The sequence below is a fragment of the Salmo salar genome, chromosome 02 (genome assembly GCF_965601325.2).
Source record: "Salmo salar chromosome 02, fSalSal1, whole genome shotgun sequence".
NCBI classification, from domain to species: Eukaryota; Metazoa; Chordata; class Actinopteri; order Salmoniformes; family Salmonidae; genus Salmo; species Salmo salar.
The window spans coordinates 5,016,212-5,160,390 of NC_138292.1; the positions used below are offsets into that span (position 1 = coordinate 5,016,212).

The following is a 144,179-nucleotide window of genomic DNA, read 5'->3' on the forward strand; positions in this document are numbered from 1 at the left end:
TCTGACTCTACTACTATAACCTAGTGTTACCTCTCTAACCGACTCTACTACTATAACCTAGTGTTACCTCTCTGACTCTACTACAATAACCTAGTGTTACCTCTCTAACTGACTCTACTTCTATACCTAGTGTTACCTCTCTAACTCTACTACTATAACCTAGTGTTACCTCTCTGACTCTACTACTATAACCTAGTGTTACCTCTCTAACTGACTCTACTACTATAACCTAGTGTTATCTCTCTAACTGACTCTACTACTATAACCTAGTGTTACCTCTCTAACTGACTCTACTACTATAACCTAGTGTTACCTCTCTAACTGACTCTACTACTATAACCTAGTGTTACCTCTCTGACTCTACTACTATAACCTAGTGTTACCTCTCTGACTCTACTACTATAACCTAGTGTTACCTCTCTGACTGACTCTACTACTATAACCTAGTGTTACCTCTCTAACTGGGGCTACTCTGCTCTGATACTCCTGCATCATCAGTCATCATAAAACTCTAGTACTGCTTCTGTCCTTAAACCAGCCGGGGCTACAGGAAAAGACTTGTGTTCCTGCAGTGCCTGACGAATGTGTGTGTCCCTGAGCTCCTATTAATAGCCCTGTGTACAGCTGGAAGTGTCAGCCTGCCGGGATGAGAATGGCTTTTCTACAGCAGCTCTTTCTACAGCCAGCAGCTCTTTATACAGCCAGCAACTCTTTCTACAGCCAGCAACTCTTTATACAGCCAGCAGCTCTTTATACAGCCAGCAGCTCTTTCTACAGCCATCAACTCTTTCTACAGCCAGCAGCTCTTTATACAGCCAGCAGCTCTTTATACAGCCAGCAGCTCTTTATACAGCCAGCAGCTCTTTCTACAGCCAGCAGCTCTTTATACAGCCAGCAACTCTTTATACAGCCAGCAGCTCTTTATACAGCCAGCAGCTCTTTATACAGCCAGCAGCTCTTTATACAGCCAGCAGCTCTTTATACAGCCAGCAGCTCTTTATACAGCCAGCAACTCTTTATACAGCCAGCAACTCTTTATACAGCCAGCAGCTCTTTATACAGCCAGCAGCTCTTTATACAGCCAGCAGCTCTTTATACAGCCAGCAGCTCTTTATACAGCCAGCAGCTCTTTCTACAGCCAGCAGCTCTTTCTACAGCCAGCAACTCTTTATACAGCCAGCAGCTCTTTCTACAGCCAGCAGCTCTTTATACAGCCAGCAACTCTTTCTACAGCCAGCAGCTCTTTCTACAGCCAGCAACTCTTTCTACAGCCAGCAGCTCTTTATACAGCCAGCAGCTCTTTATACAGCCAGCAGCTCTTTATACAGCCAGCAGCTCTTTATACAGCCAGCAGCTCTTTCTACTTTCTACATCCAGCAACTCTTTCTACTTTATACAGCCAGCAGCTCTTTCTACAGCCAGCAACTCTTTCTACTTTTTACAGCCAGCAGCTCTTTCTACAGCCAGCAACTCTTTCTACTTTCTACATCCAGCAGCTCTTTATACAGCCAGCAGCTCTTTATACAGCCAGCAGCTCTTTCTACTTTCTACATCCAGCAACTCTTTCTAGTTTTTACAGCCAGCAGCTCTTTCTACAGCCAGCAACTATTTCTACTTTTTACAGCCAGCAGCTCTTTCTACAGCCAGCAACTCTTTCTACTTTCTACATCCAGCAGCTCTTTATACATCCAGCAGCTCTTTATACACACTTACACATACTTATACACACGCACAAGCACACACAAACACACACACACACAAGCACACACACACACACACACACACACACACACACACACACACACACACACACACACACACACACACACACACACACACACACACACACACACACACACACACACACACACACACACACACACACACACACACCCTGAAGCTGGTAGGGTGGGTTTGATACGATATTATCATGATACTTAGTTGCAAATACAATATGTATTGCGATTCAATACTGTGATTTTATTGCGATTAGATTTTATTCCAAACATATTGCTCAACATCCGTCTGCTGCAGAGGGACAAGAGAGAGCAATGAGAAAACCAGTTTTGATCAGTCATAGAAATAAAAGTGCTGAAAACAAATAGTCTCCCTGTTTAAAAAGAAGACAGAGTTTAGGTGCAGGTATCAAAACGATACAATACGATGTATCCTAAAAATGTATATCCCGATAAGTAGCTGTATCGATTTTTCCCCCATCACTAGTTCCCTGTATGAGGAAGTGTAGCCTACTGATGCCAGATGTGGTGTGTGTGTGTGTGTGTGTGTGTGTGTGTGTGTGTGTGTGTGTGTGTGTGTGTGTGTGTGTGTGTGTGTGTGTGTGTGTGTGTGTGTGATTGAGATCAGTGGTAGGCAGGGTGGAGAGGGCCGTGTGGGCAGAGAGAGGGCGGTGTCACGGCTTCAAACAGCAGCCTGAGGGATTTACTACCCACAGGATCAACCACCTGATCCCTTCATATTCCCCACCCCTGCTCAACCCCTTAAACCAACATGGCCGCCACTGCACCAGCAGACAGACCTGGGTCCAAATAATTCAAGCAGGCTGCTCAAGAAAACATTAGCCATAGTACTGCAAGGAGTCAAGAATCACTGTGTGGTAGGCTGCTGATAGGTTAACACTAGTCTTTCTAGAATCTCTACTCTGTGGACCTGAAACATTCCACAGCCAACTACCCCCCCATTCAACACAAAGGCAAAAGCCCTCTGAAGACCAGGGGTTATGGGGTTATGCCCCTTCCCCTGTCAGCCAGTGAGCTCAGGTGCTTGGCTAAAGTGGTGGAACTCCCAGGGTTTTAAAACAGAATGACCCCTGAACCAATAGGGAATGGGAACAAGACGAAAATTACCACATGTTGTGGTGGGCTAACTATAGTCTAATAATTACCACATGTTGTAGTGGGCTAACTATAGTCTAATAATTACCACATGTTGTAGTGGGCTAACTATAGTCTAATAATTACCACATGTTGTAGTGGGCTAACTATAGTCTAATAATTACCACATGTTGTAGTGGGCTAACTATAGTCTAATAATTACCACATGTTGTAGTGGGCTAACTATAGTCTAATAATTACCACATGTTGTAGTGGGCTAACTATAGTCTAATAATTACCACATGTTGTAGTGGGCTAACTATAGTCTAATAATTACCACATGTTGTAGTGTAGTGGGCTAACTATAGTCTAATAATTACCACATGTTGTAGTGTAGTGGGCTAACTATAGTCTAATAATTACCACATGTTGTAGTGGGCTAACTATAGTCTAATAATTACCACATGTTGTAGTGGGCTAACTATAGTCTAATAATTACCACATGTTGTAGTGTAGTGGGCTAACTATAGTCTAATAATTACCACATGTTGTAGTGTAGTGGGCTAACTATAGTCTAATAATTACCACATGTTGTAGTGTAGTGGGCTAACTATAGCCTAATAATTACCACATGTTGTAGTGGGCTAACTATAGTCTAATAATTACCACATGTTGTAGTGGGCTAACTATAGTCTAATAATTACCACATGTTGTAGTGGGCTAACTATAGTCTAATAATTACCACATGTTGTAGTGGGCTAACTATAGTCTAATAATTACCACATGTTGTAGTGGGCTAACTATAGTCTAATAATTACCACATGTTGTAGTGGGCTAACTATAGTCTAATAATTACCACATGTTGTAGTGGGCTAACTATAGCCTAATAATTACCACATGTTGTAGTGGGCTAACTATAGTCTAATAATTACCACATGTTGTAGTGGGCTAACTATAGTCTAATAATTACCACAAGTTGTAGTGGGCTAACTATAGTCTAATAATTACCACATGTTGTAGTGTAGTGGGCTAACTATAGCCTAATAATTACCACATGTTGTAGTGTAGTGGGCTAACTATAGTCTAATAATTACCACATGTTGTAGTGGGCTAACTATAGCCTAATAATTACCACATGTTGTAGTGGGCTAACTATAGTCTAATAATTACCACATGTTGTAGTGGGCTAACTATAGTCTAATAATTACCACAAGTTGTAGTGGGCTAACTATAGTCTAATAATTACCACATGTTGTAGTGGGCTAACTATAGTCTAATAATTACCACATGTTGTAGTGGGCTAACTATAGTCTAATAATTACCACATGTTGTAGTGTAGTGGGCTAACTATAGTCTAATAATTACCACATGTGGTAGTGGGCTAACTATAGCCTAATAATTACCACATGTTGTAGTGTAGTGGGCTAACTATAGTCTAATAATTACCACATGTTGTAGTGTAGTGGGCTAACTATAGTCTAATAATTACCACATGTGGTAGTGGGCTAACTATAGCCTAATAATTACCACATGTTGTAGTGGGCTAACTATAGTCTAATAATTACCACATGTTGTAGTGGGCTAACTATAGTCTAATAATTACCACATGTTGTAGTGTAGTGGGCTAACTATAGTCTAATAATTACCACATGTTGTAGTGTAGTGGGCTAACTATAGCCTAATAATTACCACATGTTGTAGTGGGCTAACTATAGTCTAATAATTACCACATGTTGTAGTGTAGTGGGCTAACTATAGTCTAATAATTACCACATGTTGTAGTGTAGTGGGCTAACTATAGTCTAATAATTACCACATGTTGTAGTGGGCTAACTATAGTCTAATAATTACCACATGTTGTAGTGTAGTGGGCTAACTATAGTCTAATAATTACCACATGTTGTAGTGTAGTGGGCTAACTATAGCCTAATAATTACCACATGTTGTAGTGGGCTAACTATAGTCTAATAATTACCACATGTTGTAGTGTAGTGGGCTAACTATAGTCTAATAATTACCACATGTTGTAGTGTAGTGGGCTAACTATAGTCTAATAATTACCACATGTTGTAGTGGGCTAACTATAGTCTAATAATTACCACATGTTGTAGTGTAGTGGGCTAACTATAGTCTAATAATTACCACATGTTGTAGTGTAGTGGGCTAACTATAGCCTAATAATTACCACATGTTGTAGTGTAGTGGGCTAACTATAGTCTAATAATTACCACATGTTGTAGTGGGCTAACTATAGTCTAATAATTACCACATGTTGTAGTGTAGTGGGCTAACTATAGTCTAATAATTACCACATGTTGTAGTGTAGTGGGCTAACTATAGCCTAATAATTACCACATGTTGTAGTGTAGTGGGCTAACTATAGTCTAATAATTACCACATGTTGTAGTGGGCTAACTATAGTCTAATAATTACCACATGTTGTAGTGGGCTAACTATAGTCTAATAATTACCACATGTTGTAGTGGGCTAACTATAGTCTAATAATTACCACATGTTGTAGTGGGCTAACTATAGTCTAATAATTACCACATGTTGTAGTGTAGTGGGCTAACTATAGTCTAATAATTACCACATGTTGTAGTGGGCTAACTATAGCCTAACAATTACCACATGTTGTAGTGTAGTGGGCTAACTATAGCCTAATAATTACCACATGTTGTAGTGTAGTGGGCTAACTATAGTCTAATAATTATCACATGTTGTAGTGGGCTAACTATAGTCTAATAATTACCACATGTTGTAGTGTAGTGGGCTAACTATAGTCTAATAATTACCACATGTTGTAGTGGGCTAACTATAGTCTAATAATTACCACATGTTGTGGTGGGCTAACTATAGTCTAATAATTACCACATGTTGTAGTGGGCTAACTATAGTCTAATAATTACCACATGTTGTAGTGGGCTAACTATAGTCTAATAATTACCACATGTTGTAGTGGGCTAACTATAGCCTAATAATTACCACATGTTGTAGTGGGCTAACTATAGTCTAATAATTACCACATGTTGTAGTGGGCTAACTATAGTCTAATAATTACCACATGTTGTAGTGGGCTAACTATAGTCTAATAATTACCACATGTTGTAGTGGGCTAACTATAGTCTAATAATTACCACATGTTGTAGTGGGCTAACTATAGTCTAATAATTACCACATGTTGTAGTGTAGTGGGCTAACTATAGCCTAATAATTACCACATGTTGTAGTGGGCTAACTATAGTCTAATAATTACCACATGTTGTAGTGTAGTGGGCTAACTATAGTCTAATAATTACCACATGTTGTAGTGGGCTAACTATAGTCTAATAATTACCACATGTTGTAGTGGGCTAACTATAGTCTAATAATTACCACATGTTGTAGTGGGCTAACTATAGTCTAATAATTACCACATGTTGTAGTGGGCTAACTATAGTCTAATAATTACCACATGTTGTAGTGTAGTGGGATAACTATAGTCTAATAAATCTACCTCAGCCAGGATGTTCAACTTCACACAGGATTCCATCACAGGACGTTCAGCATGAACAACAGAACAGTAGAACAGACTTCCTAATTCCGCTGATTCTGCTTCCATTGTCTATGGGGCTGTATGAGTGCTTATGTTCAAGACCTCTTGCACCTCATACAGGTTCCCCTCTCCCCTCACCCCCCCCCCCCCATCCCCTCACCCCTGGACGGGTACAAGGTCTTACCTCGTGTGTTGGTGGCCAGGTCAGCCACTTTCTGAAAGGCATCCAGGAACGCTGCAGCTGCAACCACGGTCGCTCTGAAAACAGAAACAGAAGCAGAACCCAGCTGGTCACGCTTTGGTCCTCATTTAAACTACCCTTAACTGAAGTGAACACACATGTACCGACCAACCCACCGGGCACATGATTAGCCATGGGCACCGTCCCAAACAACACCCTTATTCCCTATGGTGCAGTACGATACAAAAGTAGTGCACTTTAGGGAATAGGGTGCCATTTGGGACGTAAATACGGTTGGACCTGGTTGAAGCCGTTAGCTATCTCTATCTGAGATCTGTTGTTTCAAGGGAAATGGTCAGGGGTTGCTAGTTATTAAAGCGTTATTAGGCTTATACCGTTAGCTGATGTTCATTCACAACAAGACAATAAGAATGTGGTTCCTTTCTGTCTGTCTGGCCACGGGCCTCACTTTAACATCTCTGTTAATGGCCCTTATTAATGGCCGTGATAACAGGCAGCGATGGGGCCTACAGACTTCAGCTTTTCATCATAGTGGAACTAGAGGTCTGAATGGCTCGGCTGTTGAAATGTTTGGAATGTCTTGTCTGGCTGCAGTGTGTGGAAAGGAGCCGTCTGAAATCTAGGTAGCTCATCAGAGTCACTGTGCTTTGACTGCTGAGGTACGTCACGTGATTAAGATCTCAGGGTTAGGGCTAGTAAGACGTAGGCAGGGCTGTTAACTAGTCGTCTTGGATATCAGCAGTAGTTTCTCTGTGACACACACACACACACACACACACACACACACACACACACACACACACACACACACACACACACACACACACACACACACACACACACACACACAGACACACAGACACAGACACACAGACACAAACGATTGTTGACTGGTCTTGGATTACATCTACATGAGATAGAAGTACTATCAGTCTCCAGGCTATGTGACGCAAACAAAAGCAGAAACCGTGTACTATCCAAACACACTAGACACGAACACACCTCTGGAGCTCTGAGAACAATGCCAGTAGTCAGAGTGACTGGAGGTGACGTAGATACGGAAACACATGTGTCTGTCAGACCAGTAAGGCATGTCCAGAGCTTAGCTGATGATAACAGTGACAGTAGGTGACGTTGATCTGTAAACATTGTTTCAGCGTGTCATCTTAGCGTGCCAAGGACTTATGCAGCTCTGCTTGCTCATAAAACATACATTCAAGTACAACTATGTCCCAAATGACAACTGATCCCCTACATTAGTCCACTTCTTTTGACCAGGGCCCCACACTAGAACAGTGTGGTTGGACAACATAGTCTACACTACAGACCACACAGAGGCCATGGAGTAGTCTACACTACAGACCAACCCAGGCAACTCCCTAGTCAAGCTTAATTAATGGGGCATCATCAATATGTACATGTCATCCACCTACAATGCACTGCAGCAACCCATCACAACCCTCATTCCTCTCAGTCCCCATCATTACCCTCATTCTTCTCAGTCCCCATCATTACCCTCATTCCTCTCAGTCCTCATCATTACCCTCATTCCTCTCAGTCCTCATCATTATCCTCATTCCTCTCAGTCCCCATCATTACCCTCATTCCTCTCAGTCCTCATCATTACCCTCATTCCTCTCAGTCCCCATCATTACCCTCATTCCTCTCAGTCCCCATCATTACCCTCATTCCTCTCAGTCCTCATCATTACCCTCATTCCTCTCAGTCCTCATCATTACCCTCATTCCTCTCAGTCCTCATCATTACCCTCATTCCTCTCAGTCCCCATCATTACCCTCATTCCTCTCAGTCCCCATCATTACCCTCATTCCTCTCAGTCCTCATCATTACCCTCATTCCTCTCAGTCCCCATCATTACCCTCATTCCTCTCAGTCCTCATCATTACCCTCATTACTCTCAGTCCCCATCATTACCCTCATTCCTCTCAGTCCTCATCATTCCTCTCAGTCCCCATCCTTAACCTCATTCCTCTCAGTCCTCATCATTACCCTCATTCCTCTCAGTCCTCATCATTACCCTCATTCCTCTCAGTCCTCATCATTACCCTCAGTCCATGGCCATATTGACTGTTTCTGTTACAGAATGTACGGCCCAAATGTCACCCTCTTTCGGAAGTTTATATACACTTTAGCCAAATACATTTAAACTCAGTTTTTTCACAATTCCAGACATTTAATCCGAGTAAAAATTCCCTGTCTCTTAGGATCCCCACTTTATTTTAAGAATGTGAAATGTCAGAATAATAGTAGAGAGAAATATGTATTTCAGCTTTTATTTCTTTCATCACATTCCCAGTGGGTCAGAAGTTTACATTCAATTAGTATTTGGTAGCATTGCCTTTAAATTGTTTAACTTGGGTCAAATGTTTCGGGTAGCCTTCCACACGCTTCCCACAATAAGTTGGGTGAATTTTGGCCCATTCCTCCTGACAGAGCTGGTGTAACTGAGTCAGGTTTGTAGGCCTCCTTGCTCGCCCTCAGCGCCCACACTTGGGTTGGGTCGGGCTGTGATGGCCACTCCAATACCTTGACTTTGTTGTCCTTAATCCATTTTGCCACAACTTTGTAAGTATGCTTTGAGTCATTGTCCATTTGGAAGACCCATTTGCGACCAAGCTTTCACTTCCTGACTGATGTCTTAAGATGTTGCTTCAATATATCCACATCATTTTCCTCCCTCATGATGCCATCTAATTTGTGAAGTGCACCAGTCCCTCCTGGAGCAAAGCACTCCCACAACATGATACTGCCACCCCCGTGCTTCATGGTTGGGATGGTGTTCTTTGGCTTGCAAGCCTCCCCCTTTTTCCTCCAAACATAACAATGGTCATTATGGCCAAACAGCTCTATTTTTGTTTCATCAGACCAGAGGACATTTCTCCAAAAAGTATGATCTTTGTCCCCATGTGCACAGTAAACTTCTGACCCACTGGAATTGTGATACAGTGAATTATAAGTGAAATAATCTGTCTGTAAACAATTGTTGGAAACATTACTTGTGTCATGCACAAAGTAGATTTCCTAACCGACTTGCTAAAACTGTCGTTTGTTAACAAGAAATTTGTGGAGTGGTTGAAAAACGAGTTTTAATGACTCCAAGCTAAGTTTATGTAAACTTCCGACTTCAACTGTATATAGGGCACTACTTTTATGGGCCCTGGTAAAAAGTACTGCCCTACATAGGGAATATGGTGCCATTTGGAACGTAGAGTCTGTCCCAGAACAACAGAATTCTTTATCAACTCAAAAGTTATACGTCTGATATGAAATGACGAACATCCGTTCGACCAGGAAGGAACAACACTGTCCTTATCAACCTGTAATGGTATTACCACAGACTGTGTTGTAGCGGGTTGGCGCTAACCACTACACACAAGGGTGTGTTGCTAGTCTCTGGCGGGAAAATATACACACACATTCACACACACATGCACTCGCCCACACACACACAAAGACATACAGACGCACACACTCCACAAGCACATTCCATTTTATTTAAAGGGAGAGGAGAGCCACTACAGGGGAAAACTCTGGTTGTGTTAGTCTCTGTTGGATACTACTGTGCACTATATAGGGAATAGGATGCAATTTGGGACGTACACATATTGTGATTACACAGTAATACACACCAACCAAATATTTTCTGAAACATTATGTTGGGTGAAGTTGTAAAAAAAAGCAACGGATGGATTTAAAAACTATAATTAGATAACTTCCTAGAAGGCAGTGTGGAAGAGGACAGCTAAATGACAGAGCACTTAACCCTACCCTAACATTATTACAGCACTTAACCCTACCCTAACATTATTACAGCACAGAACCCTACCCTAACATTATTACAGCACTTAACCCTACCCTAACATTATTACAGCACAGAACCCTACCCTAACATTATTACAGCACTTAACCCTACCCTAACATTATTACAGCACAGAACCCTACCCTAACATTATTACAGCACAGAACCCTACCCTAACATTATTACAGCACTTAACCCTACCCTAACATTATTACAGCACTTAACCCTACCCTAACATTATTACAGCACTTAACCGTACCCTAACATTATTACAGCACTTAACCCTACCCTAACATTATTACAGCACTTAACCCTACCCTAACATTATTACAGCACTTAACCCTACCCTAACATTATTACAGCACAGAACCCTACCCTAACATTATTACAGCACAGAACCCTACCCTAACATTATTACAGCACTTAACCCTACCCTAACATTATTACAGCACAGAACCCTACCCTAACATTATTACAGCACTTAACCCTACCCTAACATTATTACAGCACTTAACCCTACCCTAACATTATTACAGCACTTAACCCTACCCTAACATTATTACAGCACTTAACCCTACCCTAACATTATTACAGCACAGAACCCTACCCTAACATTATTACAGCACAGAACCCTACCCTAACATTATTACAGCACTTAACCCTACCCTAACATTATTACAGCACTTAACCCTACCCTAACATTATTACAGCACTTAACCCTACCCTAACATTATTACAGCACAGAACCCTACCCTAACATTATTACAGCACTTAACCCTACCCTAACATTATTACAGCACTTAACCCTACCCTAACATTATTACAGCACTTAACCCTACCCTAACATTATTACAGCACTTAACCCTACCCTAACATTATTACAGCACTTAACCCTACCCTAACATTATTACAGCACTTAACCCTACCCTAACATTATTACAGCACTTAACCCTACCCTAACATTATTACAGAGTAAGACACGCTGCCATTCAGCCTGTCCTCCCATTCTACCAGCGGAGATCACCAGAGAGGTGGGTAGAGGTAGTAGACTGGGTGATTCTACCCAGCAGAGATCACCAGAGAGGTGGGTAGAGGTAGTAGACTGGGTGATTCTACCCAGCAGAGATCACCAGAGAGGTGGGTAGAGGTAGTAGACTGGGTGATTCTACCCAGCAGAGATCACCAGAGAGGTGGGTAGAGGTAGTAGACTGGGTGATTCTACCCAGCAGAGATCACCAGAGAGGTGGGTAGAGGTAGTAGACTGGGTGATTCTACCCAGCAGAGATCACCAGAGAGGTGGGTAGAGGTAGTAGCTAGACCAGTGTTTAGTGGGACATCTCAGCCCTCAAACCAACAGACAGAGAAGACAATGGAGCAGAAGTACATCCGACAGTTTCTTATTTTCCATCTAGAGACATCCATCATCCTGTTTATTTATTTATGCATTTGTTTTTTTGTGTGTACTTTTTACCCCTTTTTCCTGGTACAAATTGGTAGTTATTCTTGTCCCATCGCTGCAACTCCCCTACGGACTCGGGAGAGGCGAAGGTCGAGAGCCGTGCGTCCTCCGAAACACGACCCTGCCAAGCCGCACTGCTTCTTGACACACTGCTCGCCTAAACCCGAAAACCAGCCGCACCAATGTGTCGGAGGAAACACCATCCAGCTGGCGACTGAAATCAGCTTGCAGGCGCCCGGCCCGCCACAAGGAGTTGCTAGAGCGCAATGGGACAAGGAAATCCCGGCCGGCCAAACCCTCCCCTAACCCGGACGACGCTGAGACAATTGTGCGCCGACTCATGGGTCTCCCGGTCACAACACAGCCTGGGATCGAACCCCGGTCTGTAGTGACGCCTCAAGCGAAGCAGTGCCTAACAGGCTGACTACACCGCCGCGCGCGTGCGCTGCAAAATAAATGTAGAAATCTATATTATTCAATTATTGCACCCACACTGCTTGCGCGAGCCAACGAGCGTCTGCGTTGCCAAGGGCTAAAATAGAAGTCAGTTCTATTTCTGACGCAGATCGCGCTGCAAGTCCTGCCTCTCCTATCTCCTCATTGGTTTATAGAAGCAGGTACCCACGTGCCATCTCTTCATTGGTTATACCCACTTGGGTGACTGAAAGACAAACGAGGTCAGTGGCAGTAATGCACCTAATTTATGAAAGTTGCCAATCGCAATATAAAGTCAAGAGAAGAAAAAGCCTGGAAGGAGGAGAGATGACTAGAAACGATTCGGTTGACCGTTTTATGTGTTGATTAATTGGTGGAGTAGAGGACCTTGTGCATTTCAGGTAAAATAACAACTCAATGTTTATATCCCAGGACAAATTAGCTAGCAACAGCAAGCTAGTTAAATAGGACAAATTAGCTAGCAACAGCAAGCTAGTTAAATAGGACAAATTAGCTAGCAAGTGCAAGCTAGCTAGCTAAATTGCCATAAATGTTTATTGACTTTCGACATGTCTCCAAATTAATATAATTGGTTCACAGTTTGTTTTGATATTTTAACCTGCGTGTCGTGATCGCGTTTGGTGTGGTGGGACAAAATACATTTATGCACGATGGCGCATGCGCACAGCCGGTTTTGGTTCCGTGTCAGACCGCTGCGCCACTCGGGAGGACATCCATCCTGTTACAGCCACAGCTGCTCTACAATTCCACCCAGACACAGCAAAGATCACAGAGACCTGCACTTCAGTGTCTGGTATGGGGGTCAGGGGGTTTAGGCCTAGGTGACGCAATCCATCACAGCTGCCCTACACTATTAGCAACTACACCGTAGTTCAACCACAGCTGCACTACACTATTAGCAACTACACCGTAGTTCAACCACAGCTGCACTACACTATTAGCAACTACACCGTAGTTCAACCACAGCTGCACTACACTATTAGCAACTACACCGTAGTTCAACCACAGCTGCACTACACTATTAGCAACTACACCCGTAGTTCAACCACAGCTGCACTACACTATTAGCAACTACACCGTAGTTCAACCACAGCTGCACTACACTATTAGCAACTACACCATTGTTCAACCACAGCTGCACTACACTATTAGCAACTACACCGTAGTTCAACCACAGCTGCACTACACTATTAGCAACTACACCGTAGTTCAACCACATCTGCACTACACTATTAGCAACTACACCGTAGTTCAACCACAGCTGCACTACACTATTAGCAACTACACCGTAGTTCAACCACATCTGCACTACACTATTAGCAACTACACCGTAGTTCAACCACATCTGCCCTACAATTCCACCCATTACAGATCTCAGACAGGTGGGTAGAGGTTGGAGGTTGGGGCAGAACCAATAATGATGGACAGTTGGAGACAGCTCTTTTCTAGGACTTATCCTGCAGCATGACAGTTATTGGACAGCTCTTTTCTAGGACTTATCCTACAACATGACAGTTATTGGACAGCTCTTTTCTAGGACTTATCCTACAACATGACAGTTATTGGACAGCTCTTTTCTAGGACTTATCCTACAACATGACAGTTATTGGACAGCTCTTTTCTAGGACTTATCCTACAACATGACAGTTATTGGACAGCTCTTTTCTAGGACTTATCCTACAACATGACAGTTATTGGACAGCTCTTTTCTAGGACTTATCCTGCAGCATGACAGTTATTGGACAGCTCTTTTCTAGGACTTATCCGACAACATGACAGTTATTGGACAGCTCTTTTCTAGGACTTATCCGACAGCATGACAGTTATTAAGGATCTACCTGTGGTAATAATGAGATGGTCCTGACTGTGGTCTTGCTGAGAGTCTACCTGTGGTCTTGCTGAGGGTCTACCTGTGGTCTTGCTGAGAGGTCTACCTGTGGTCTTGCTGAGAGTCTACCTGTGGTCTTGCTGAGGGTCTACCTGTGGTCTTGCTGAGAGTCTACCTGTGGTCTTGCTGAGAGTCTACCTGTGGTCTTGCTGAGAGTCTACCTGTGGTCTTGCTGAGAGTCTACCTGTGGTCTTGCTGAGAGTCTACCTGTGGTCTTGCTGAGAGTCTACCTGTGGTAATAATGATGACTCACCTGAGTTGAGATTGTAGTTTCCCAGCCTTGCTGATAAAGTCTTCCCAGATGGGGTAGCTGTTCTGTGGAAACAAACACAAAGTACAGGAATATCAGAACATCTTGTTTTCCCTGAGCACAACATCTGTCAGAAACACAAAACAACATGATAACAAAACACACACACCAAAACACTTTTTTAAACCTTTATTTTACCAGGTAGTCCCATTGAGGTAAAAATAGCTATTTTCCAAGCCAGACCTGCTTATCAAAGTGATGATGGACTAACCGATTAGACTTTATATTGACTATATTTAATAAACACACGGTAATGAACACACGGTAATGAACACACGGTAATAAACACACGGTAATGAACACACGGTAATGAACACACGGTAATGAAACACACGGTAATGAACACACGGTAATGAACACACGGTAATGAAACACACGGTAATGAACACACGGTAATGAACACACGGTAATGGACACACGGTAATGGACACACGGTAATGAACACACGGTAATGAACACACGGTAATGGAACACACGGTAATGAACACACGGTAATGAAACACACGGTAATGAACACACGGTAATGAAACACACGGTAATGAACACAGCGGTAATAAACACACGGTAATGGACACACGGTAATGGACACACGGTAATGGACACACGGTAATGAACACACGGTAATAAACACACGGTAATGAACACACGGTAATGGACACACGGTAATGGACACACGGTAATGGACACACGGTAATGGACACACGGTAATGGACGGCCCTCTATTCGGCAAATCTGACCACGATTGCATCTTGCTCTTCCCCTCCTATAGGCAGAAACTCAAACAGGAAGCACCTGGAAGCACCTGAGGACCATTCACCGCTGGACTGACCAATCGGAATCTACGTTTCAAGATTGTTTTGGTCACGTGGACTGGGATATGTTCAGAGTAGCTTCAGAAAATAATATCGACACATATACCGATACGGTGAATGAGTTAATCAGGAAGTGTATAGGAGATGTTGTACCCACTGTGACTATTAAAACCTAACCCAACCAGAAACTGTGGATATATGGGAGCATTCGCGCAAAACTGAAAGCCCAAACCACCGCATTTAACCAGGACAAGAGGACTGGGAATATGGAAGAATACAAACAGTGTAGTTATTCCCTCCGCAAAGCAATCAAGCAGGCTAAACGTCAGTATAGGGACAAAGTTGATTCCCAGTTCAACGGTTCAGACACGAGATGTATGTGGCAGGGTCTACAGACAATCACGGATTATAAAAGGAAGACCAGCCACGTCGCGGACACCGACGTCTTGCTTCCAGACAGGCTGAACATCTTCTTCGCCCGCTTTGAGGATAATAAAGTGCCACCGACGCGGCCCGCTACGAAGGACTGTGGGCTCTCCTTCTCCGTGGCCGACGTGAGTAAGACATTTAAGCGTGTTAACCCTCGCAAGGCTGCCGGCCCAGATGGTATCCCTAGCCGCGTCCTCAGAGCATGCGCAGACCAGCTAGCTGCTAACAGATATAGTCAATCTCTCCCTATCCCAGTCTGTTGTCCCCACATGTTTCAAGATGGCCACCATTGGCCCTGTACCTAAGAAAGCAAAGGTCATTTAACTAAATGGCTATCGCCCCGTAGCATTCACCTCATCATGAAGTGCTTTGAGAGAATAGTCAAGGATCATATCACCACCACCTTACCGGCCACCCTAGACACACTTCAATTTGCTTACTGCCCTAATAGATCCACAGACGATGCCACCACACTGCACACTGCCCTGTCCCATCTGGACAAGAGGAATACCTATGTAAGAATGCTGTTCATTGACTATAGCTTAGGATTCGACACCATATTACCCTCCAAGCTCATCATCAACCTCGAGGCCTTGGGTCTGAACCTCACCCTGTGCACCTGGGTCCTGGACTTCCTGATGGGCCGCCCCCAGGTGGTGAAGGTAGGAAACAACACTTCCTCTTTGCTGATCCTCAACACTGGGGCCCCACAAGGGTGCATGCTCAGCCCCCTCCCGTACTCCCTGTTCACCCATAACTGCGTGGCCAAGCACGCCTCCAACTCAATCATCAAGTTTGCAGACGACACAACAGTATTAGGCTTGATTACCAATGAGACAGCCTACAGGGAGGAGGTGAGGGCTCTGGGAGTGTGGTGCCAGGAAAATATCCTCTCACTCAACGTCAACAAAACTAAGGAGATGATCGTGGACTTCAGGAAACAGCAGAGGGAGCACCCCCCTATCCACATTGATGGGACCGCAGTGGAGAAGGTGGAAAACTTCATGTTCCTTGGCGTACACATCACTGACAAACTGAAATGGTCCACCCACACGGACAGTGTGGTGAAGAAGGTGCAACAGCACAACAGCTCCTCTTCAACCTCAGGAGGCTGAAGATATTTGGCTTAACACCTAAAACCCTCACAAACTTTTACAGATGCACAATTGAGAGCATCCTGTTGGGCTGTATCACCGCCTGGTACAGCAACTGCACCGCCCACAAGCGCAAAGCTCTCCAGAGGGTGGTGGGGTCTGCCCAACGCATTACTGGGGGAAAACTTTCCTCCCTCCAGGACACCTACACCACCCGATGCCATAGGAAGTCCAAAAAGATCATCAAGGACATCAACCACCTGAACCACTGCCTGTTCACCCCGCTATCATCCAGAAGGCGAGGTCAGTACAGGTGCATCATAGCTGGGACCGAGTGACTGAAAAACAGCTTCTATCTCAAGGCCATCAGACTGCTAAACAGCCTTCACCAGCACATCAGAGGCTGCTGCCTATAGACATAGATTAGGGATCACTGGCCACTTCTAGAAATGGATCACAAGCCACTTTAATAATGTTTCTGTATCTAGCATTACCCATCTCATATGTATAAACTGTACTCCACACTATTCTACGGTATCTTAGTCACTTTTAAATGTTGTTTACATATTGCATCACCCATTTCATATGTATATACTGTATTGTATTCTGTACTATACCACTGCCTGTTAAACAGCCATCTCCAGCACATCAGAGGCTGCTGCCTACAGACATAGATTAGGAATCACTCGCCACTTTAAGGAAATGAAACACAAGCCACTTTAATAATGTCTCCGTATCTTGCATTACTCATCTCATATGTATAAACTGTACTCTATACTATGCAACGGTATCTTAGTCACTTTAATTGTTTGTAAATATTGCATCCCCCATCTCATATGTATATACTGTACTCTATACTATGCCATTGTATCTTAGTCCAATGCAGCTCTGACATATATGTATATATATTCCTAATCCATTCCTTACTTAGATTTACATGTATTTTGGGTATATGTTGTGGAACTGTTAGATATTACTGCACTGTCGGAGATAGAAGCACAAGCATTTCACTACACCCGCAGTAACATCTGCTAAACACGTGTATGTGACCAATAAAATGTGATTTGATTTGAGTAGTGTAATACTCAGACTATGCTGTCATCCGGGAGGCTGAGGAGAAGGTAAGTAAGGATGCTGTGTCTGATAATGATTTGTAGCATTAGTGACCTTAGGAATGTCACCCTGTGTAACACTATACCGCCATAACACAGGAGACAGAGACGGAGAGAGAGAGGGAGAGAGAGAGAGAGAGAGAGAGAGAGAGAGAGAGAGGAGAGAAAGAGAGCGAGAGAGAGAGAAAGAGAGCGAGAGAAGAGAAAGAGAGCGAGAGAGAGAGAAAGAGAGCGAGAGAGAGAGAAAGAGAGCGAGAGAAGAGAAAGAGAGCGAGAGAGAGGAGAGAAAGAGAGAGGAGAGAAAGAGAGGAGAGAGAGAAAGAGAGCGAGAGAGAGAAAGAGAGCGAGAGAAGAGAAAGAGAGCGAGAGAGAGAGAAAGAGAGGGAGAGAAGAGAAAGAGAGCGAGAGAGAGGAGAGAAAGAGAGGAGAGAGGAGAGAAAGAGAGGAGAGAGAGAGGAGAGAAAGAGAGAGAGGAGAGAAAGAGAGGAGAGAGAGAAAGAGAGCGAGAGAGAGAAAGAGAGCGAGAGAGAGTGAGAGGAGAGAAAGAGAGAGAGGAGAGAAAGAGAGAGAGAGAGAGAAAGAGCGAAACACACACCCATACAAACACACACAGCTCCTTAGCATCAGTAGTTGATGAATATTTCAAGAGCCTTGAAGGCAGAGACCCCCTGCTGAACAATAACCTAGATACCCACAGCAACAATAGATTCAGAGGTGAAAAATATACATTTCATAGCATAACACTGCATTTGACATTGGAAGAAAACACCCAAGCCTCATCCATGTATAACCCCATTCTAGTATTTTTGTTTGACTCAATAAACTTCAGTCAATAGGCTTCATAGCTCGCCGTTTGGCCTGAAGCGCAAGCAGCTAGCCATGACATGACATGACATGATGATGCCTTGTCATTATCTGAAGCAACTGTCAAAAACACTGACAGCCAGCTAACGTTATGTACTTAGCTAGCTAGCTAACCTTAGTGGCCATTCCTACAGAACAGGTTACTGAATTAGTTCATATGGAGTTAGAGAAGTAGCTATTAGCTATCTATCTAGGTTATGTACACTGTTATAAACCAAATGATTCAGAACGGATAGGTTTGACTTACTTTCATGTCGCCTATCACACTTTGGAAAAGTCCCCCCAGTGCACTGCATTCTTTCTCAATAACAGCCTCCATTTTTCTGGACAACTGAGTACTGGTCAGTCTGACCGTCAAGCTGGACAGCTCCTGGACGTAAGAGTTGAAAGAAACCTCGGCTGTTTGAATACAAATCCTCGGTTATTTAATACAAATAATTTCGCTTTAGTTAACTATTCACCGAACGAGTGAAAAGACCTTGACTTGATGCAGAAACGAATAAAGCCGCTCCAGCCTATATCTTGATCGGCTCAGTCAAACGCTCTCGGACAAGAGGTGAGACTGAGAGAAGAATAGTCGCTGACGAGATTTAAAACCCAATCGCTTCTCCACTCACGGTCCATGATTCTCCAAATGACACAATTCTCGAAACGTATTTAATACAACATGTATAGATATAGATCCGATAGTCTCTGGAGATTCAACGTAAACAACAAAATGATCTACACAGCTCCGTCTCAGAAGCTCAGTGTATTACAATGCAATTTCAGCTGGTCGAGTCCGGAGACTATGAGAAGATCTCAATACCAAAACATACTCCTGGCGTCCTCTCTGCTCTCCTCGTCTCCTTCTCAAAACCCATTGGAGGAGAAGGTACGAGGGGCGGGACCTCTGGCTTTCTCATCCAATGGGTTTTGAGAAGGAGACGATGAGCGCGTAGAGAGGACGCCAGGAGTATACTTTCTTTCCTAAAGGTACAGAGCGCATACCCGAACAGCGAAATGCACCCCCCTCCTGGCTTTGACGCGTACTCGTATTGGCTTCTCGCCTTTTGCTCGAGATAGTTTATAAAAGGAACTATTTCTAACTTTCTCAACTCATCATAACGGCTATTTAAAACGGGAGAGAATATTGGATCCGATTTAGCAACAAAATTGTTCATGGAAATCTACAAAAACACTATACACACAAACACTCACTCACACTCACACACACTAACTACAATGACTCTCACACAAAGCCTACACACATTCACATACTGTACACTACTGCCGCGTTCAAAACAACTGTGAACTCGGAAAAATACGAGGTCAAATCATTGAGCTTCAGGTCGGAAATTCGGAGCTCTAGAAAGAGCCCCGAGTTCCCGAGATGGAATTCCTAGTTGGATGACCGTTCAAATCGATTTTTCCCAGTCGGAGCTCGTTTTGTTTCCGAGTTCACAGCAGTGGCGATTTTAGCATGTCAATATTGGTGGGGCAAACAATTTTTACTTGTATTTATCAAAGCCACTACACAACACTACACAATACATTAATTGCACTATAATGGTGAATTCCAGTGGTGTAAAGTACTGAAGTAAAAAATACTTTCAAGTACTACTTAAGTAGTTTTTTTTTAGTATCTGTACTTCACTTTACTACTTATATTTTTTATGATTTTTACTTTTACTTCACTACATTCCTGAAGAAAATAATAGCATAGCTGATATGACTGACTTGCTTAAACAAATGTGTTTTTTACTGACAATTGACATGTACAAACTATGGCATAAGGGGACAAAGAGCAGATAAGAGGCAATCTGTCATTTCGATTAAGACTTTAATGAGCGAGCTAGGACGAACGTAGTCAATATCACTATTTGTTCAGCACTTTTGAAATGTACAGCGACAGAATTCAGAACATGGGCCATTCTTACAGTATTCTCCCTGTACACCAAGTCAGAGCCATAGGATAAATAAAGGCATATTATTTTTAATTTTACCTTTATTTAACTAGGCAAGTCAGTTAAGAACAAATTAGCTTCACTTGTGTATTTTATTTCTCTTTATCTTGTGTTAATATTATTTTGTTTAACTCTGCATCATTGGGTTGTATTCGGGGCCATGTGACAAATACTGTTTTATTTTGTAGAGAGGAGGGCAACAACATAAACAAACGTGTGGTCCTGAGCAAGCGCTCATTGTTCAGATTTGAAGGGGTCTAGTGACATCTAGTGACCAACACATGCATAGCCTGTGAGGTGGTTTATGGAAACATCAATTCAACTGTATTTGGAAAACAATATATAAGTGGGAAAAAGTAAAAATGTGTAGGCATTGGGGGAAAAAATCAGGTCAAACGTTTTGCAAGGCATGAGGTTTCCCCCAAGACTAATGGTTTGTCTGGACTGGCTAATTTCAGACAAATACAACTGGTGCTTGTCTCCCTTCACCAGCAGATGTCTCCCTAGCCCTTGAAAATGGGCTAGTCACAACAGCAAGTTGGGATCCTTGGGACATACATACCATAAACCCTAACCCTAACCTTAACCCCTATCCTACCCTTACCTAACCTTAACCATAACCTTTGGTATTTTGTATGTTATTTGGATCCCCATTAGCTGTTGAGAAAGCAGCATCTACTCTTCCTGGGGTCCACACAGAACATGAAACATGACATAACATTATTAGACAACAGCTCAAGGACAGAACTACGTCAACACCTTAACCCTTGCCTTAAACATTTTAAATATCAACTTCAACGGGGTGACGTCAGAGTTGGGACCTCCCAAGGATCCCATTTAGAAAATGTCTCATATTACACTAAAGGTTTAGACTACATAATGTGACTTTTCTATGTATACAACATGGATTACACAGGTCAAACTAAACAAGTGGTCTATTAGACTGTCCACTCCAAAGAGCAGGCGGTGTAGACCTATTCATGGAAAACAGAAGCAGTTAGCTTGTCTGTCTAGACTGAGACAGAGAGCAGGCGGTGTAGACCTATTCATGGAAACCAGAAGCAGTTAGCTTGTCTGTCTAGACTGAGACAGATAGCAGGCGGTGTAGACCTATTCATGGAAACCAGAAGCAGTTAGCTTGTCTGTCTAGACTGAGATAGAGAGTAGGCCTGTCCGTCTAGACTGAGACAGATAGCAGGCGGTGTAGACATATTCATGGAAACCAGAAGCAGTTAGCTTGTCTGTCTAGACTGAGACAGATAGCAGGCGGTGTAGACCTATTCATGGAAACCAGAAGCAGTTAGCTTGTCTGTCTAGACTGAGACAGAGAGCAGGCGGTTAGGGGAGTTGTTCTCATTATCACGTTAATACTCTGTTGTCAACCATAGCATGAGGTAGGTAGCTGGTTGTCCTCTAGGGATGTAGCTGGTCCTCCTCTAGGGGGGTAGCTGGTCGTCCTCTAGGGAGAAGCTGGACCTACTCTAGGGAGGTAGCTGGTCCTCCTCTAGGGGGGTAGCTGGTCCTCCTCTAGGGGTAGCTGGTCTTCCTCTAGGGGGGTAGCTGGTCCTCCTCTAGGGGGTAGCTGGTCCTCCTCTAGGTAGGTAGCTGGTCCTCCTCTAGGGGGGTAGCTGGTCCTCCTCTAGGGGGGTAGCTGGTCCTCCTCTAGGGGGTAGCTGGTCCTCCTCTAGGGGGTAGCTGGTCCTCCTCTAGGGGGGTAGCTGGTACTCCTCTAGGGGGTAACTGGTCCTCCTCTAGGTAGGTAGCTGGTCCTCCTCTAGGTGGGTAGCTGGTCCTCCTCTAGGTGGGTAGCTTGTCCTCCTCTAGGGGGGTAGCTTGTCCTCCTCTAGGGGGGTAGCTGGTCCTCCTCTAGGGGGGTAGCTGGTCCTCCTCTAGGGGGGTAGCTGGTCCTCCTCAAGGGGGGTAGCTGGTCCTCCTTTAGGGGGGTAGCTGGTCCTCCTTTAGGGGGTCGCTGGTCCTCCTCTAGGGGGGTAGCTGGTCCTCCTCTAGGGGGTAGCTGGTCCTCCTTTAGGGGGGTAGCTGGTCCTCCTTTAGGGGGGTAGCTGGTCCTCCCCTAGGGGGGTAGCTGGTCCTCCCCTAGGGGGGTAGCTGGTCCTCCTCTAGGGGGTCGCTGGTCCTCCTCTAGGGGGGTAGCTGGTCCTCCTCTAGGGGGTAGCTGGTCCTCCTTTAGGGGGGTAGCTGGTCCTCCTCTAGGGGGGTAGCTGGTCCTCCTTTAGGGGGGTAGCTGGTCCTCCCCTAGGGGGGTAGCTGGTCCTCCTCTAGGGGGGTAGCTGGTCCTCCTCTAGGGGGGAGCTGGTCCTCCTTTAGGGGGGTAGCTGGTCCTCCTCTAGGGGGGTAGCTGGTCCTCCTTTAGGGGGGTAGCTGGTCCTCCCCTAGGGGGGTAGCTGGTCTTCCTCTAGGGGGGTAGCTGGTCCTCCTCTAGGGGGGTAGCTGGTCCTCCTTTAGGGGGGTAGCTGGTCCTCCCCTAGGGGGGTAGCTGGTCCTCCTTTAGGGGGGTAGCTGGTCCTCCCCTAGGGGGGTAGCTGGTCCTCCTTTAGGGGGGTAGCTGGTCTTCCTCTAAGGGGGTAGCTGGTCCTCCTCTAGGGGGGTAGCTGGTCCTCCCCTAGGGGGGTAGCTGGTCCTCCTTTAGGGGGGTAGCTGGTCCTCCTCTAGGGGGGTAGCTGGTCCTTCTCTAGGGGGGTAGCTGGTCCTCCTTTAGGGGGTAGCTGGTCCTTCTCTAGGGGGGTAGCTGGTCCTCCTTTAGGGGGTAGCTGGTCCTCCTCTAGGGGGGTAGCTGGTCCTTCTCTAGGGGGGTAGCTGGTCCTCCTTTAGGGGGTAGCTGGTCCTCCTCTAGGGGGTAGCTGGTCCTCTTCTAGCTATGTTGATAATTATCACACATTTTAGTTTCAGAGCTCAGCTAGAAAAGTGTGAACTCTATTTCTGTTCCGCCTTATTTGTGGACCACAGGAAGGGTAGCTCCTGCATGTACAACTGCTAATGTTGATCCTAATCAATTAAACTAAACCATTCAAATCAAATCGTATTGGTCACATACACATGGTTAGCAGATGTTAATGTGAGTGTAGCGAAGTGCTTGTGCTGCTAGTTCCAACAGTGCAGTAATATCTAACAAGTAATCTAACAATTCCACAACAACTACCTAATACACACTAATCTAAGTAAAGGAATGGAATAAGAATATATACATATAAATATATGGATGAGCAATGACCGAGCGGCATAGGCAAGATACAATAGATGATATAAAATACAATATATACATGTGAAATGAGTAGTGCAAGATATGTAAACATTATTAAAGTGACTAGTGATCCATTTATTGAAGTGTCCAATGATTTCAAGTCTGTATGTAGGCAGCAGCCTCTCTGTGTTAGTGATGGCTGTTTAACATTCTGATGGCCTTGAGGTTCTATATGCATTCTGAGAGTTTTGTCAGTCACATAAAGACAGCATCTGACACAGTAATGAGTTTTTCTCCAACATGCAACGAACATCCTGTCGTGTTTTTTTTTATCCAATTAGATCAGCGCATGGTTTTATCAGCTGCTTACAGGAAATCTGCTGCAGCCCCCAAAATGTATTGAGGTCATATCAGACTCAGAGATCCTGTCACGACAGAAAAAAAAGTGAATGTATCTGTTTTGTACCGTAGCAGTTTGTCGTTTCCTTTCTGTATACAGGCGCTGTAGGGAAACACACCAGATGTTGATGACTCAACCATGTTTGTTCTGTCAGGTGCTTGCTGATTGAGATATCCCACCCACCCAACCACTCCTGAATGAATGAATGGGTTTCTATGGTGACCTAACCTCTCAACTGGAGCACAAGCTGCGTTCACTTCATTACACCTGCATCCCAAATGGAACCCTATTCCATATATAGTGCACTACTTTTGACCAAAGCCCTACGAGCCCTCCCCTCCACAACATTTACACAAGGATTCTTATCTATCCGTTTATGGATCTGAATGCAGCTGGAATATTTTCAAGGAGTTCCTTTTTTAGATAACCAGTTTATTTACCACAATCAAATGAGTAGTGTAATATACTTCCCTCTCTCTCCCAGCAAACAGCATAGACCATACAAACCATTACTGTAGCATGTAGGGAACCTGTCAGCACTCCTGCAGCTGTTACACCTACAGAATGTGTTCCAAATTACACCCTATTCCTTAAATAGTGCCCTACTTTTGACCAAAGCGCAGTGGCTCTGAGGACAACTCTGGATTCCGTTCTAAGGTCATGAATGACTGTTAGTTCTATATCTCCAGCCTGTGTAGATGGGTTGAGTCAGGGTTTGCCAACTGGTGGACCGCGGGCCGAATTTAACCCGCAGGTGGTTTTATTTGGCCTCCAAAGTTTTCTGAGCCCCAAAAAAATCAGCTCCTAGTGAATTTAATTTAAGAAAATCTGTTCCCAAGTATAATAGAGAGAAACATGTGATCGTATACAAATATAAGCAAGGTTTGAAATTATTATGTTTTAATCTCATATTTTATCTGTTTGGGCTTCTTGCGGTCAATTTGCAGTCTACAAATGATCTGTAATTATGTTCTGGCCCCCAGACCATCCAAAAAAACCCGTGGCTGAATCTAGTTGATGATCCCTGGGTTAAGTAAATATAATGTGCATATTTAGTGGCACTATATAATTAACAGAAGTGTAAAATGTTGGCTATTGGCCCAATGCTCTTAATCACTGCCCAGTGGTACTGTATACACAGGCAGTATTGTACGCACTAATGTTAAATGTATCTGTAACAAAGTACACAACACCAAGTCCCACTACTCTTGATTTAATTATCATTGTTAAACATCATCATATAATATTAAAAACAGCAACTCACCTAATGTACAATACAGAACTACACTTACATGCAAATTGCCCAATAGCTAGCTATGGCCAGGCCAACAAAACACAACAGGAAAAATATAAGCATCATTCACAACACAGTCTTGAACATTGAGCATTCTCCTGCTTTTTCAAATAGATACACTTTCATTTACCAGTAGACTACCTGTATTATTCTGTATTCATTTACCAGTAGGCTACCTGTATTAGTCTGTATTCATTTACCAGTAGACTACCTGTATTATTCTGTATTCATTTACCAGTAGACTACCTGTATTATTCTGTATTCATTTACCAGTAGGCTACCTGTATTATTCTGCATTCATTTAGCAGTAGACTACCTGTATTATTCTGTATTCATTTACCAGTAGGCTACCTGTATTATTCTGTATTCATTTACCAGTAGGCTACCTGTATTATTCTGTATTCATTTACCAGTAGGCTACCTGTATTATTCTGTATTAATTTACCAGTAGGCTACCTGTATTATTCTGTATTCATTTACCAGTAGGCTACCTGTATTATTCTGTATTAATTTACCAGTAGGCTACCTGTATAATTCTGTATTCATTTACCAGTAGACTACCTGTATTATTCTGTATTCATTTACCAGTAGGCTACCTGTATTATTCTGTATTAATTTACCAGTAGACTACCTGTATTATTCTGTATTCATTTACCAGTAGGCTACCTGTATTATTCTGTATTCATTTACCAGTAGGCTACCTGTATTATTCTGTATTAATTTACCAGTAGGCTACCTGTATTATTCTGTATTCATTTACCAGTAGGCTACCTGTATTATTCTGTATTAATTTACCAGTAGGCTACCTGTATAATTCTGTATTCATTTACCAGTAGACTACCTGTATTATTCTGTATTCATTTACCAGTAGGCTACCTGTATTATTCTGTATTCATTTACCAGTAGACTACCTGTATTAATCTGTATTCATTTACCAGTAGGCTACCTGTATTATTCTGTATTCATTTACCAGTAGGCTACCTGTATTATTCTGTATTCATTTACCAGTAGGCTACCTGTATTATTCACCAGTATTATTTTGAATCTATCACAAGAAAATACAATTGATATCATTCAGAACAGTGCTTGTTCCACAACATGCTAAAACACTAGCAGCTGTTGTCTTTGAAGATTGGACATAAAGTTCTGGGTGTTCTGGATGCATCACAGTGAGGGGAAGGATCAGTAGTAGAGCTCTTCTCTGTTTGGGGAAACCTAGGCCTTATTGGGCTTCATTCCCAGGCACAGCGCTAGCTCATTCCTCTGGATCTTTCCATCTTTGTTGACGTCACAGTGTCCCAGCAGCACAGCCCTCAGTTTGTCCAGCTCTGGACCAGTGATGCTGGGCTGGATGGAAGATCAACAGGTAAAACACATTAGTAGTCAAACTATGTTTGTATAGATGTATTTTATATTGCACAAAAACTGCTCTTCCGGGACAATTAAGATCTATTGAATGTGTGGGCTAAAGTTAATGTATTCTGTAAGTTCCTTGAGGTCAAGAGGTGAAGGATTTCATCTGTTTTTGATGGATACAGAGAACACTGGACACAATAGATGTCCTTTGGGCCAGCCAGGACAGAGATGTATCAGATAGAAGCATGTTCATAACAAGGACATACACAATAGGTATCATATAGGAACATGTTAAGACTGACTCATAAAGATATACAACACAACAGGATAAAACAATAGACACCAATTCTACCTTTCCCAACACAATATTGTCCCACATGACCTTTACATAAACATGACCTTTACAAGACATATAGTAGATTATTATAGGAACATGCATAGTCCCATGTTATGACAAACACATGACCTTTACAAATACAATAGTCAATTATAATAGGAACATGTTTGTGGCACATTCATAAAGATATTGTCTGATATTCTTACCCTGACCAGTTCCATCATGTCTTTTACAAAGCCATCCACCTCTGGTCCTTCCAAAGCTCCAGTGTGACTCTGACCAATGGAGAAGAGAGAACATAGAACTCATTAAAAGCTCCGGTGTTACTCTGACCAATGGAGAAGAGAGAACATAGAACTCATTAAAAGCTCCGGTGTGACTCTGACCAATGGAGAAGAGAGAACATAGAACTCATTAAAAGCTCCGGTGTTACTCTGACCAATGGAGAAGAGAGAACATAGAACTCATTAAAAGCTCCGGTGTTACTCTGACCAATGGAGAAGAGAGAACATAGAACTCATTAAAAGCTCCGGTGTTACTCTGACCAATGGAGAAGAGAGAACATAGAACTCATTAAAAGCTCCGGTGTTACTCTGACCAATGGAGAAGAGAGAACATAGAACTCATTAAAAGCTCCGGTGTTACTCTGACCAATGGAGAAGAGAGAACATAGAACTCATTAAAAGCTCCGGTGTTACTCTGACCAATGGAGAAGAGAGAACATAGAACTCATTAAAAGCTCCGGTGTTACTCTGACCAATGGAGAAGAGAGAACATAGAACTCATTAAAAGCTCCGGTGTTACTCTGACCAATGGAGAAGAGAGAACATAGAACTCATTAAAAGGTCATCATGCCAAAATTGTAATCTCATTTCTCTGAATGCAGACCAAACATCCTTGTTTTGCAACTCATATTTCATTTACAGACCATATAGAGGAAGCAGTTGCGCTGCAAATCAAATCCAACATCCCAGCCCCAAGGGATTTAGTAAACACATGTAGTTTTTCAGGATCTATGTCAAGTAATGCAAGTGGAAGAAATGGCACAGCAGCCATTTTGGGAGGGGGTGTGGATGACCACACACCATAGCAGTCATCTTTTTGATGAAAGAAGTGACGAAAGAAGTGATGGATAAGAGATTAAGTGTTGTAACTACAAAGATCAACAAAGCATTTTAGAGTTGGGCACTTTAAACAACAAAACATTATTTATCATTCTGTCTGTACTCACAACATCATAGTGGTTGAATATTTTGTCAAAGTCTCTCTTTCTGTCTTCTTGACTGGAGGCCTGTAAACAGAGTCGATTACGGTTAGTTTCATCTTCCATTTCCTAAGAAGATTTAGCAGAGTAATGTAAGGAGCATTCGGAGAAACACATCAACTGAACTCACATCCATTTTGAACTGTAGCATGAAATTCTCTTCTAGAGCCAGGATCCTAAAGGAAAACGTGAAATAAACAACAATTTGATCAGCAAAACAGCATAGTTAGAAAAGGTATTGGTACTACAGTATACAGTCAATTAGAAGTACCTGGCCAAACGGTTCAGTATTCAGAATTGTAATAGAGTCAATTAGAAGTACCTGGCCAAACGGTTCAGTATTCAGAATTGTAATAGAGTCAATCAGAAGTACCTGACCAAATGGTTCAGTATTCAGAATTGTAATAGAGTCAATTAGAAGTACCTGGCCAAACGGTTCAGTATTCAGAATTGTAATAGAGTCAATTAGAAGTACCTGACCAAATGGTTCAGTATTCAGAATTGTAATAGAGTCAATTAGAAGTACCTGGCCAAATGGTTCAGTATTCAGAATTGTAATAGAGTCAATCAGAAGTACCTGACCAAATGGTTCAGTATTCAGAATTGTAATAGAGTCAATTAGAAGTACCTGGCCAAACGGTTCAGTATTCAGAATTGTAATAGAGTCAATTAGAAGTACCTGACCAAATGGTTCAGTATTCAGAATTGTAATAGAGTCAATTAGAAGTACCTGACCAAATGGTTCAGTATTCAGAATTGTAATAGAGTCAATTAGAAGTACCTGGCCAAATGGTTCAGTATTCAGAATTGTAATAGAGTCAATTAGAAGTACCTGACCAAACGGTTCAGTATTCAGAATTGTAATAGAGTCAATGAGAAGTACCTGGCCAAATGGTTCAGTATTCAGAATTGTAATAGAGTCAATCAGAAGTACCTGGCCAAATGGTTCAGTATTCAGAATTGTAATAGAGTCAATCAGAAGTACCTGGCCAAATGGTTCAGTATTCAGAATTGTAATAGAGTCAATTAGAAGTACCTGGCCAAATGGTTCAGTATTCAGAATTGTAATAGAGTCAATTAGAAGTACCTGACCAAACGGTTCAGTATTCAGAATTGTAATAGAGTCAATTAGAAGTACCTGACCAAACGGTTCAGTATTCAGAATTGTAATAGAGTCAATTAGAAGTACCTGGCCAAACGGTTCAGTATTCAGAATTGTAATAGAGTCAATTAGAAGTACCTGGCCAAATGGTTCAGTATTCAGAATTGTAATAGAGTCAATTAGAAGTACCTGGCCAAACGGTTCAGTATTCAGAATTGTAATAGAGTCAATTAGAAGTACCTGGCCAAATCGTTCAGATCCAAGCGACCATCCTTATTTTTGTCAAAAATCTTCATCTGTTAGAAAAAAGGAATTGATGCATAATAAAACATGTGTAATTTTGGTTCAAGACCGACCAATGGAGATATTACATATATTTGGCGATTACAGGTTTTCCTGCTTAAAAAAGCCAACTAAACATGTTTGTCAATGGTTTAGATCTGAGCACAAATAAACACACTGACGCAGGTTAGCGTTTTCATTATGAATCTTGTTCTGGAGGCAGCTCTGCAGAGTGGAAATGCCACAACGTGATTAAACCCAACCCTAACCTTAACCACACTGCTAAGCCTAATGCCTAACCCTAACCTTAACCACACTGCTAAGCCTAATGCCTAACCCTAACCTTAACCACACTGCTAAGCCTAATGCCTAACCCTAACCTTAACCACACTGCTAAGCCTAATGCCTAACCCTAACCTTAACCACACTGCTAAGCCTAATGCCTAACCCTAACCTTAACCACACTGCTAAGCCTAATGCCTAACCCTAACCTTAACCACACTGCTAAGCCTAATGCCTAACCCTAACCTTAACCACACTGCTAAGCCTAATGCCTAACCCTAACCTTAACCATACTGCTAACCCAAATGCCTAACCCTAACCTTAACCACACTGCTAAGCCTAATGCCTAACCCTAACCTTAACCATAGTGCTAACCCAAATGCCTAACCCTAACCTTAACCACACTGCTAAGCCTAATGCCTAACCCTAACCTTAACCATACTGCTAACCCAAATGCCTAACCCTAACCTTAACCACACTGCTAAGCCTAATGCCTAACCCTAACCTTAACCACACTGCTAAGCCTAATGCCTAACCCTAACCTTAACCACACTGCTAAGACTAATGCCTAACCCTAACCTTAACCACACTGCTAAGCCTAATGCCTAACCCTAACCTTAACCACACTGCTAAGCCTAATGCCTAACCCTAACCTTAACCACACTGCTAAGCCTAATGCCTAACCCTAACCTTAACCACACTGCTAAGCCTAATGCCTAACCCTAACCTTAACCACACTGCTAAGCCTAATGCCTAACCCTAACCTTAAAGGCACATTTTTGTTTTCGTACATTTTTACAATATAGGCAATTTCGACTTTGCAGCTGGCCTATCTAAGGGGAAATCTCTCAGCTCTGCCTCCAAGACAAGACTCTTGACAATAAAGGTCAACCTGCCATTTTGACAGTCACTCTCTTTGAAAATAAATATGATAGACAGGTTAGAAGTACTCTAACGAGAACGGGGTGATGCCAGACCAGGCCAGGGTAAGAGACAGACAGGGTGATGTCAGATCAGGCCAGGGTAAGAGACAGACAGGCCAGGGTAAGAGACAGACAGGCCAGGGTGAGAGACAGACAGAGTGATGTCAGACCAGGCCAGGGTGAGAGACAGACAGGCCAGGGTGAGAGACAGAAAGGCCAGGGTGAGAGACAGACAGGGTGATGTCAGACCAGGCCAGGGTGAGAGACAGACAGGGTGATGTCAGATCAGGCCAGGGTAAGAGACAGACAGGCCAGGGTAAGAGACAGACAGGCCAGGGTGAGAGACAGACAGAGTGATGTCAGACCAGGCCAGGGTGAGAGACAGACAGGCCAGGGTGAGAGACAGACAGGCCAGGGTGAGAGACAGACAGGCCAGGGTGAGAGACAGACAGGGTGATGCCAGACCAGGGCAGGGTAAGAGACAGACAGGCCAGGGTGAGAGACAGACAGGCCAGGGTGAGAGACAGACAGGGTGAATCGGTATGAGAGGTGTGACAGTCTCCCGCCAGACACTGGTAATCTAATATCAGTCTGTTAGATGAGATGATTAATACAGCTGGACAGAGTGATCTGCTGCTGGCTGCCACAACATAGCCCTGTCACGGTCCCAAATGACTCCCTATTCCCTATATAGTGTACTACTTTTGACCAGGGCCCATAAGGAATAGGATGCCATTTGGGAACACACTACCCTGTCTGATGAACTGGAGAGAGAGAGACCACACCTGGCTGCAGGATGAAGCCATTTTCTCCTCACTGGGAATCTGAGTCAGGGAAGTCCATTTAACGTTAGAGCAGAAGTTAGAACGTTTTCAGAGAAGGGAACAAGCCTCAGGGTATAGATAAGATTGGAAAAACAAGTCGGTGACAGGTGCCAGTATAATGCGATGACCCTTTCACAGGAGTCTGGGAACAAGCCACATCGGAGCGGCAGGTAGCCTAGTGGTTAGAGTGTAGGGGACGGCAGGTAGACTAGTGGTTAGAGTGTAGGGGCGGCAGGCGCCGGGGAGGTGGGGCGGCAGGAGCCTAGTGGTTAGAGTGTAGGGACGGCAGGTAGACTAGTGGTTAGAGTGTAGGGGCACGGCAGGTAGACTAGGGTTGGTGTAGGGGGCGGCAGGAGCCTGTGGGGGACGGCAGGTAGCCTAGTGGTTAGAGTGTAGGGGCAGGCAGGTAGACTAGTGGTTAGAGTGTAGGGGCGGCAGGTAGCCTAGTGGTTAGAGTGTAGGGACAGGTAGCCTAGTGGTTAGAGTGTAGGGGCAGGCAGGTAGACTAGTGGTTAGAGTGTAGGGGCGGCAGGTAGCCTAGTGGTTAGAGTGTAGGGACAGGTAGTCTAGTGGTTAGAGTGTAGGGGCAGGCAGGTAGACTAGTGGTTAGAGTGTAGGGACGGTAGGTAGCCTAGTGGTTAGAGTGTAGGGACGGCAGGTAGACTAGTGGTTAGAGTGTAGGGACGGCAGGTAGACTAGTGGTTAGAGTGTAGGGGCAGGCAGGTAGCCTAGTGGTTAGAGTGTAGGGGCAGGCAGGTAGACTAGTGGTTAGAGTGTAGGGGCAGGCAGGTAGACTAGTGGTTAGAGTGTAGGGACGGCAGGTAGACTAGTGGTTAGAGTGTAGGGACGGCAGGTAGACTAGTGGTTAGAGTGTAGGGACGGCAGGTAGACTAGTGGTTAGAGTGTAGGGGCAGGCAGGTAGCCTAGTGGTTAGAGTGTAGGCGGTAGGCCAGGTACGCACCTAGTGGTTAGAGTGTAGGGACGGCAGGTAGACTAGTGGTTAGAGTGTAGGGACGGCAGGTAGCCTAGTGGTTAGAGTGTAGGGACGGCAGGTAGACTAGTGGTTAGAGTGTAGGGGCAGGCAGGTAGACTAGTGGTTAGAGTGTAGGGACGGCAGGTAGCCTAGTGGTTAGAGTGTAGGGGCAGGCAGGTAGCCTAGTGGTTAGAGTGTAGGGACGGCAGGTAGACTAGTGGTTAGAGTGTAGGGGCAGGCAGGTAGCTTAGTGGTTAGAGTGTAGGGGCGGCAGGTAGCCTAGTGGTTAGAGTGTAGGGGCAGGCAGGTAGACTAGTGGTTAGAGTGTAGGGACGGCAGGTAGACTAGTGGTTAGAGTGTAGGGACGGCAGGTAGACTAGTGGTTAGAGTGTAGGGACGGCAGGTAGACTAGTGGTTAGAGTGTAGGGACGGCAGGTAGACTAGTGGTTAGAGTGTAGGGGCAGGCAGGTAGACTAGTGGTTAGAGTGTAGGGGCAGGCAGGTAGACTAGGGTGGGTGGGCGGCAGGAGCGGGGGTGTAGGGACGGCAGGTAGCCTAGTGGTTAGAGTGTAGGGACGGCAGGGCGGGAGAGGTGGGACGGCGGTGCCTAGTGGTTAGAGTGTAGGGACGGCAGGTAGACTAGAGGTTAGAGTGTAGGGACGGCAGGTAGCCTAGTGGTTAGAGTGTAGGGACGGCAGGTAGACTAGTGGTTAGAGTGTAGGGGCAGGCAGGTAGCCTAGTGGTTAGAGTGTAGGGACGGCAGGTAGCCTAGTGGTTAGAGTGTAGGGGCAGGCAGGTAGACTAGTGGTTAGAGTGTAGGGACGGCAGGTAGACTAGTGGTTAGAGTGTAGGGGCAGGCAGGTAGCCTAGTGGTTAGAGTGTAGGGACGGCAGGTAGCCTAGTGGTTAGAGTGTAGGGGCAGGCAGGTAGACTAGTGGTTAGAGTGTAGGGACGGCAGGTAGACTAGTGGTTAGAGTGTAGGGACAGGCAGGTAGACTAGTGGTCAGAGTGTAGGGACGGCTGGTAGACTAGTGGTTAGAGTGTAGGGACAGGCAGGTAGACTAGTGGTCAGAGCGTAGGGACGGCAGGTAGCCTAGTGGTTAGAGTGTAGGGGCGGAAGGTAGTCTAGTGGTTAGAGTGTAGGGACGGCAGGTAGACTAGTGGTTAGAGTGTAGGGACGGCAGGTAGCCTAGTGGTTAGAGCGTAGGGACGGCAGGTAGACTAGTGGTTAGAGTGTAGGGGCGGCAGGTAGCCTAGTGGTTAGAGTGTAGGGACGGCAGGTAGACTAGTGGTTAGAGTGTAGGGGCGGCAGGTAGCTTAGTGGTTAGAGTGTAGGGGCAGGCAGGTAGCCTAGTGGTTAGAGTGTAGAGGCAGGCAGGTAGACTAGTGGTTAGAGTGTAGGGACGGCAGGTAGCTAAGTGGTTAGAGTGTAGGGGCAGGCAGGTAGCATAGTGGTTAGAGTGTAGGGACGGCAGGTAGCCTAGTGGTTAGAGTGTAGGGACGGCAGGTAGCCGAGTGGTTAGAGTGTAGGGGCAGGCAGGTAGACTAGTGGTTAGAGTGTAGGGGTGGCAGGTAGCTTAGTGGTTAGAGTGTAGGGGCAGGCAGGTAGGCTCGTGGTTAGAGTGTAGGGGCAGCAGGTAGACTAGTGGTTAGAGTGTAGGGGCGGCAGGTAGCCTAGTGGTTAGAGTGTTGGGACAGGCAGGTAGCCTAGTGGTTAGAATGTAGGGGCAGGCAGGTAGCCTAGTGGTTAGAGTGTAGGGGCGGCAGGTAGCCTAGTGGTTAGAGTGTAAGGACGGCAGGTAGCCTAGTGGTTAGAGTGTAGGGGCAGGCAGGTAGACTAGTGGTTAGAGTGTAGGGACAGGCAGGTAGCCTAGTGGTTAGAGTGTAGGGACGGCAGGTAGCCTAGTGGTTAGAGTGTAGGGGCAGGCAGGTAGACTAGTGGTTAGAGTGTAGGGATGGCAGGTAGCCTAGTGGTTAGAGTGTAGGGGCAGGCAGGTAGACTAGTGGTTAGAGTGTAGGGACGGCAGGTAGACTAGTGGTTAGAGTGTAGGGGCGGCAGGTAGCATAGTGGTTAGAGTGTAGGGGCGGCAGGTAGCCTAGTGGTTAGAGTGTAGGGGCGGCAGGTAGCCTAGTGGTTAGAGTGTAGGGACGGCAGGAAGACTAGTGGTTAGAGTGTAGGGACGGCAAGTAGACTAGTGGTTAGAGTGTAGGGACGGCAGGTAGACTAGTGGTTAGAGTGTAGGGACGGCAGGTAGACTAGTGGTTAGAGTGTAGGGACGGCAGGTAGTCTAGCGGTTAGAGTGTAGGGGCAGGCAGGTAGACTAGTCGTTAGAGTGTAGGGACGGCAGGTAGACTAGTGGTTAGAGTGTAGGGGCAGGCAGGTAGACTAGTGGTTAGAGTGTAGGGGCGGCAGGTAGACTAGTGGTTAGAGTGTAGGGGCGGCAGGTAGACTAGTGGTTAGAGTGTAGGGACGGCAGGTAGCCTAGTGGTTAGAGTTTAGGGACGGCAGGTAGCCCAGTGGTTAGAGTGTAGGGGCGGTAGGTAGCCTAGTGGGTAGCTTAGTGGTTAGAGTGTAGGGGCGGTAGGTAGACTAGCGGTTAGAGCGTTGGGCCTGTAACCGAAAGGTTGGTGGATCGAATCCCTGAGCTGACAAGGTAAAAATCTGTCGTTCTGCCCCTGAACAAGGCAGTTAACCCACAGTTCCTAGGCCGTCATTGTAAATAAGAATTTGTTCTTAACTGACTTGCCTAGTTAAATAAAGGTTAAATAAAACTACATATTAAACATCCTGAAGACCCTGTACAGTTTATACACAGCGGGGGGTTGTAATGAACGTCACGGCAACCAGATTTACCTGCTGAATCTATACCACCTTCAGTGACATGAAAGGCACTCTGAAAGAGCCACCAATGAGGTTCATTTACCCCGCAGTAATGGTTCTAGAGACTGATGACTGCATTAATGGTTCTAGAGACTGATGACTGCATTAGGTTGATTAGAGACTGATGACTGCATTAATGGTTCTAGAGACTGATGACTGCATTAATGGTTCTAGAGACTGATGACTGCATTAGGTTGATTAGAGACTGATGACTGCATTAGGTTGATTAGAGACTGATGACTGCATTAATGGTTCTAGAGACTGATGACTGCATTAATGGTTCTAGAGACTGATGACTGCATTAATGGTTCTAGAGACTGATGACTGCATTAATGGTTCTAGAGACTGATGACTGCATTAGGTTGATTAGAGACTGATGACTGCATTAATGGTTCTAGAGACTGATGACTGCATTAATGGTTCTAGAGACTGATGACTGCATTAGGTTGATTAGAGACTGATGACTGCATTAGGTTGATTAGAGACTGATGACTGCATTAATGGTTCTAGAGACTGATGACTGCATTAATGGTTCTAGAGACTGATGACTGCATTAGATTGATTAGAGACTGATGACTGCATTAATGGTTCTAGAGACTGATGACTGCATTAATGGTTCTAGAGACTGATGACTGCATTAATGGTTCTAGAGACTGATGACTGCATTAGATTGATTAGAGACTGATAACTGCATTAATGGTTCTAGAGACTGATGACTGCATCAATGGTTCTAGAGACTGATGACTGCATTAGATTGATTAGAGACTGATGACTGCATTAGATTGATTAGAGACTGATGACTGCATTAATGGTTCTAGAGACTGATGACTGCATTAGGTTGATTAGAGACTGATGACTGCATTAGATTGATTAGAGACTGATGACTGCATTAATGGTTCTAGAGACTGATGACTGCATTAGGTTGATTAGAGACTGATGACTGCATTAATGGTTCTAGAGACTGATGACTGCATTAATGGTTCTAGAGACTGATGACTGCATTAGGTTGATTAGAGACTGATGACTGCATTAGATTGATTAGAGACTGATGACTGCATTAATGGTTCTAGAGACTGATGACTGCATTAGGTTGATTAGAGACTGATGACTGCATTAGATTGATTAGAGACTGATGACTGCATTAATGGTTCTAGAGACTGATGACTGCATTAGGTTGATTAGAGACTGATGACTGCATTAATGGTTCTAGAGACTGATGATTGCATTAGGTTGATTAGAGACTGATGACTGCATTAGGTTGATTAGAGACTGATGACTGCATTAGGTTGATTAGAGACTGATGATTGCATTAGGTTGATTAGAGACTGATGACTGCCCCTGAACAAGGCAGTTAACCCACAGTTCCTAGGCCGTCATTGTAAATAAGAATTTGTTCTTAACTGACTTGCCTAGTTAAATAAAGGTTAAATAAAACTACATATTAAACATCCTGAAGACCCTGTACAGTTTATACACAGCGGGGGGTTGTAATGAACGTCACGGCAACCAGATTTACCTGCTGAATCTATACCACCTTCAGTGACATGAAAGGCACTCTGAAAGAGCCACCAATGAGGTTCATTTACCCCGCAGTAATGGTTCTAGAGACTGATGACTGCATTAATGGTTCTAGAGACTGATGACTGCATTAGGTTGATTAGAGACTGATGACTGCATTAATGGTTCTAGAGACTGATGACTGCATTAATGGTTCTAGAGACTGATGACTGCATTAGGTTGATTAGAGACTGATGACTGCATTAGGTTGATTAGAGACTGATGACTGCATTAATGGTTCTAGAGACTGATGACTGCATTAATGGTTCTAGAGACTGATGACTGCATTAATGGTTCTAGAGACTGATGACTGCATTAATGGTTCTAGAGACTGATGACTGCATTAGGTTGATTAGAGACTGATGACTGCATTAATGGTTCTAGAGACTGATGACTGCATTAATGGTTCTAGAGACTGATGACTGCATTAGGTTGATTAGAGACTGATGACTGCATTAATGGTTCTAGAGACTGATGACTGCATTAATGGTTCTAGAGACTGATGACTGCATTAGGTTGATTAGAGACTGATGACTGCATTAGATTGATTAGAGACTGATGACTGCATTAATGGTTCTAGAGACTGATGACTGCATTAGGTTGATTAGAGACTGATGACTGCATTAGATTGATTAGAGACTGATGACTGCATTAATGGTTCTAGAGACTGATGACTGCATTAGGTTGATTAGAGACTGATGACTGCATTAATGGTTCTAGAGACTGATGATTGCATTAGGTTGATAGAGACTGATGACTGCATTAGGTTGATTAGAGACTGATGACTGCATTAGGTTGATTAGAGACTGATGACTGCATTAGGTTGATTAGAGACTGATGACTGCATTAGGTTGATTAGAGACTGATGACTGCATTAGGTTGATTAGAGACTGATGACTGCATTAGGTTGATTAGAGACTGATGACTGCATTAATGGTTGCTAGAGACTGATGACTGCATTAATGGTTCTAGAGACTGATGACTGCATTAATGGTTCTAGAGACTGATGACTGCATTAATGGTTCTAGAGACTGATGACTGCATTAGGTTGATTAGAGACTGATGACTGCATTAGATTGATTAGAGACTGATGACTGCATTAGGTTGATTAGAGACTGATGACTGCATTAGATTGATTAGAGACTGATGACTGCATTAGATTGATTAGAGACTGATGACTGCATTAATGGTTCTAGAGACTGATGACTGCATAAATGGTTCTAGAGACTGATGACAACATTAATGGTTCTAGAGACTGATGACTGCAGTAATGGTTCTAGAGACTGATGACTGCATTAATGGTTCTAGAGACTGATGACTGCATTAGGTTGATTAGAGACTGATGACTGCATTAATGGTTCTAGAGACTGATGACTGCATTAGATTGATTAGAGACTGATGACTGCATTAGGTTGATTAGAGACTGATGACTGCATTAATGGTTCTAGAGACTGATGACTGCATTAGGTTGATTAGAGACTGATGACTGCATTAATGGTTCTAGAGACTGATGACTGCATTAATGGTTCTAGAGACTGATGACTGCATTAATGGTTCTAGAGACTGATGACTGCATTAATGGTTCTAGAGACTGATGACTGCATTAGGTTGATTAGAGACTGATGACTGCATTAGATTGATTAGAGACCGATGACTGCATTAATGGTTCTAGAGACTGATGACTGCATTAGGTTGATTAGAGACTGATGACTGCACTAGATTGATTAGAGACTGATGACTGCATTAGATTGATTAGAGACTGATGACTGCATTAACGGTTCTAGAGACTGATGACTGCATTAATGGTTCTAGAGACTGATGACTGCATTAATGGTTCTAGAGACTGATGACTGCATTAATGGTTCTAGAGACTGATGACTGCATTAGATTGATTAGAGACTGATGACTGCATTAGGTTGATTAGAGACTGATGACTGCATTAATGGTTCTAGAGACTGATGACTGCATTAATGGTTCTAGAGACTGATGACTGCATTAATGGTTCTAGAGACTGATGACTGCATTAGGTTGATTAGAGACTGATGACTGCATTAGATTGATTAGAGACTGATGACTGCATTATGTTGATTAGAGACTGATGACTGCATTAGATTGATTAGAGACTGATGACTGCATTAATGGTTCTAGAGACTGATGACTGCATTAGGTTGATTAGAGACTGATGACTGCATTAATGGTTCTAGAGACTGATGACTGCATTAATGGTTCTAGAGACTGATGACTGCATTAATGGTTCTAGAGACTGATGACTGCATTAGGTTGATTAGAGACTGATGACTGCATTAATGGTTCTAGAGACTCATGACTGCATTAATGGTTCTAGAGACTGATGACTGCATTATGTTGATTAGAGACTGATGACTGCATTAATGGTTCTAGAGACTGATGACTGCATTAGATTGATTAGAGACTGATGACTGCATTAGATTGATTAGAGACTGATGACTGCATTAATGGTTCTAGAGACTGATGACTGCATTAGATTGATTAGAGACTGATGACTGCATTAGATTGATTAGAGACTGATGACTGCATTAGGTTGATTAGAGACTGATGACTGCATTAGGTTGATTAGAGACTGATGACTGCATTAGATTGATTAGAGACTGATGACTGCATTAATGGTTCTAGAGACTGATGACTGCAGTAATGGTTCTAGAGACTGATGACTGCATTAATGGTTCTAGAGACTGATGACTGCATTAATGGTTCTAGAGACTGATGACTGCATTAATGGTTCTAGAGACTGATGACTGCATTAATGGTTCTAGAGACTGATGACTGCATTAGATTGATTAGAGACTGATGACTGCATTAATGGTTCTAGAGACTGATGACTGCATTAATGGTTCTAGAGACTGATGACTGCATTAATGGTTCTAGAGACTGATGACTGCATTAATGGTTCTAGAGACTGATGACTGCATTAATGGTTCTAGAGACTGATGACTGCATTAGGTTGATTAGAGACTGATGACTGCATTAGATTGATTAGAGACCGATGACTGCATTAATGGTTCTAGAGACTGATGACTGCATTAGGTTGATTAGAGACTGATGACTGCACTAGATTGATTAGAGACTGATGACTGCATTAGATTGATTAGAGACTGATGACTGCATTAACGGTTCTAGAGACTGATGACTGCATTAATGGTTCTAGAGACTGATGACTGCATTAATGGTTCTAGAGACTGATGACTGCATTAATGGTTCTAGAGACTGATGACTGCATTAGATTGATTAGAGACTGATGACTGCATTAGGTTGATTAGAGACTGATGACTGCATTAATGGTTCTAGAGACTGATGACTGCATTAATGGTTCTAGAGACTGATGACTGCATTAATGGTTCTAGAGACTGATGACTGCATTAATGGTTCTAGAGACTGATGACTGCATTAGGTTGATTAGAGACTGATGACTGCATTAATGGTTCTAGAGACTCATGACTGCATTAATGGTTCTAGAGACTGATGACTGCATTATGTTGATTAGAGACTGATGACTGCATTAATGGTTCTAGAGACTGATGACTGCATTAGATTGATTAGAGACTGATGACTGCATTAGATTGATTAGAGACTGATGGCTGCATTAATGGATCTAGAGACTGATGACTGCATTAGATTGATTAGAGACTGATGACTGCATTAGATTGATTAGAGACTGATGACTGCATTAATGGTTCTAGAGACTGATGACTGCATTAGATTGATTAGAGACTGATGACTGCATTAGATTGATTAGAGACTGATGACTGCATTAGATTGATTAGAGACTGATGACTGCATTAGGTTGATTAGAGACTGATGACTGCATTAGATGGATTAGAGACTGATGACTGCATTAATGGTTGTAGAGACTGATGACTGCAGTAATGGTTCTAGAGACTGATGACTGCATTAATGGTTCTAGAGACTGATGACTGCATTAATGGTTCTAGAGACTGATGACTGCATTAGGTTGATTAGAGACTGATGACTGCATTAGGTTGATTAGAGACTGATGACTGCATTAATGGTTCTAGAGACTGATGACTGCATTAATGGTTCTAGAGACTGATGACTGCATTAGGTTGATTAGAGACTGATGAATGCGTTAGGTTGATTAGAGACTGATGACTGCATTAATGGTTCTAGAGACTGATGACTGCATTAATGGTTCTAGAGACTGATGACTGCATTAGATTGATTAGAGACTGATGACTGCATTAGATTGATTAGAGACTGATGACTGCATTAGATTGATTAGAGACTGATGACTGCATTAGGTTGATTAGAGACCGATGACTGCATTAATGGTTCTAGAGACTGATGACTGCATTAATGGTTCTAGAGACTGATGACTGCATTAGATTGATTAGAGACTGATGACTGCAATAATGGTTCTATAGACTGAAGACTGCATTATGTTGATTAGAGACTGATGACTGCATTAATGGTTCTAGAGACTGATGACTGCATTAGATTGATTAGAGACTGATGACTGCATTAGATTGATTAGAGACTGATGGCTGCATTAATGGATCTAGAGACTGATGACTGCATTAGATTGATTAGAGACTGATGACTGCATTAGATTGATTAGAGACTGATGACTGCATTAATGGTTCTAGAGACTGATGACTGCATTAGATTGATTAGAGACTGATGACTGCATTAGGTTGATTAGAGACTGATGACTGCATTAGGTTGATTAGAGACTGATGACTGCATTAGATTGATTAGAGACTGATGACTGCATTAATGGTTCTAGAGACTGATGACTGCAGTAATGGTTCTAGAGACTGATGACTGCATTAATGGTTCTAGAGACTGATGACTGCATTAATGGTTCTAGAGACTGATGACTGCATTAATGGTTCTAGAGACTGATGACTGCATTAGGTTGATTAGAGACTGATGACTGCATTAGGTTGATTAGAGACTGATGACTGCATTAATAGTTCTAGAGACTGATGACTGCATTAATGGTTCTAGAGACTGATGACTGCATTAGGTTGATTAGAGACTGATGAATGCATTAGGTTGATTAGAGACTGATGACTGCATTAATGGTTCTAGAGACTGATGACTGCATTAATGGTTCTAGAGACTGATGACTGCATTAATGGTTCTAGAGACTGATGACTGCATTAGGTTGATTAGAGACTGATGACTGCATTAATGGTTCTAGAGACTCATGACTGCATTAATGGTTCTAGAGACTGATGACTGCATTATGTTGATTAGAGACTGATGACTGCATTAATGGTTCTAGAGACTGATGACTGCATTAGATTGATTAGAGACTGATGACTGCATTAGATTGATTAGAGACTGATGGCTGCATTAATGGTTCTAGAGACTGATGACTGCATTAGATTGATTAGAGACTGATGACTGCATTAGATTGATTAGAGACTGATGGCTGCATTAATGGATCTAGAGACTGATGACTGCATTAGATTGATTAGAGACTGACGACTGCATTAGATTGATTAGAGACTGATGACTGCATTAATGGTTCTAGAGACTGATGACTGCATTAGATTGATTAGAGACTGATGACTGCATTAGATTGATTAGAGACTGATGACTGCATTAGGTTGATTAGAGACTGATGACTGCATTAGGTTGATTAGAGACTGATGACTGCATTAGATTGATTAGAGACTGATGACTGCATTAATGGTTCTAGAGACTGATGACTGCAGTAATGGTTCTAGAGACTGATGACTGCATTAATGGTTCTAGAGACTGATGACTGCATTAATGGTTCTAGAGACTGATGACTGCATTAATGGTTCTAGAGACTGATGACTGCATTAATGGTTCTAGAGACTGATGACTGCATTAGGTTGATTAGAGACTGATGACTGCATTAGGTTGATTAGAGACTGATGACTGCATTAATGGTTCTAGAGACTGATGACTGCATTAATGGTTCTAGAGACTGATGACTGCATTAGGTTGATTAGAGACTGATGAATGCGTTAGGTTGATTAGAGACTGATGACTGCATTAATGGTTCTAGAGACTGATGACTGCATTAATGGTTCTAGAGACTGATGACTGCATTAGATTGATTAGAGACTGATGACTGCATTAGATTGATTAGAGACTGATGACTGCATTAGATTGATTAGAGACTGATGACTGCATTAGGTTGATTAGAGACTGATGACTGCATTAATGGTTCTAGAGACTGATGACTGCATTAATGGTTCTAGAGACTGATGACTGCATTAGATTGATTAGAGACTGATGACTGCATTAATGGTTCTAGAGACTGATGACTGCATTATGTTGATTAGAGACTGATGACTGCATTAATGGTTCTAGAGACTGATGACTGCATTAGATTGATTAGAGACTGATGACTGCATTAGATTGATTAGAGACTGATGGCTGCATTAATGGATCTAGAGACTGATGACTGCATTAGATTGATTAGAGACTGATGACTGCATTAGATTGATTAGAGACTGATGACTGCATTAATGGTTCTAGAGACTGATGACTGCATTAGATTGATTAGAGACTGATGACTGCATTAGATTGATTAGAGACTGATGACTGCATTAGGTTGATTAGAGACTGATGACTGCATTAGGTTGATTAGAGACTGATGACTGCATTAGGTTGATTAGAGACTGATGACTGCATTAGGTTGATTAGAGACTGATGACTGCATTAGATTGATTAGAGACCGATGACTGCATTAATGGTTCTAGAGACTGATGACTGCATTAGGTTGATTAGAGACTGATGACTGCACTAGATTGATTAGAGACTGATGACTGCATTAGATTGATTAGAGACTGATGACTGCATTAACGGTTCTAGAGACTGATGACTGCATTAATGGTTCTAGAGACTGATGACTGCATTAATGGTTCTAGAGACTGATGACTGCATTAATGGTTCTAGAGACTGATGACTGCATTAGATTGATTAGAGACTGATGACTGCATTAGGTTGATTAGAGACTGATGACTGCATTAATGGTTCTAGAGACTGATGACTGCATTAATGGTTCTAGAGACTGATGACTGCATTAATGGTTCTAGAGACTGATGACTGCATTAGGTTGATTAGAGACTGATGACTGCATTAGGTTGATTAGAGACTGATGACTGCATTAATGGTTCTAGAGACTGATGACTGCATTAATGGTTCTAGAGACTGATGACTGCATTAGGTTGATTAGAGGACTGATGAATGCGTTAGGTTGATTAGAGACTGATGACTGCATTAATGGTTCTAGAGACTGATGACTGCATTAATGGTTCTAGAGACTGATGACTGCATTAGATTGATTAGAGACTGATGAATGCATTAGATTGATTAGAGACTGATGACTGCATTAGATTGATTAGAGACTGATGACTGCATTAGGTTGATTAGAGACTGATGACTGCATTAATGGTTCTAGAGACTGATGACTGCATTAATGGTTCTAGAGACTGATGACTGCATTAATGGTTCTAGAGACTGATGACTGCATTAATGGTTCTAGAGACTGATGACTGCATTAGGTTGATTAGAGACTGATGACTGCATTAATGGTTCTAGAGACTGATGACTGCATTAATGGTTCTAGAGACTGATGACTGCATTAGATTGATTAGAGACTGATGGCTGCATTAATGGATCTAGAGACTGATGACTGCATTAGATTGATTAGAGACTGATGACTGCATTAGATTGATTAGAGACTGATGACTGCATTAATGGTTCTAGAGACTGATGACTGCATTAGATTGATTAGAGACTGATGACTGCATTAGATTGATTAGAGACTGATGACTGCATTAGATTGATTAGAGACTGATGACTGCATTAGGTTGATTAGAGACTGATGACTGCATTAATGGTTCTAGAGACTGATGACTGCATTAATGGTTCTAGAGACTGATGACTGCATTAATGGTTCTAGAGACTGATGACTGCAATAATGGTTCTAGAGACTGATGACTGCATTAATGGATTAGAGACTGATGACTGCATTAATGGTTCTAGAGACTGATGACTGCATTAGATTGATTAGAGACTGATGACTGCATTAATGGTTCTAGAGACTGATGACTGCATTAATGGTTCTAGAGACTGATGACTGCATTAGGTTGATTAGAGACTGATGACTGCATTAGGTTGATTAGAGACTGATGACTGCATTAATGGTTCTAGAGACTGATGACTGCATTAATGGTTCTAGAGACTGATGACTGCATTAGGTTGATTAGAGACTGATGACTGCATTAGGTTGATTAGAGACTGATGACTGCATTAATGGTTCTAGAGACTGATGACTGCATTAATGGTTCTAGAGACTGATGACTGCATTAATGGTTCTAGAGACTGATGACTGCATTAATGGTTCTAGAGACTGATGACTGCATTAATGGTTCTAGAGACTGATGACTGCATTAATGGTTCTAGAGACTGATGACTGCATTAGGTTGATTAGAGACTGATGACTGCATTAGGTTGATTAGAGACTGATGACTGCATTAATAGTTCTAGAGACTGATGACTGCATTAATGGTTCTAGAGACTGATGACTGCATTAGGTTGATTAGAGACTGATGACTGCATTAGGTTGATTAGAGACTGATGACTGCATTAATGGTTCTAGAGACTGATGACTGCATTAGATTGATTAGAGACTGATGACTGCATTAATGGTTCTAGAGACTGATGACTGCATTAATGGTTCTAGAGACTGATGACTGCATTATGTTGATTAGAGACTGATGACTGCATTAATGGTTCTAGAGACTGATGACTGCATTAGATTGATTAGAGACTGATGACTGCATTAGATTGATTAGAGACTGATGACTGCATTAATGGATCTAGAGACTGATGACTGCATTAGATTGATTAGAGACTGATGACTGCATTAGATTGATTAGAGACTGATGACTGCATTAATGGTTCTAGAGACTGATGACTGCAGTAATGGTTCTAGAGACTGATGACTGCATTAATGGTTCTAGAGACTGATGACTGCATTAGATGGATCTAGAGACTGATGACTGCATTAGATGGATCTAGAGACTGATGACTGCATTAGGTTGATTAGAGACTGATGACTGCATTAGGTTGATTAGAGACTGATGACTGCATTAATGGTTCTAGAGACTGATGACTGCATTAATGGTTCTAGAGACTGATGACTGCATTAATGGTTCTAGAGACTGATGAATGCATTAGGTTGATTAGAGACTGATGACTGCATTAATGGTTCTAGAGACTGATGACTGCATTAATGGTTCTAGAGACTGATGACTGCATTAGATTGATTAGAGACTGATGACTGCATTAGATTGATTAGAGACTGATGACTGCATTAGATGGATCTAGAGACTGATGACTGCATTAGATTGATTAGAGACTGATGACTGCATTAGGTTGATTAGAGACTGATGACTGCATTAATGGTTCTAGAGACTGATGACTGCATTAATGGTTCTAGAGACTGATGACTGCATTAGATTGATTAGAGACTGATGACTGCATTAATGGTTCTAGAGACTGATGACTGCATTATGTTGATTAGAGACTGATGACTGCATTAATGGTTCTAGAGACTGATGACTGCATTAGATTGATTAGAGACTGATGACTGCATTAGATTGATTAGAGACTGATGACTGCATTAGATGGATCTAGAGACTGATGACTGCATTAGATTGATTAGAGACTGATGACTGCATTAGATTGATTAGAGACTGATGACTGCATTAATGGTTCTAGAGACTGATGACTGCATTAGATTGATTAGAGACTGATGACTGCATTAGATTGATTAGAGACTGATGACTGCATTAGGTTGATTAGAGACTGATGACTGCATTAGGTTGATTAGAGACTGATGACTGCATTAGATTGATTAGAGACTGATGACTGCATTAATGGTTCTAGAGACTGATGACTGCAGTAATGGTTCTAGAGACTGATGACTGCATTAATGGTTCTAGAGACTGATGACTGCATTAATGGTTCTAGAGACTGATGACTGCATTAATGGTTCTAGAGACTGATGACTGCATTAGATGGATCTAGAGACTGATGACTGCATTAGGTTGATTAGAGACTGATGACTGCATTAGGTTGATTAGAGACTGATGACTGCATTAATGGTTCTAGAGACTGATGACTGCATTAATGGTTCTAGAGACTGATGACTGCATTAATGGTTGCTTAGAGACTGATGACTGCATTAGGTTGATTAGAGACTGATGACTGCATTATGTTGATTAGAGACTGATGACTGCATTAGATGGATCTAGAGACTGATGACTGCATTAATGGTTCTAGAGACTGATGACTGCATTAGGTTGATTAGAGACTGATGACTGCATTAATGGTTCTAGAGACTGATGACTGCATTAATGGTTCTAGAGACTGATGACTGCATTAATGGTTCTAGAGACTGATGACTGCATTAGGTTGATTAGAGACTGATGACTGCATTAATGGTTCTAGAGACTGATGACTGCATTAATGGTTCTAGAGACTGATGACTGCATTATGGTTGATTAGAGACTGATGACTGCATTAATGGTTCTAGAGACTGATGACTGCATTAGATTGATTAGAGACTGATGACTGCATTAGGTTGATTAGAGACTGATGACTGCATTAATGGTTCTAGAGACTGATGACTGCATTAGATTGATTAGAGACTGATGACTGCATTAGATTGATTAGAGACTGATGACTGCATTAATGGTTCTAGAGACTGATGACTGCATTAGGTTGATTAGAGACTGATGACTGCATTAGATTGATTAGAGACTGATGACTGCATTAATGGTTCTAGAGACTGATGACTGCATTAATGGTTCTAGAGACTGATGACTGCATTAGGTTGATTAGAGACTGATGACTGCATTAGGTTGATTAGAGACTGATGACTGCATTAATGGTTCTAGAGACTGATGACTGCATTAATGGTTCTAGAGACTGATGACTGCATTAATGGTTCTAGAGACTGATGACTGCATTAGGTTGATTAGAGACTGATGACTGCATTAGGTTGATTAGAGACTGATGACTGCATTAATGGTTCTAGAGACTGATGACTGCATTAATGGTTCTAGAGACTGATGACTGCATTAGGTTGATTATAGACTGATGAATGCATTAGGTTGATTAGAGACTGATGACTGCATTAATGGTTCTAGAGACTGATGACTGCATTAATGGTTCTAGAGACTGATGACTGCATTAGATTGATTAGAGACTGATGACTGCATTAGATTGATTAGAGACTGATGACTGCATTAGATTGATTAGAGACTGATGACTGCATTAGATTGATTAGAGACTGATGACTGCATTAGGTTGATTAGAGACTGATGACTGCATTAATGGTTCTAGAGACTGATGACTGCATTAATGGTTCTAGAGACTGATGACTGCATTAGATTGATTAGAGACTGATGACTGCATTAATGGTTCTAGAGACTGATGACTGCATTATGTTGATTAAAGACTGATGACTGCATTAATGGTTCTAGAGACTGATGACTGCATTAGATTGATTAGAGACTGATGACTGCATTAGATTGATTAGAGACTGATGGCTGCATTAATGGATCTAGAGACTGATGACTGCATTAGATTGATTAGAGACTGATGACTGCATTAGATTGAATAGAGACTGATGACTGCATTAATGGTTCTAGAGACTGATGACTGCATTAGATTGATTAGAGACTGATGACTGCATTAGATTGATTAGAGACTGATGACTGCATTAGGTTGATTAGAGACTGATGACTGCATTAGGTTGATTAGAGACTGATGACTGCATTAGATTGATTAGAGACTGATGACTGCATTAATGGTTCTAGAGACTGATGACTGCAGTAATGGTTCTAGAGACTGATGACTGCATTAGATTGATTAGAGACTGATGACTGCATTAGATTGATTAGAGACTGATGACTGCATTAGGTTGATTAGAGACTGATGACTGCATTAATGGTTCTAGAGACTGATGACTGCATTAATGGTTCTAGAGACTGATGACTGCATTAGATTGATTAGAGACTGATGACTGCATTAATGGTTCTAGAGACTGATGACTGCATTATGTTGATTAGAGACTGATGACTGCATTAATGGTTCTAGAGACTGATGACTGCATTAGATTGATTAGAGACTGATGACTGCATTAGATTGATTAGAGACTGATGGCTGCATTAATGGATCTAGAGACTGATGACTGCATTAGATTGATTAGAGACTGATGACTGCATTAGATTGATTAGAGACTGATGACTGCATTAATGGTTCTAGAGACTGATGACTGCATTAGATTGATTAGAGATTGATGACTGCATTAGATTGATTAGAGACTGATGACTGCATTAGGTTGATTAGAGACTGATGACTGCATTAGGTTGATTAGAGACTGATGACTGCATTAGATTGATTAGAGACTGATGACTGCATTAATGGTTCTAGAGACAGATGACTGCAGTAATGGTTCTAGAGACTGATGACTGCATTAATGGTTCTAGAGACTGATGACTGCATTAATGGTTCTAGAGACTGATGACTGCATTAATGGTTCTAGAGACTGATGACTGCATTAGGTTGATTAGAGACTGATGACTGCATTAATGGTTCTAGAGACTGATGACTGCATTAGGTTGATTAGAGACTGATGACTGCATTAGATTGATTAGAGACTGATGACTGCATTATGTTGATTAGAGACAGATGACTGCATTAGATTGATTAGAGACTGATGACTGCATTAATGGTTCTAGAGACTGATGACTGCATTAGGTTGATTAGAGACTGATGACTGCATTAATGGTTCTAGAGACTGATGACTGCATTAATGGTTCTAGAGACTGATGACTGCATTAATGGTTCTAGAGACTGATGACTGCATTAGGTTGATTAGAGACTAATGACTGCATTAATGGTTCTAGAGACTCATGACTGCATTAATGGTTCTAGAGACTGATGACTGCATTATGTTGATTAGAGACTGATGGCTGCGTTAATGGTTCTAGAGACTGATGACTGCATTAGATTGATTAGAGACTGATGACTGCATTAGATTGATTAGAGACTGATGACTGCATTAATGGTTCTAGAGACTGATGACTGCATTAGATTGATTAGAGACTGATGACTGCATTAGATTGATTAGAGACTGATGACTGCATTAGGTTGATTAGAGACTGATGACTGCATTAGGTTGATTAGAGACTGATGACTGCATTAGATTGATTAGAGACTGATGACTGCATTAATGGTTCTAGAGACTGATGACTGCATTAATGGTTCTAGAGACTGATGACTGCATTAGATTGATTAGAGACTGATGACTGCATTAGATTGATTAGAGACTGATGACTGCATTAGATTGATTAGAGACTGATGACTGCATTAGATTGATTAGAGACTGATGACTGCATTAGGTTGATTAGAGACTGATGACTGCATTAATGGTTCTAGAGACTGATGACTGCATTAATGGTTCTAGAGACTGATGACTGCATTAGATTGATTAGAGACTGATGACTGCATTAATGGTTCTAGAGACTGATGACTGCATTATGTTGATTAGAGACTGATGACTGCATTAATGGTTCTAGAGACTGATGACTGCATTAGATTGATTAGAGACTGATGACTGCATTAGATTGATTAGAGACTGATGGCTGCATTAATGGATCTAGAGACTGATGACTGCATTAGATTGATTAGAGACTGATGACTGCATTAGATTGATTAGAGACTGATGACTGCATTAGGTTGATTAGAGACTGATGACTGCATTAGGTTGATTAGAGACTGATGACTGCATTAGATTGATTAGAGACTGATGACTGCATTAATGGTTCTAGAGACTGATGACTGCAGTAATGGTTCTAGAGACTGATGACTGCATTAATGGTTCTAGAGACTGATGACTGCATTAATGGTTATAGAGACTGATGACTGCATTAATGGTTCTAGAGACTGATGACTGCATTAATGGTTCTAGAGACTGATGACTGCATTAGATTGATTAGAGACTGATGACTGCATTAATGGTTCTAGAGACTGATGACTGCATTAATGGTTCTAGAGACTGATGACTGCATTAGGTTGATTAGAGACTGATGACTGCATTAGATTGATTAGAGACCGATGACTGCATTAATGGTTCTAGAGACTGATGACTGCATTAGGTTGATTAGAGTCTGATGACTGCACTAGATTGATTAGAGACTGATGACTGCATTAGATTGATTAGAGACTGATGACTGCATTAACGGTTCTAGAGACTGATGACTGCATTAATGGTTCTAGAGACTGATGACTGCATTAATGGTTCTAGAGACTGATGACTGCATTAATGGTTCTAGAGACTGATGACTGCATTAGATTGATTAGAGACTGATGACTGCATTAGGTTGATTAGAGACTGATGACTGCATTAATGGTTCTAGAGACTGATGACTGCATTAATGGTTCTAGAGACTGATGACTGCATTAATGGTTCTAGAGACTGATGACTGCATTAGGTTGATTAGAGACTGATGACTGCATTAGATTGATTAGAGACTGATGACTGCATTATGTTGATTAGAGACTGATGATTGCATTAGATTGATTAGAGACTGATGACTGCATTAATGGTTCTAGAGACTGATGACTGCATTAGGTTGATTAGAGACTGATGACTGCATTAATGGTTCTAGAGACTGATGACTGCATTAATGGTTCTAGAGACTGATGACTGCATTAATGGTTCTAGAGACTGATGACTGCATTAGATTGATTAGAGACTGATGACTGCATTAGATTGATTAGAGACTGATGACTGCATTAGATTGATTAGAGACTGATGACTGCATTAGATTGATTAGAGACTGATGACTGCATTAGGTTGATTAGAGACTGATGACTGCATTAATGGTTCTAGAGACTGATGACTGCATTAATGGTTCTAGAGACTGATGACTGCATTAGATTGATTAGAGATTGATGAATGCATTAATGGTTCTAGAGACTGATGACTGCATTAGATTGATTAGAGACTGATGACTGCATTAATGGTTCTAGAGACTGATGACTGCATTAGATTGATTAGAGACTGATGACTGCATTAGATTGATTAGAGACTGATGACTGCATTAATGGATCTAGAGACTGATGACTGCATTAGATTGATTAGAGACTGATGACTGCATTAGATTGATTAGAGACTGATGACTGCATTAGATTGATCTAGAGACTGATGACTGCATTAGATTGATTAGAGACTGATGACTGCATTAGATTGATTAGAGACTGATGACTGCATTAGGTTGATTAGAGACTGATGACTGCATTAGGTTGATTAGAGACTGATGACTGCATTAGATTGATTAGAGACTGATGACTGCATTAATGGTTCTAGAGACTGATGACTGCATTAATGGTTCTAGAGACTGATGACTGCATTAATGGTTCTAGAGACTGATGACTGCATTAATGGTTATAGAGACTGATGACTGCATTAATGGTTCTAGAGACTGATGACTGCATTAATGGTTCTAGAGACTGATGACTGCATTAGGTTGATTAGAGACTGATGACTGCATTAGGTTGATTAGAGACTGATGACTGCATTAATGGTTCTAGAGACTGATGACTGCATTAATGGTTCTAGAGACTGATGACTGCATTAGGTTGATTAGAGACTGATGACTGCATTAGGTTGATTAGAGACTGATGACTGCATTAACGGTTCTAGAGACTGATGACTGCATTAATGGTTCTAGAGACTGATGACTGCATTAATGGTTCTAGAGACTGATGACTGCATTAGGTTGATTAGAGACTGATGACTGCACTAGATTGATTAGAGACTGATGACTGCATTAGATTGATTAGAGACTGATGACTGCATTAACGGTTCTAGAGACTGATGACTGCATTAATGGTTCTAGAGACTGATGACTGCATTAATGGTTCTAGAGACTGATGACTGCATTATGGTTGATTAGAGACTGATGACTGCATTAGATTGATTAGAGACTGATGACTGCATTAGGTTGATTAGAGACTGATGACTGCATTAGATTGATTAGAGACTGATGGCTGCATTAATGGATCTAGAGACTGATGACTGCATTAGATTGATTAGAGACTGACGACTGCATTAGATTGATTAGAGACTGATGACTGCATTAATGGTTCTAGAGACTGATGACTGCATTAATGGTTCTAGAGACTGATGACTGCATTAGGTTGATTAGAGACTGATGACTGCATTAGATTGATTAGAGACTGATGACTGCATTATGTTGATTAGAGACTGATGACTGCATTAGGTTGATTAGAGACTGATGACTGCATTAGATTGATTAGAGACTGATGACTGCATTAGATGGATCTAGAGACTGATGACTGCATTAATGGTTCTAGAGACTGATGACTGCATTAGGTTGATTAGAGACTGATGACTGCATTAATGGTTCTAGAGACTGATGACTGCATTAATGGTTCTAGAGACTGATGACTGCATTAATGGTTCTAGAGACTGATGACTGCATTAGGTTGATTAGAGACTGATGACTGCATTAATGGTTCTAGAGACTGATGACTGCATTAATGGTTCTAGAGACAGATGACTGCATTAGGTTGATTAGAGACTGATGACTGCGTTAGGTTGATTAGAGACTGATGACTGCATTAATGGTTCTAGAGACTGATGACTGCATTAATGGTTCTAGAGACTGATGACTGCATTAGATTGATTAGAGACTGATGACTGCATTATGTTGATTAGAGACTGATGGCTGCATTAATGGTTCTAGAGACTGATGACTGCATTAGATTGATTAGAGACTGATGACTGCATTAGATTGATTAGAGACTGATGACTGCATTAATGGTTCTAGAGACTGATGACTGCATTAGATTGATTAGAGACTGATGACTGCATTATGATTGATTAGAGACTGATGACTGCATTAGGTTGATTAGAGACTGATGACTGCATTAGGTTGATTAGAGACTGATGACTGCATTAGATTGATTAGAGACTGATGACTGCATTAATGGTTCTAGAGACTGATGACTGCAGTAATGGTTCTAGAGACTGATGACTGCATTAATGGTTCTAGAGACTGATGACTGCATTAATGGTTCTAGAGACTGATGACTGCATTAATGGTTCTAGAGACTGATGACTGCATTAGGTTGATTAGAGACTGATGACTGCATTAGGTTGATTAGAGACTGATGACTGCATTAATGGTTCTAGAGACTGATGACTGCATTAGATGGATCTAGAGACTGATGACTGCATTAATGGTTCTAGAGACTGATGACTGCAGTAATGGTTCTAGAGACTGATGACTGCATTAATGGTTCTAGAGACTGATGACTGCATTAATGGTTCTAGAGACTGATGACTGCATTAATGGTTTCTTAGAGACTGATGACTGCATTAGGTTGATTAGAGACTGATGACTGCATTAGGTTGATTAGAGACTGATGACTGCATTAATGGTTCTAGAGACTGATGACTGCATTAATGGTTCTAGAGACTGATAACTGCATTAGGTTGATTAGAGACTGATGACTGCATTAATGGTTCTAGAGACTGATGACTGCATTAATGGTTCTAGAGACTGATGACTGCATTAATGGTTCTAGAGACTGATGACTGCATTAGGTTGATTAGAGACTGATGACTGCATTAATGGTTCTAGAGACTCATGACTGCATTAATGGTTCTAGAGACTGATGACTGCATTATGTTGATTAGAGGCTGATGACTGCATTAATGGTTCTAGAGACTGATGACTGCATTAGATTGATTAGAGACTGATGACTGCATTAGATTGATTAGAGACTGATGGCTGCATTAATGGATCTAGAGACTGATGACTGCATTAGATTGATTAGAGACTGATGACTGCATTAGATTGATTAGAGACTGATGACTGCATTAATGGTTCTAGAGACTGATGACTGCATTAGATTGATTAGAGACTGATGACTGCATTAGATTGATTAGAGACTGATGACTGCATTAGGTTGATTAGAGACTGATGACTGCATTAGGTTGATTAGAGACTGATGACTGCATTAGATTGATTAGAGACTGATGACTGCATTAATGGTTCTAGAGACTGATGACTGCAGTAATGGTTCTAGAGACTGATGACTGCATTAATGGTTCTAGAGACTGATGACTGCATTAATGGTTCTAGAGACTGATGACTGCATTAATGGTTCTAGAGACTGATGACTGCATTAGGTTGATTAGAGACTGATGACTGCATTAGGTTGATTAGAGACTGATGACTGCATTAATGGTTCTAGGGACTGATGACTGCATTAGGTTGATTAGAGACTGATGAATGCATTAGGTTGATTAGAGACTGATGACTGCATTAATGGTTCTAGAGACTGATGACTGCATTAATGGTTCTAGAGACTGATGACTGCATTAGATTGATTAGAGACTGATGACTGCATTAGATTGATTAGAGACTGATGACTGCATTAGATTGATTAGAGACTGATGACTGCATTAGATTGATTAGAGACTGATGACTGCATTAGGTTGATTAGAGACTGATGACTGCATTAATGGTTCTAGAGACTGATGACTGCATTAATGGTTCTAGAGACTGATGACTGCATTAGATTGATTAGAGACTGATGACTGCATTAATGGTTCTAGAGACTGATGACTGCATTATGTTGATTAGAGACTGATGACTGCATTAATGGTTCTAGAGACTGATGACTGCATTAGATTGATTAGAGACTGATGACTGCATTAGATTGATTAGAGACTGATGGCTGCATTAATGGATCTAGAGACTGATGACTGCATTAGATTGATTAGAGACTGATGACTGCATTAGATTGATTAGAGACTGATGACTGCATTAATGGTTCTAGAGACTGATGACTGCATTAGATTGATTAGAGACTGATGACTGCATTAGATTGATTAGAGACTGATGACTGCATTAGGTTGATTAGAGACTGATGACTGCATTAGGTTGATTAGAGACTGATGACTGCATTAGATTGATTAGAGACTGATGACTGCATTAATGGTTCTAGAGACTGATGACTGCAGTAATGGTTCTAGAGACTGATGACTGCATTAATGGTTCTAGAGACTGATGACTGCATTAATTGTTATAGAGACTGATGACTGCATTAATGGTTCTAGAGACTGATGACTGCATTAATGGTTCTAGAGACTGATGACTGCATTAGATTGATTAGAGACTGATGACTGCATTAATGGTTCTAGAGACTGATGACTGCATTAATGGTTCTAGAGACTGATGACTGCATTAGGTTGATTAGAGACTGATGACTGCATTAGATTGATTAGAGACCGATGACTGCATTAATGGTTCTAGAGACTGATGACTGCATTAGGTTGATTAGAGACTGATGACTGCACTAGATTGATTAGAGACTGATGACTGCATTAGATTGATTAGAGACTGATGACTGCATTAACGGTTCTAGAGACTGATGACTGCATTAATGGTTCTAGAGACTGATGACTGCATTAATGGTTCTAGAGACTGATGACTGCATTAATGGTTCTAGAGACTGATGACTGCATTAGATTGATTCTAGAGACTGATGACTGCATTAGATTGATTAGAGACTGATGACTGCATTAGGTTGATTAGAGACTGATGACTGCATTAATGGTTCTAGAGACTGATGACTGCATTAATGGTTCTAGAGACTGATGACTGCATTAATGGTTCTAGAGACTGATGACTGCATTAGGTTGATTAGAGACTGATGACTGCATTAGATTGATTAGAGACTGATAACTGCATTATGTTGATTAGAGACTGATGACTGCATTAGATTGATTAGAGACTGATGACTGCATTAATGGTTCTAGAGACTGATGACTGCATTAGGTTGATTAGAGACTGATGACTGCATTAATGGTTCTAGAGACTGATGACTGCATTAAAGGTTCTAGAGACTGATGACTGCATTAATGGTTCTAGAGACTGATGACTGCATTAGGTTGATTAGAGACTGATGACTGCATTAGGTTGATTAGAGACTGATGACTGCATTAATGGTTCTAGAGACTGATGACTGCATTAGGTTGATTAGAGACTGATGAATGCATTAGGTTGATTAGAGACTGATGACTGCATTAATGGTTCTAGAGACTGATGACTGCATTAATGGTTCTAGAGACTGATGACTGCATTAGATTGATTAGAGACTGATGACTGCATTAGATTGATTAGAGACTGATGACTGCATTAGATTGATTAGAGACTGATGACTGCATTAGATTGATTAGAGACTGATGACTGCATTAGGTTGATTAGAGACTGATGACTGCATTAATGGTTCTAGAGACTGATGACTGCATTAATGGTTCTAGAGACTGATGACTGCATTAGATTGATTAGAGACTGATGACTGCATTAATGGTTCTAGAGACTGATGACTGCATTATGTTGATTAGAGACTGATGACTGCATTAATGGTTCTAGAGACTGATGACTGCATTAGATTGATTAGAGACTGATGACTGCATTAGATTGATTAGAGACTGATGGCTGCATTAATGGATCTAGAGACTGATGACTGCATTAGATTGATTAGAGACTGATGACTGCATTAGATTGATTAGAGACTGATGACTGCATTAGGTTGATTAGAGACTGATGACTGCATTAGGTTGATTAGAGACTGATGACTGCATTAGATTGATTAGAGACTGATGACTGCATTAATGGTTCTAGAGACTGATGACTGCATTAATGGTTCTAGAGACTGATGACTGCATTAATGGTTCTAGAGACTGATGACTGCATTAGGTTGATTAGAGACTGATGACTGCATTAGATTGATTAGAGACTGATAACTGCATTATGTTGATTAGAGACTGATGACTGCATTAGATTGATTAGAGACTGATGACTGCATTAATGGTTCTAGAGACTGATGACTGCATTAGGTTGATTAGAGACTGATGACTGCATTAATGGTTCTAGAGACTGATGACTGCATTAAAGGTTCTAGAGACTGATGACTGCATTAATGGTTCTAGAGACTGATGACTGCATTAGGTTGATTAGAGACTGATGACTGCATTAGGTTGATTAGAGACTGATGACTGCATTAATGGTTCTAGAGACTGATGACTGCATTAGGTTGATTAGAGACTGATGAATGCATTAGGTTGATTAGAGACTGATGACTGCATTAATGGTTCTAGAGACTGATGACTGCATTAATGGTTCTAGAGACTGATGACTGCATTAGATTGATTAGAGACTGATGACTGCATTAGATTGATTAGAGACTGATGACTGCATTAGATTGATTAGAGACTGATGACTGCATTAGATTGATTAGAGACTGATGACTGCATTAGGTTGATTAGAGACTGATGACTGCATTAATGGTTCTAGAGACTGATGACTGCATTAATGGTTCTAGAGACTGATGACTGCATTAGATTGATTAGAGACTGATGACTGCATTAATGGTTCTAGAGACTGATGACTGCATTATGTTGATTAGAGACTGATGACTGCATTAATGGTTCTAGAGACTGATGACTGCATTAGATTGATTAGAGACTGATGACTGCATTAGATTGATTAGAGACTGATGGCTGCATTAATGGATCTAGAGACTGATGACTGCATTAGATTGATTAGAGACTGATGACTGCATTAGATTGATTAGAGACTGATGACTGCATTAGGTTGATTAGAGACTGATGACTGCATTAGGTTGATTAGAGACTGATGACTGCATTAGATTGATTAGAGACTGATGACTGCATTAATGGTTCTAGAGACTGATGACTGCAGTAATGGTTCTAGAGACTGATGACTGCATTAATGGTTCTAGAGACTGATGACTGCATTAATGGTTCTAGAGACTGATGACTGCATTAATGGTTCTAGAGACTGATGACTGCATTAATGGTTCTAGAGACTGATGACTGCATTAGATTGATTAGAGACTGATGACTGCATTAATGGTTCTAGAGACTGATGACTGCATTAATGGTTCTAGAGACTGATGACTGCATTAGGTTGATTAGAGACTGATGACTGCATTAGATTGATTAGAGACCGATGACTGCATTAATGGTTCTAGAGACTGATGACTGCATTAGGTTGATTAGAGACTGATGACTGCACTAGATTGATTAGAGACTGATGACTGCATTAGATTGATTAGAGACTGATGACTGCATTAACGGTTCTAGAGACTGATGACTGCATTAATGGTTCTAGAGACTGATGACTGCATTAATGGTTCTAGAGACTGATGACTGCATTAATGGTTCTAGAGACTGATGACTGCATTAGATTGATTAGAGACTGATGACTGCATTAATGGTTCTAGAGACTGATGACTGCATTAGGTTGATTAGAGACTGATGACTGCATTAGATTGATTAGAGACCGATGACTGCATTAATGGTTCTAGAGACTGATGACTGCATTAGGTTGATTAGAGACTGATGACTGCACTAGATTGATTAGAGACTGATGACTGCATTAGATTGATTAGAGACTGATGACTGCATTAACGGTTCTAGAGACTGATGACTGCATTAATGGTTCTAGAGACTGATGACTGCATTAATGGTTCTAGAGACTGATGACTGCATTAATGGTTCTAGAGACTGATGACTGCATTAGATTGATTAGAGACTGATGACTGCATTAGATTGATTAGAGACTGATGACTGCATTAGGTTGATTAGAGACTGATGACTGCATTAGGTTGATTAGAGACTGATGACTGCATTAGGTTGATTAGAGACTGATGACTGCATTAATGGTTCTAGAGACTGATGACTGCAGTAATGGTTCTAGAGACTGATGACTGCATTAATGGTTCTAGAGACTGATGACTGCATTAATGGTTCTAGAGACTGATGACTGCATTAATGGTTCTAGAGACTGATGACTGCATTAGGTTGATTAGAGACTGATGACTGCATTAGGTTGATTAGAGACTGATGACTGCATTAATGGTTCTAGAGACTGATGACTGCATTATGGTTGATTAGAGACTGATGACTGCATTAATGGTTGCTTAGAGACTGATGACTGCATTAAGGTTGCTTAGAGACTGATGACTGCATTAATGGTTCTAGAGACTGATGACTGCATTAGGTTGATTAGAGACTGATGACTGCATTAATGGTTCTAGAGACTGATGACTGCATTAATGGTTCTAGAGACTGATGACTGCATTAATGGTTCTAGAGACTGATGACTGCATTAGGTTGATTAGAGACTGATGACTGCATTAGGTTGATTAGAGACTGATGACTGCATTAGGTTGATTAGAGACTGATGACTGCATTAATGGTTCTAGAGACTGATGACTGCATTAGATTGATTAGAGACTGATGACTGCATTAGATTGATTAGAGACTGATGGCTGCATTAATGGATCTAGAGACTGATGACTGCATTAGATTGATTAGAGACTGATGACTGCATTAGATTGATTAGAGACTGATGACTGCATTAGATTGATTAGAGACTGATGACTGCATTAGATTGATTAGAGACTGATGACTGCATTAGATTGATTAGAGACTGATGACTGCATTAGGTTGATTAGAGACTGATGACTGCATTAATGGTTCTAGAGACTGATGACTGCATTAATGGTTCTAGAGACTGATGACTGCATTAGATTGATTAGAGACTGATGACTGCATTAATGGTTCTAGAGACTGATGACTGCATTATGTTGATTAGAGACTGATGACTGCATTAATGGTTCTAGAGACTGATGACTGCATTAGATTGATTAGAGACTGATGACTGCATTAGATTGATTAGAGACTGATGACTGCATTAATGGTTCTAGAGACTGATGACTGCATTAATGGTTCTAGAGACTGATGACTGCATTAGATTGATTAGAGACTGATGACTGCATTAATGGTTCTAGAGACTGATGACTGCATTAATGGTTCTAGAGACTGATGACTGCATTAGGTTGATTAGAGACTGATGACTGCATTAGATTGATTAGAGACCGATGACTGCATTAATGGTTCTAGAGACTGATGACTGCATTAGGTTGATTAGAGACTGATGACTGCACTAGATTGATTAGAGACTGATGACTGCATTAGATTGATTAGAGACTGATGACTGCATTAACGGTTCTAGAGACTGATGACTGCATTAATGGTTCTAGAGACTGATGACTGCATTAATGGTTCTAGAGACTGATGACTGCATTAATGGTTCTAGAGACTGATGACTGCATTAATGGTTCTAGAGACTGATGACTGCATTAGGTTGATTAGAGACTGATGACTGCATTAATGGTTGCTTAGAGACTGATGACTGCATTAATGGTTCTAGAGACTGATGACTGCATTAATGGTTCTAGAGACTGATGACTGCATTAGGTTGATTAGAGACTGATGACTGCATTAGATTGATTAGAGACTGATGACTGCATTAGTTGATTAGAGACTGATGACTGCATTAGATTGATTAGAGACTGATGACTGCATTAATGTTAGAGACTGATGACTGCATTAGGTTCTAGAGACTGATGACTGCATTAATGGTTCTAGAGACTGATGACTGCATTAATGGTTCTAGAGACTGATGACTGCATTAATGGTTCTAGAGACTGATGACTGCATTAGGTTGATTAGAGACTGATGACTGCATTAGGTTGATTAGAGACTGATGACTGCATTAGGTTATTAGAGACTGATGACTGCATTAGTTGATTAGAGACTGATGACTGCATTAATGGTTCTAGAGACTGATGACTGCAGTAATGGTTCTAGAGACTGATGACTGCATTAATGGTTCTAGAGACTGATGACTGCATTAATGGTTCTAGAGACTGATGACTGCATTAATGGTTCTAGAGACTGATGACTGCATTAGGTTGATTAGAGACTGATGACTGCATTAGGTTGATTAGAGACTGATGACTGCATTAATGGTTCTAGAGACTGATGACTGCATTAATGGTTCTAGAGACTGATGACTGCATTAGGTTGATTAGAGACTGATGACTGCATTAGGTTGATTAGAGACTGATGACTGCATTAATGGTTCTAGAGACTGATGACTGCATTAATGGTTCTAGAGACTGATGACTGCATTAGGTTGATTAGAGACTGATGACTGCATTAATGGTTCTAGAGACTGATGACTGCATTAATGGTTCTAGAGACTGATGACTGCATTAATGGTTGCTTAGAGACTGATGACTGCATTAGGTTGATTAGAGACTGATGACTGCATTAATGGTTCTAGAGACTCATGACTGCATTAATGGTTCTAGAGACTGATGACTCCATTATGTTGATTAGAGACTGATGACTGCATTAATGGTTCTAGAGACTGATGACTGCATTAGATTGATTAGAGACTGATGACTGCATTAGATGGATCTAGAGACTGATGGCTGCATTAATGGATCTAGAGACTGATGACTGCATTAGATTGATTAGAGACTGATGACTGCATTAGATTGATTAGAGACTGATGACTGCATTAATGGTTCTAGAGACTGATGACTGCATTAGATTGATTAGAGACTGATGACTGCATTAGATGGATCTAGAGACTGATGACTGCATTAGGTTGATTAGAGACTGATGACTGCATTAGGTTGATTAGAGACTGATGACTGCATTAGATGGATCTAGAGACTGATGACTGCATTAATGGTTCTAGAGACTGATGACTGCAGTAATGGTTCTAGAGACTGATGACTGCATTAATGGTTCTAGAGACTGATGACTGCATTAATGGTTCTAGAGACTGATGACTGCATTAATGGTTCTAGAGACTGATGACTGCATTAGGTTGATTAGAGACTGATGACTGCATTAGGTTGATTAGAGACTGATGACTGCATTAATGGTTCTAGAGACTGATGACTGCATTAGGTTGATTAGAGACTGATGACTGCATTAGGTTGATTAGAGACTGATGACTGCATTAATGGTTCTAGAGACTGATGACTGCATTAATGGTTCTAGAGACTGATGACTGCATTAATGGTTCTAGAGACTGATGACTGCATTAGATTGATTAGAGACTGATGACTGCATTAGATTGATTAGAGACTGATGACTGCATTAATGGTTCTAGAGACTGATGACTGCATTAGGTTGATTAGAGACTGATGACTGCATTAATGGTTCTAGAGACTGATGACTGCATTAATGGTTCTAGAGACTGATGACTGCATTAGGTTGATTAGAGACTGATGACTGCATTAGGTTGATTAGAGACTGATGACTGCATTAATGGTTCTAGAGACTGATGACTGCATTAATGGTTCTAGAGACTGATGACTGCATTAGGTTGATTAGAGACTGATGACTGCATTAATGGTTCTAGAGACTGATGACTGCATTAATGGTTCTAGAGACTGATGACTGCATTAATGGTTCTAGAGACTGATGACTGCATTAGGTTGATTAGAGACTGATGACTGCATTAATGGTTCTAGAGACTCATGACTGCATTAATGGTTCTAGAGACTGATGACTGCATTATGTTGATTAGAGACTGATGACTGCATTAATGGTTCTAGAGACTGATGACTGCATTAGATTGATTAGAGACTGATGACTGCATTAGATTGATTAGAGACTGATGACTGCATTAATGGTTCTAGAGACTGATGACTGCATTAGATTGATTAGAGACTGATGACTGCATTAGATTGATTAGAGACTGATGACTGCATTAATGGTTCTAGAGACTGATGACTGCATTAGATTGATTAGAGACTGATGACTGCATTAGATTGATTAGAGACTGATGACTGCATTAGGTTGATTAGAGACATGGTTCTAGAGACTGATGACTGCATTAGATTGATTAGAGACTGATGACTGCATTAGATTGATTAGAGACTGATGACTGCATTAGATTGATTAGAGACTGATGACTGCATTAATGGTTCTAGAGACTGATGACTGCATTAATGGTTCTAGAGACTGATGACTGCATTAATGGTTCTAGAGACTGATGACTGCATTAATGGTTCTAGAGACTGATGACTGCATTAATGGTTCTAGAGACTGATGACTGCATTAATGGTTCTAGAGACTGATGACTGCATTAATGGTTCTAGAGACTGATGACTGCATTAGGTTGATTAGAGACTGATGACTGCATTAGATTGATTAGAGACCGATGACTGCATTAATGGTTCTAGAGACTGATGACTGCATTAGGTTGATTAGAGACTGATGACTGCACTAGATTGATTAGAGACTGATGACTGCATTAGATTGATTAGAGACTGATGACTGCATTAACGGTTCTAGAGACTGATGACTGCATTAATGGTTCTAGAGACTGATGACTGCATTAATGGTTCTAGAGACTGATGACTGCATTAATGGTTCTAGAGACTGATGACTGCATTAGGTTGATTAGAGACTGATGACTGCATTAGGTTGATTAGAGACTGATGACTGCATTAATGGTTCTAGAGACTGATGACTGCATTAATGGTTCTAGAGACTGATGACTGCATTAATGGTTCTAGAGACTGATGACTGCATTAGGTTGATTAGAGACTGATGACTGCATTAGATTGATTAGAGACTGATGACTGCATTATGTTGATTAGAGACTGATGACTGCATTAGATTGATTAGAGACTGATGACTGCATTAATGGTTCTAGAGACTGATGACTGCATTAGGTTGATTAGAGACTGATGACTGCATTAATGGTTCTAGAGACTGATGACTGCATTAATGGTTCTAGAGACTGATGACTGCATTAATGGTTCTAGAGACTGATGACTGCATTAGGTTGATTAGAGACTGATGACTGCATTAGGTTGATTAGAGACTGATGACTGCATTAATGGTTCTAGAGACTGATGACTGCATTAATGGTTCTAGAGACTGATGACTGCATTATGTTGATTAGAGACTGATGACTGCATTAGATTGATTAGAGACTGATGACTGCATTAGATTGATTAGAGACTGATGACTGCATTAGATTGATTAGAGACTGATGACTGCATTAGGTTGATTAGAGACTGATGACTGCATTAATGGTTCTAGAGACTGATGACTGCATTAATGGTTCTAGAGACTGATGACTGCATTATGTTGATTAGAGACTGATGACTGCATTAATGGTTCTAGAGACTGATGACTGCATTAGATTGATTAGAGACTGATGACTGCATTAATGGTTCTAGAGACTGATGACTGCATTATGTTGATTAGAGACTGATGACTGCATTAATGGTTCTAGAGACTGATGACTGCATTAGATTGATTAGAGACTGATGACTGCATTAGATTGATTAGATACTGATGGCTGCATTAATGGATCTAGAGACTGATGACTGCATTAGATTGATTAGAGACTGATGACTGCATTAATGGTTCTAGAGACTGATGACTGCATTAGGTTGATTAGAGACTGATGAATGCATTAGGTTGATTAGAGACTGATGACTGCATTAATGGTTCTAGAGACTGATGACAGCATTAATGGTTCTAGAGACTGATGACTGCATTAGATTGATTAGAGACTGTTGACTGCATTAGATTGATTAGAGACTGATGACTGCATTAGATTGATTAGAGACTGATGACTGCATTAGATTGATTAGAGACTGATGACTGCATTAGGTTGATTAGAGACTGATGACTGCATTAATGGTTCTAGAGACTGATGACTGCATTAATGGTTCTAGAGACTGATGACTGCATTAGATTGATTAGAGACTGATGACTGCATTAATGGTTCTAGAGACTGATGACTGCATTATGTTGATTAGAGACTGATGACTGCATTAAGGGTTCTAGAGACTGATGACTGCATTAGATTGATTAGAGACTGATGACTGCATTAGATTGATTAGAGACTGATGGCTGCATTAATGGATCTAGAGACTGATGACTGCATTAGATTGATTAGAGACTGATGACTGCATTAGATTGATTAGAGACTGATGACTGCATTAATGGTTCTAGAGACTGATGACTGCATTAGATTGATTAGAGACTGATGACTGCATTAGATTGATTAGAGACTGATGACTGCATTAGGTTGATTAGAGACTGATGACTGCATTAGGTTGATTAGAGACTGATGACTGCATTAGATTGATTAGAGACTGATGACTGCATTAATGGTTCTAGAGACTGATGACTGCAGTAATGGTTCTAGAGACTGATGACTGCATTAATGGTTCTAGAGACTGATGACTGCATTAATGGTTATAGAGACTGATGACTGCATTAATGGTTCTAGAGACTGATGACTGCATTAATGGTTCTAGAGACTGATGACTGCATTAGATTGATTAGAGACTGATGACTGCATTAATGGTTCTAGAGACTGATGACTGCATTAATGGTTCTAGAGACTGATGACTGCATTAGGTTGATTAGAGACTGATGACTGCATTAGATTGATTAGAGACCGATGACTGCATTAATGGTTCTAGAGACTGATGACTGCATTAGGTTGATTAGAGACTGATGACTGCACTAGATTGATTAGAGACTGATGACTGCATTAGATTGATTAGAGACTGATGACTGCATTAACGGTTCTAGAGACTGATGACTGCATTAATGGTTCTAGAGACTGATGACTGCATTAATGGTTCTAGAGACTGATGACTGCATTAATGGTTCTAGAGACTGATGACTGCATTAGGTTGATTAGAGACTGATGACTGCATTAGGTTGATTAGAGACTGATGACTGCATTAATGGTTCTAGAGACTGATGACTGCATTAATGGTTCTAGAGACTGATGACTGCATTAATGGTTCTAGAGACTGATGACTGCATTAGGTTGATTAGAGACTGATGACTGCATTAGATTGATTAGAGACTGATGACTGCATTATGTTGATTAGAGACTGATGACTGCATTAGATTGATTAGAGACTGATGACTGCATTAATGGTTCTAGAGACTGATGACTGCATTAGGTTGATTAGAGACTGATGACTGCATTAATGGTTCTAGAGACTGATGACTGCATTAATGGTTCTAGAGACTGATGACTGCATTAATGGTTCTAGAGACTGATGACTGCATTAGGTTGATTAGAGACTGATGACTGCATTAGGTTGATTAGAGACTGATGACTGCATTAATGGTTCTAGAGACTGATGACTGCATTAATGGTTCTAGAGACTGATGACTGCATTATGTTGATTAGAGACTGATGACTGCATTAGATTGATTAGAGACTGATGACTGCATTAGATTGATTAGAGACTGATGACTGCATTAGATTGATTAGAGACTGATGACTGCATTAGGTTGATTAGAGACTGATGACTGCATTAATGGTTCTAGAGACTGATGACTGCATTAATGGTTCTAGAGACTGATGACTGCATTATGTTGATTAGAGACTGATGACTGCATTAATGGTTCTAGAGACTGATGACTGCATTAGATTGATTAGAGACTGATGACTGCATTAATGGTTCTAGAGACTGATGACTGCATTATGTTGACTAGAGACTGATGACTGCATTAATGGTTCTAGAGACTGATGACTGCATTAGATTGATTAGAGACTGATGACTGCATTAGATTGATTAGATACTGATGGCTGCATTAATGGATCTAGAGACTGATGACTGCATTAGATTGATTAGAGACTGATGACTGCATTAGATTGATTAGAGACTGATGACTGCATTAATGGTTCTAGAGACTGATGACTGCAGTAATGGTTCTAGAGACTGATGACTGCATTAATGGTTCTAGAGACTGATGACTGCATTAATGGTTCTAGAGACTGATGACTGCATTAATGGTTCTAGAGACTGATGACTGCATTAATGGTTCTAGAGACTGATGACTGCATTAGATTGATTAGAGACTGATGACTGCAGTAATGGTTCTAGAGACTGATGACTGCATTAATGGTTCTAGAGACTGATGACTGCATTAATGGTTCTAGAGACTGATGACTGCATTAATGGTTCTAGAGACTGATGACTGCATTAATGGTTCTAGAGACTGATGACTGCATTAGATTGATTAGAGACTGATGACTGCATTAGATTGATTAGAGACTGATGACTGCATTAGATTGAGTAGAGACTGATGACTGCATTAGATTGATTAGAGACTGATGACTGCATTAGGTTGATTAGAGACTGATGACTGCATTAATGGTTCTAGAGACTGATGACTGCATTAATGGTTCTAGAGACTGATGACTGCATTATGTTGATTAGAGACTGATGACTGCATTAATGGTTCTAGAGACTGATGACTGCATTAGATTGATTAGAGACTGATGACTGCATTAATGGCTCTAGAGACTGATGACTGCATTATGTTGATTAGAGACTGATGACTGCATTAATGGTTCTAGAGACTGATGACTGCATTAGATTGATTAGAGACTGATGACTGCATTAGATTGATTAGAGACTGATGGCTGCATTAATGGATCTAGAGACTGATGACTGCATTAGATTGATTAGAGACTGATGACTGCATTAGATTGATTAGAGACTGATGACTGCATTAATGGTTCTAGAGACTGATGACTGCAGTAATGGTTCTAGAGACTGATGACTGCATTAATGGTTCTAGAGACTGATGACTGCATTAATGGTTCTAGAGACTGATGACTGCATTAATGGTTCTAGAGACTGATGACTGCATTAATGGTTCTAGAGACTGATGACTGCATTAGATTGATTAGAGACTGATGACTGCATTAATGGTTCTAGAGACTGATGACTGCATTAATGGTTCTAGAGACTGATGACTGCATTAGGTTGATTAGAGACTGATGACTGCATTAGATTGATTAGAGACCGATGACTGCATTAATGGTTCTAGAGACTGATGACTGCATTAGGTTGATTAGAGACTGATGACTGCACTAGATTGATTAGAGACTGATGACTGCATTAGATTGATTAGAGACTGATGACTGCATTAACGGTTCTAGAGACTGATGACTGCATTAATGGTTCTAGAGACTGATGACTGCATTAATGGTTCTAGAGACTGATGACTGCATTAATGGTTCTAGAGACTGATGACTGCATTAGATTGATTAGAGACTGATGACTGCATTAGGTTGATTAGAGACTGATGACTGCATTAATGGTTCTAGAGACTGATGACTGCATTAATGGTTCTAGAGACTGATGACTGCATTAATGGTTCTAGAGACTGATGACTGCATTAGGTTGATTAGAGACTGATGACTGCATTAGATTGATTAGAGACTGATGACTGCATTATGTTGATCTAGAGACTGATGACTGCATTAGATTGATTAGAGACTGATGACTGCATTAATGGTTCTAGAGACTGATGACTGCATTAGGTTGATTAGAGACTGATGACTGCATTAATGGTTCTAGAGACTGATGACTGCATTAATGGTTCTAGAGACTGATGACTGCATTAATGGTTCTAGAGACTGATGACTGCATTAGGTTGATTAGAGACTGATGACTGCATTAATGGTTCTAGAGACTCATGACTGCATTAATGGTTCTAGAGACTGATGACTGCATTATGTTGATTAGAGACTGATGGCTGCATTAATGGTTCTAGAGACTGATGACTGCATTAGATTGATTAGAGACTGATGACTGCATTAGATTGATTAGAGACTGATGACTGCATTAGATTGATTAGAGACTGATGACTGCATTAGATTGATTAGAGACTGATGACTGCATTAGGTTGATTAGAGACTGATGACTGCATTAGATTGATTAGAGACTGATGACTGCATTAGGTTGATTAGAGACTGATGACTGCATTAGGTTGATTAGAGACTGATGACTGCATTAGATTGATTAGAGACTGATGACTGCATTAATGGTTCTAGAGACTGATGACTGCATTAATGGTTCTAGAGACTGATGACTGCATTAATGGTTCTAGAGACTGATGACTGCATTAATGGTTCTAGAGACTGATGACTGCATTAATGGTTCTAGAGACTGATGACTGCATTAGGTTGATTAGAGACTTATGACTGCATTAGGTTGATTAGAGACTGATGACTGCATTAATGGTTCTAGAGACTGATGACTGCATTAATGGTTCTAGAGACTGATGACTGCATTAGGTTGATTAGAGACTGATGAATGCATTAGGTTGATTAGAGACTGATGACTGCATTAATGGTTCTAGAGACTGATGACTGCATTAATGGTTCTAGAGACTGATGACTGCATTAGGTTGATTAGAGACTGATGACTGCATTAATGGTTCTAGAGACTGATGACTGCATTAATGGTTCTAGAGACTGAAGACTGCATTAATGGTTCTAGAGACTGATGACTGCATTAGGTTGATTAGAGACTGATGACTGCATTAATGGTTCTAGAGACTCATGACTGCATTAATGGTTCTAGAGACTGATGACTGCATTATGTTGATTAGAGACTGATGACTGCATTAATGGTTCTAGAGACTGATGACTGCATTAGATTGATTAGAGACTGATGACTGCATTAGATTGATTAGAGACTGATGGCTGCATTAATGGATCTAGAGACTGATGACTGCATTAGATTGATTAGAGACTGATGACTGCATTAGATTGATTAGAGACTGATGACTGCATTAATGGTTCTAGAGACTGATGACTGCATTAGATTGATTAGAGACTGATGACTGCATTAGATTGATTAGAGACTGATGACTGCATTAGGTTGATTAGAGACTGATGACTGCATTAGGTTGATTAGAGACTGATGACTGCATTAGATTGATTAGAGACTGATGACTGCATTAATGGTTCTAGAGACTGATGACTGCAGTAATGGTTCTAGAGACTGATGACTGCATTAATGGTTCTAGAGACTGATGACTGCATTAATGGTTCTAGAGACTGATGACTGCATTAATGGTTCTAGAGACTGATGACTGCATTAGGTTGATTAGAGACTGATGACTGCATTAGGTTGATTAGAGACTGATGACTGCATTAATGGTTCTAGAGACTGATGACTGCATTAGGTTGATTAGAGACTGATGAATGCATTAGGTTGATTAGAGACTGATGACTGCATTAATGGTTCTAGAGACTGATGACTGCATTAATGGTTCTAGAGACTGATGACTGCATTAGATTGATTAGAGACTGATGACTGCATTAGATTGATTAGAGACTGATGACTGCATTAGATTGATTAGAGACTGATGACTGCATTAGGTTGATTAGAGACTGATGACTGCATTAGGTTGATTAGAGACTGATGACTGCATTAATGGTTCTAGAGACTGATGACTGCATTAATGGTTCTAGAGACTGATGACTGCATTAGATTGATTAGAGACTGATGACTGCATTAGGTTGATTAGAGACTGATGACTGCATTAATGGTTCTAGAGACTGATGACTGCATTAATGGTTCTAGAGACTGATGACTGCATTAGATTGATTAGAGACTGATGACTGCATTAATGGTTCTAGAGACTGATGACTGCATTATGTTGATCTAGAGACTGATGACTGCATTAATGGTTCTAGAGACTGATGACTGCATTAGATTGATTAGAGACTGATGACTGCATTAGATTGATTAGAGACTGATGACTGCATTAGATTGATTAGAGACTGATGGCTGCATTAATGGATCTAGAGACTGATGACTGCATTAGATTGATTAGAGACTGATGACTGCATTAGATTGATTAGAGACTGATGACTGCATTAATGGTTCTAGAGACTGATGACTGCATTAGATTGATTAGAGACTGATGACTGCATTAGATTGATTAGAGACTGATGACTGCATTAGGTTGATTAGAGACTGATGACTGCATTAGGTTGATTAGAGACTGATGACTGCATTAGATTGATTAGAGACTGATGACTGCATTAATGGTTCTAGAGACTGATGACTGCAGTAATGGTTCTAGAGACTGATGACTGCATTAATGGTTCTAGAGACTGATGACTGCATTAATGGTTCTAGAGACTGATGACTGCATTAATGGTTCTAGAGACTGATGACTGCATTAGGTTGATTAGAGACTGATGACTGCATTAGGTTGATTAGAGACTGATGACTGCATTAATGGTTCTAGAGACTGATGACTGCATTAATGGTTCTAGAGACTGATGACTGCATTAGGTTGATTAGAGACTGATGAATGCGTTAGGTTGATTAGAGACTGATGACTGCATTAATGGTTCTAGAGACTGATGACTGCATTAATGGTTCTAGAGACTGATGACTGCATTAGATTGATTAGAGACTGATGACTGCATTAGATTGATTAGAGACTGATGACTGCATTAGATTGATCTAGAGACTGATGACTGCATTAGGTTGATTAGAGACTGATGACTGCATTAATGGTTCTAGAGACTGATGACTGCATTAATGGTTCTAGAGACTGATGACTGCATTAATGGTTCTAGAGACTGATGACTGCATTAGGTTGATTAGAGACTGATGACTGCATTAATGGTTCTAGAGACTGATGACTGCATTAATGGTTCTAGAGACTGATGACTGCATTATGTTGATTAGAGACTGATGGCTGCATTAATGGTTCTAGAGACTGATGACTGCATTAGATTGATTAGAGACTGATGACTGCATTAGATTGATTAGAGACTGATGACTGCATTAATGGTTCTAGAGACTGATGACTGCATTAGATTGATTAGAGACTGATGACTGCATTAGATTGATTAGAGACTGATGACTGCATTAGGTTGATTAGAGACTGATGACTGCATTAGGTTGATTAGAGACTGATGACTGCATTAGATTGATTAGAGACTGATGACTGCATTAATGGTTCTAGAGACTGATGACTGCAGTAATGGTTCTAGAGACTGATGACTGCATTAATGGTTCTAGAGACTGATGACTGCAGTAATGGTTCTAGAGACTGATGACTGCATTAGGTTGATAGAGACTGATGACTGCATTAATGGTTCTAGAGACTGATGACTGCATTAATGGTTCTAGAGACTGATGACTGCATTAGGTTGATTAGAGACTGATGACTGCATTAGGTTGATTAGAGACTGATGACTGCATTAATGGTTCTAGAGACTGATGACTGCATTAATGGTTCTAGAGACTGATGACTGCATTAGGTTGATTAGAGACTGATGACTGCATTAGGTTGATTAGAGACTGATGACTGCATTAATGGTTCTAGAGACTGATGACTGCATTAATGGTTCTAGAGACTGATGACTGCATTAGGTTGATTAGAGACTGATGACTGCATTAGGTTGATTAGAGACTGATGACTGCATTAATGGTTCTAGAGACTGATGACTGCATTAATGGTTCTAGAGACTGATGACTGCATTAGATTGATTAGAGACTGATGACTGCATTAGATTGATTAGAGACTGATGACTGCATTAATGGTTCTAGAGACTGATGACTGCATTAGATTGATTAGAGACTGATGACTGCATTAGATTGATTAGAGACTGATGACTGCATTAGGTTGATTAGAGACTGATGACTGCATTAATGGTTCTAGAGACTGATGACTGCATTAATGGTTCTAGAGACTGATGACTGCATTAGATTGATCTAGAGACTGATGACTGCATTAATGGTTCTAGAGACTGATGACTGCATTATGTTGATTAGAGACTGATGACTGCATTAATGGTTCTAGAGACTGATGACTGCATTAGATTGATTAGAGACTGATGACTGCATTAGATTGATTAGAGACTGATGACTGCATTAGGTTGATTAGAGACTGATGACTGCATTAGGTTGATTAGAGACTGATGACTGCATTAATGGATCTAGAGACTGATGACTGCATTAGATTGATTAGAGACTGATGACTGCATTAGATTGATTAGAGACTGATGACTGCATTAATGGTTCTAGAGACTGATGACTGCATTAGATGGTTCTAGAGACTGATGACTGCATTAGATTGATTAGAGACTGATGACTGCATTAGGTTGATTAGAGACTGATGACTGCATTAGGTTGATTAGAGACTGATGACTGCATTAGATTGATTAGAGACTGATGACTGCATTAATGGTTCTAGAGACTGATGACTGCATTAATGGTTCTAGAGACTGATGACTGCATTAGATTGATTAGAGACTGATGACTGCATTAGATTGATTAGAGACTGATGACTGCATTAATGGTTCTAGAGACTGATGACTGCATTAATGGTTCTAGAGACTGATGACTGCATTAATGGTTCTAGAGACTGATGACTGCATTAATGGTTCTAGAGACTGATGACTGCATTAGATTGATTAGAGACTGATGACTGCATTAGGTTGATTAGAGACTGATGACTGCATTAGATTGATTAGAGACTGATGACTGCATTAATGGTTCTAGAGACTGATGACTGCATTAGATTGATTAGAGACTGATGACTGCATTAGATTGATTAGAGACTGATGACTGCATTAATGGATCTAGAGACTGATGACTGCATTAGATTGATTAGAGACTGATGACTGCATTAGATTGATTAGAGACTGATGACTGCATTAGATTGATTAGAGACTGATGACTGCATTAGATTGATTAGAGACTGATGACTGCATTAGGTTGATTAGAGACTGATGACTGCATTAATGGTTCTAGAGACTGATGACTGCATTAATGGTTCTAGAGACTGATGACTGCATTAATGGTTCTAGAGACTGATGACTGCATTAGATTGATTAGAGACTGATGACTGCATTAATGGTTCTAGAGACTGATGACTGCATTAGATTGATTAGAGACTGATGACTGCATTAGATTGATTAGAGACTGATGGCTGCATTAATGGATCTAGAGACTGATGACTGCATTAATGGTTCTAGAGACTGATGACTGCATTAGATTGATTAGAGACTGATGACTGCATTAATGGTTCTAGAGACTGATGACTGCATTAGATTGATTAGAGACTGATGACTGCATTAGATTGATTAGAGACTGATGACTGCATTAGGTTGATTAGAGACTGATGACTGCATTAGATTGATTAGAGACTGATGACTGCATTAATGGTTCTAGAGACTGATGACTGCATTAATGGTTCTAGAGACTGATGACTGCATTAATGGTTCTAGAGACTGATGACTGCATTAATGGTTGATTAGAGACTGATGACTGCATTAATGGTTCTAGAGACTGATGACTGCATTAATGGTTCTAGAGACTGATGACTGCATTAGGTTGATTAGAGACTGATGACTGCATTAATGGTTCTAGAGACTGATGACTGCATTAATGGTTCTAGAGACTGATGACTGCATTAGGTTGATTAGAGACTGATGACTGCATTAGATTGATTAGAGACTGATGACTGCATTAGATTGATTAGAGACTGATGACTGCATTAGGTTGATTAGAGACTGATGACTGCATTAATGGTTCTAGAGACTGATGACTGCATTAGATTGATCTAGAGACTGATGACTGCATTAGATTGATTAGAGACTGATGACTGCATTAATGGTTGATTAGAGACTGATGACTGCATTAATGGTTCTAGAGACTGATGACTGCATTAATGGTTCTAGAGACTGATGACTGCATTAGGTTGATTAGAGACTGATGACTGCATTAGATTGATTAGAGACTGATGACTGCATTAATGGTTCTAGAGACTGATGACTGCATTAATGGTTCTAGAGACTGATGACTGCATTAATGGTTCTAGAGACTGATGACTGCATTAGATTGATTAGAGACTGATGACTGCATTAGATTGATTAGAGACTGATGACTGCATTAGATTGATTAGAGACTGATGACTGCATTAGGTTGATTAGAGACTGATGACTGCATTAATGGTTCTAGAGACTGATGACTGCATTAATGGTTCTAGAGACTGATGACTGCATTAGATTGATTAGAGACTGATGACTGCATTAATGGTTCTAGAGACTGATGACTGCATTATGTTGATTAGAGACTGATGACTGCATTAATGGTTCTAGAGACTGATGACTGCATTAGATTGATTAGAGACTGATGACTGCATTAGATTGATTAGAGACTGATGGCTGCATTAATGGATCTAGAGACTGATGACTGCATTAGATTGATTAGAGACTGATGACTGCATTAGATTGATTAGAGACTGATGACTGCATTAGGTTGATTAGAGACTGATGACTGCATTAATGGTTCTAGAGACTGATGACTGCATTAATTGATTAGAGACTGATGACTGCATTAGATTGATTAGAGACTGATGACTGCATTAATGGTTCTAGAGACTGATGACTGCATTAGATTGATTAGAGACTGATGACTGCATTAGGTTGATTAGAGACTGATGACTGCATTAGGTTGATTAGAGACTGATGACTGCATTAGATTGATTAGAGACTGATGACTGCATTAATGGTTCTAGAGACTGATGACTGCAGTAATGGTTCTAGAGACTGATGACTGCATTAATGGTTCTAGAGACTGATGACTGCATTAATGGTTCTAGAGACTGATGACTGCATTAATGGTTCTAGAGACTGATGACTGCATTAGGTTGATTAGAGACTGATGACTGCATTAGATTGATTAGAGACTGATGACTGCATTAATGGTTCTAGAGACTGATGACTGCATTAATGGTTCTAGAGACTGATGACTGCATTAGGTTGATTAGAGACTGATGACTGCATTAGGTTGATTAGAGACTGATGACTGCATTAATGGTTCTAGAGACTGATGACTGCATTAATGGTTCTAGAGACTGATGACTGCATTAATGGTTCTAGAGACTGATGACTGCATTAGATGGATCTAGAGACTGATGACTGCATTAGATTGATTAGAGACTGATGACTGCATTAGGTTGATTAGAGACTGATGACTGCATTAATGGTTCTAGAGACTGATGACTGCATTAATGGTTCTAGAGACTGATGACTGCATTAGATTGATTAGAGACTGATGACTGCATTAATGGATCTAGAGACTGATGACTGCATTAGATTGATTAGAGACTGATGACTGCATTAGATTGATTAGAGACTGATGACTGCATTAATGGTTCTAGAGACTGATGACTGCATTAGATTGATTAGAGACTGATGACTGCATTAGATTGATTAGAGACTGATGACTGCATTAATGGTTCTAGAGACTGATGACTGCATTAGGTTGATTAGAGACTGATGACTGCATTAGATTGATTAGAGACTGATGACTGCATTATGGTTGATTAGAGACTGATGACTGCATTAGATTGATTAGAGACTGATGACTGCATTAATGGTTCTAGAGACTGATGACTGCATTAATGGTTCTAGAGACTGATGACTGCATTAATGGTTCTAGAGACTGATGACTGCATTAATGGTTCTAGAGACTGATGACTGCATTAATGGTTCTAGAGACTGATGACTGCATTAATGGTTCTAGAGACTGATGACTGCATTAATGGTTCTAGAGACTGATGACTGCATTAGGTTGATTAGAGACTGATGACTGCATTAGATTGATTAGAGACCGATGACTGCATTAATGGTTCTAGAGACTGATGACTGCATTAGGTTGATTAGAGACTGATGACTGCATTAGATTGATTAGAGACTGATGACTGCATTAGATTGATTAGAGACTGATGACTGCATTAATGGTTCTAGAGACTGATGACTGCATTAATGGTTCTAGAGACTGATGACTGCATTAGATTGATTAGAGACTGATGACTGCATTAATGGTTCTAGAGACTGATGACTGCATTAGATTGATTAGAGACTGATGACTGCATTAGGTTGATTAGAGACTGATGACTGCATTAATGGTTCTAGAGACTGATGACTGCATTAATGGTTCTAGAGACTGATGACTGCATTAATGGTTCTAGAGACTGATGACTGCATTAGGTTGATTAGAGACTGATGACTGCATTAGATTGATTAGAGACTGATGACTGCATTATGTTGATTAGAGACTGATGACTGCATTAGATGGTTCTAGAGACTGATGACTGCATTAGATTGATTAGAGACTGATGACTGCATTAGATTGATTAGAGACTGATGACTGCATTAGGTTGATTAGAGACTGATGACTGCATTAATGGTTCTAGAGACTGATGACTGCATTAATGGTTCTAGAGACTGATGACTGCATTAGATTGATTAGAGACTGATGACTGCATTAATGGTTCTAGAGACTGATGACTGCATTAATGGTTCTAGAGACTGATGACTGCATTAATGGTTCTAGAGACTGATGACTGCATTATGTTGATTAGAGACTGATGACTGCATTAATGGTTCTAGAGACTGATGACTGCATTAGATTGATTAGAGACTGATGACTGCATTAGATTGATTAGAGACTGATGACTGCATTAATGGTTCTAGAGACTGATGACTGCATTAATGGTTCTAGAGACTGATGACTGCATTAGATTGATTAGAGACTGATGACTGCATTAGGTTGATTAGAGACTGATGACTGCATTAATGGTTCTAGAGACTGATGACTGCATTAGATTGATTAGAGACTGATGACTGCATTAATGGTTCTAGAGACTGATGACTGCAGTAATGGTTCTAGAGACTGATGACTGCATTAATGGTTCTAGAGACTGATGACTGCATTAATGGTTCTAGAGACTGATGACTGCATTAATGGTTCTAGAGACTGATGACTGCATTAGGTTGATTAGAGACTGATGACTGCATTAGGTTGATTAGAGACTGATGACTGCATTAATGGTTCTAGAGACTGATGACTGCATTAATGGTTCTAGAGACTGATGACTGCATTAGGTTGATTAGAGACTGATGAATGCATTAGGTTGATTAGAGACTGATGACTGCATTAATGGTTCTAGAGACTGATGACTGCATTAATGGTTCTAGAGACTGATGACTGCATTAGATTGATTAGAGACTGATGACTGCATTAATGGTTCTAGAGACTGATGACTGCATTAATGGTTCTAGAGACTGATGACTGCATTAATGGTTCTAGAGACTGATGACTGCATTAGGTTGATTAGAGACTGATGACTGCATTAATGGTTCTAGAGACTGATGACTGCATTATGTTGATTAGAGACTGATGACTGCATTAATGGTTCTAGAGACTGATGACTGCATTAGATTGATTAGAGACTGATGACTGCATTAGATTGATTAGAGACTGATGGCTGCATTAATGGATCTAGAGACTGATGACTGCATTAGATTGATTAGAGACTGATGACTGCATTAGATTGATTAGAGACTGATGACTGCATTAATGGTTCTAGAGACTGATGACTGCATTAGATTGATTAGAGACTGATGACTGCATTAGATTGATTAGAGACTGATGACTGCATTAGGTTGATTAGAGACTGATGACTGCATTAGGTTGATTAGAGACTGATGACTGCATTAGATTGATTAGAGACTGATGACTGCATTAATGGTTCTAGAGACTGATGACTGCAGTAATGGTTCTAGAGACTGATGACTGCATTAATGGTTCTAGAGACTGATGACTGCATTAATGGTTCTAGAGACTGATGACTGCATTAATGGTTCTAGAGACTGATGACTGCATTAATGGTTCTAGAGACTGATGACTGCATTAGATTGATTAGAGACTGATGACTGCATTAATGGTTCTAGAGACTGATGACTGCATTAATGGTTCTAGAGACTGATGACTGCATTAGGTTGATTAGAGACTGATGACTGCATTAGATTGATTAGAGACTGATGACTGCATTAATGGTTCTAGAGACTGATGACTGCATTAATGGTTCTAGAGACTGATGACTGCATTAGATTGATTAGAGACTGATGACTGCATTAATGGTTCTAGAGACTGATGACTGCATTAATGGTTCTAGAGACTGATGACTGCATTAGGTTGATTAGAGACTGATGACTGCACTAGATTGATTAGAGACTGATGACTGCATTAGATTGATTAGAGACTGATGACTGCATTAATGGTTCTAGAGACTGATGACTGCATTAATGGTTCTAGAGACTGATGACTGCATTATGTTGATTAGAGACTGATGACTGCATTAATGGTTCTAGAGACTGATGACTGCATTAATGGTTCTAGAGACTGATGACTGCATTAATGGTTCTAGAGACTGATGACTGCATTAGATTGATTAGAGACTGATGACTGCATTAGGTTGATTAGAGACTGATGACTGCATTAATGGTTCTAGAGACTGATGACTGCATTAATGGTTCTAGAGACTGATGACTGCATTAATGGTTCTAGAGACTGATGACTGCATTAGGTTGATTAGAGACTGATGACTGCATTAGATTGATTAGAGACTGATGACTGCATTAATGGTTCTAGAGACTGATGACTGCATTAGATTGATTAGAGACTGATGACTGCATTAGATTGATTAGAGACTGATGACTGCATTAATGGTTCTAGAGACTGATGACTGCATTAGGTTGATTAGAGACTGATGACTGCATTAATGGTTCTAGAGACTGATGACTGCATTAATGGTTCTAGAGACTGATGACTGCATTAATGGTTCTAGAGACTGATGACTGCATTAGGTTGATTAGAGACTGATGACTGCATTAATGGTTCTAGAGACTGATGACTGCATTAGATTGATTAGAGACTGATGACTGCATTAGGTTGATTAGAGACTGATGGCTGCATTAATGGTTCTAGAGACTGATGACTGCATTAGATTGATTAGAGACTGATGACTGCATTAGATTGATTAGAGACTGATGACTGCATTAATGGTTCTAGAGACTGATGACTGCATTAGATTGATTAGAGACTGATGACTGCATTAGATTGATTAGAGACTGATGACTGCATTAGATTGATTAGAGACTGATGACTGCATTAGGTTGATTAGAGACTGATGACTGCATTAGGTTGATTAGAGACTGATGACTGCATTAGATTGATTAGAGACTGATGACTGCATTAATGGTTCTAGAGACTGATGACTGCATTAATGGTTCTAGAGACTGATGACTGCATTAGATTGATTAGAGACTGATGACTGCATTAGGTTGATTAGAGACTGATGACTGCATTAATGGTTCTAGAGACTGATGACTGCATTAATGGTTCTAGAGACTGATGACTGCATTAGGTTGATTAGAGACTGATGACTGCATTAGGTTGATTAGAGACTGATGACTGCATTAATGGTTCTAGAGACTGATGACTGCATTAATGGTTCTAGAGACTGATGACTGCATTAGGTTGATTAGAGACTGATGACTGCATTAGGTTGATTAGAGACTGATGACTGCATTAATGGTTCTAGAGACTGATGACTGCATTAATGGTTCTAGAGACTGATGACTGCATTAGGTTGATTAGAGACTGATGACTGCATTAATGGTTCTAGAGACTGATGACTGCATTAATGGTTCTAGAGACTGATGACTGCATTAATGGTTCTAGAGACTGATGACTGCATTAATGGTTCTAGAGACTGATGACTGCATTAGGTTGATTAGAGACTGATGACTGCATTAATGGTTCTAGAGACTCATGACTGCATTAATGGTTCTAGAGACTGATGACTGCATTATGTTGATTAGAGACTGATGACTGCATTAATGGTTCTAGAGACTGATGACTGCATTAGATTGATTAGAGACTGATGACTGCATTAGATTGATTAGAGACTGATGGCTGCATTAATGGATCTAGAGACTGATGACTGCATTAGATTGATTAGAGACTGATGACTGCATTAGATTGATTAGAGACTGATGACTGCATTAATGGTTCTAGAGACTGATGACTGCATTAGATTGATTAGAGACTGATGACTGCATTAGATTGATTAGAGACTGATGACTGCATTAGGTTGATTAGAGACTGATGACTGCATTAGGTTGATTAGAGACTGATGACTGCATTAGATTGATTAGAGACTGATGACTGCATTAATGGTTCTAGAGACTGATGACTGCAGTAATGGTTCTAGAGACTGATGACTGCATTAATGGTTCTAGAGACTGATGACTGCATTAATGGTTCTAGAGACTGATGACTGCATTAATGGTTCTAGAGACTGATGACTGCATTAGGTTGATTAGAGACTGATGACTGCATTAATGGTTCTAGAGACTGATGACTGCATTAATGGTTCTAGAGACTGATGACTGCATTAGGTTGATTAGAGACTGATGAATGCATTAGGTTGATTAGAGACTGATGACTGCATTAATGGTTCTAGAGACTGATGACTGCATTAATGGTTCTAGAGACTGATGACTGCATTAGATTGATTAGAGACTGATGACTGCATTAATGGTTCTAGAGACTGATGACTGCATTAATGGTTCTAGAGACTGATGACTGCATTAGGTTGATTAGAGACTGATGACTGCATTAGGTTGATTAGAGACTGATGACTGCATTAATGGTTCTAGAGACTGATGACTGCATTAATGGTTCTAGAGACTGATGACTGCATTAGATTGATTAGAGACTGATGACTGCATTAGGTTGATTAGAGACTGATGACTGCATTAATGGATCTAGAGACTGATGACTGCATTAATGGTTCTAGAGACTGATGACTGCATTAGGTTGATTAGAGACTGATGACTGCATTAATGGTTCTAGAGACTGATGACTGCATTAGGTTGATTAGAGACTGATGACTGCATTAATGGTTCTAGAGACTGATGACTGCATTAGGTTGATTAGAGACTGATGACTGCATTAATGGTTCTAGAGACTGATGACTGCATTAATGGTTCTAGAGACTGATGACTGCATTATGTTGATTAGAGACTGATGACTGCATTAATGGTTCTAGAGACTGATGACTGCATTAGATTGATTAGAGACTGATGACTGCATTAGATTGATTAGAGACTGATGGCTGCATTAATGGATCTAGAGACTGATGACTGCATTAGATTGATTAGAGACTGATGACTGCATTAGATTGATTAGAGACTGATGACTGCATTAATGGTTCTAGAGACTGATGACTGCATTAATGGTTCTAGAGACTGATGACTGCATTAGATTGATTAGAGACTGATGACTGCATTAGATTGATTAGAGACTGATGACTGCATTAGATTGATTAGAGACTGATGACTGCATTAGGTTGATTAGAGACTGATGACTGCATTAGGTTGATTAGAGACTGATGACTGCATTAGATGGATCTAGAGACTGATGACTGCATTAATGGTTCTAGAGACTGATGACTGCATTAATGGTTCTAGAGACTGATGACTGCATTAATGGTTCTAGAGACTGATGACTGCATTAATGGTTCTAGAGACTGATGACTGCATTAATGGTTCTAGAGACTGATGACTGCATTAGATTGATTAGAGACTGATGACTGCATTAATGGTTCTAGAGACTGATGACTGCATTAATGGTTCTAGAGACTGATGACTGCATTAGGTTGATTAGAGACTGATGACTGCATTAGATTGATTAGAGACCGATGACTGCATTAATGGTTCTAGAGACTGATGACTGCATTAGGTTGATTAGAGACTGATGACTGCACTAGATTGATTAGAGACTGATGACTGCATTAGATTGATTAGAGACTGATGACTGCATTAACGGTTCTAGAGACTGATGACTGCATTAATGGTTCTAGAGACTGATGACTGCATTAATGGTTCTAGAGACTGATGACTGCATTAATGGTTCTAGAGACTGATGACTGCATTAGGTTGATTAGAGACTGATGACTGCATTAGATTGATTAGAGACTGATGACTGCATTAATGGTTCTAGAGACTGATGACTGCATTAATGGTTCTAGAGACTGATGACTGCATTAATGGTTCTAGAGACTGATGACTGCATTAGGTTGATTAGAGACTGATGACTGCATTAGATTGATTAGAGACTGATGACTGCATTATGTTGATTAGAGACTGATGACTGCATTAGATTGATTAGAGACTGATGACTGCATTAATGGTTCTAGAGACTGATGACTGCATTAGGTTGATTAGAGACTGATGACTGCATTAATGGTTCTAGAGACTGATGACTGCATTAATGGTTCTAGAGACTGATGACTGCATTAATGGTTCTAGAGACTGATGACTGCATTAGGTTGATTAGAGACTGATGACTGCATTAGGTTGATTAGAGACTGATGACTGCATTAGAGTGGTGATCTAGAGACTGATGACTGCATTATGTTGATTAGAGACTGATGACTGCATTAGATTGATTAGAGACTGATGACTGCATTAATGGTTCTAGAGACTGATGACTGCATTAGATTGATTAGAGACTGATGACTGCATTAGGTTGATTAGAGACTGATGACTGCATTAATGGTTCTAGAGACTGATGACTGCATTAATGGTTCTAGAGACTGATGACTGCATTAGATTGATTAGAGACTGATGACTGCATTAATGGTTCTAGAGACTGATGACTGCATTAGATTGATTAGAGACTGATGACTGCATTAATGGTTCTAGAGACTGATGACTGCATTAGATTGATCTAGAGACTGATGACTGCATTAGGATTGGATTCTAGAGACTGATGACTGCATTAATGGATCTAGAGACTGATGACTGCATTAGATTGATTAGAGACTGATGACTGCATTAATGGTTCTAGAGACTGATGACTGCATTAGGTTGATTAGAGACTGATGACTGCATTAGGTTGATTAGAGACTGATGACTGCATTAATGGTTCTAGAGACTGATGACTGCATTAATGGTTCTAGAGACTGATGACTGCATTAGATTGATTAGAGACTGATGACTGCATTAGATTGATTAGAGACTGATGACTGCATTAGATTGATTAGAGACTGATGACTGCATTAGATTGATTAGAGACTGATGACTGCATTAATGGTTCTAGAGACTGATGACTGCATTAATGGTTCTAGAGACTGATGACTGCATTAATGGTTCTAGAGACTGATGACTGCATTAGATGGTTCTAGAGACTGATGACTGCATTAATGGTTCTAGAGACTGATGACTGCATTAGGTTGATTAGAGACTGATGACTGCATTAATGGTTCTAGAGACTGATGACTGCATTAGATTGATTAGAGACTGATGACTGCATTAGATTGATTAGAGACTGATGACTGCATTAATGGATCTAGAGACTGATGACTGCATTAGATTGATTAGAGACTGATGACTGCATTAGATTGATTAGAGACTGATGACTGCATTAATGGTTCTAGAGACTGATGACTGCATTAGATGGATCTAGAGACTGATGACTGCATTAGATGGTTCTAGAGACTGATGACTGCATTAGGTTGATTAGAGACTGATGACTGCATTAGATTGATTAGAGACTGATGACTGCATTAATGGTTCTAGAGACTGATGACTGCATTAATGGTTCTAGAGACTGATGACTGCATTAATGGTTCTAGAGACTGATGACTGCATTAGATTGATTAGAGACTGATGACTGCATTAATGGTTCTAGAGACTGATGACTGCATTAATGGTTCTAGAGACTGATGACTGCATTAGATTGATTAGAGACTGATGACTGCATTAATGGTTCTAGAGACTGATGACTGCATTAATGGTTCTAGAGACTGATGACTGCATTAGGTTGATTAGAGACTGATGACTGCATTAGGTTGATTAGAGACTGATGACTGCATTAATGGTTCTAGAGACTGATGACTGCATTAGGTTGATTAGAGACTGATGACTGCATTAGATTGATTAGAGACTGATGACTGCATTAATGGTTCTAGAGACTGATGACTGCATTAATGGTTCTAGAGACTGATGACTGCATTAATGGTTCTAGAGACTGATGACTGCATTAGATTGATTAGAGACTGATGACTGCATTAGATTGATTAGAGACTGATGACTGCATTAGGTTGATTAGAGACTGATGACTGCATTAGGTTGATTAGAGACTGATGACTGCATTAATGGTTCTAGAGACTGATGACTGCATTAATGGTTCTAGAGACTGATGACTGCAGTTAGATGTGATCTAGAGACTGATGACTGCATTAATGGTTCTAGAGACTGATGACTGCATTAGGTTGATTAGAGACTGATGACTGCATTAGAGTGTGATCTAGAGACTGATGACTGCATTAATGGTTCTAGAGACTGATGACTGCATTAATGGTTCTAGAGACTGATGACTGCATTAGGTTGATTAGAGACTGATGACTGCATTAGGTTGATTAGAGACTGATGACTGCATTAATGGTTCTAGAGACTGATGACTGCATTAATGGTTCTAGAGACTGATGACTGCATTATGTTGATTAGAGACTGATGACTGCATTAGATTGATTAGAGACTGATGACTGCATTAGATTGATTAGAGACTGATGACTGCATTAGGTTGATTAGAGACTGATGACTGCATTAGGTTGATTAGAGACTGATGACTGCATTAGATTGATCTAGAGACTGATGACTGCATTAATGGTTCTAGAGACTGATGACTGCATTAATGGTTCTAGAGACTGATGACTGCATTAGATTGATTAGAGACTGATGACTGCATTAATGGTTCTAGAGACTGATGACTGCATTAATGGTTCTAGAGACTGATGACTGCATTAATGGTTCTAGAGACTGATGACTGCATTAGATTGATTAGAGACTGATGACTGCATTAGATTGATTAGAGACTGATGACTGCATTAATGGATCTAGAGACTGATGACTGCATTAGATTGATTAGAGACTGATGACTGCATTAGATTGATTAGAGACTGATGACTGCATTAATGGTTCTAGAGACTGATGACTGCATTAATGGTTCTAGAGACTGATGACTGCATTAGATTGATTAGAGACTGATGACTGCATTAGATTGATTAGAGACTGATGACTGCATTAGGTTGATTAGAGACTGATGACTGCATTAGATTGATTAGAGACTGATGACTGCATTAATGGTTCTAGAGACTGATGACTGCATTAATGGTTCTAGAGACTGATGACTGCATTAATGGTTCTAGAGACTGATGACTGCATTAATGGTTCTAGAGACTGATGACTGCATTAATGGTTCTAGAGACTGATGACTGCATTAGATTGATTAGAGACTGATGACTGCATTAGATTGATTAGAGACTGATGACTGCATTAGATTGATTAGAGACTGATGACTGCATTAGGTTGATTAGAGACTGATGACTGCATTAATGGTTCTAGAGACTGATGACTGCATTAATGGTTCTAGAGACTGATGACTGCATTAATGGTTCTAGAGACTGATGACTGCATTAGGTTGATTAGAGACTGATGACTGCATTAATGGTTCTAGAGACTGATGACTGCATTAATGGTTCTAGAGACTGATGACTGCATTAGATTGATTAGAGACTGATGACTGCATTAATGGTTCTAGAGACTGATGACTGCATTAATGGTTCTAGAGACTGATGACTGCATTAATGGTTCTAGAGACTGATGACTGCATTAGATTGATTAGAGACTGATGACTGCATTAGGTTGATTAGAGACTGATGACTGCATTAATGGATCTAGAGACTGATGACTGCATTAGATTGATTAGAGACTGATGACTGCATTAGATTGATTAGAGACTGATGACTGCATTAATGGTTCTAGAGACTGATGACTGCATTAATGGTTCTAGAGACTGATGACTGCATTAATGGTTCTAGAGACTGATGACTGCATTAGATTGATCTAGAGACTGATGACTGCATTAGATTGATTAGAGACTGATGACTGCATTAGATGGATCTAGAGACTGATGACTGCATTAGATTGATTAGAGACTGATGACTGCATTAATGGTTCTAGAGACTGATGACTGCATTAATGGTTCTAGAGACTGATGACTGCATTAGATTGATTAGAGACTGATGACTGCATTAGATTGATTAGAGACTGATGACTGCATTAGGTTGATTAGAGACTGATGACTGCATTAGGTTGATTAGAGACTGATGACTGCATTAGATTGATTAGAGACTGATGACTGCATTAATGGTTTAGAGACTGATGACTGCATTAATGGTTCTAGAGACTGATGACTGCATTAATGGTTCTAGAGACTGATGACTGCATTAATGGTTTAGAGACTGATGACTGCATTAGGTTGATTAGAGACTGATGACTGCATTAATGGTTCTAGAGACTGATGACTGCATTAATGGTTCTAGAGACTGATGACTGCATTAGATTGATTAGAGACTGATGACTGCATTAATGGTTCTAGAGACTGATGACTGCATTAGATTGATTAGAGACTGATGACTGCATTAGGTTGATTAGAGACTGATGACTGCATTAATGGTTCTAGAGACTGATGACTGCATTAATGGTTCTAGAGACTGATGACTGCATTAGGTTGATTAGAGACTGATGACTGCATTAGATTGATTAGAGACTGATGACTGCATTAGATTGATTAGAGACTGATGACTGCATTAGGTTGATTAGAGACTGATGACTGCATTAATGGTTCTAGAGACTGATGACTGCATTAATGGTTCTAGAGACTGATGACTGCATTAATGGTTCTAGAGACTGATGACTGCATTAGATTGATTAGAGACTGATGACTGCATTAATGGTTCTAGAGACTGATGACTGCATTAGATTGATTAGAGACTGATGACTGCATTAGATTGATTAGAGACTGATGACTGCATTAGATTGATTAGAGACTGATGACTGCATTAGATTGATTAGAGACTGATGACTGCATTAGATTGATTAGAGACTGATGACTGCATTAGATTGATCTAGAGACTGATGACTGCATTAATGGTTCTAGAGACTGATGACTGCATTAGGTTGATTAGAGACTGATGACTGCATTAGATTGATCTAGAGACTGATGACTGCATTAGATTGATCTAGAGACTGATGACTGCATTAGATTGATTAGAGACTGATGACTGCATTAATGGTTCTAGAGACTGATGACTGCATTAATGGTTCTAGAGACTGATGACTGCATTAATGGTTCTAGAGACTGATGACTGCATTAGGTTGATTAGAGACTGATGACTGCATTAGGTTGATTAGAGACTGATGACTGCATTAGGTTGATTAGAGACTGATGACTGCATTAATGGTTCTAGAGACTGATGACTGCATTAATGGTTCTAGAGACTGATGACTGCATTAGGTTGATTAGAGACTGATGACTGCATTAATGGTTCTAGAGACTGATGACTGCATTAATGGTTCTAGAGACTGATGACTGCATTAATGGTTCTAGAGACTGATGACTGCATTAGGTTGATTAGAGACTGATGACTGCATTAGATTGATTAGAGACTGATGACTGCATTAGATTGATTAGAGACTGATGACTGCATTAGATTGATTAGAGACTGATGACTGCATTAATGGTTCTAGAGACTGATGACTGCATTAGGTTGATTAGAGACTGATGACTGCATTAATGGTTCTAGAGACTGATGACTGCATTAATGGTTCTAGAGACTGATGACTGCATTAATGGTTCTAGAGACTGATGACTGCATTAGGTTGATTAGAGACTGATGACTGCATTAGATTGATTAGAGACTGATGACTGCATTAATGGTTCTAGAGACTGATGACTGCATTAGGTTGATTAGAGACTGATGACTGCATTAGGTTGATTAGAGACTGATGACTGCATTAATGGTTCTAGAGACTGATGACTGCATTAGATTGATTAGAGACTGATGACTGCATTAATGGTTCTAGAGACTGATGACTGCATTAGATTGATTAGAGACTGATGACTGCATTAATGGTTCTAGAGACTGATGACTGCATTAGGTTGATTAGAGACTGATGACTGCATTAGGTTGATTAGAGACTGATGACTGCATTAATGGTTCTAGAGACTGATGACTGCATTAATGGTTCTAGAGACTGATGACTGCATTAGGTTGATTAGAGACTGATGACTGCATTAGGTTGATTAGAGACTGATGACTGCATTAATGGTTCTAGAGACTGATGACTGCATTAATGGTTCTAGAGACTGATGACTGCATTAATGGTTCTAGAGACTGATGACTGCATTAGGTTGATTAGAGACTGATGACTGCATTAATGGTTCTAGAGACTGATGACTGCATTAGATTGATTAGAGACTGATGACTGCATTAGATTGATTAGAGACTGATGACTGCATTAATGGTTCTAGAGACTGATGACTGCATTAGATTGATTAGAGACTGATGACTGCATTAGATGGATCTAGAGACTGATGACTGCATTAATGGTTCTAGAGACTGATGACTGCATTAGATTGATTAGAGACTGATGACTGCATTAGATTGATTAGAGACTGATGACTGCATTAGATTGATTAGAGACTGATGACTGCATTAGGTTGATTAGAGACTGATGACTGCATTAGGTTGATTAGAGACTGATGACTGCATTAGATTGATTAGAGACTGATGACTGCATTAATGGTTCTAGAGACTGATGACTGCAGTAATGGTTCTAGAGACTGATGACTGCATTAATGGTTCTAGAGACTGATGACTGCATTAATGGTTCTAGAGACTGATGACTGCATTAGGTTGATTAGAGACTGATGACTGCATTAGGTTGATTAGAGACTGATGACTGCATTAATGGTTCTAGAGACTGATGACTGCATTAATGGTTCTAGAGACTGATGACTGCATTAGGTTGATTAGAGACTGATGACTGCATTAGGTTGATTAGAGACTGATGACTGCATTAATGGTTCTAGAGACTGATGACTGCATTAATGGTTCTAGAGACTGATGACTGCATTAGATTGATTAGAGACTGATGACTGCATTAGATTGATTAGAGACTGATGACTGCATTAGATTGATTAGAGACTGATGACTGCATTAGGTTGATTAGAGACTGATGACTGCATTAGGTTGATTAGAGACTGATGACTGCATTAGATTGATTAGAGACTGATGACTGCATTAATGGTTCTAGAGACTGATGACTGCATTAATGGTTCTAGAGACTGATGACTGCATTAGGTTGATTAGAGACTGATGACTGCATTAATTGATTAGAGACTGATGACTGCATTAATGGTTCTAGAGACTGATGACTGCATTAATGGTTCTAGAGACTGATGACTGCATTAGGTTGATTAGAGACTGATGACTGCATTAGGTTGATTAGAGACTGATGACTGCATTAATGGTTCTAGAGACTGATGACTGCATTAATGGTTCTAGAGACTGATGACTGCATTAATGGTTCTAGAGACTGATGACTGCATTAGATTGATCTAGAGACTGATGACTGCATTAATGGTTCTAGAGACTGATGACTGCATTAGGTTGATTAGAGACTGATGACTGCATTAATGGTTCTAGAGACTGATGACTGCATTAGATTGATTAGAGACTGATGACTGCATTAGATTGATTAGAGACTGATGACTGCATTAATGGTTCTAGAGACTGATGACTGCATTAGGTTGATTAGAGACTGATGACTGCATTAATGGTTCTAGAGACTGATGACTGCATTAATGGTTCTAGAGACTGATGACTGCATTAATGGTTCTAGAGACTGATGACTGCATTAGATTGATTAGAGACTGATGACTGCATTAGATTGATTAGAGACTGATGACTGCATTAGGTTGATTAGAGACTGATGACTGCATTAGATTGATTAGAGACTGATGACTGCATTAATGGTTCTAGAGACTGATGACTGCATTAATGGTTCTAGAGACTGATGACTGCATTAATGGTTCTAGAGACTGATGACTGCATTAGATTGATCTAGAGACTGATGACTGCATTAATGGTTCTAGAGACTGATGACTGCATTAATGGTTCTAGAGACTGATGACTGCATTAGATTGATTAGAGACTGATGACTGCATTAATGGTTCTAGAGACTGATGACTGCATTAATGGTTCTAGAGACTGATGACTGCATTAATGGTTCTAGAGACTGATGACTGCATTAGATTGATTAGAGACTGATGACTGCATTAGATTGATTAGAGACTGATGACTGCATTAGGTTGATTAGAGACTGATGACTGCATTAGATTGATTAGAGACTGATGACTGCATTAGATTGATTAGAGACTGATGACTGCATTAATGGTTCTAGAGACTGATGACTGCATTAATGGTTCTAGAGACTGATGACTGCATTAATGGTTCTAGAGACTGATGACTGCATTAATGGTTCTAGAGACTGATGACTGCATTAGATTGATTAGAGACTGATGACTGCATTAGGTTGATTAGAGACTGATGACTGCATTAGATTGATCTAGAGACTGATGACTGCATTAATGGTTCTAGAGACTGATGACTGCATTAATGGTTCTAGAGACTGATGACTGCATTAGGTTGATTAGAGACTGATGACTGCATTAGATTGATTAGAGACTGATGACTGCATTAGTTGATTAGAGACTGATGACTGCATTAGATTGATTAGAGACTGATGACTGCATTAATGGTTCTAGAGACTGATGACTGCATTAGGTTGATTAGAGACTGATGACTGCATTAATGGTTCTAGAGACTGATGACTGCATTAATGGTTCTAGAGACTGATGACTGCATTAATGGTTCTAGAGACTGATGACTGCATTAATGGTTCTAGAGACTGATGACTGCATTAGGTTGATTAGAGACTGATGACTGCATTAATGGTTCTAGAGACTGATGACTGCATTAATGGTTCTAGAGACTGATGACTGCATTATGTTGATTAGAGACTGATGACTGCATTAATGGTTCTAGAGACTGATGACTGCATTAGATTGATTAGAGACTGATGACTGCATTAGATTGATTAGAGACTGATGACTGCATTAATGGTTCTAGAGACTGATGACTGCATTAGATTGATTAGAGACTGATGACTGCATTAGATTGATTAGAGACTGATGACTGCATTAGGTTGATTAGAGACTGATGACTGCATTAGGTTGATTAGAGACTGATGACTGCATTAGATTGATTAGAGACTGATGACTGCATTAATGGTTCTAGAGACTGATGACTGCATTAATGGTTCTAGAGACTGATGACTGCATTAATGGTTCTAGAGACTGATGACTGCATTAATGGTTCTAGAGACTGATGACTGCATTAATGGTTCTAGAGACTGATGACTGCATTAGGTTGATTAGAGACTGATGACTGCATTAGGTTGATTAGAGACTGATGACTGCATTAATGGTTCTAGAGACTGATGACTGCATTAATGGTTCTAGAGACTGATGACTGCATTAGGTTGATTAGAGACTGATGACTGCATTAGGTTGATTAGAGACTGATGACTGCATTAATGGTTCTAGAGACTGATGACTGCATTAATGGTTCTAGAGACTGATGACTGCATTAGGTTGATTAGAGACTGATGACTGCATTAATGGTTCTAGAGACTGATGACTGCATTAATGGTTCTAGAGACTGATGACTGCATTAATGGTTCTAGAGACTGATGACTGCATTAGGTTGATTAGAGACTGATGACTGCATTAATGGTTCTAGAGACTGATGACTGCATTAATGGTTCTAGAGACTGATGACTGCATTAATGGTTGACTTAGAGACTGATGACTGCATTAGATTGATTAGAGACTGATGACTGCATTAGATTGATTAGAGACTGATGACTGCATTAGATTGATTAGAGACTGATGACTGCATTAATGGTTCTAGAGACTGATGACTGCATTAGATTGATTAGAGACTGATGACTGCATTAATGGTTCTAGAGACTGATGACTGCATTAATGGTTCTAGAGACTGATGACTGCATTAATGGTTCTAGAGACTGATGACTGCATTAATGGTTCTAGAGACTGATGACTGCATTAATGGTTCTAGAGACTGATGACTGCATTAGGTTGATTAGAGACTGATGACTGCATTAGGTTGATTAGAGACTGATGACTGCATTAATGGTTCTAGAGACTGATGACTGCATTAATGGTTCTAGAGACTGATGACTGCATTAGATTGATTAGAGACTGATGACTGCATTAGGTTGATTAGAGACTGATGACTGCATTAGGTTGATTAGAGACTGATGACTGCATTAATGGTTCTAGAGACTGATGACTGCATTAATGGTTCTAGAGACTGATGACTGCATTAGATGGTTCTAGAGACTGATGACTGCATTAGATTGATCTAGAGACTGATGACTGCATTAATGGTTCTAGAGACTGATGACTGCATTAGGTTGATTAGAGACTGATGACTGCATTAATGGTTGCTAGAGACTGATGACTGCATTAATGGTTCTAGAGACTGATGACTGCATTAATGGTTCTAGAGACTGATGACTGCATTAGGTTCTAGAGACTGATGACTGCATTAGGTTGATTAGAGACTGATGACTGCATTAGGTTGATTAGAGACTGATGACTGCATTAGATTGATCTAGAGACTGATGACTGCATTAATGGTTCTAGAGACTGATGACTGCATTAGATTGATTAGAGACTGATGACCGCATTAATGGTTCTAGAGACTGATGACTGCATTAGGTTGATTAGAGACTGATGACTGCATTAATGGTTCTAGAGACTGATGACTGCGTTAATGGTTCTAGAGACTGATGACTGCATTAATGGTTCTAGAGACTGATGACTGCATTAATGGTTCTAGAGACTGATGACTGCATTAATGGTTCTAGAGACTGATGACTGCATTAATGGTTGATCTAGAGACTGATGACTGCATTAGTGGTTCTAGAGACTGATGACTGCATTAGGTTGATTAGAGACTGATGACCGCATTAAGTGGTTCTAGAGACTGATGACTGCATTAGGTTGATTAGAGACTGATGACCGCATTAATGGTTCTAGAGACTGATGACTGCATTAGGTTGATTAGAGACTGATGACCGCATTAATGGTTCTAGAGACTGATGACTGCATTAGGTTGATTAGAGACTGATGACCGCATTAATGGTTCTAGAGACTGATGACTGCATTAGGTTGATTAGAGACTGATGACTGCATTAATGGTTCTAGAGACTGATGACTGCATTAGTTGATTAGAGACTGATGACTGCATCAGGTTGATTAGAGACTGATGACTGCATTAATGGTTCTAGAGACTGATGACTGCATTAATGGTTCTAGAGACTGATGACTGCATTAATGGTTCTAGAGACTGATGACTGCATTAGATTGATTAGAGACTGATGACTGCATTAGGTTGATTAGAGACTGATGACTGCATTAGGTTGATTAGACGTAGTGCTTGAGTTATCTTATTTTACACACACTGGAGAGAGAGATTGTAAATCAGTGGGTAAGAGACTATAAAGACTGAGTGTCATGGCCAAACGGGAAAGGAAGCATCCCAAGAATGGCAACAGGAACCAAGAGGATATCTTTAGTACAGGCCCTATGTTCCCCCAGGAACCAAGAGGATATCTTTAGTACAGGCCCTATGTTCCTCCAGGAACCAAGAGGATATCTTTAGTACAGGCCCTATGTTCCTCCAGGAACCAAGAGGATATCTTTAGTACAGGCCCTATGTTCCTCCAGGAACCAAGAGGATATCTTTAGTACCTCCAGGAACCAAGAAGAACACATTTTCAGTGTTTGTTTTGAAATAGTATTTATTAATTATTATTATCATATTATTACAAAAGTATTAATAACATTTCACCAATGAGGCCACTAGGGGGCGATTTGGTCATTTGACTACAGGAAAGGGCTAGGAGACTTGTTTTACCATTGCGTCTGTGTACTCCTCCAGTTTGCTGGAGGACACAGCCTTCCCGTGCTGCTGGAACAAGTCCTTCAGGAAACCCTGTTTACAAAGAAGGAGAGAAGCAATAAAAAGGGCAATATTGTTTAATTTCCTGATTCACTGAAATCAGATCTAACATGGTTTGATAAATATAAAGACATTACGTTCTGTGTGTAGGAGTGGAGTTAGTTCTGTGTGTAGGAGTGGAGTTAGACAACATTACCTTCTGTGTGTAGGAGTGGAGTTAAACAACATTACCTTCTGTGTGTAGGAGTGGAGTTAGACAACATTACCTTCTGTGTGTAGGAGTGGAGTTAAACAACATTACCTTCTGTGTGTAGGAGTGGAGTTAAACAACATTACCTTCTGTGTGTAGGAGTGGAGTTAAACAACATTACCTTCTGTGTGTAGGAGTGGAGTTAAACAACATTACCTTCTGTGTGTAGGAGTGGAGTTAAACAACATTACCTTCTGTGTGTAGGAGTGGAGTTAAACAACATTACCTTCTGTGTGTAGGAGTGGAGTTAAACAACATTACCTTCTGTGTGTAGGAGTGGAGTTAAACAACATTACCTTCTGTGTGTAGGAGTGGAGTTAAACAACATTACCTTCAGCTCCACAGCTGATATGTATCCACTGCTGTCAGCGTCATACTTTCTCCAGATCTACAGAGACAAGAAGGACAATCAGTTACTACTGCTGTAAATACAAATACCAGCTGCCATCAATGACCCTTAGTAAGCATTAGGTTGCTTATCCAGGTGAGGTGATGCTGAGTGATTTGTCTTCAGAGTTACTGTGATAGCCACACACAACAAATGGAGTTCACATAGAAAAAGGAACTGCGAACATTCTTTCCATAAATTACAACTTACATCTCACGTATTTGGTTCTACAGATCTGGCAGGTGCACGGATCACCACTCAGACCATTCCAACAGATCACCACTCAGACCATTCCAACAGATCACCACTCAGACCATTCCAACAGATCACCACTCAGACCACTCCAACAGATCACCACTCAGACCAGATCACCACTCAGACCACTCCAACAGATCACCACAGACCATTCCAACAGATCACCACTCAGACCAGATCCCCACACAGACCATTCCAACAGATCACCACTCAGACCACTCCAACAGATCACCACTCAGACCATTCCAACAGATCACCACACAGACCATTCCAACAGATCACCACTCAGACCATTCCAACAGATCACCACTCAGACCATTCCAACAGATCACCACTCAGACCATTCCAACAGATCACCACTCAGACCATTCCAAAAGATCACCACTCAGACCATTCCAACAGATCACCACTCAGACCAGATCACCACTCAGACCACTGCAACAGATCACCACACAAACCACTCCAACAGATCACCACACAGACCATTCCAACAGATCACCACACAGACCATTCCAACAGATCACCACTCAGACCATTCCAACAGATCACCACTCAGACCATTCCAACAGATCACCACACAGACCATTCCAACAGATCACCACTCAGACCAGATCACCACTCAGACCACTCCAACAGATCACCACACAGACCATTCCACCTTCATAAAGTCTACACTGTTGTCCAGAGGGGCTTCTTACCTTCATAAAGTCTACACTGTTGTCCAGAGGGGCTTCTCACCTTCATAAAGTCTACACTATTGTCCGGAGGGGCTTCTTACCTTCATAAAGTCTACACTGTTGTCCAGAGGGGCTTCTCACCTTCATAAAGTCTACACTATTGTCCAGAGGGGCTTCTTACCTTCATAAAGTCTACACTGTTGTCCAGAGGGGCTTCTTACCTTCATAAAGTCTACACTGTTGTCCAGAGGGGCTTCTTACCTTCATAAAGTCTACACTGTTGTCCAGAGGGGCTTCTCACCTTCATAAAGTCTACACTGTTGTCCAGAGGGGCTTCTTACCTTCATAAAGTCTACACTGTTGTCCAGAGGGGCTTCTTACCTTCATAAAGTCTACACTGTTGTCCAGAGGGGCTTCCCTGCGGAACACCAGGAGGAAGTTCTCATCCTGTGGCAGGATCATCATGGCCAACTGCAACACAACCAAATACACATGAACATTTAGCAGATGCTCTTATCCAGAGTCACTTACAATACGTGAATTCAACTAAAGTGCATTCAACTGTATATCATGATAATTACACCACAGTTATCAGCAAGATATCCGTGGGAGTAAGAAGAGAGAGAAGCCATCCTTAAGAGTCTCTCTCCCAACCCAGCTGACCTCCCATACAACCAGCCCAGAGTCAGCGTCTCTAACTGTTGATTCACCCCTCTCTAACTGTTGATTCACCCCTCTCTAACTGTTGATTCACCCCTCTCTAACTGTTGATTCACCCCTCTCTAACTGTTGATTCACCCCTCTCTAACTGTTGATTCACCCCTCTCTAACTGTTGATTCACCCCTCTCTAACTGTTGATTCACCCCTCTCCAACTGTTGATTCACCCCTCTCCAACTGTTGATTCACCCCTCTCTAACTGTTGATTCACCCCTCTCTAACTGTTGATTCACCCCTCTCTAACTGTTGATTCACCCCTCTCTAACTGTTGATTCACCCCTCTCTAACTGTTGATTCACCCCTCTCTAACTGTTGATTCACCCCTCTCTAACTGTTGATTCACCCCTCTCTAACTGTTGATTCACCCCTCTCTAACTGTTGATTCACCCCTCTCTAACTGTTGATTCACCCCTCTCTAACTGAATCACTGAAGCTGCACCTTTTTCCCAGAGAGACCGTGATGTATGATGCCAGTGAAGTACGATGCCAGTGAAGTACGATGCCAGTGAAGTACGATGCCAGTGAAGTATGATGTCAGTGAAGTACGATGCCAGTGACGTGGCAGCAATTCATCAGACCCACTAATTGTGGACCTGGCAGGCATCCAGATCTAACTGTGCTGAGTGCCCAACGGGATCTTGTGCAGTCCCCTCTTAGTACTAATTATATTAGCACTGCATTAGGGGATTACATTGGGAGCTGATCAACATTGCGGAGAGAGAGAGAGAGAGAGAGAGTGGGAGAAAGAGAGAGTGAGAGAGAGAGAGAGACAGAGAGAAAGAGAGAGAGAGAGACAGAGAGAGAGAAAGAGAGAGAGAGAGAGAGAGGGAGTGAGTGAGAGACAGAGAGAAAGAGAGAGAGAAAGAGAGAGTGAGAGAGACAGAGAGAGTGAGAGAGAGTGAGAGAGAGAGATACAGAGAGAGAGAGAGATACAGAGAGAGAGAGAGATACAGAGAGAGAGAGATACAGAGAGAGAGAGAGAGAGAGCGAGAGAGAGATAGAGAGATACAGAGAGAGAGCAAGAGAGAGATAGAGAGATACAGAGAGAGAGAGATACAGAGAGAGATACAGAGAGAGAGAGATACAGAGAGAGAGATACAGAGAGAGAGAAAGAGACAGAGAGAGAGAGAGCAAGAGAGAGAGAGAGAGAGAGTGAGAGAGAGTGAGAGATAGACAGAGAGACAGAGAGAGAGCGAGAGAGCGAGAGAGAGAGAGAGAGAGAGAGAGAGAGAGAGGAAAGACCATGAGAAAACAGACCAGTTGTAGGTTACTACTGCAGCACTGTGCACCAAAAATACTGTCCAACAAGAACTCTGAGAAAAAAGGTGGCACCAGTCATTGATTCCTGCTGGTTCATGTGTAATGAATCTGGTCATGCAATTGGCTGTCATATATGCTGAATCGTGCTTTTGACAATTAAAACAAGTGCCTATCACTCCATCTCTACAAACGGTATACTGTTCATCCCATTAGTGAAATGGTTTCATCGCCCTTAGCTGCTAGCGCTGCGCTCTCCACATCAACCACACAAAGAGACGGTGTGGCTTGTCTGTCATCTTCAGATGGCTGAGAGGACGTTTACTGTGAGTGACCACTCCCATATACAGTAAAACGTCCCACAGAAACCACACAAATATATTGATCATTTCCCCCACTTATAAATGCTGGAAGCCTTTGAGATTTGTGGTCAAATGAATTGGTCTTCTTTTGAAAGTGGATGAAAGCATTTTTCTCTCTCTCTCTCTTGAGGTTACTGTGCTATTTGTCAGCTTGTGTCACTCATGTCTCTCAGAGATGTTCTCTTGGCTGTATCGCAGATTGTTATAGCTATAGGTTTCCTATCCATCTGTATCTCAGATTGTTATAGCTATAGGTTTCCTATCCATCTGTATCTCAGATTGTTATAGCTATAGGTTTCCCTATCCATCTGTATCTCAGATTGTTATAGCTATAGGGTTCCCTATCCAACTGTATCTCAGATTGTTATAGCTATAGGTTTCCTATCCATCTGTATCTCAGATTGTTATAGCTATAGGGTTCCTATCCATCTGTATCTCAGATTGTTATAGCTATAGGTTTCCTATCCATCTGTATCTCAGATTGTTATAGCTATAGGTTTCCTATCCATCTGTATCTCAGATTGTTATAGCTATAGGTTTCCTATCCATCTGTATCTCAGATTGTTATAGCTATAGGTTTCCCTATCCATCTGTATCTCAGATTGTTATAGCTATAGGTTTCCCTATCCATCTGTATCTCAGATTGTTATAGCTATAGGTTTCCCTATCCATCTGTATCTCAGATTGTTATAGCTATAGGTTTCCCTATCCATCTGTATCTCAGATTGTTAAAGCTATAGGTTTCCTATCCATCTGTATCTCAGATTGTTATAGCTATAGGTTTCCCTATCCATCTGTATCTCAGATTGTTATAGCTATAGGTTTCCCTATCCATCTGTATCTCAGATTGTTAAAGCTATAGGTTTCCCTATCCATCTGTATCTCAGATTGTTATAGCTATAGGTTTCCTATCCATCTGTATCTCAGATTGTTATAGCTATAGGTTTCCTATCCATCTGTATCTCAGCTTGTTATAGCTATAGGTTTCCTATCCATCTGTATCTCAGATTGTTATAGCTATAGGTTTCCCTATCCATCTGTATCTCAGATTGTTATAGCTATAGGTTTCCCTATCCATCTGTATCTCAGATTGTTATAGCTATAGGTTCCCCTATCCATCTGTATCTCAGATTGTTATAGCTATAGGTTCCTATCCATCTGTTGACGTTACCTCCTGGATCTGCAGGCGTCCGTCTGCGGTGACATCATAGGCTGACATGAACTTCTGCTTCAGCCTCTGGACCCTCTCCTCTGTTACTTTATCCTGCACGGAGAGAGAGATCAGAATAACAGTTACCACAGTCACTATGACTCCCCCTCCCCCCTCCCTCTCTCTCCTCTGACCAGATGTGCTTACTGGTACCCACATGTCTCTCTTCTCTGGTGGAAATGTAATATACCCGATGATCAATGATGCTTCCTCCCTGAACTGACTCTCTACACTGTATGCAATGACTTCCTGTGTGTTGTCTTAGGAATGCTGCATTATCTCACCATTCCCCATTCTGTCACATCTCTGTCAAGCAGAGCTTCTGTTGTCTTCTGATTGGAAGGTCACTTTTAAAGTAATCCTATTGGTCAACAACTCACATTTGGAACCCAAACAACTCAGGTGTTATAAAGGAGTGTTTCATTCTGTCTTTCTCTTTGTGTTCCTGACCTGCTGTGGTGAAATACACTCTCTCTCTTTCTCTCTCCTTCCCATGGCCTCTTGGGGCATGGCTTTTTCAGGCTATGACTTCTCTCTCTCTCTTATCATGCCTATAATAATGTATTGCAATTTAAGCTTATGTGAATCGTTTGTATTACAATGTATTTAAATCTACTTTCCTTTAGTTCTCCATTCTCATACCTTTCTTGATAGCCTGTTACTTAAACTCAACCATAATCCTCTTTATGGAGACAGATACCAGTTTTGATCATTAATTTCATAGTCTTATTACGGGTTGTATGTAAGGTATATATAATACGGATTTATATCAAATATTACTTCCCTAGAGATACACTTCATAACTAATTAGCTGTGTACATACAGTGAGAGCAGGAACAAACACAAATAAATGACCTGTCCCAGACATGTAGGTGCCAGCAGCTTCTCATAATACAGATACATGAGTCTGTTGTCAATAAATGACCTGTCCCAGACATGTAGGTGCCAGCAGCTTCTCATAATACAGAGACATGAGTCTGTTGTCAATAAATGACCTGTCCCAGACATGTAGGTGACAGCAGCTTCTCATAATACAGAGACATGAGTCTGTTGTCAATAAATGACCTGTCCCAGACATGTAGGTGACAGCAGATTCTCATAATACAGATACATGAGTCTGTTGTCAATAAATGACCTGTCCCAGACATGTAGGTGACAGCAGATTCTCATAATACAGATACATGAGTCTGTTGTCAATAAATGACCTGTCCCAGACATGTAGGTGCCAGCAGATTCTCATAATACAGAGACATGAGTCTGTTGTCAATAAATGACCTGTCCCAGACATGTAGGTGCCAGCAGTTTCTCATAATACAGAGACATGAGTCTGTTGTCAATAAATGACCTGTCCCAGACATGTAGGTGCCAGCAGATTCTCATAATACAGAGACATGAGTCTGTTGTCAATAAATGACCTGTCCCAGACATGTAGGTGCCAGCAGATTCTCATAATACAGAGACATGAGTCTGTTGTCAATAAATGACCTGTCCCAGACATGTAGGTGCCAGCAGCTTCTCATAATACAGAGACATGAGTCTGTTGTCAATAAATGACCTGTCCCAGACATGTAGGTGCCAGTAGATTCTCATAATACAGATACATGAGTCTGTTGTCAATAAATGACCTGTCCCAGACATGTAGGTGCCAGCAGCTTCTCATAATACAGATACATGAGTCTGTTGTCAATAAATGACCTGTCCCAGACATGTAGGTGCCAGCAGCTTCTCATAATACAGATACATGAGTCTGTTGTCAATAAATGACCTGTCCCAGACATGTAGGTGACAGCAGATTCTCATAATACAGAGACATGAGTCTGTTGTCAATAAATGACCTGTCCCAGACATGTAGGTGACAGCAGCTTCTCATAATACAGAGACATGAGTCTGTTGTCAATAAATGACCTGTCCCAGACATGTAGGTGCCAGCAGCTTCTCATAATACAGAGACATGAGTCTGTTGTCAATAAATGACCTGTCCCAGACATGTAGGTGACAGCAGCTTCTCATAATACAGAGACATGAGTCTGTTGTCAATAAATGACCTGTCCCAGACATGTAGGTGACAGCAGCTTCTCATAATACAGAGACATGAGTCTGTTGTCAATATTATTATGTTCCTTATCAGCTGTTGACCTTAAGCATAATGATGTCCAATGTAAGTGAACATATTGACCAAGTAGTGTGTCCGTGGTCTAAGGGCAGGGACAGGACGATCTTTAGTGTAAGACTGAAAGCAAAGTGAAATACAGACAATTTATGGAATTTATTGCAGTCGGGCTAGTTGAGCTCTGAGAATGTAATTGATGCTCACAACCAAAATATAAAGAATTCCAGTGCTGATCTTTCTGATTCCTCTCGTATGTGTAAGTGAAAGTCAGGAAATATATTTCACTTCTGCATGTAAATAGCTAATTGACATTTTTTTTAGGCAAGTGATTATAATATTCTAGGAAACCAAAAACTTCTCCAGATTTGTCCTTTCAGACTTTAATGTCAATACTTCCTGTTTATATGATAGCCAATGAGATGAAAACTGAGCACAGATGTTATTGGTCTTATGACTACCAAGTGGTGGTCAGTTTCATGTATTTTAACAATATCACAACAATATTTAGTTTTCTACACATCTGCAGGAACCATTAAACAACTACATCCCCATCACAGAACCCATTCTCAGTGCTGAACATGGCCTCTCTCTAACCACCCACTGGGAAGTAGGCCAGAACATCAACTATACGTCCCAAATGGCACCCTATTGGCTCTGGTCAAAAGTAGTGCACTATATAGGGGACAGGGTGCCCTATTGGCTCTGGTCAAAAGTAGTGGACTATATAGGGAACAGGGTTCCATATGGCTTTGGTCAAAAGTAGTGCACTATATAGGGAACAGGGTTCCATAGGGCTTTGGTCAAAAGTAGTGCACTATATAGGGAACAGGGTGCCATATTGCTTTGGTCAAAAGTAGTGCACTATATAGGGAACAGGGTGCCATAGGGTTCTGGTCAAAAGTAGTTCACTATATAGGGAACAGGGTGCCATAGGGCTTTGGTCAAAAGTAGTGCACTATATAGGGAATAGGGTGCCAATTGGGACACACACCCTAATTGCGTTTGCTGATGCCTGTAGCATCCTAATGTCATCCTTGAGCCCATCTGGACAGCAGCTTAACCCACTCAGGAAAAAGACAAACACATACTAAAAGGTGGAGCCTTTGTTTGGACAGAGCTATAACTAAAGATACGCTGCCCTTTGCTGCACAATTACATGGGAAAAGTACTGGCTGTTTTTCCTGATACAACCCATAGTTGTATTTACTTGTCAATCATCAGAAGCCTGCCATCGAATCGTTTTATTCACTCATCTAGACCAAGAGGTACATTGATCGACTGTAAATACTTAACACAAAAATAACATGTTGTTGGTAATCTCCCATAGAGGCAACAGTGGCACACCACTTACGGTATACAAGAGGAAGTGCCTTTAACCCGTTGTAGGCTATCTGTAATAGAGGAACGTCCGATAACACTTCCGAGGAACAGTGAGTCATATTTAGAAGAGGATATTTATAATAATAATGTATCTGTTATGCGTCATTTATAAGGGCGCACACTAGTTTCTGGCAGTAACTCGCAAATAGACAAAGTGCACCTGCTGCGCTTCAAATGTGTTGCGCGTTATTAGGCTGCTAATAAAATAGTTAAAAGATAAAAGGGAAAATATATGTACTTACCTCCGGACCTAATTTCGTCATCATGTGACGGAAGAAGTGATCCAACTCCTTCCCCTCGATGTAACCATTATCTGGAGAAGCATTATCAACATTTAAAATACTCTCTCATACGTTTTAGAATACATTTTAAACGTTTTCTTTACATAAATAACATGGTTTTTATTGCATCAAAAATAACATATATCAAGTTATGAAACCATAGCTCGCATGGTTAGGTTATAATATTAATAATTGTCACCGTCTGCATCAAAGTGTTGCCAAATCTCCAGAAAACCAACAGCATCCAAGTGCTCAAAAGCGCAGTCCATTGTAATACACAGGAGTGTAAATTATATCTCTTAATAGGGTTTATGATAGTTCAGTTGACAGCCTACTGTCGCTGTATCCTTGTCGAGTCTACTCTGCACTAGTTCAGTATGACGTTTGGCTGCTTTTCTTGATGTGGCCCGATCAATTCTCCAAACCCCACCTCCTTATATGGACTAATCTGACTTCACCATGACGCGGTGTAGAATGAATAGAATACAGGAGGGCCGAACGGATTTCGACTGCAGAGACATTCGAGAGTTTGGTCAACTTTTAGAATGTTGAATATTGTTCTAATTCTAGACATTCGGTTACATAGCATTGTTTTAATATTCCACATGTAAAGTTAATGGGGAACTAACATGGCTGCCACAGAATGTTCAAGTGTCATGTAAATGTATCATCACGCAGAAACCTCATTGGTCTAACTGTCTAAATACATGGTTCTGCTGACTGTAGCTATAAAGGAGATGAGACTAGTCACACAAATGCTTTCCTCCTGAAACTGGTCTGTCAAAGTTATGCATATCATACCAGAGATGGTTTACGATTTTTAATAGTTTACGAGATTTCATTTCTCACTGGCAGATTTTTAGAGTGGCTGGCTGAATTAATTCTCAGCTTGCATTTAAAAAAGCACTAAATCAAGACATTTACGTCATTTAGCAGACGCTCTTATCCAGAGCGACTTACAAATTGGTGCATTCACCTTATGATATCCAGTAGAACAACCACTTTACAATAGTACATCTATATTTGTTTTTATATATATTTTTTATTTTTTGTAAATATATATTTTTTTTGGGGGGGGGGGGGGGGGGTAGGTGGGTTAGAAGGATTACTTTATCCTATCCCAGTACAAGACACACTTGTACTGTGATTACAGTTTCACAGTAACATATTTCAGTGTTTTATTCTAGTTGAATTACAGGCCTGTATTCAATCAAACGCAGAATGCAGACAAGAGTTCTCCCATCCCGCTGGGATCACACTGGTTGAATTAAATCGTGGAATAATGTTGAACGGACGTCTATGCCCAGTGAGATGGCTCGGTTTTATCTCATAATTATCCCGCCATCTAGTGGCTAGATGTGCTACTGACCTGCCTATATTCAACACTAACCCGACATTCATAACTAAGTTGAAAGGTTGTATTTAGCACATAAGGCTGGGGAAAAAAGCACTTCACCTGGTAATTACTAGTGGGAAAATCGTGTAAAAGGACGTCACGCTGATTGCTGAGCGTGTACCACTCCATCCCCATGCAGCACATACCTGTCTCGAACCCAGGACCTCTGCTTCACAAATACATAAAAAGCAAAAAGAGAAACGTCCTCTCACTGTCAACTCTGTTTATTTACAGCAAACTTAACATGTGTAAATATTTGTATGAACATAACAAGATTCAACAACTGAGACATAAACTGAACAAGTTCCACAGACATGTGACTAACAGATATGGAATAATGTGTCCCTGAACAAATGGGGGGGAGGGGGTCAAAATCAAATGTAACAGTCAGTATCTGTTGTGGCCACCAGCTGCATTAAGTACTGCAGTGCATCTCCTCCTCATGGACTGCACCAGATTTGCCAGTTCTTGCTGTGAGATGTTACCCCACTCTTCCACCAAGGCACCTGCAAGTTCCCGGACATTTCTGGGGGGAATGGCCCTAGCCCTGACCCTCCGATCCAACAGGTCCCAGACGTGCTCAATGAGATTGAGATCCGGGCTCTTCGCTGGCCATGGCAGAACACTGACATTCCTGTCTTGCAGGAAATCACGCACAGAACGAGCAGTATGGCTGGTGGCATAGTCATGTTGGAGGGTCATGTCAGGATGAGCCTGCAGGAAGGGTACCACATGAGGGAGGAGGATGTCTTCCCTGTAACGCACAGAGTTGGGATTGCCTGCAATGACAACAAGCTCAGTCCGATGATGCTGTGACACACTGCCCCAGACCATGACTGACCCTCCACCTCCAAATCGATCCCGCTCCAGAGTACAGGCCTCGGTGTAACGCTCATTCCTTCGACAATAAACGCGAATCCGACCATCACCCCTGGTGAGACAAAACCGCAACTCGTAAGTGAAGAGCACTTTTTGCCAGTCCTGTCTGGTCCAGCGACGGTGGGTTTGTGCCCATAGGCGACGTTGTTGCCGGTGATGTCTGGTGAGGACTTGCCTTACTACAGGCCTACAAGCCCTCAGTCCAGCCTCTCTCAGCCTATTGCGGACAGTCTGAGCACTGATGGAGGGATTGTGCGTTCCTGGTGTAACTCGGGCAGTTGTTGTCATCCTGTACCTGTCCCGCAGGTGTGATCCTGTGCAGGTGTTGTACACGTGGTCTGCCACGGCGAGGACGATCAGCTGTCCATCCTGTCTCCCTGTAGCGCTGTCTTAGGCATCTCACAGTACGGACATTGCAATTTATTGCCCTGGCCACATCTGCAGTCCTCATGCCTCCTTGCAACATGCCTAAGGCACGTTCACACAGATGAGCAGGAACCCTGGGCATCTTTCTTTTGGTGTTTTTCAGAGTCAATAGAAAGGCCTCTATAGTGTCCTAAGTTTTCATAACTGTGACCTTAATTGCCTACCGTCTGTAAGCTGTTAGTGTCTGAACAACCGTTCCACAGGTGCATGTTCATTAATTGTTTATTGTTCATTGAACAAGCATGGAAAACAGTGTTTAAACCCTTTACAATGAAAATCTGTGAAGTTATTTGGATTTTTACGAATTATCTTTGAAAGACAGGGTCCTGAAAAAGGGATGTTTCTTTTTTTGCTGAGTTTATATGTAACTATCCTCCCTCAAGCGTCTCTACCGGTCACGATGCGGTACAGAGCTCAATTTGGCCTCTGTGTGCTTCTGGAGGCACCTCAACTGCGTCACACCATCCATATGGTGCCTCCGACCACATTTTCGGATCAAGAATAAAACTTAGCTGTGTATTGTAGCTTTCCATGTTATCAGTTGTCTGCAGCTTGTGAGGTGTTTGTCTGCATGTCTGTCTGTCTGCCTGCAGGTCTGTCTGTCCGCATATCTGTCTGTCCACATATCTGTCTGCATGTTTGTCTGCGTCTTACTGTTGCCTGTCCTATCTTGCTCTGCATGTGCTCACTGCTCATTGTTTGTCTGGATTGTTATTGTAATTGTTTTTAATAACCTGCCCAGAGACTGCGGTTGAAAATTAGCCGGCTGGCTAAAACTGTCACTTTTACTGAAACGTTGATTAACGTTCACTGTCCCTGTAAAAATCTAAAATAAACTCCAAGTGCTACATTCACCCCTCAAACTTACTTAACAGCGACCCCGGCGTTGCGCTGTAGATCCGGGTCACGGCACCACTTTAGAGGACGTCACGCTGCTTGCTTAGGGAGTACCACTTTACCCCGATTTGGCACATACCTGGCTCCAACCCGGGACCTCTGCATGTGAATGCATCCAACTCGTATTTACTACTTCACAACTGGAAATGTCCACCTTCCCATTTATGAATGCAGCATAACCTCGTCCCCAGGCTACTGCACACAGCAAGCCTTGCACATCAACGATTCAAAGTTGGCCTTAGTGGGAGTGAATACAATTTGGAATAAAAAAGTAATCAACTTTGTAAACAAAACATCCATTGAATTATTCAAGTAACTGTCTTAGAGGCCTTTTCTTTCCCCCATCACTCACAGCCAAAGATATTAAAACGTTATATTCAGCCAATGTCTGCCATGACAATCACTATTAACCTCATGACATGGGTCCCTCCCATTCTTCTAGGTGCAGACTGAAAACATCCCATAATACTCGCATCGTTACTGGTCCCAATGGAGAAGTTAGTTACTGGTCCCAATGGAGAAGTTAGTTGCTGGTCCCAATGGAGAAGTTAGTTACTGGTCCCAATGGAGAAGTTAGTTGCTGGTCCCAATGGAGAAGTTAGTTACTGGTCCCAATGGAGATGTTAGTTACTGGTCCCAATGGAGAAGTTAGTTACTGGTCCCAATGGAGAAGTTAGTTACTGGTCCCAATGGAGAAGTTAGTTACTGGTCCCAATGGAGAAGTTAGTTACTGGTCCCAATGGAGAAGTTAGTTACTGGTCCCAATGGAGAAGTTAGTTACTGGTCCCAATGGAGAAGTTAGTTACTGGTCCCAATGGAGAAGTTAGTTACTGGTCCCAATGGAGAAGTTAGTTACTGGTCCCAATGGAGAAGTTAGTTACTGGTCCCAATGGAGAAGTTAGTTACTGGTCCCAATGGAGAAGTTAGTTACTGGTCCCAATGGAGAAGTTAGTTACTGGTCCCAATGGAGAAGTTAGTTACTGGTCCCAATGGAGAAGTTAGTTACTGGTCCCAATGGAGAAGTTAGTTACTGGTCCCAATGGAGAAGCTAGTTACTGGTCCCAATGGAGAAGCTAGTTACTGGTCCCAATGGAGAAGCTAGTTACTGGTCCCAATGGAGAAGTTAGTTACTGGTCCCAATGGAGATGTTAGTTACTGGTCCCAATGGAGAAGTTAGTTACTGGTCCCAATGGAGAAGCTAGTTACTGGTCCCAATGGAGAAGTTAGTTACTGGTCCCAATGGAGATGTTAGTTACTGGTCCCAATGGAGAAGTTAGTTACTGGTCCCAATGGAGAAGTTACGCCCTTACTGGTCCCAATGGAGAAGTTAGTTACGCCCCTGGTCCCAATGGAGAAGTTAGTTACTGGTCCCAATGGAGAACGTCCCTAGTTGACTGGTCCCAATGGAGAAGTTAGTTACTGGTCCCAATGGAGAAGTTAGTTACTGGTCCCAATGGAGAAGTTAGTTACTGGTCCCAATGGAGAAGTTAGTTACTGGTCCCAATGGAGAAGTTAGTTGCTGGTCCCAATGGAGAAGTTAGTTACTGGTCCCAATGGAGAAGTTAGTTACTGGTCCCAATGGAGAAGTTAGTTACTGGTCCCAATGGAGATGTTAGTTGCTGGTCCCAATGGAGAAGTTAGTTACTGGTCCCAATGGAGAAGTTAGTTACTGGTCCCAATGGAGAAGTTAGTTACTGGTCCCAATGGAGAAGCTAGTTACTGGTCCCAATGGAGAAGTTAGTTACTGGTCCCAATGGAGAAGTTAGTTACTGGTCCCAATGGAGAAGTTAGTTACTGGTCCCAATGGAGAAGTTAGTTACTGGTCCCAATGGAGAAGGTTGTGGAGAAGGTTGTACTAGGACGATTCCACATGCTACCAAAGGCTGTGATGAACGTCCCCAGTCTGGCTCCCCTGGTCACCCCAGTCTGGCTCCCCCGGTCACCCCAGTCTGGCTCCCCCCGGTCACCCCAGTCTGACTCCCCCCGGTCACCCCAGTCTGACTCCCCTGGTCACCCCAGTCTGACTCCCCCTGGTCACCCCAGTCTGACTCCCCTGGTCACCCCAGTCTGGCTCCCCTGGTCACCCCAGTCTGGCTCCCCCCGGTCACCCCAGTCTGACTCCCCCCGGTCACCCCAGTCTGACTCCCCCCGGTCACCCCAGTCTGACTCCCCCCGGTCACCCCAGTCTGACTCCCCTGGTCACCCCAGTCTGACTCCCCTGGTCACCCCAGTCTGACTCCCCTGGTCACCCCAGTCTGACTCCCCTGGTCACCCCAGTCTGACTCCCCTGGTCACCCCAGTCTGGCTCCCTGGTCACCCCAGTCTGACTCCCCTGGTCACCCCAGTCTGACTCCCCTGGTCACCCCAGTCTGACTCCCCTGGTCACCCCAGTCTGACTCCCCTGGTCACCCCAGTCTGACTCCCCTGGTCACCCCAGTCTGACTCCCCTGGTCACCCCAGTCTGACTCCCCTGGTCACCCCAGTCTGACTCCCCTGGTCACCCCAGTCTGACTCCCCTGGTCACCCCAGTCTGACTCCCCTGGTCACCCCAGTCTGACTCCCCTGGTCACCCCAGTCTGGCTCCCCTGGTCACCCCAGTCTGGCTCCCTGGTCACCCCAGTCTGACTCCCCTGGTCACCCCAGTCTGACTCCCCTGGTCACCCCAGTCTGACTCCCCTGGTCACCCCAGTCTGACTCCCCTGGTCACCCCAGTCTGGCTCCCCTGGTCACCCCAGTCTGGCTCCTGAGGTCTCCAAATAAGTTCCAAAGCATGTCAAGCCATTTGAATTGAACTCCATACTGTGACAGACCACTCCTGCTCTCAGAGACTTCAGTTGGGACAAGCTTTAAGAAGAATGGAGGACAACCGCTCACACTTTCATGAGTTTCCTGGAGACTGTGAGCACATTTGGAAAGTAGACAGAATGAGAAGCCACAACAAGCTCAAACAAAAGAAGAGCAGATGGCTGGAGAGAGAGTCTTCTCAGGGTCACTCCGAGACGATGAGTACCGCAATGTATGGGACCTCTATTGTGCCTCATCACGGTAATGCAGAGGAAGGATGCCAGCATCGGCTTGCTAGACTTGGCATCCGTGTCAACAGGCAGAGCACATAGAAGAAGCTTAAAGTAATGGAACCCCATTCATTCAACACTGATTCAACCATCAATGTGTCATCAAAGATCTGTACAAATCTCATTTAGACGTGTTCAATCTGTACAATTATTTTAATTGGTATAAATATTCACATAAGGAAGGACATGTGTGATTTAGTGAAACATGTTAAGGAGTGTTGTCCGTAACTAAATAAAGCATACAGCATAACAACATGGAGTCATTTTCTTTGTTGAATTAACTTTCCTTTTTTTTGCTTTTCAGAAATGATCAGGCAAATATATCAATGTTTCTGCTTGTTTCTTGTCATAAAAATAAAATAATCCAACTAATGAATTGTTTAAAGAATAAGAAGAAAACAATGAAATCGACTAATTGATTTCCTCAGTATTAACACAATGTACATTTACAATAAGGACAAGAAAAGGGATAAAAACACAACCGACCACTGTTTTTATTTCAATAAATTACATCATTATATAAACCTATTTTAGTAGTGTGCTTAGTAGTACCATAGTAGTATAGGATGTGTACACATACGTGTGTGGATATATTACATGTATCTTAACATACAGTATTATATTACAAGTATGTAACTTAACATACAGTATTATAATACATGTATGTATCTTAACATACAGTATTATATTACATGTATGTAATTTAACATACAGTATTGTAATACATGTAACCTAACATACAGTATTATATTACATGTATGTAACTTAACATACAGTATTATATTACATGTATGTAACTTAACATACAGTATTATATTACATGTATGTAACTTAACATACAGTATTATACTACACATACAGTACATCACACATGCATATCAGACACACAAATTCAGCAGTAATCACTCTGCCTGTCTGAGAGATAGACTCTCTCTCTTACTTATTTAACTCTTACTGATTCTTTTAACACGTCGTTCCATGGTTTTATTGTTTCATAGAACCAAACAGAAGACAGACAGCTGCTCTTTATCCCCAAACAGAAAGAATAAAATACAAGACAGAGAAATCCAACCAACACAGTTAACCAGAGGGGTTATCCTACGAAGCATGCTAGATCTACTCAGGGTCTTCTAGAGCTAACCAGCTTCAGTTAGCTTCACATCCCAGTTCAGGCTTCATGTGTACCTAACGACGGTGGATATTGCTTGTACGCCTGCCGCTAACTCTAGAAGGCTTGGAACTGCACATGGCTAGTCGAACGGCGAACTCTTCATTGTGACAATGCTGAAACGTCAATCCATGGGTGACTCAGTGCAACATTTTCATTGGTGCAGAAATCAAGAGAAAAGGAAAGTTATTTTGGAAATTCAGCAGCTGTGGTGTGAAATTGGCTTTTAGAAGTGCCGTCTTTATTTCATTACTTATCATTAATTAGTCTTTATTTTATTACTTATCATTAGTGCCGTCTTTATCTTATTACTTATCATTAATTAGTCTTTATTTTATTACTTATCATTAATTAGTCTTTATTTTATTACTTATCATTAATTAGTCTTTATTTTATTACTTATCATTAATTAGTCTTTATTTTATTACTTATCATTAGTGCCGTCTTTATCTTATTACTTATCATTAATTAGTCTTTATCTTATTACTTATCATTAATTAGTCTTTATTTTATTACTTATCATTAATTAGTCTTTATTTTATTACTTATCATTAATGCGTTTATTTTATTTTATTACTTATCATTAATTCGTCTTTATTTTATTACTTATCATTAATGCGTTTATTTAATTTTATTACTTATCATTAATTCGTCTTTATTTTATTACTTGTCTTTGGTGTGTTTATCAATGCACAACAACCACAGGCACCTCCCCCCCCCCCTCCTATCAATAAAATAATATTATGAATCATACAGAAGTGCTACTGTGGGTGAAGTTTAGAATGCATTCTGTCATTACTAAATGTGAAATGTTATATATTTTAACATTACTAGTTTTTAACACAGAAAACATTTATATATTTCAAATCAGTGGTCTTCCTCAAATGAAGGGGATGAGGCAGTCTTGGCGAGAGTGAGGGAAACTGATTTGATTGATCATTTGATTCAAGGGAAGTGGAGTTAGCCTTCCCCGGAGCGGGTTAGTTCTGGAGGATTCGTTGCCATAGAAATTCACCTGGCTAAAAGGTGAGCCGCTTTGACCTGTTATCCCGAGTTGAACTCATAGTTTACCAAAGTTACCTTGCTACCTGCTTCGTAGAATACCCCTCAGGGTCCTAGTTCAGTAGAGAGCGTAATAAACTAAAACAAGTGTTTCTTATTGGACAAGTTCAGGTAATTTACCTCCCTGTTTCAGTCAGTTTTCTGCCTACTGAACATGGCCCAGGTGGACAGGTTCATGGAATGTGATGCATTCACAGCATTCAACCCAGTCCCCGACATCACTATGTTCTGACTCAGTAAGCCAATCCTTCAGGCCAAGCCATGATTACAGGTCGTGAAGAAAATAAACTACTGGCAGCGAGGCAGCAAACGAAGACCGATTGAAAGACCGAAAGGTGCCGAGGCCAGGACATGACCCCTAGTTGTCTGGCCCTGACTGACTGGACAGCAGCGTTGGGGTCAATTCCATTTCAATTCCAGTCAATCCAGAAACTAAGCCAATTAAAAAATGTTCTTATTGAAAAGCAGTGAAGAGAAATGGAAATGGAATTTCAGTTTACTTCCTGAATTGCTGGACAGGTTTGAAAACGTCCGTCTGTCCACATGAAGCAGTCAGGTCCTGAATTAGTAGCCAATTGACCATGAGTGCAGAAAAGCCCCGAGCTGGAGTTCCATCCATGTCCAGCTTTCACTTAGCATGGATACCAATCTGAATAGTGAAACAGTGCCATATTCAGTGTGGATTCCAGGCTAGCTTTTACTGGCCTGACAGTACACCAGTTCAGTTCCCAATACAAGCACAGGGGATGACCGACACACAAAGCTATGATGACATAGTACACACATGTCCAAACCATGATGACATAGTACACACAGGGCCAAACCATGATGACATAGTACACACAGGGCCAAACCATGATGACATAGTCCACAAAGGGCCAAACCATGATGACATAGTACACACATGGCCAAACCATGATGACATAGTCCACACATGGCCAAACCATGATGACATAGTACACACATGGCCAAACCATGATGACATAGTCCACACATGGCCAAACCATGAGATATCGGAGTCATGTAAAGGGATGTCCCTCTCCTTCCCCCTTCAGAAAAGGTGCTGTTTATTTTCCACAGTGACTTAACACACAACAGTGCATCATCATAACAGTGCTTTAGCCGTATTTATCTTGGTATTACTGAGATTAGTGAAAGTGTACTATCAAAGTGAAACACTTCACAGGGGTTACTCTCCCGACAGTCTTCTTTAGACATAGGGTCTTTGCTTTCTGATTCCTGATATCAGATATATTGAGATGACAGGCAGGTACCATGCACCTGTCATTCATTGAGAGTTTAGTTTCTCATATAAAAATAAAGTCTTTGTCGGCCTCTTCTCCAGATTGGGAAGACTTTCTCCCCGGTCCCTTGTCTCTGTCAGGGTTGGGGGTTTGGTCCTTGGGTTTGGAGACGTTGTCCTCAGAGTTGTGGCGGTGGGGGCTCTGGTGTTTGGCAGGGTCTGACACTGAGCCTGGTTTCACTGCTGAGGAGAAGAGGACAGGGTCTGGTTAGGAGAACGAACAGCAGAGGACAGGGTCTGGTTAGGAGAATGAACAGCAGAGGACAGGGTCTGGTTAGGAGAACGAACAGCAGAGGACAGGGTCTGGTTAGGAGAATGAACAGCAGAGGACAGGGTCTGGTTAGGAGAATGAACAGCAGAGGACAGGGTCTGGTTAGGAGAATGAACAGCAGAGGACAGGGTCTGGTTAGGAGAACGAACAGCAGAGGACAGGGTCTGGTTAGGAGAACGAACAGCAGAGGACAGGGTCTGGTTAGGAGAATGAACAGCAGAGGACAGGGTCTGGTTAGGAGAATGAACAGCAGAGGACAGGGTCTGGTTAGGAGAATGAACAGCAGAGGACAGGGTCTGGTTAGGAGAATGAACAGCAGAGGACAGGGTCTGGTTAGGAGAATGAACAGCAGAGGACAGGGTCTGGTTAGGAGAATGAACAGCAGAGGACAGGGTCTGGTTAGGAGAATGAACAGCAGAGGACAGGGTCTGGTTAGGAGAATGAACAGCAGAGGATAGGGTCTGGTTAGGAGAATGAACAGCAGAGGACAGGGTCTGGTTAGGAGAATGAACAGCAGAGGACAGGGTCTGGTTAGGAGAATGAACAGCAGAGGACAGGGTCTGGTTAGGAGAATGAACAGCAGAGGACAGGGTCTGGTTAGGAGAACGAACAGCAGAGGACAGGGTCTGGTTAGGAGAATGAACAGCAGAGGACAGGGTCTGGTTAGGAGAATGAACAGCAGAGGACAGGGTCTGGTTAGGAGAATGAACTGCAGAGGACAGGGTCTGGTTAGGAGAATGAACAGCAGAGGACAGGGTCTGGTTAGGAGAACGAACAGCAGAGGACAGGGTCTGGTTAGGAGAACGAACAGCAGAGGACAGGGTCTGGTTAGGAGAATGAACAGCAGAGGACAGGGTCTGGTTAGGAAAACGAACAGCAGAGGACAGGGTCTGGTTAGGAGAATGAACAGCAGAGGACAGGGTCTGGTTAGGAGAATGAACAGCAGAGGACAGGGTCTGGTTAGGAGAATGAACAGCAGAGGACAGGGTCTGGTTAGGAGAATGAACAGCAGAGGACAGGGTCTGGTTAGGAGAATGAACAGCAGAGGGCGCCAAAAACAACCTTTTCTGAAAACAAATTGTTTCATTTCTGTTTTAATCTCCATCTCTACCTCATCAGTGCTAAAAATGAGTCAAAATAACACTTTTAGACAGTAACTTGTGAAAGATGAATCAATCCAACACATTTTCTAAAGAAAAGCAAGCACATTTTCCAACTGGCACCAACTGGCATATAGACATGTTCTAAAAATATGAAGGTATGTGAGGCCTAGAGAAGCCCGGGTAACTTTCTGCCTCAGGTGCCAGTTGGAGAAAGATCAGTAGGCGGTATGGTAGATTCATTTTGGTAAGCTTCCTTCAATTATAAGTCATCACTATCAATCAAATCACGTCCAGAAGCTCCAATAATGAATCTCACTGCAGACTGACCTGAACTACGGGACAAGATGAGAGATCATGAAAGATACAAGTGAGAGAGGAGGAGGGAAAGGGAGAACTTCTTCTAACCAGTAAAGGGGAGGGACTTCCTGCTCTTGTGCTCGCCCACTTCCTGTTCGGTGCTGGTAGGTGATTGGCAGGCGTGTCGGGCTCTGAGATTGGCCTGTCAGCTTCCTGATCAGAATCAAACACACTAGCGTCTTCTGTTGGAACATTCACTAGGGAGAGGGTGGAGGGAGGGAGGCTGGGCTTTAGTGCTCGTTGGTCAATTAGCCATTCAATTAGCCACAGGGCCAATCCCATTGGGGCATAGTAATTCATTCTAATTTGTTTTTCAGCACATCTGGGCTGCTACAAATAGAATACAAGTAGGTAATGTGTGGTTCTTTTTGATGGAGTTTTTAAAGAATGAGTAGCCTATCAATAACCTATCAATAACCTATCAATAAGCTATCAATAAGCTAGCAATAACCTATCAATAAGCTATCAATAACCTATCAATAACCTATCAATAAGCTATCAATGACATATCAATAAGCTATCAATAAGCTATCAATGACATATCAATAACATCGATAACCTATCGATAGATTCAATCTTGATCCATAGAACATGATTTAAATCTCCTCACTAGCACTGGGGGTGAAGTGTGGTCTGTGGTGCCCTCAGTGACTGTTCATAGGAGTAATGTTGGTGTGTAGTAGACTGTGTAGTAGAGCGTGTAGTAGAGCGTGTAGTAGACTGTGTAGTAGAGTGTGTAGTAGAGTGTGTAGTAGAGTGTGTAGTAGGGTGTGTAGTAGACTGTGTTATAGAGTGTGTAGTAGAGTGTGTAATAACTGTGTTATAGAGTGTAGTAAAGTGTGTAGTAGACTGTTATAGAGTATGTAGTAGACTGTGTAGTAGAGTGTGTTATAGAGTGAGTAGTAGAGCGAGTAGTAGTGTGTAGTTGAGTGTGTAGTAGTGTGTAGTAGAGTGTGTAGTAGAGTGTGTAGTAGACTGTAGTAGAGTGTAGTAGAGTGTGTAGTAGAGTGTGTAGTAGAGTGTGTTATAGAGTGAGTAGTAGAGTGTGTAGTAGACTGTAGTAGAGTGTAGTAGAGTGTGTAGTAGAGTGTGTAGTAGAGTGTGTTATAGAGTGAGTAGTAGAGTGTGTAGTAGTGTGTAGTAGAGTGTGTAGTAGTGTGTAGTAGAGTGTGTAGTAGAGTGTGTAGTAGAGTGTAGTAGAGTGTGTAGTAGAGTGTGTTATAGAGCGAGTAGTAGTGTGTAGTAGAGTGTGTAGTAGTGTGTAGTAGAGTGTGTAGTAGAGTGTGTTATAGAGCGAGTAGTAGTGTGTAGTAGAGTGTGTAGTAGTGTGTAGTAGAGTGTGTAGTAGTGTGTAGTAGAGTGTGTAGTAGAGTGTAGTAGAGTGTAGTAGAGTGTGTAGTAGACTGTAGTAGAGTGTGTAGTAGAGTGTGTAGTAGACTGTAGTAGAGTGTGTAGTAGACTGTAGTAGAGTGTGTAGTAGAGTGTAGTAGAGTGTGTAGTAAACTGTGTAGTAGAGTGTGTAGTAGAGTGTGTAGTAGACTGTAGTAGAGTGTGTAGTAGAGTGTAGTAGAGTGTGTAGTAGAGTGTGTAGTAGACTGTAGTAGAGTGTGTAGTAGAGTGTGTAGTAGACTGTGTAGTAGAGTGTGTAGTAGAGTGTGTAGTAGACTGTAGTAGAGTGTGTAGTAGAGTGTGTTGTAGAGTGTGTAGTAGAGTGTGTAGTAGACTGTGTAGTAGACTGTGTAGTAGAGTGTGTAGTAGAGTGTGTAGTAGAGTGTGTAGTAGACTGTAGTAGACTGTAGTAGAGTGTGTAGTAGAGTGTGTAGTAGACTGTGTAGTAGACTGTAGTAGAGTGTGTAGTAGAGTGTGTAGTAGAGTGTGTAGTAGAGTGTAGTAGAGTGTGTAGTAGAGTGTGTTATAGAGTATGTAGTAGACTGTGTAGTGTATTTTCTGCATTATGCAATGATATGGGCAGCGACCATGTAACACTTTTACAACATACAGACTGCACTGGTTATCAAGGGGCAAAGTATTGACACGTTTCTTTGATTTGAGAGACGAGCTTAAAGTTCTTTACTGACCAAAATGTTCACTTGTCTGACCACTTGCATGATGATGAGTTTATCACACGACTGGCCTATCTGGGGGATGTTTTTTCTGGCCTGAATGATCTGAATGTAGGATTACAGGGACTCTCCACAACTATATTCAATGTGCGGGACAAAATTGAGGCTATGATTAAGAAGTTGGAACAAGGACAACACACAGGTCTTTCCATCATTGTATGATTTTTTGTGTGCAAATTAACTCAAGTTTACGGACAATGTCAAATGTGCGAGCTGGCTGCGCAATTACACAGGTACTTTCCTGAAACGGTCGACACAAACAAGTAGATTCATTATCCCTTTCATGCCCTGCCTCCAGTCCACTTACCCATATCTGAACAAGAGAGCCTCATCCAACCCAACACTGCAGTTATGTGCATCCTGTCAAGCACACCCTTCTCATTAACCTGTGGTGAGTTATTCTCAATTGTCGATAAACAAATAAGGTTTTATATGTAAGATGGTTAAATAAAGAGCAAAATGATTGATTATTATTATATAATTATTTGTGCCCTGGTCCTATAAGAGCTCTTTGTCACTTCCCACGAGCCGGGTTGTGACAAAAACTCACTCATTCCTGTTTAATAAATGTATCGTATAGTGTGTGTATGGCAGGCTTACAATGATGGCAAAAAACAACATTTCAGAGTGCTCTGACCCTGGTGCTAGAGGGGGTACGTAGCTGGAGGTTGAACGTTTGAAGGGGTACGGGACTATAAAAAGTTTGGGAACCACTGTTCTAGAGAGACAACACTAATACATGAAGATAATACTAAATGAGATAGAGAAGCTTAATTACAGCTGGTGTAGTAGATTGGATAATAATGTTGGCCAGTGCTAGTGAGAAAAACCACAGAGATACATCCTAGCCTATCTATCTATGAGGAAAACCACAGAGATAAATCCTAGCCTATCTATCTATGATAAAAACCAGAGATAAATCCTAGTCTATCTATGAGGAAAACCACAGAGATAAATCCTAGCCTATCTATCTATGAGGAAAACCACAGAGATAAATCCTAGCCTATCTATCTATGAGGAAAACCACAGAGATATATCCTAGTCTATCTATGAGGAAAACCACAGAGATAAATCCTAGCCTATCTATCTATGAGAAAAACCACAGAGATAAATCCTAGCCATCTATCTATGAGGAAAACCACAGAGATAAATCCTAGCCATCTATCTATGAGGAAAACCACAGAGATAAATCCTAGCTTATCTATCTATGAGAAAAACCACAGAGATAAATCCTAGCCTATCTATCTATGAGGAAAACCACAGAGATAAATCCTAGCCTATCTATCTATGAGGAAAACCACAGAGATAAATCCTAGCCTATCTATCTATGAGAAAAACCACAGAGATAAATCCTAGCCTATCTATCTATGAGGAAAACCACAGAGATAAATCCTAGCCTATCTATCTATGAGGAAAACCACAGAGATAAATCCTAGCCTATCTATCTATGAGGAAAACCACAGAGATATATCCTAGTCTATCTATGAGGAAAACCACAGAGATAAATCCTAGCCTATCTATCTATGAGAAAAACCACAGAGATAAATCCTAGCCATCTATCTATGAGGAAAACCACAGAGATAAATCCTAGCCATCTATCTATGAGGAAAACCACAGAGATAAATCCTAGCTTATCTATCTATGAGAAAAACCACAGAGATAAATCCTAGCCTATCTATCTATGAGGAAAACCACAGAGATAAATCCTAGCCTATCTATCTATGAGGAAAACCACAGAGATAAATCCTAGCCTATCTATCTATGAGGAAAACCACAGAGATAAATCCTAGCCTATCTATCTATGAGAAAAACCACAGAGATAAATCCTAGCCTATCTATCTATGAGGAAAACCACAGAGATAAATCCTAGCCTATCTATCTATGAGGAAAACCACAGAGATAAATCCTAGCCTATCTATCTATGAGGAAAACCACAGAGATATATCCTAGTCTATCTATGAGGAAAACCACAGAGATAAATCCTAGCCTATCTATCTATGAGAAAAACCACAGAGATAAATCCTAGCCATCTATCTATGAGGAAAACCACAGAGATAAATCCTAGCCATCTATCTATGAGGAAAACCACAGAGATAAATCCTAGCCTATCTATCTATGAGAAAAACCACAGAGATAAATCCTAGCCTATCTATCTATGAGGAAAACCACAGAGATAAATCCTAGCCTATCTATCTATGAGGAAAACCACAGAGATAAATCCTAGCCTATCTATCTATGAGGAAAACCACAGAGATAAATCCTAGCCTATCTATCTATGAGGAAAACAGTAATCTATGAAGGATTAATGATATCTATCTACAAGACAAAGGCTACGTCCAAAATGACATTGTATGAGACTATTCACTTGGAATAAGATGGAACGGCAAACTTAGCAAAAAAAGAGTTAAAATGTAGCTGTAGTTGTGATTGTGCATTTTTTCAATGCAGTAAGGATAATCTATTCTGCTGTCAGATACATCTCTCTCTCTACTGAGAACAGACACAGTTTGAGGGAAACAGAGGCCTGCGCATTAGGGCTAAATAGCCTCTCCTTCCAGGCTTCCTCAACCGCAAAGTGATGAACGACACCTGGAAGTATGATAGTGCGTGACTAGGTGTGTTCCTACCTGGATGGGTAAAGGTAACCTACCTGCCTGAGCAGAGGGGTTTCTGTTGCTCCCCGTGCCCCCCAGTAGAGGACTGCCCTGTCCCTCCTTGTCCTTGTCCAAGGGGACCCTCTTCAGGCTGTAAGGCAGCATTGCACCCTTGGGAGACACATTCCCTCCAGGGGAGTCACAGACCTCATCTGGCAGACAGAAAGAGAAACAGTATCAGAACTACATCAAGGTTTCTATTGTCCCAAAACCAGGACAGGTGTGTGTTAAATGTCCAGGTTAAGATATGTCATTTATTGTTGTTTACGTAGTTGATGACAGCGACAGGAAGCCAGATTAGTTGGCATCCCAGGTGAAGATCTGTGGTCTATTGAAAGGCAGAAGGTGTCCAGCCTCAGGCCCCAGAATATTACTATTACACTATCCCTAGATCTTTTAACAGATTTAACATCCAGGGGCTAGATAGTTCTAGATCTATAACAGCTTTAACATCCAGGGGATAGATAGTTCTAGATCTTTAACAGCTTTAACATCCAGGGGCTAGATAGTTCTAGATCTTTAACAGCTTTAACATCCAGGGGCTAGATAGTTCTAGATCTTTAACATCCAGGGGCTAGATAGTTCTAGATCTTTAACAGCTTTAACATCCAGGGGCTAGATAGTTCTAGATCTTTAACAGCTTTAACATCCAGGGGCTAGATAGTTCTAGATCTTTAACAGCTTTAACATCCAGGGGCTAGATAGTTCTAGATCTTCAACAGCTTTAAAATCCAGGGGCTAGATAGTTCTAGATCTTTAACAGCTTTAAAATCCAGGGGCTAGATAGTTCTAGATTTTCAACAGCTTTAAAATCCAGTGGCTAGATAGTTGTAGATCTTTAAAATCCAGTGGCTAGATAGTTGTAGATCTTTAACATCCATGGGCTAGATAGTTCTAGATCTTTAACCTCCAGGGGCTAGATAGTTCTAGACCTTTAACATCCAGGGACTAGATAGTTGTAGATCTTTAACATCCAGGGGCTAGATAGTTGTAGATCTTTAACATCCAGGGGCTAGATAGTTGTAGATCTTTAACATCCAGGGGCTAGATAGTGTCCTAGTATCCCCCCTATGCTCCTGTCCTCCATACCACTGGAATAATATATATATATATATTGTTTATCTGTATCTATGCTCCTGTCCTCCATACCACTGGAATAAAATGTATATATATATTGTTTATCTGATCCATACTGTATCTATGCTCCTGTCCTCCATACCACTGGAATAAAATATATATATATTGTTTATCTGATCCATACTGTATCTATGCTCCTGTCCTCCATACCACTGGAATAAAATGTATATATATTGTGTTTATCTGATCCATACTGTATCTATGCTCCTGTCCTCCATACCATAGGAATAAAATGTATATATATTGTTTATCTGATCCATACTGTATCTATGCTCCTGTCCTCCATACCACTGGAATAAAATGTATATATATTGTTTATCTGATCCATACTGTATCTATGCTCCTGTCCTCCATACCACTGGAATAAAATGTATATATATTGTGTTTATCTGATCCATACTGTATCTATGCTCCTGTCCTCCATACCATAGGAATAAAATGTATATATATTGTTTATCTGATCCATACTGTATCTATGCTCCTGTCCTCCATACCACTGGAATAAAATGTATATATATTGTTTATCTGATCCATACTGTATCTATGCTCCTGTCCTCCATACCACTGGAATAAAATGTATATATATTGTGTTTATCTGATCCATACTGTATCTATGCTCCTGTCCTCCATACCATAGGAATAAAATGTATATATATTGTTTATCTGATCCATACTGTATCTATGCTCCTGTCCTCCATACCACTGGAATAAAATGTATATATATTGTTTATCTGATCCATACTGTATCTATGCTCCTGTCCTCCATACCACTGGAATAAAATGTATATATATTGTTTATCTGATCCATACTGTATCTATGCTCCTGTCCTCCATACCACTGGAATAAAATGTATATATATTGTGTTTATCTGATCCATACTGTATCTATGCTCCTGTCCTCCATACCATAGGAATAAAATGTATATATATTGTTTATCTGATCCATACTGTATCTATGCTCCTGTCCTCCATACCACTGGAATAAAATGTATATATATTGTTTATCTGATCCATACTGTATCTATGCTCCTGTCCTCCATACCACTGGAATAAAATGTATATATATTGTGTTTATCTGATCCATACTGTATCTATGCTCCTGTCCTCCATACCATAGGAATAAAATGTATATATATTGTTTATCTGATCCATACTGTGTCTATGCTCCTGTCCTCCATACCACTGGAATAAAATGTATATATATTGTTTATCTGATCCATACTGTATCTATGCTCCTGTCCTCCATACCACTGGAATAAAATGTATATATATTGTTTATCTGATCCATACTGTATCTATGCTCCTGTCCTCCATACCACTGGAATAAAATATATATATATTGTTTATCTGATCCATACTGTATCTATGCTCCTGTCCTCCATACCACTGGAATAAAATGTATATATATTGTTTATCTGATCCATACTGTATCTATGCTCCTGTCCTCCATACCACTGGAATAAAATGTATATATATTGTGTTTATCTGATCCATACTGTATCTATGCTCCTGTCCTCCATACCATAGGATAAAATGTATATATATTGTTTATCTGATCCATACTGTATCTATGCTCCTGTCCTCCATACCACTGGAATAAAATGTATATATATTGTTTATCTGATCCATACTGTATCTATGCTCCTGTCCTCCATACCACTGGAATAAAATATATATATATTGTTTATCTGATCCATACTGTATCTATGCTCCTGTCCTCCATACCACTGGAATAAAATGTATATATATTGTTTATCTGATCCATACTGTATCTATGCTCCTGTCCTCCATACCACTGGAATAATATATATATATATATATATATATATATATATATATATATATATATATATATATTTTGTTTATCTGATCCATACTGTATCTATGCTCCTGTCCTCCATACCACTGGAATAATATATATATATATATATTTTGTTTATCTGATCCATACTGTATCTATGCTCCTGTCCTCCATACCACTGGAATAATATATATATATATTTTGTTTATCTGATCCATACTGTATCTATGCTCCTGTCCTCCATACCACTGGAATAAAATGTATATATATTTTGTTTATCTGATCCATACTGTATCTATGCTCCTGTCCTCCATACCACTGGAATAAAATGTATATATATTTTGTTTATCTGATCCATACTGTATCTATGCTCCTGTCCTCCATACCACAGGAATAAAATGTATATATATTTTGTTTATCTGATCCTGGGCCATATGCAGTGTTCCTCACTGAGTTCCCTGAATTCCTATCGGATCTTGTAGTCATAGCAGATAATATTCTAACTTTTGGTGACTTTAACTTTCACATGGAAAAGTCCACAGACCCACTCCAAAAGGCTTTCGGAGCCATCATCGACTCAGTGGGTTTTGTCCAACATGTCTCTGGACCTACTCACTGCCACAGTCATACTCTGGACCTAGTTTTGTCCCATGGAATAAATGTTGTGGATCTTAATGTTTTTCCTCATAATCCTGGACTATCGGACCACCATTTTATTACGTTTGCAATTGCAACAAATAATCTGCTCAGACCCCAACCAAGGAGCATTAAAAGTCGTGCTATAAATTCTCAGACAACCCAAAGATTCCTTGATGCCCTTCCAGACTGCCTCTGCCTACCCAAGGACGTCAGAGGACAAAAATCAGTTAACCACCTAACCGAGGAACTCAATTTAACCTTGCGCAATACCCTAGATGCAGTTGCACCCCTAAAAATTAAAAACATCTGTCATAAGAAACTAGCTCCCTGGTATACAGAAAATACATGAGCTCTGAAGCAAGCTTCCAGAAAATTGGAACGGAAATGGCGCCACACCAAACTGGAAGTCTTCCGACTAGCTTGGAAAGACAGTACCGTGCAGTATCGAAGAGCCCTCACTGCTGCTCGATCATCCTATTTTTCCAACTTAATTGAGGAAAATAAGAACAATCCGAAATTTCTTTTTGATACTGTCGCAAAGCTAACTAAAAAGCAGCATTCCCCAAGAGAGGATGGCTTTCACTTCAGCAGTAATAAATTTATGAACTTCTTTGAGGAAAAGATTCATGATCATTAGAAAGCAAATTACAGACTCCTCTTTAAATCTGGGTATTCCTCCAAAGCTCCATTGTCCTGAGTCTACACAACTCTGCCAGGACCTAGGATCAAGGGAGATACTAAAGTGTTTTAGTACTATATCTCTTGACACAATGATGAAAATAATCATGGCCTCCAAACCCTCAAGCTGCATACTGGACCCTATTCCAACTAAACTACTGAAAGAGCTGCTTCCTGTGCTTGGCCCTCCTATGTTGAACACAATAAACGGCTCTCTATCCACCGGATGTGTACCAAGCTCACTAAAAGTGGCAGTAATAAAGCCTCTCTTGAAAAAGCCGAATCTTGATCCAGAAATTATAAAAAGCTATCGGCCTATATCGAATCTTCCATTCCTCTCAAAAAAAATTGAAAAAGCTGTTGCACAGCAACTCACTGCCTTCCTGAAGACAAACAATGTATACGAAACGCTTCAGTCTGGTTTTAGACCCCATCATAGCACTGAGACTGCACTTGTGAAGGTGGTAAATGACCTTTTAATGACGTCAGACCGAGGCTCTGCATCTGTCCTCGTGCTCCTAGATCTTAGTGCCGCTTTTGATACCATCGATCACCACATTCTTTTGGAGAGATTGGAAACCCAAATTGGTCTTCATGGACAAGTTCTGGCCTGGTTTAGATCTTATCTGTCGGAAAGATATCAGTTTGTCTCTGTGAATGATTTGTCCTCTGACAAATCAATTGTAAATTTTGGTGTTCCTCAAGGTTCCGTTTTAGGACCACTATTGTTTTCACTATATATTTTACCTCTTGGGGATGTCATTCGAAAACATAATGTTCAATTTCACTGCTATGCGGACGACACACAGCTGTACATTTCAATGAAACATGGTGAAGCCCCAAAATTGCCCTCGCTAGAAGCCTGTGTTTCAGACATAAAGAAGTGGATGGCTGCAAACTTTCTACTTTTAAACTCGGACAAAACAGAGATGCTTGTTCTAGGTCCCAAGAAACAAAGAGATCTTCTGTTGAATCTGACAATTAATCTGGATGGTTGTACAGTCGTCTCAAATAAAACTGTGAAGGACCTCGGCGTTACTCTGGACCCTGATCTCTCTTTTGAAGAACATATCAAGACTGTTTCAAGGACAGCTTTTTTCCATCTACGTAACATTGCAAAAATCAGAAATTTTCTGTCCAAAAATGACGCAGAAAAATTAATCCATGCTTTTGTTACTTCTAGGCTGGACTACTGCAATGCTCTACTTTCCGGCTACCTGGATAAAGCAGTAAATAAACTTCAGTTAGTGCTAAATACGGCTGCTAGAATCCTGACTAGAACCAAAAAATTTGATCATATTACTCCAGTGCTAGCCTCCCTACACTGGCTTCCTGTTAAGGCAAGGGCTGATTTCAAGGTTTTACTGCTAACCTACAAAGCATTACATGGGCTTGCTCCTACCTATCTTTCCGATTTGGTCCTGCCGTACATACCTACACGTACGCTACGGTCACAAGACGCAGGCCTCCTAATTGTCCCTAGAATTTCTAAGCAAACGGCTGGAGGTAGGGCTTTCTCCTATAGAGCTCCATTTTTATGGAATGGTCTGCCTACCAATGTGAGAGACGCAGACTCAGTCTCAACCTTTAAGTCTTTACTGAAGACTTATCTCTTCAGTAGGTCCTATGATTAAGTATAGTCTGGCCCAGGAGTGTGAAGGTGAACGGAAAGGCTGGAGCAACGAACCGCCCTTGCTGTCTCTGCCTTGCCGGTTCCCCTCTTTCCACTGGGATTCTCTGCCTCTAACCCTTTTACAGGGGCTGAGTCACTGGCTTACTGGTGTTCTTCCATGCCGTCCATGGGAGGGGTGCGTCACTTGAGTGGGTTGAGTCACTGACGTGGTCTTCCTGTCTGGGTTGGCGCCCCCCCTTGGGTTGTGCCATGGCGGAGATCGTTGTGGGCTATACTCGGCCTTGTCTTAGGACGGTAAGTTGGTGGTTGGAGACATCCCTCTAGTGGTGTGGGGGCTGTGCTTTGGCAAAGTGGGTGGGGTTATATCCTGCCTGTTTGGCCCTGTCCGGGGGTTTCATCGGATGGGGCCACAGTGTCTCCTGATCCCTCCTGTCTCAGCCTCCAGTATTTATGCTGCAGTAGTTTATGTGTCGGGGGGCTAGGGTCAGTCTGTTACATCTGGAGTATTTCTCTTGTCTTATCCGGTGTCCTGTGTGAATTTAAATATGCTCTCTCTAATTCTCTCTTTCTCTCTTTCTGTCTTTCTCTCGGAGGACCTGAGCCCTAGGACCATGCCTCAGGACTACCTGGTATGATGACTCCTTGCTGTCCCCAGTCCACCTGGCCGTGCTGCTGCTCCAGTTTCAACTGTTCTGCCTGCGGCTATGGAACCCTGACCTGTTCACCGGACGTGCTTGTTGCACCCTCGACAACTACTATGATTATTATTATTTGACCATGCTGGTCATTTATGAACATTTTACCATTTTAACATCTTGACCATGTTCTGTTATAATATCCACCCTGCACAGCCAGAAGAGGACTGGCCACCCCTCATAGCCTGGTTCCTCTCTAGGTTTCTTCCTAGGTTTTTGGCCTTTCTAGGGAGTTTTTCCTAGGGAGTTTTTCCTAGCCACCGTGCTTCTTTCACATGCTTTGCTTGCTGTTTGGGGTTTTAGGCTGGGTTTCTGTACAGCACTTTGAGATATCAGCTGATGTACGAAGGGCTATATAAAAATAAATTTGATTTGATTTGATTTGTTTATCTGATCCATACTGTATCTATGCTCCTGTCCTCCATACCACTGGAATAATATATATATATATTGTTTATCTGATCCATACTGTATCTATGCTCCTGTCCTCCATACCATAGGAATAAAATGTATATATATTTTGTTTATCTGTATCTATGCTCCTGGCTGTTCACTATACCACAGGAATAAAACAAAAATACAGTATCAATCTGTGTTATGTAAACGCTCCATACTCTACCAACAGGGCCTGAAGTTACCACACACCACCTGCCAAACGTGAGTCTGTCTCACCAGCCACTGTGGAGGGTGGTTGGCTCCACAGTGCATTTGGGAATAAAAATAGTCAAGTATGATCACATTTATAGTCAAATAAATGCTGCAGTAGCTGTTTTCAAAGTATTTAGGGACATTTTGTTTCATAGCTGGTAAATTAATTGCACAAAGTCAAAGAACTACAAATCCTATATAGGCTTTTCCACCTCGCTCTGCAACACTGCCTGGCTGGGGTGAAGAGCTGGTGCACGTGACACATTCCCTCCAGCCATGTTGTTTTTCTGTGTTTGACTTTCAACAGCTAGAGAAGAGAAGACAACGCTTCTACTAGTCAGACTCAATCTCACAGGCACTAACATGACTGACTTCACGCTACCACGGTAACCGCCCGCCCTTAAAGGGGAAAAAATAACAATATTCAATCAACCACATTAGTTACTTCTTACTAGTAACACATGTGCTGTTTAAGAAGCATTACAAAGAATGTTCATCTGTTTTTGTGTGTGTTTTGTTAGTGTAATTTTAAATGAAATAAAAACATTTTGGCTGGTACCAATTTCTCTGTCTACCAATTCTCCTGGCTGTTATCCATACTAATGGAAGGATATAAGAATATCCAGTATATGGGTACATCTCGTTGCTCCATATTACAGGCCTACCTATGCTCCTGGCTGTTATCCATACTAATGGAAGGATATAAGAATATCCAGTATATGGGTACATCTCGTTGCTCCATATTACAGGCCTACCTATGCTCCTGGCTGTTATCCATACTAATGGAAGGATATAAGAATATCCAGTATATGGGTACATCTCGTTGCTCCATATTACAGGCCTACCTATGCTCCTGGCTGTTATCCATACTAATGGAAGGATATAAGAATATCCAGTATATGGGTACATCTCAATGCCCCATATTACAGGCCAACCTATGCTCCTGGCTGTTATCCATACTAATGGAAGCATATAATAATATCCAGTATATGGGTACATCTCAATGCTCCATATTACAGGCCTACCTATGCTCCTGCTACTGCTGGTGCGCGGCTTCTGAAGGATGGAGGGTCGGGCAGCGAGGGCTGGCTTGGTGCCCTGAAGAGGGGGTTTAGGACTGGAACTGGAGGTAATGCGGTTTCTAGGGACCGTCTCTGGTTTGGCCTCCCCACCACGAGGGCTCTTCTCTGGGGAGCCGACCAGCACCACCCCCTCTGCCTTGGAGCCACCTGGAGACCTGCTCTCTGTTGGGATAGGCTGGCCCTTCACTGCGCACACACATTATCAAATCAAAATGGTATTTATCACATGTGCCGAATACAACAGGTGTAGGTAGACCTTACAGTGAAATGCTTACTTACAAGCCCTTAACCAACAATGCCGTTTTAAGAAAAATAAGTGTTAAGAAAGTATTCACTGAAATAAACTGAAGTAAAAAATGAATAAATAAAATTAAAAAATAGATAAATAACAAATAATTAAGGAGCAACAATAAAATAACAGTAGTGAGGCTATATAGTCGGGCACACATGGCCATTCACAGGACACACAGAAGTCAACAAGTCACACAAATCATTCACAAAACGAGTCTTCTCGTTCAGTCACTAACTGTACAAACTTCATTACCTTCAGTCACGGTCACATGCAAACACATGCATGAGTTCATGTCCAAGATCAGCTTCAATTTGACAGTCTAAATAAAGGCAGTCAGGGTGAATCAATACACATCTGTGGTCCAGGAAATATAGTCTCCCACGTCATGTGATTCCCACTCTGTAAACATAAACAAGCCAGTAGAGATGAACTCACCGCTGCCACTGCTGTCTGGACTGGACGACTGGTCATACTGGTCCTGGGGGAGACAGACAGACAACCCTGGGTTCAGTCACAGCATCTACTATAGATCAACCTACTAATACTGTGGACGTTACTGTCTCCTATCTACTTAGCGTCCCAGCTAGCTCTTAGCATACAATACGTGTTGTGCTGTATTTATTTCCAGCAGCAGGTGGTGCTGTAGTGTAACAGAGTGACTGGGCTTAGGTCCAGCCATACAGCCCAGCACCATGATCCCGCCAACAGATGGCACATGACAGCCCGCTTGGACTTTGCCAAAAGGCACCTAAAGGATTCTCAGACCATGAGAAACAATATTCTCTGGTCTGATGAAACCAAGATTGAACTCTTTGGCCTGAATGCCAAGCGTCACGCCTGGAGGAAACCTGGCACCATCCCTACGGTGAAGCATGGTGATGGCAGCATCATGCTGTGGGGATGTTTTTCAGAGACAGCGACTGGGAGACTAGTCAGGATCGACGGAAAGATGAACAGAGCAAAGTACAGAGAGATCCTTGATGAAAACCTGCTAAAATAGCTGTGCAGCAACACTCCCCATCCAACCTGACAGAGCTTGAGAGGATTTGCAGAGAAGAATGGGATAAACTCCCCAAATGCAGGTGTGCCAAGCTTGTAGCATCATACCCAAGAAGACTCCAGGCTGTAATCATTGCCAAAGGTGCTTCAACAGATTAGGGCCTAATTCATTTAATTCAATGGACTGATTCTCTTATATGAACTATAACTCAGTAAAATAGTTGAAATTGTTGCATGTTGCATTTATATTTTTGTTCAGTATATAAACCAGTACAGACAGTTACAGTAATATATTACCTTTGATTCACCAGTACAGACAGATGTAGTTACAGTAATATATTACTTTTGATTCACCAGTACTGACCTTATGTGATCCGAAGGTCCGTCTCTCCTGCTTGGCCTTCATCTCCGCCAGGAGTCCAGTCCCCATCACCTGCACCCCGTAGCGCCTCCCCCCCTGGGGACTACCCTTACTGTCCCCATCTGACACCTCATCCATAGAGTCTGGGGTCCGGAGCTCCTCAGACCGGTCTGAGCTGCTGCTGCAGTCCAGGGGTTGGGTGAGCTGGCTGGGATGGGTGGGCTGGGTCTTGGCCTCCTTGACCTTGGTTGGTGGTTCTGGAGCTTGGCTCTTCAGGGAGGCCTTAGGGGAGGAAGGTCCCTCGGGGACGGTGGTTACTGGAGCTGGGGTTTGGGCTGGAGCTGGGGTAGACTGGTTCTTCTCTGACTTGTCTTTGTCTGAAGACTTGGAGGTGCGAGACTTGATGAGGTTGAGGAAACCTCCTTTACTCTTCTTCTTCTCCCCATCCTGGGAGTCTGAAGTCTTTAGGGAACGTCTGAGAGGGGGAAGGAGGGGGAAGAAGAGAGGGGGGAGTGAGAGAGAGAGGGAGAGCGAAAGAGAGGAGTGAGAGACGGAGAGAGAGGGGAGTGGGAGACAGAGAGAGAGCGAGAGAGTTAACCTTTTCAATATAAACATGGCTGAAAGAGCAAGAGGACTGAAAGAGCAAGTAATTTTTCATAGTGATGAGTCGTAACACTTACTTCGAGTCCATCTTGGTGACTTTCTTGGAGAAGAACTCGTCCACCCCCTCATCAACCCTTCCATGCAGGCCGTTCTGCTCTCCGTCCTGAGACGTGGTGCTGCTGATTTGCTGTGAAGTAAAAATACAGGGTTGTTATAACACCATGACAATACAGGGTTGTTATAACACCATACCACTACAGGGTAGTTATAACACCATACCAATACAGGGTTGTTATAAAACCATACCAATACAGGGTTGTTATAACACCATACCAATACAGGGTTGTTATTATACCATACCACTACAGGGTTGTTATAACCCCATGACAATACAGGGTTGTTATAACCCCATGACAATACAGGGTTGTTATAACACCATACCACTACAGGGTAGTTATAACACCATACCAATACAGGGTTGTTATAACACCACACCAATACAGGATTGTTATAACACCATGACAATACAGGGTTGTTATAACACCATGACAATACAGGGTTGTTATAACACAATACCACTACAGGGTTGTTATAACCCCATGACAATACAGGGTTGTTATAACCCCATGACAATACAGGGTTGTTATAACACCATGACAATACAGGGTTGTTATAACACCATACCACTACAGGGTTGTTATAACACCATACCACTACAGGGTAGTTATAACACCATACCACTACAGGGTAGTTATAACACCATACCAATACAGGGTTGTTATAACACCATACCAATACAGGGTTGTTATAACACCATACCACTACAGGGTTGTTATAACACCATGACAATACAGGGTTGTTATAACACAATACCACTACAGGGTTGTTATAACACCATACCAATACAGGGTTGTTATAACACAATACCACTACAGGGTTGTTATAACACCATACCACAACAGGGTTGTTATAACACCATACCACAACAGGGTTGTTATAACACCATACCCCTACAGGGTTGTTATAACACCATGACAATACAGGGTTGTTATAACACCATACCAATACAGGGTTGTTATAACACCATGACAATACAGGGTTGTTATAACACCATGACAATACAGGGTTGTTATAACACCATACCACTACAAGATTGTTATAACACCATGACAATACAGGGTTGTTATAACACCATGACAATACAGGGTTGTTATAACACAATACCACTACAGGGTTGTTATAACACCACACCAATACAGGGTTGTAATAACACCATGACAACACAGGGTTGTTATAACACCATGAAAATACAGGGTTGTTATAACACCATACCACTACAGGGTTGTTATAACACCATGACAATACAGGGTTGTTATAACACAATACCACTACAGGGTTGTTATAACACCATACCACTACAGGGTTGTTATAACACCATACCACTACAGGGTTGTTATAACACCATACCACTACAGGGTTGTTATAACACCATGACAATACAGGGTTGTTATAACACCATACCAATACAGGGTTGTTATAACACCATACCAATACAGGGTTGTTATAACACCATACCAATACAGGGTTGTTATAACACCATGACAATACAGGGTTGTTATTACACCATACCACTACAGGGTTGTTATAACACCATACCACTACAGGGTTGTTATAACCCCATGACAATACAGGGTTGTTAAAACACCATGACAATACAGGGTTGTTATAACACCATACCACTACAGGGTTGTTAAAACACCATGCCACTACAGGGTTGTTATAACACCATGACACTACAGGGTTGTTATAACACCATGACAATACAGGGTTGTTATAACACCATACCACTACAGGGTTGTTATAACACCATGACAATACAGGGTTGTTATTACACCATACCACTACAGGGTTGTTATAACACCATACCACTACAGGGTTGTTAAAACACCACACCAATACAGGGTTGTTATAACACAATACCACTACAGGGTTGTTATAACACCATGACAATACAGGGTTGTTATAACACCATGACAATACAGGGTTGTTATAACACCATGACAATACAGGGTTGTTATAACACCATGACAATACAGGGTTGTTATAACACCATGCCACTACAGGGTTGTTATTACACCATACCACTACAGGGTTGTTATAACACCATGACAATACAGGGTTGTTATAACACAATACCACTACAGGGTTGTTAAAACACCATGACACTACAGGGTTGTTATAACACCATGACACTACAGGGTTGTTATAACACCATACCACTACAGGGTAGTTATAACACCATACCAATACAGGGTTGTTATAACACCATACCACTACAGGGTAGTTATAACACCATACCAATACAGGGTTGTTATAACACCATGACAATACAGGGTTGTTATAACACCATACCACTACAGGGTTGTTATAACACCATACCACTACAGGGTTGTTATAACACCATACCAATACAGGGTTGTTATAACACCATGACAATACAGGGTTGTTATAACACCATACCACTACAGGGTTGTTAAAACACCACACCAATACAGGATTGTTATAACACCATGACACTACAGGGTTGTTATAACACAATACCACTACAGGGTTGTTATAACACAATACCACTACAAGGTTGTTATAACACCATGACAATACAGGGTTGTTATAACACCATGACAATACAGGGTTGTTATAACACCATACCACTACAGGGTTGTTATAACACCATACCACTACAGGGTAGTTATAACACCATACCACTACAGGGTAGTTATAACACCATACCAATACAGGGTTGTTATAACACAATACCACAACAGGGTTGTTAAAACACCATGACAATACAGGGTTGTTCTAACACAATACCACTACAGGGTTGTTATAACACAATACCACTACAGGGTTGTTATAACACAATACCACTACAGGGTTGTTATAACACCATGACAATACAGGGTTGTTATTACACCATACCAATACAGGGTTGTTATAACACCATACCACTACAGGGTTGTTATAACACCATACCACTACAGGGTTGTTATAACACCATACCACTACAGGGTTGTTATAACACCATGACAATACAGGGTTGTTATAACACCATACCACTACAGGGTTGTTATAACACCATGACAATACAGGGTTGTTATAACACCATGACAATACAGGGTTGTTATTACACCATACCACTACAGGGTTGTTATAACACCATGACAATACAGGGTTGTTATAACACCATGACAATACAGGGTTGTTATAACACCATACCACTACAGGGTTGTTATAACACCATACCACTACAGGGTTGTTATAACACCATACCACTACAGGGTTGTTATAACACCATGACAATACAGGGTTGTTATAACACAATACCACTACAGGGTTGTTATAACACCATACCACTACAGGGTTGTTATAACACCATGACAATACAGGGTTGTTATAACACAATACCACTACAGGGTTGTTATAACACAATACCACTACAGGGTTGTTATAACACCATGACAATACAGGGTTGTTATAACACCATGACAATACAGGGTTGTTATAACACAATACCACTACAGGGTTGTTATAACACAATACCACTACAGGGTTGTTATAACACCATGACAATACAGGGTTGTTATTACACCATACCACTACAGGGTTGTTATAACACCATACCAATACAGGGTTGTTATAACACCATGACAATACAGGGTTGTTATAACACCATACCACTACAGGGTTGTTATAACACCATGACAATACAGGGTTGTTATAACACAATACCACTACAGGGTTGTTATAACACCATGCCACTACAGGGTTGTTATTACACCATACCACTACAGGGTTGTTATAACACCATGACAATACAGGGTTGTTATAACACCATACCAATACAGGGTTGTTATAACACCATACCAATACAGGGTTGTTATAACACCATGACAATACAGGGTTGTTATAACACCATACCAATACAGGGTTGTTATAACACCATATCAATACAGGGTTGTTATAACACCATGACAATACAGGGTTGTTATAACACCATAACAATACAGGGTTGTTATAACACCATGACAATACAGGGTTGTTATAACACCATACCACTACAGGGTTGTTATAACACCAAGACAATACAGGGTTGTTATAACACATGACAGATAAACTACTTTATAAAGTAAGAAAGGGCTAGTTGTGTGTTTGAGAACAAGAGTAAAACTTTGTTCTAAAATAAACCCCATACTCACGCCAAAGGTTCTCACTCTGGGGTTCTTGTTAGAACTAAATCATTGACATCTACCTTATGGACTGTGCTGTTCTGCTCATTATCCCACCAGTAACTCACAGTGGTGATACTCACCGGTATCTTACTGGACTGCATCTTCTTGTTCCTGCGAGGCCGTAGTTTGGTGAAGTGCTGCAGCTTCTTGGCCTCGTCTGAGGGCAGTTCTCCCATGGCCCCTGACGGTCTCTTCTCTAACCTAGAGAGGCTAGGAGCAGGGGAAGGTGCAGGAGGGTCCTCTGTGTGGATAGGAACATCTTCCAGGGCCTTGTCAAGGTCAAACTCCATCTCTACAAGATCAGAGGTCGCAGGTTATAGACAGGTCAGAGGATTACATACTGTACATGGTGAGATAATTATGAATAAGTAAGCATTTTGCAGTTTAGGTGTATCATATTTAGTTAGTTCATACGTTTATTATCTTACTAGTAACACTATGTCATGAAACACACTTCACAAAACACATTTCTGCATTTATAAATGTCTTCTATCTAAAACATAGTTATATAAAACAAAAGAAGAAAACTCTCTGTCAGAACCTAAAACTAGAGGTATGTTATCTAGAGCCAGCTCTCTGTCAGAACCTAAAACTAGAGGTATGTTATCTAAACCAGCTCTCTGTCAGAACCTAAAACTAGAGGTATGTTATCTAAACCAGCTCTCTGTCAGAACCTAAAACTAGAGGTATGTTATCTAAACCAGCTCTCTGTCAGAACCTAAAACTAGAGGTATGTTATCTAAACCAGCTCTCTGTCAGAACCTAAAACTAGAGGTATGTTATCTAAACCAGCTCTCTGTCAGAACCTAAAACTAGAGGTATGTTATCTAAACCAGCTCTCTGTCAGAACCTAAAACTAGAGGTATGTTATCTAAACCAGCTCTCTGTCAGAACCTAAAACTAGAGGTATGTTATCTAAACCAGCTCTCTGTCAGAACCTAAAACTAGAGGTATGAATCTAAACCAGCTCTCTGTCAGAACCTAAAACTAGAGGTATGTTATCTAAACCAGCTCTCTGTCAGAACCTAAAACTAGAGGTATGTTATCTAAACCAGCTCTCTGTCAGAACCTAAAACTAGAGGTATGTTATCTAAACCAGCTCTCTGTCAGAACCTAAAACTAGAGGTATGTTATCTAAACCAGCTCTCTGTCAGAACCTAAAACTAGAGGTATGTTATCTAAACCAGCTCTCTGTCAGAACCTAAAACTAGAGGTATGTTATCTAGAGCCAGCTCTCTGTCAGAACCTAAAACTAGAGGTATGTTATCTAGAGCCAGCTCTCTGTCAGAACCTAAAACTAGAGGTATGTTATCTAAACCAGCTCTCTGTCAGAACCTAAAACTAGAGGTATGTTATCTAAACCAGCTCTCTGTCAGAACCTAAAACTAGAGGTATGTTATCTAGAGCCAGCTCTCTGTCAGAACCTAAAACTAGAGGTATGTTATCTAGAGCCAGCTCTCTGTCAGAACCTAAAACTAGAGGTATGTTATCTAAACCAGCTCTCTGTCAGAACCTAAAACTAGAGGTATGTTATCTAAACCAGCTCTCTGTCAGAACCTAAAACTAGAGGTATGTTATCTAAACCAGCTCTCTGTCAGAACCTAAAACTAGAGGTATGTTATCTAAACCAGCTCTCTGTCAGAACCTAAAACTAGAGGTATGTTATCTAAACCAGCTCTCTGTCAGAACCTAAAACTAGAGGTATGTTATCTAGAGCCAGCTCTCTGTCAGAACCTAAAACTAGAGGTATGTTATCTAAACCAGCTCTCTGTCAGAACCTAAAACTAGAGGTATGTTATCTAAACCAGCTCTCTGTCAGAACCTAAAACTAGAGGTATGTTATCTAGACCAGCTCTCTGTCAGAACCTAAAACTAGAGGTATGTTATCTAAACCAGCTCTCTGTCAGAACCTAAAACTAGAGGTATGTTATCTACAGCCAGCTCTCTGTCAGAACCTAAAACTAGAGGTGTGTTATCTAAACCAGCTCTCTGTCAGAACCTAAAACTAGAGGTATGTTATCTAGTTCATTATTTATCAGCTTCTAGTACAGGCAGTAGTAACACAACAACAATCTGTCATGGTCCACACGTCACAACGTTGATCTGATACTAGCTGTCTGCTTGGTCGAGGAGACTCACCGAAGGCACGAGAAACTGGACGGAGCATTCTACTGTGGATGCTTTTCCTCTTGGACTTGGGAGTCATCTGGAAAGAACACAGATATTTACTCATAAGAGACGCCATAACTACTATCACCAAAACCTTCTGATACTCAGCCAGCCCTCTTACAGTAGACTGGGATGTCCATCTTCATCCACAGACACAAAACACACTTCACTGAGTGTAATGTGTCAATGCTGCATTTGAATTCAACACATCATTTCAATACTAGTTTGCGTAAAAGATGAAGTGATCTTTATCTTGTTCGGTTTTTCCCCTCTCGCTACCAAAACAAAACCAAACCAAAAATGAGGACAGAACACTAACTAACAGGAGATGTGTACTGCTGCATCAATATTGACAGGACAGAACACTAACTGACAGGAGATGTGTACTGCTGCATCAATATTGACAGGACAGAACACTAACTAACAGGAGATGTGTACTGCTGCATCAATATTGACAGGACAGAACACTAACTAACAGGAGATGTGTACTGCTGCATCAATATTGACAGGACAGAACACTAACTAACAGGAGATGTGTACTGCTGCATCAATATTGACAGGACAGAACACTAACTAACAGGAGATGTGTACTGCTGCATCAATATTGACAGGACAGAACACTAACTAACAGGAGATGTGTACTGCTGCATCAATATTGACAGGACAGAACACTAACTAACAGGAGATGTGTACTGCTGCATCAATATTGACAGGACAGAACACTAACAGGAGATGTGTACTGCTGCATCAATATTGACAGGACAGAACACTAACTAACAGGAGATGTGTACTGCTGCATCAATATTGACAGGACAGAACACTAACTAACAGGAGATGTGTACTGCTGCATCAATATTGACAGGACAGAACACTAACTAACAGGAGATGTGTACTGCTGCATCAATATTGACAGGACAGAACACTAACTAACAGGAGATGTGTACTGCTGCATCAATATTGACAGGACAGAACACTAACTAACAGGAGATGTGTACTGCTGCATCAATATTGACAGGACAGAACACTAACTAACAGGAGATGTAAGCATAACTCTAACGGCAACCTTTAAAAGTCCTGACCATTACCCTAAATGACATTTCACATCCCCACTCTTTACACACTGAATGAGATTTTTTTAAAATCATAAAACACGAGGGTGAAACAATAATAAAGCTTTGTGCTAGAGATGTGATACACTTGGCCAGCTCTTTTTAACTGGAGAGAAAGAGAGAAAGAGAGAGAGAGCCAGAGAGAGAGAGAGCCAGAGAGAGAGAGAGACAGAGCCAGAGAGAGAGCGAGAGAAAGAGAGCCAGAGAGAGAGTGAGAAAAAGAGAGCCAGAGAGAGAGAGAGAGAGAGCCAGAGAGAGAGAGACAGAGAGAGAGAGACAGAGAGAGAGAGACAGAGAGAGAGAGACAGAGAGAGAGAGCCAGAGAGAGAGAGAGAGAGAGAGCCAGAGAGAGAGAGACAGAGAGAGAGAGACAGAGAGAGAGAGCCAGAGAGAGAGAGAGAGAGAGCCAGAGAGAGAGAGCCAGAGAGAGAGAGACAGAGAGAGAGAGACAGAGAGAGAGAGCCAGAGAGAGAGAGAGAGAGAGAGAGAGAGAGAGCCAGAGAGAGAGACAGAGAGAGAGAGAGCGCCAGAGAGAGAGAGAGAGGAGAGCCAGAGAGAGAGACAGAGAGAGAGAGAGCGCCAGAGAGAGAGAGAGAGAGAGCCAGAGAGAGAGACAGAGAGAGAGAGAGCGCCAGAGAGAGAGAGCGAGAGCTCTTGGCCAGTACCATCCAGATCTCCTTGGTTATTTCATCTTTCAGGATCTGAGCCCTTGGTCACAAAACTACTTCTAATCAGTATCTCTGATACAATAACTGTCTGTTCCCCATCACCCCAGCATAACCATAATCCTCTTTCCTATCAGATATATATCATACAGTATCAACACAATCATCTATGGATGCTTCTCATGAATATACCAGAGAGGGAGATTTGACACACAGTGAGTGAAGTGAAGACAACAGTATTTCAGGTGACATTGTGACACTGTGTGTGACATCATGACCAGGTGAACATGGAACACAACATGTGGTGTTCCAGCAGTGCAGTGTGGAATGATGCAATGAGGGAGGGGTATTGCATCAGGAGTTTGACAAGCAAATACTTGCAACAAGATATGATCTCTCCCCGCGCCGGGCCCCACTGTCCTATCTCCCCGCGCCAGGCCCCACTGTCCTATCTCCCCGCGTCAGGCCCCACTGTCCTATCTCCCCGCGCCAGGCCCCACTGTCCTATCTCCCCGCGCCAGGCCCCACTGTCCTATCTCACCGCTTCAGGCCCCACTGTCCTATCTCCCCGCGCCAGGCCCCACTGTCCTATCTCCCCGCGCCAGGCCCCACTGTCCTATCTCCCCGCGTCAGGCCCCACTGTCCTCTCTCCCCGCGTCAGGCCCCACTGTCCTCTCTCCCCGCGCCAGGCCCCACTGTCCTCTCTCCCCGCGCCAGGCCCCACTGTCCTCTCTCCCCGCGCCAGGCCCCACTGTCCTCTCTCCCCGCGCCAGGCCCCACTGTCCTCTCTCCCCGCGCCAGGCCCCACTGTCCTCTCTCCCCGCGCCAGGCCCCACTGTCCTCTCTCCCCGCGCCAGGCCCCACTGTCCTCTCTCCGCGTGTCAGGCCCCACTGTCCCATCTCACCGCGCCAGGCCCCACTGTCCTCTCTCACCGCGCCAGGCCCCACTGTCCTCTCTCCCCGCGCCAGGCCCCACTGTCCTCTCTCCCCGCGCCAGGCCCCACTGTCCTCTCTCCCCGCGCCAGGCCCCACTGTCCTCTCTCCCCGCGCCAGGCCCCACTGTCCTCTCTCACCGCGTCAGGCCCCACTGTCCTCTCTCCCCGCGCCAGGCCCCACTGTCCTCTCTCCCCGCGCCAGGCCCCACTGTCCTCTCTCCCCGCGCCAGGCCCCACTGTCCTCTCTCCCCGCGCCAGGCCCCACTGTCCTCTCTCCCCGCGCTTCAGGCCCCACTGTCCTCTCTCCCCGCGCTTCAGGCCCCACTGTCCCATCTCTCCGCGCTTCAGGCCCCACTGTCCCATCTCTCCGCTTCAGGCCCCACTGTCCCATCTCTCCGCTTCAGGCCCCACTGTCCCATCTCACCGCATCAGGCCCCACTGTCCCATCTCACCGCATCAGGCCCCACTGTCCTATCTCACCGCGCCAGGCCCCACTGTCCTATCTCACCGCGTCAGGCCCCACTGTCCTATCTCACCGCATCAGGCCCCACTGTCCTATCTCACCGCGCCAGGCCCCACTGTCCTATCTCACCGCGCCAGGCCCCACTGTCCTATCTCACCGCGCCAGGCCCCACTGTCCTATCTCACCGCGTCAGGCCCCACTGTCCTATCTCACCGCATCAGGCCCCACTGTCCTATCTCACCGCGCCAGGCCCCACTGTCCTATCTCACCGCGTCAGGCCCCACTGTCCTATCTCACCGCGTCAGGCCCCACTGTCCTATCTCACCGCGCCAGGCCCCACTGTCCTATCTCCCCGCGTCAGGCCCCACTGTCCTATCTCCCCGCGTCAGGCCCCACTGTCCTCTCTCCCCGCGCCAGGCCCCACTGTCCTCTCTCCCCGCGCCAGGCCCCACTGTCCTCTCTCCCCGCGCCAGGCCCCACTGTCCTCTCTCCCCGCGCCAGGCCCCACTGTCCTCTCTCCCCGCGCCAGGCCCCACTGTCCTCTCTCCCCGCGCCAGGCCCCACTGTCCTCTCTCCCCGCGCCAGGCCCCACTGTCCTATCTCACCGCGTCAGGCCCCACTGTCCTATCTCACCGCGTCAGGCCCCACTGTCCTATCTCACCGCGTCAGGCCCCACTGTCCTATCTCACCGCGTCAGGCCCCACTGTCCTCTCTCACTGTGTCAGGCCCCACACGCTCACCATCTGACAGATAAAAACTCTTGTGTCTTGTTCAAAAGATGCTTTTCATCAAATCCTGTTTCAGTGCCAACAGAGATTTTCATCTCTTGAAGAGATTAAAATGGCCTCAATCTCTAACCGGACCAGGTCTGAACCAACAGATCCAACTCAGTAGTCAGTTCACGTTGGGCCAGGCTGGGCAGAGAGGGAGGCAAGGGAGGGAGAGAGGCAGGGGAGGAAGGGAAGAGTGGAGGGGAGGGCTAGTGTCTGTCGGGCCAGTTTCCCCTCAGGGCTGCCACATTCTGATGGCTCAGATAAAATGAGAGAGAGAGAGAGAGAGAGAGAGAGAGAGAGAGAGAGAGAGAGAGAGAGAGAGAGAGAGAGAGAGAGAGAGAGAGAGAGAGAGAGGACTGAACAAGGATGGTCTTTGTGTTACTGTACCAGCTAGTGGACAGACAGACATACAGAACAGGGTGGGTGAGAGAAAGACTGAAAAATAGTGAGAGAGTCGAGAGTTACTTACACTGGTGCAGCATAGAGTCTCCATGATGCAAAGGTTGAAAGAGAAGGAGGGAAGGAAGGAAGGAAAGAAGGAAAGAAGGAAAGAAGGAGGAAAGAAGGAAGGAAGGAAAGAAGGAAAGAAGGAAGGAAGGAAGGAAGGAAGGAAGGAAGGAAGGAAGGAAGGAAGGAAGGAAGGAAGGAACGAAGTAAGGAAGGAAGGAAGGAAGGAAGGAAGGAAGGAAGGAAGGAAGGAAGGAAGGAAGGAAGGAAGGAAGGAAGGAAGGAAGGAAGGAAGGAAGGAAGGAAGGAAGGAAGGAAGGAAGGAAGGAGAGAAAAGAGCAGAAAAGAAGGGAAAGGAGAGAAGATAAAGGCTCAATGAATTCAGAAGAAAAATGAAAAGACACTGGAGAGAGAGAGAGAACTCTATAGGTAGATCATTAGAGAGAGAGAACTCTATAGGTAGATCATTAGAGAGAGAGAGAGAACTCTATAGGTAGATCATTAGAGAGAGAGAGAGAACTCTATAGGTAGATCATTAGAGAGAGAGAACTCTATAGGTAGATCATTAGAGAGAGAGAACTCTATAGGTAGATCATTAGAGAGAGAGAACTCTATAGGTAGATCATTAGAGAGAGAGAGAGAACTCTATAGGTAGATCATTAGAGAGAGAGAGAGAACTCTATAGGTAGATCATTAGAGAGAGAGAACTCTATAGGTAGATCATTAGAGAGAGAGAACTCTATAGGTAGATCATTAGAGAGAGAGAACTCTATAGGTAGATCATTAGAGAGAGAGAGAGAACTCTATAGGTAGATCATTAGAGAGAGAGAACTCTATAGGTAGATCATTAGAGAGAGAGAACTCTATAGGTAGATCATTAGAGAGAGAGAACTCTATAGGTAGATCATTAGAGAGAGAGAACTCTATAGGTAGATCATTAGAGAGAGAGAACTCTATAGGTAGATCATTAGAGAGAGAGAACTCTATAGGTAGATCATTAGAGAGAGAGAGAACTCTATAGGT

The 144,179-nt window shown here is 41.5% G+C and overlaps 3 protein-coding genes and 1 long non-coding RNA gene across 31 annotated transcripts in view; all 4 read right to left on the bottom strand.

Annotated features, from left to right (window-relative positions):
• LOC145859535 (uncharacterized) overlaps window positions 1–832 on the bottom strand; it is a 6,291-nt gene extending 5,459 nt beyond the window's left edge. For 5 of the 13 annotated variants that reach the window (XR_014379757.1, XR_014379750.1, XR_014379747.1 and 2 more), the window contains exons 1-2: window positions 304–830; window positions 1–192 (exon numbers count right to left, since the gene is read on the bottom strand). The exon at window positions 1–192 is cut by the window's left edge and continues 840 nt beyond it. This is a non-coding gene — a long non-coding RNA (uncharacterized LOC145859535). Of the gene's footprint in view, window positions 193–303 lie in introns of all 13 variants that reach the window. The other 8 variants (XR_014379742.1, XR_014379754.1, XR_014379752.1 and 5 more) reach the window with 4 other exon arrangements.
• The window catches only part of LOC106606175 (protein MTSS 1), a 162,505-nt gene extending 142,910 nt beyond the window's left edge, over window positions 1–19,595 (bottom strand). For all 5 annotated transcript variants that reach the window (XM_082959183.1, XM_082959182.1, XM_082959180.1 and 2 more), the window contains exons 1-3: window positions 19,060–19,595; window positions 14,445–14,506; window positions 6,551–6,624 (exon numbers count right to left, since the gene is read on the bottom strand). In XM_082959183.1, the coding sequence (XP_082815309.1) occupies window positions 6,551–6,624; window positions 14,445–14,506; window positions 19,060–19,131 (208 nt within the window). In that variant the 5' untranslated portion in view covers window positions 19,132–19,595. The remainder of the gene's footprint in view (window positions 1–6,550; window positions 6,625–14,444; window positions 14,507–19,059) is intronic.
• Window positions 19,596–25,556: 5,961 nt separating this feature from the next.
• Window positions 25,557–105,432, bottom strand: LOC106572986 (secretagogin). 9 transcript variants are annotated; one of them, XM_082959193.1, is made up of 13 exons: window positions 105,225–105,431; window positions 104,987–105,057; window positions 101,216–101,308; window positions 98,088–98,177; window positions 96,718–96,774; window positions 96,092–96,169; window positions 29,951–30,006; window positions 28,739–28,784; window positions 28,576–28,635; window positions 27,551–27,619; window positions 26,598–26,998; window positions 25,968–26,527; window positions 25,557–25,932 (listed from the first exon to the last, which is right to left on the bottom strand). In XM_082959193.1, the coding sequence occupies exons 1-11, from the start codon at window positions 105,292–105,294 to the stop codon at window positions 26,867–26,869; spliced, it is 822 nt and encodes a 273-aa protein (XP_082815319.1). In that variant the 5' UTR covers window positions 105,295–105,431; the 3' UTR covers window positions 25,557–25,932; window positions 25,968–26,527; window positions 26,598–26,866. The 9 variants fall into 9 exon arrangements, with proteins under 9 accessions (XP_082815319.1, XP_082815322.1, XP_082815311.1 ...); XM_082959196.1 differs by having other exon boundaries at window positions 25,968–26,422; window positions 26,493–26,998; XM_082959185.1 differs by having other exon boundaries at window positions 25,968–26,457; window positions 26,493–26,998.
• Window positions 105,433–111,831: 6,399 nt separating this feature from the next.
• LOC106572945 (F-actin-uncapping protein LRRC16A) overlaps window positions 111,832–144,179 on the bottom strand; it is a 190,037-nt gene continuing 157,689 nt past the window's right edge. Inside the window, exons 20-28 of one of the 4 annotated variants that reach the window (XM_082959203.1) lie at window positions 138,735–138,801; window positions 136,676–136,887; window positions 132,384–132,493; window positions 131,707–132,178; window positions 130,779–130,821; window positions 129,995–130,237; window positions 121,735–121,890; window positions 117,010–117,158; window positions 111,832–115,413 (exon numbers count right to left, since the gene is read on the bottom strand). In XM_082959203.1, coding sequence (XP_082815329.1) covers window positions 115,408–115,413; window positions 117,010–117,158; window positions 121,735–121,890; window positions 129,995–130,237; window positions 130,779–130,821; window positions 131,707–132,178; window positions 132,384–132,493; window positions 136,676–136,887; window positions 138,735–138,801 — 1,458 coding nt within the window. In that variant the 3' untranslated portion in view covers window positions 111,832–115,407. Of the gene's footprint in view, window positions 115,414–117,009; window positions 117,159–121,734; window positions 121,891–129,994; window positions 130,238–130,778; window positions 130,822–131,706; window positions 132,179–132,383; window positions 132,494–136,675; window positions 136,888–138,734; window positions 138,802–144,179 lie in introns of those variants that run through there. The other 3 variants (XM_082959202.1, XM_082959205.1, XM_082959204.1) reach the window with 3 other exon arrangements.

Bases quoted from the DNA above. Each gene is read 5' to 3' on its own strand.
- LOC106572986 (XM_082959193.1), bottom strand. From the start codon at position 105,294: ATGGACTGCGCTTTTGAGCACTTGGATGCTGTTGGTTTTCTGGAGATT. The intron at 101,309-104,986 runs GTAAGTACATAT...CTCTCCGTGCAG, and splicing joins TGACGAAATTAGGTCCGGAG to GATAAAGTAACAGAGGAGAG. The intron at 27,620-28,575 runs GTGAGTACAGAC...TCCATTGGTCAG, and splicing joins TATTCAACCACTATGATGTT to AGTCACACTGGAGCTTTGGA.